Source organism: Macrotis lagotis, chromosome 2 (genome assembly GCF_037893015.1).
Source record: "Macrotis lagotis isolate mMagLag1 chromosome 2, bilby.v1.9.chrom.fasta, whole genome shotgun sequence".
Taxonomy (NCBI): Eukaryota; Metazoa; Chordata; class Mammalia; order Peramelemorphia; family Peramelidae; genus Macrotis; species Macrotis lagotis.
In genome coordinates this window covers 131,039,310-131,183,488 of record NC_133659.1, presented here as the reverse complement: position 1 = coordinate 131,183,488, position 144,179 = coordinate 131,039,310, and the positions used below count along the sequence as shown (strand labels likewise).

The following is a 144,179-nucleotide window of genomic DNA, read 5'->3' as shown; positions in this document are numbered from 1 at the left end:
TGCTGTTCCATCCAAGTATCCTCACAGCCCCTTTTCTCCCCCACCTGCTTTCCAACTCTAGTTCTCCTTTATTTGTTGTCTTCCTTTTTTTTCATGCAAGCTCTTTGAAAGTACAGATTGTCTTGCTTGTTTTTGTATATCCTGTGCTTAGCATCCAGTGCCTAATAAATAATAAAATACTGAATAAATACTTTTTCATTCTTTCACTTATTCATTCATATCTCTTCTTTGGGGTCAAGCTTGAATATTATAATCATGCAGCATCACTTTTGTTTTTATTATTGCTGTTATTCTTTCCATTTACCCTTCTGTAGCTATTAATGAATTTTATTTTCAAAAGAGGTATTCATCCCTAGTGATATTCGTGATTCAGTCTTCTGGTCTTTCTCAGAAAGCATACTCAAATTCAGAATGCTTCAAAACCATAGTCCATAGATCAAAAGGTTTTCCAAGTGACCTGAGCATTGTTTTTTTTTTTTTTGTTTGTTTGTTTGTTAGGTGTTTGCAAGTCAAATGGAGTTAAGTGGCTTGTCCAAGGCCACACAGCTAGGTAATTATTTAGTATCTGAGGTAGGATTTGAACCCAGGTACTCCTGATTCCAGGGCCAGTGCTTCATTCACTGCACCACCTAGCCACCCCTGAGCATTGTTCTTTTATGGTATTAATGTTTGTAATAGACCTAGTCTACAATTTTGTGTTGAATCAATTACTTGTGGTATTTAATTAAAATTCAATATCTATTCGTTTGTCATCAAAAACCATTCTTCCTGTTAATCTGTGTAAGGCATTGTTTTCTTCCCATGTTAAATAATTCCTGCTTCAGGTCAGGAGTCCTGAAATGATCTATAAAGAAAAAAAAATATGTGTCCCATGGCACGAGAGTTGGGGTCAGTTTTTTAAAATTTTCTAGTGATTAGAGATACCAGTGGAGCACTCAAACTGTTTATTGGTTATTCCCAGCTCTTTTTTTAAAGACTAAAACATATTTTATAAAAACTGTATTTGACTAGGGCCTTTTCCTTTAAATTTTTTTATTATTCCTTACAATTTTTAGAAAATTATTATTGTTTTTATTTTAAAATCATTTTAAGTTTGAAATATGCTTCCCCTTCCCCTCCCTTTGTAACAAAGTATAAGCTAGAAAGCTTTTAAAAAACAATCCAGCTACACTAACCAACATATCAAACAAGCCTGATAATGCGTCCTGTTCTCCATTCCCCTACTTTCCTTCCTTTGCACAGAAAGGAGGAAGGCACATTTTCTCATCTCTTCTCTAGAGCTTGATTTACTCATAAAGCTTACAAAGCATTTATTTTTTAAAATTGTGGTTAATATTATGCAATAGTTCATTATGTGGCATAATGGCTAGAGTTCTAGACTAGCAGTCAAGAATCCTGCCTCAGGTATTTACTAACTGATTTAGTTGTGATTTAGTTTACTAACTGATTTAGGTGTGACCCTAAATATTAACTTCTATGTACTTCAGGTTAATCATCTGTAAAATAGATATAATAATAACATTAACAGGATTGTTTGGATTTTTTTTAGGTTTTTGCAAGGCAAATAGGGTTAAGTGGCTTGCCCAAGGCCACTCAGCTAGGTAATTATTAAGTGTCTGAGACCAGATTTGAACCCAGGTACTCCTGACTCCAGGGCTGGTGCTTTATCTACTGCACCACCTAGCCACTTAGCCACCCCTACTAACAGGATTGTTAAGAGGAGCAAATGACATTAGTATTGAAAGTACCTTGCAAATCTTAAGTGCTATAGTACTGTTATTTCTTTCTGTTGTTTCACTCAAATTATATCTTGATTTCCCAGTTCCATTTACTTAAATTTTCTTCAGTGTTCATATCAGTCTCCCCATGATTCTCTATGTTCTTCATTTCCATTGTTTCTTAGGATACAGTTATATTCCATTACATTCATTCACATGCCACAGTTAGTTTAGTCATTCCCAATTGATGGGCATCCATTTTGTTTTCAGTTCTTTGCTATCGTGAAAACTGCTGCTATACATATTTTTGATGTCCATGGTAACATTCTTTCTATCTTTGATCTTCTTTATGTGTATGGCTAGGCATAGTTTCTTTGGATCAAAGGGTTTTGGCTATCGATATTGATAAGACATTGGAAAGTAGTTACTTGTTTTGCATCTATTTGTCTCTATTAAAAGACAAATAATGCTGATCTCTGTACCCAACAACAAAAGTTCAGAATCTCATCTCATTGCTTTCTCAGATTCTGTTAAGAAATGTTTGATGGCTTTCCCAAGGTACCTTAAAAATAGCATGCTATGCTCATAGTTGTCCAAATTTAATTTAAACTTTGTTCAAATGGATCTTCCGTGAGACTGAAAATTTGAGATGAGTTTGGAAAACACTAGAATTACTCAACTGGATATCATGGGGTCTTGGGGACCATTGTAAGAACTTCTCCTTTAAGACCGGGTCTATGCAGATAAAATTTAGGCAACATTTTGTGATTATCCAGATAATTATTATCACCACAAATAAACAATATGTGGGTCACAATACTGAAAAGTTTTTTTTGTTTTTTTTTTTTTTTTTGCTTGGATAGTTCAGACCAAGGCTTGTAACACTTTTGATCCTTTGGAACACTTGTAAAATTCTAAATTTGTCATGATATTCCTCAGTTCATACTTGAACAGGTTGGGAACCACTTCAGTTTAGGCAAACACATCACCTCTCCACTTTACACAAGTCCTCTCCAAATAGGGCTTTCCTATCAGCTGACAAGCTGATATACAAAAGTACTCTTGAAGACATTCTCACTTTCAACTCCTACATCAATGCTAGCCAGAACCTTGCCCTTTTAGACTGAATAACCTAATGGGGTGATAAATAGGACACTGGAGTGAAAAGGAAGTGAAATAGGACTCCCTAACCTCAGCTTTCTACTACCTACTTAAAGGTTCCTAAAGAACTGAATAAAATACACAACTATTTCACTCCTCCATTTCACTTAAGTATTCACCTACAAGGGCTTTCCCCAGGGTTTACTGACAAGCTGAGGACCAAGCAAAGAATATTTATTTCTTATATTCATGCACTTGAAGAAATCTCATTCATGCACCTGAAGACCTTAATGAAAGCCCAAGTCTAGTTCATTACAGAGTAGCCTAATGAATCGATAACAGTATATTACTGACAGAAAATCAGATTAGCAATCAGAAGACAGAGGAATAATTTCTGGCTCTGCCTTTAACTAGCCCTGTGACTTTAAACAAATCACATAATTTTCTTGAGCTTCAGTTTCCTCCTCTGTAAAATGGGGATAATGTACTACCTCCCTCATAGGACCTCTCTTAAGGATCAATTAATATTCCCTTCCAGGTCTTATTCCTAACTTTCTGAACTTCAAAACTATTGCTGCCTCATCCTGGAGCTTCCCTCAGAATCAGAGGGTCTCTTTATCCTGGAACAATGGACAATCCATGAGGTCTGCTCCTCCTGGAAATATCCCTCTACAAAGAACACCTCTTCCCTTCTTCTGCTATTAGTGAATTCTTTCTAGGTTCACCATTTTGAGGAATGTCCCAAGTCAGTCTACCTTCATTCTGGCTCTCCTCTTGACCTTTCGTACTTCAAAAACCATGTCCCCATTAGTTAGCTTCAGCTTCTTCTCCCTTTTCTACTCCCTTTTCTGTTGTCTTCCTCATTAGAATGTAAACTCCTTGAGGGTAGGAACTTTCTTTTTGCTTGTCTTGTATCCTCAGTATTTAGCTATTGCATCCTCAATATTTTGTTATTGCTGTTGTTATTGTTCTCCTCCTCTTCCTCCTCCTCCTCCTTCTTTTTCTCCTTTTTCTTCTCCTCCTCCTTCACTTCCTTCTCTTCCTTCTTCTTCTCCTGGTTCCCCTCCTCCTTCTTCCTCTTCCTCTTTGTTCTATTGGAAAGAACTGGTTTTAAGTAAGGTAGAGCTGCAGCCTTTAGTCCAATGCAAGACACATGGTAAGTGCTTAATTAGTTTTTTTCTTCTTACTCATATATAAAGTGTATTGTAAATTATAAAGCAAAGCCAATGGTATATCATAATAATCATTATTTCAAGTGCTTAGCTTTACTATATCCCCACAACTGTCCAAGATCTATTTTTAAAAACATGAAAGTCAGTCCCATTTGAAGTGCTTACTGACCAAGTCTCCTAGAGGGTCTTATGAACTGAGAAATTTACTGGTTCCTAAAAGTGAGCCTTTATCCTAAAGAAAAGATAATAACACAAATAGTTCTTCCAAATCTTCCAATAATTTTCATCAGAAATATTTCTGACTTTCAACTTTCTCTAAATAAAGAAGAGAATACAACATTTATTAGGTTTTAAGTCCTTAATATATTAAGTTGTATTCCTTGTGTCAAGAATGCATCACTATTCTTCTCAATCCAATCTACCGGCACGGCACTGCACTGCAACTCTTGTTACTGTTGTTTTTCAGACCTCCAGGCTCATCTGACTCTTCATGATCATCTGGACCATGGGACTTCGATATTCTCAATGGGGTTTTCTTGGCAAAGTGGTTTGCCATTTTCTTTTAAATGGACTAAGGTGAACAGGTTGAGTGACTTGCCCAGGTTCATGCCGCTAGGAAATCTCTCAAGTCAGATTTAAACTCAGTTCTTCCTAACTCCAGACCCAACTCCGGGGCTAAAAAACTAAAACCAGTCTTTGCCCTCTAAGAATTTCTATTTCTATTCTAATTATTTTTCCTGCCTTAAGTCTTTCCTCATTCCAACTACAATCCACTCAACTGTCAAAGTAATTTTCCTGAATTATTGGTGTGACCATGTTAGTCTCCTGTTCAATAAACTCCTGTGGTTCCCCTTTACCACCATGATCAAAAGTTAAATCTTTGTCTTTTAAAGCTCTTTACAAAATGGATCCTTCCTACCTTTCCCATCTTCCCCCCACCCTTTTCCCCTCCAGTCCTATTGGCCTAATTGTTATTAACTCACACAGGATATTTCATCTCCTGACTATTGCTCTTTCTCATGCCCAGAAAGGCTTCCCTCCCACTTTCTGACTCTTAGAATCTCTGGCTTCCTTTAAGACCTAGCTCAAGTGTTACATCCTCCAGATAGAATCATCTCTTCTGAGGTTTCTTTGAAATTATTCTATATTGATCATATCAAACCATATCTATCTATTCATCTGTTTTTCTATCTTTCTATATGATACATATATAATTCATATATTTATATATCATATATATATATGATGGAGTTATTAATCTGGTAGATTAGGGGGAATGATACATTATGTCTGGATTTCATTCAGGTATCATCTGACCAAGTTGCAAAGGATTCTTTCCTGCACCTATAGAATGTAAGCTCTTGGAAGGCAGAATTATTTCATTTTTTTTCCCCTTTGTGTCCCTAGGATTGAACATAGCACTTTCCACATTGTAGGAATTTAAAAAAATGCTTTCTGATTTTATTATTGAAATAATAGATGACAAGATGAAGAAATGTCCACTGGATGACATTTTAGTTGTCATTTGAGAACTATCTAACTAGATTCAAAACATGGTGATTAGATTAAGGGTTAGATGACAACCTGGAAAGAGGTTTCTAAGGAATGAAAGAGGAAATGAATGAAACATTATGCCTGATCTCAAAGACATGAATGGAAGAAGCAACAAATATGAAGATTTTAGCTTCAATTATTTAGAAAGGTCTGTGGACTTGAGGGTTCCATCAGGCAAAGCAGATATTAATGTAATTTCCACTGATAATACCACATTGATTTCTATTGTTGAATCAATCATTCAGTGATGCCAAGGACTTTGGTGGGAAGACCATCCTTTTCTGGGTCTTTGGTAGCTGCCTATTACCCCCACAGGAGCATTTGTCAGAATGCATCCCTCCAGCTTCCCAGGATGATGACTGAGCTCATGGAGTTGGAAACATTGCTATTCTCAAGGATCTTGGGTTCAGGGTCTTGGACTGGCTCCATCAGGGGCTGAGACATGTCAGTCAAGGAAGTCATAATGGTTTGACTTGTCTGGTACATCCTGTCTCCAGTCTCTCCCTCAGTGTGCCTTCTTGCTTCAGCTAGATGGACTTGCTTGACCCATGGGTGGCATTTGATTGGATAGAGTTGTCTGGCTCCTTCTCCACAGGACTTGCTTTCCTAGATGATGATTGGGAAGCAAGAATATTGGTCTGAGGGATGCTGCCATTCTCAGGGTCCCTGGAATGATCCGTGGGATAGAGTAGAGTAACTTGGGCTTCTGTCTGTTGTCCTATCTTTTATCAATGATATATAAGAGCATGCTTATCAAATTTGTAAAAGACATAAATTTAGATGGGATAGCTGATTTGTAGTTGTTTGTTGAGTTGGTTTTAAGTTTGTCCAACTCTTCATGACCCTATTGGGTTTTGTTTTATTTTTTGACAAAGGTACTGGAATAATTTGTCATGTCCTTCTCTAGCCCATTTTACAGATGAGCCATTGAAGGAAACAAGTTAAGTGATTTGCCTAAGATCACATAGCCAAGGTCAGATTTGAACTCAGGAAATTGAGTCTTCCTAACTTCAGGCCTTGCACTGTCTACTGTGCCACCTAGCTGCCTTGGGACAGGTGATACTTTGAAGAAGTGGGAAAAAAAAATCCCAACAGGCTGGAAGAGCAAAATATCCCCCCGAGTCCAGAAATGTTATGAAGGTGATAGTGCCCTAGCTATTAGAGACTCTGTTTGGTAGGGTAATCTGATTCCAATCCTGCCTGGTATATTCTTTTATAACCCAGAACACTGAACAAGTGCGCAGTTGATCTCTGGATAGTCCAACCCTGGAATTGTCTTCCATGTGTGCATTTAAGAGGAATAGAGAATATATCCTTCAGGGTTTGAGGTCAGGAGGGTGAGAAATTCTTCACTTGAAGATCTCCATTAGTTTACTCACCCAATACTATATTAAGTCAACCTTGATATTCCTTCTGATTGCTGTTTGTTGTTCATTCTTTGTTTTTCAAAGAGGAACAATGACATAATAGAATAATGTCTTCACTTGTGCATGATTTGTATTTAAGTAAGACAGGGTTGTACAAAGTCATCAACCTCTCTTCTTCTTCCCCAGTCATCTAAGACCAATGGCAAGACAAAAGTCAAGATGACTGGTGATGGCTCAAGAGGCAGTAGATGACCTAGGCATCTTCAATATTTAAAGGCCCAAAGATTATCTTCGTTGGTTAACCAATTACTCTAGTTCTTTCTTCACCATTTAAAGATATTTACACTTCAAAAAGGAATCAAAGGGCACAAACCACAAATTAAAAATTTTGATTATTTTGCATGAATTGAGGTGAAATATTCAACAAGCATTTATTAGGATTTACAGTTATCCCTTTCATATCATGGGGATTAGGGCAAGGTTCCTTATGATCTGGAAAATTCGCATAAAATTTTTGACCCGCCCTTTGTACCAAAGAAGTCTGATTTTTTCCTTCTTCTTTTATGAGGTTTTTGTAATACCTTATTGTACAATTTGGGTTAAGTATTTGGTCATAGGCTCTGTGTTATCCGTTGGTTGTGGCTTCTGTAAAATTCTCCCCAAATTCCCATTTAATTTCTTATGCTAACCAATATATATTGAAACCCCAAAGGGGAAAGTTGCATAACTGTAGCAAGGCACTGAGCGAAGTTATGAAGATACACAGTAGGGAGATACATGCACCCCATACTCAAAGATTACATTCCAATGGAAGGGACAACATGCAAATAACTCTATATTTACAACTTCCTAGCAGGGTAAATGGAAGGTAATGGAAGGTGCTAGCAGTGGGAGGTAGAAAGTCAGAAGACAGATGTGGAAAAGGTGAACATTCCAGGCATGGGAGAGAGCTGGTGAAAAGGCATGAAATCAGGAGATGGAGAGTCCTGTGAGAGGGATAGTTCAAAGGTCAGTTGATCTGGGCAGCCTAACGTATGGAGGAAAGTAAAGTGTAAGAAGATTGAAAGGAGTCTAGCAAAATGGGACTGTTGACTTTGCACATCAAATCCAATTCACTTGCTTGTCATGGCATCACCTTCATGATGCCATTACCTTCTTCAAGAAAGGACCACCACCGCCACCAACAACAACAAATGCCAGACGGAAGATTTTATATCTGATCTGGTGAATGTTGGGGAACTTTTCGAAATTATTGAGTAGGGAAGGTAACTCGGGCAGGTCTGCAATTTAGGAAAATCACTTTGATATTGAGTGGAAGATGGAATGGATCAAGGAGACACTTGGAGAAGGGAGATAAACCAGAAAGCTATTGTAATAGTAGAGATGTGATGGGTCTACACCATATGGACAGAAGGGGGCATGCATAAGAGATGTTGTATAGGCATAAATATAATTTTGGTAATGTTAGATGTGTTGTGTTGGTATAAGGTGAGGAGTTAAGGATGAAATTGAGAAAAGCAAATTGATTCTATTTCATAATTGATTCTATTCTGTATCCCCGCTGACAATTTTAGATACTGCCTAAGTCTTTGTCTTTGAATTAAGTTTGGAAGTTCAACTTCTCTCTGAGTAAATTAAGTTTAGAAGTTCAGTTTTTCTGTTAATTATTGTTCTATTCTTGGCTCAAGGAAATCTGTTGTACTTGAAGGATACAGGAGGATACCAGGGTGTCTGGTCTGTTGTCTCTGCATACTGGCTGTCCTTCAAGAAAGTTTGGTCTGTCTTGGCTGTGACTAAGCTATGCAGGTGGACACCATCAATGGTTTTTCCATAGAGACAAGATGGAAGGTGGGGTTGTTGCTAGCCCCTTGCTCCTAATTTCCAGTAAATTACATTGTTCCTCATACCTATGATGTGACAAGTTTTGTAACCAATCATATTATTTTCCATATCTGTGATTGCTACCTTCTATTTTTTTGATGCTTCTTTTATCTGTAAAAATGATCTCTCTGTTCTCATTTAAATGGTAATTTTTAGCCTTCGTAATAAAACTGAACATGCTTGGAATGTTGTGTTTCAGCTTACCTTAATTTCAGTCATGACAAAGCCAAGGTTCTAGGCTTCCATAATTGACTGGAAGGATAGATGGTGGTGCCCTGAACACCAACAGAAAAACTGAAAGGAGGGGCGGCTAGGTGGTGCAGTGGATAGAGTACCAGCCCTGGAGTCAGGAGTACCTGAGTTCAAATCTGGCCTCAGACACTAGCTGTGTGGCCTTGGGCAAGCCACTTAACCCCATTTGTTTTTCAGAAACATTAAAAAAACCCCCACAAAATGGAAAGGAAAGTTTTAGGGAAAGAACAGAATTTTTTATACTTGTTAGAGTGAATTGAATCATTTCATTATGAGGGATTTGACTGTCCAGTCTTCTGAATGTCCCTCATGTTACCCCAAAGGGCTTAAGCTTGTACACTAAAGTTCACCTGGCTCTCTGGGCCTATCCATTATTCTGTTGGTATGACAGAGAAGCCTGAATGGAGGAGAGACGATAGGAGTAGCTAGAATCAGAATCACACAATATTGAGTTGAAAGAGCCCCTCAAAAACTATCAATTCCAATCTATCACTGATCAAAAATCTCCTTTCCACTGTTACTGATAATTGATTATTAGGCCTTTTGCTTGAAGATCTTTGGAGAAGAGGAACTCATTTCAAACAATGGAAGATATTTTTACTTGTGATGACACCAATTTCTTTTTTAAAAAAATTATTTATTTTATTTTTCCCTAGTTACATATAAAAATAAATTTAATGTTCATTTTTAAAACTTTCAGTTCCAAATTCTTTCCCTTTTCCCTTCTCTAGCTCCCTTCATTGAAAAAACAAGCTATTTGATATAGTTTATAAATGTGTAGTCATGTAAAACATTTCCATAGTAGTCATGCTGTGAAAGAAAATATACTCATCCCATCCCCAAAGAAATCTCAAGAAAAATAAAGTTAAAAAAATATGTTTCAATCTGTATGCTGAAAACATCAGTTCTTTCTCAGGGGATAAATTCTTCATCATGAGTCCTTCAGGGTAGTCTTGGGTCACAATATTGTTGAGAAAAGTTAAATCTTTCACAGTTGATCATCCTACAATATTGCTGTTTCTTTGTACAAGTACATTTCATTTTGAATCACCTCATTTAAGTCTTTCCAGGTTTTTCTGCTAGTATCCTACTCATCATTTCTTATAGCAAAATAGCATTCTTTCATAGTCATATACCACAATTTGTTGAGCCATTTCTCAACTGATGACTATCCCCTCAATTTTCAATTCCTTGCCACTAGAAGAGAGCTGGATGGCACCAATTTTAGGAAGTTTTTCCTAACAACGATAAATTTTTTGTTTTGCCATTTCTACCATTTATTGTTTTGCCATCTCTACCAGTTATTCCTAATTGAAATCTATTCCCTAATATTATCCCCTGATAAACCTAGGCCCTTCATCTTCTTAAAGGTGGCTATTACATTCAAGTTATCCTTTCTCTAACATGACTAACTTCAGTTCTTTCAAGGAATTCTCACTGAATGCCCTTGAAGACCTTTATTATCCTAGTTAATCATTTATCAAGTTTTTTTTTTTGACCACTGGTCAATTAACTTTTTTTTAACATGAAATTTTGAGTCTTCAAATCTTTTTCCTCTCTCTGTCCTTTCCCTACTCCCTAAAATGGTAAGTAACTTGATAAAGGTTACTTACATGCAATCATCAAGAATTTGCTAAGTAGAATTAGGCATACTAAGCCACCAAAAAAAAAAAGGTAAAAATATGACCCCAGTACATAATCTGTGCATGAATACAGAATAAATTCAGAGCATATACAAGACCATCTCAGAGGGAAGATCAGAAAAGGTCTCTAGAAGGTAGATTTTGAGCAGAATCTTGAAGAAAGTTTGAAAAACTGAGATAGAAATGATAGGAAATATTCCAAGGAAAGGGAACAACTAGTGCAAAGATGGAAGATGGAGTAGTAGGAACAGCAAGTTCCTACCTACTTGCTTGAATGGGGGGGAGGTCAAAATCATTGGGACAGGGAAAGTTAAGAAGGATTGGAATTAGGTGAAACTCATTTTAAAAAATTAAGAAGGATTATATGGCAATAATCAGAGATGGTGTCTGGAAAAATTATCAATAAAGGCAAGTTATCATAAAGTTTCAAATTGATTTTGAAGATTTTGCTCTAGACAACCCTCAATTGCTGACCTCCATTGTTGCTATGTCCCAGGAGGCATCTGGAAGCCCTCACTACAGAAGAAATGAATAGGTGGGTTATAGGTCAGAAAGCAGGAGTTGATGTGTCCCATCAATTTGAGTAGGACCTGGTAGAGCTATAGACTTTGGGGAATCCTGAAGACTATCTAGGAGGTATTAGATGGTGTGTTCAATAACAAGAGATTGAATTTTTATACTGCTTTAAGAATGGCAGAGTAAGGGGCATCAAGGTGGTTCAGTGAATAGAGCATCAGCCCTGGAGTCAGGAGGACCTGAGTTCAAGTGTGACCTCAGACACTTAATAATTATCTAGCTATGTGACCTTGGGCAAGTAACAACCTGTAGCCTTGCAAATACAAACAAACAAAAAAGAACTGGCAATGTACATTGCCTATGTTATCTCATCTGATGATTTTTTTTTCCCTAAAGGGAGGAACCCAGAACTAAAAACGACACTCCCAGGTGTGGTCTGACCAGGGCAGAGTACAGTAGAACTGTTCACTTCCTGTTGTACTCGATCCAAAGGGATATATTTTTTCCCCATCTGTTCTCCTTTGACTTCAATCATAACTAGCTTCAATAAGATTTTTGATAGTGATTCAAATTATATTACCTAGGAAAAAATGAAGGGAGAAGAAGCAACTACTATCTAATTCATTCTGTTTATAGATACAGTCAAACTAGATTATCTGGGCCAAAATTCTACTTCCAGGCCAAATTTAATGTGATCTTTCTGTTTTCTTTGGTCAAATAATATGGATAACTTTTTCTCTTTTTGTGCTGAGCATATCCAGTCTTATTGTAACTTACATACTCAAAGTCTGTTAAAATTCATAAAGCATTTTTCTCACAACTTTTTGGTGAGGCAGATAGCACAAGTATTATTTCCATTTTGCAAATGAGATCATAGAGGCTCAGTGACTTGGTGAAAGGCTAAATAGCAGATTCCAGACTTAATCTGGGATTTATTCCCAAATCTCTTTCTGTCATATACACTATGATGCCTTTGTGGTCACTAACAAGTGAGAAGATAAGTTTTTTAGAGTTACCTGAGGCTGAGATTTTAAGATTTGCCCATTGTTACAGAATTAGCTGTGTCAGAATCTGGATTTGAACCCAGGTCTTAATAACCACAGGTTCAACATCTCATCCACTAGAGATGCACCATGGTGCATCTCTAGCTGATGAAGAATGTTTTTTGAATATAATCTAATGACCTAAAATAAGGATTTTATAGAATAATATCTATATTGGGAGGGAGGAGAAAAGGGAGATAATAATGAACTTTCAAAGTGCTTTTCAGAGGGTAACCAATTGATCTTGGTAATTAATATCTAGTAAACATAAAATGCTGCTAAACAGTAACAGTGTAATGGTAAAAGCTGATAATGTAGATAAAAACTGGAGGAGAGATCAGAGAACAGCAGAATACTTTTATTTAAACAATTCTAATGGGTTCTGAAGTTCACCTTTTTAAGTAGATTCTTCTGGGAACTTTCTAAAACTAATAAAAAGAACATGAATGAGAGTGTTTTGGAAAGATTTGTTTTCTATGGTTACAGAAATACAAAATGATTAAATTTATTTGGCTGGTTCCTTCAAACATGTCCAATGACCATAGTAAATTTTGTTTGACTATTAGCATCACCCTTTCCCTTGGAAGGAACCATATTGCATTAGTCCTCATCCTAACAGGAAATAGTGTCAAGTCCTTTATTGTCTAACACTGTATTCTTTAACAAATATGAGTAGTATGGGATAGATTTCAAACACTGAGGAAAGTCTAATAGGGAAACCTCACCTTAAGAGAGACTTTAATCTTTCAAGTCAGGTTACTGGAATCTAAACCACCAAGCTGATCCAATAGCCAAAAACTGGTTCCTTTTGGAATACAAATTCTCCCTTTCTCCACTATAATAGATGAAGGCTCTTGATCTGAATGGCAAACCCTCACTTTGCTTTGGTGTAGACATTAAAATCATTTCTGAGAAAACTAGGAATAGTATCTTATTTTTTTGAAGTTTTGATTCACTGGGATAATCTTTAGCTATAGGGAAGGCCTGACTCACATAATGTTGTTTTCTTTAGATTCAAGGGAAACACATGCAAATCACTGAATTATGAACTCCCCAAAGGTCAGCAGAAAAGCTGGACGAAGTTCTGACCATTTCTGGAATCTCATTCTAAGGAAGGACCCACATCAGTTATGCTCACTTCTAACTAGTTTCAGCCCCTGTATCTCCAGACTTTTTTTTTTATCTTGCCCATATAGTGGCTACCTTTCTCTCCCCAAACCACCTCCTACCTCTTACTTTCAGTTCCTGTTAAGGTGTTAGTTAGCTTCCTTCATTAGAATGGATAATATTTGAGGGCAGGAACTGTTTTTCCTTTTGTTTATATTTGTATTTCCAGTACTTTGCTCGGACTGGCACATAGCAAGCTCTTAATAAATGCTTTATCTGATCTGATCTGATTAAAGACACTAAGGGGGCAGCTAGGTGGCGTAGTGGATAAAGCACCGGCCTTGGAGTCAGGAGTACCTGGGTTCAAATCTGGTCTCAGACACTTAATAATTACCTAGCTGTGTGGCCTTGGGCAAGCCACTTAACCCCATTGCCTTAAAAAATCTAAAAAAAAAAACCAAAAAAAAAACAACCCAAAAACAAATAAAGACACTAAGAACTTGATTCCAAGAAAGAGTATTGGATCTTTCAGAGTTTCTGAGATGCAGGGGAAAAAAGCAAGATGTCCAACATTTGGAGCCACTCAATCTTTGCTTTATTCCATGAGAATGAGATGTTTGGAATCATGGGATCTCAAATTTGAAAGGAACTTCTAGGACAACCTCTACCTTAGCAGGAAATTTCCCTACAAACAACATTAGCAGATAAATGACTTTTCAGACTTCCTTTGAAGATTTACCAATTGAAAAAACAGGAGTCTACTCTGGTCAGCTCAAATCCAAATTGTTTAATTTTCATTATGTGCATTTAAACTCAGCAAATGCCATAAATCAGGACTTGATTCATTGTTTTAATTGATTATTTAGACAAAAAAATGGAAAAAAATGTTAATAACACAGATTCATTAATTTTTTTTAGGCTTTTTGCAAGGTAATGGGGTTAAGTGGCTTGCCCAAGGCCACACAGCTAGGTAATTATTTAAGTATTTGAGGTCTGATTTGAACTCAGGTACTCCTGACTCCAGGGCATTGCTCTATCCACTGTACCACCTAGCTGCCCCACACAGATTAAATTTAAAACTGTGTCTAAGCCTTTTAAATTTAAATTTATCTGCCTGACTCCCAATTCTTCACTCTTCTTCCCTCTGAAAGAAGTAAAATAATGTTAACAGATTGAGATAAGTGACATTTTAATTCTATATCATAAATGAATATGGCTTTCCAATTTTGAAAAAAAAGTTGTTGTCACCTTTTATAAATGATACACATGAATTCTGGCTTTTGCCTATGGTTATCTTGGCTCCTCCTTCCCCTGAACAAAACATTGAAGCATTCATGAAACTTGGAGCCTCTGAATAAGTCAGGTACATCTAACAACAATACCTCCTAACCCAGAGGAAGGAGAAAGAAGAAAATTACCTTTAAGTCCAAGCTATCTTCCCTAAGCTTTTATCCTACTTTTGGGTTTAGACCTATCAAGAACATTCTAGACAAGAAAGAGGTGCTGCTACCAAAACAGAGGAAAAAGGCCTCCAGGGAAGGTAAGAGTGAATGAATGAATGAGATGTTTGCTAGAGAAAAAATTAAGAGGACCAGGTAGTTCAGATTGGAAAAAGACAGGAAAAGGGGGGTGGTGGGGGAGGGGAGTACACAAGCTTTAGGAAGAAGATGGTCTTGAAGGGGCCTTCTTTGTGACAGAAGAATGAAATGACCTAGATGATGCCACAGAATCTGTGGCATAGATTCTGTATAGACACAGTGAATCATAAAATATCAGAAAAAAAGACACTCTGAGATCACTTAATTCAACATTTATCCAAGAAACCTTATAACATAATTCCTGGTATTCACTGAGATCCCTTAGTGAAATTTTGTTGTTCAGTCATTCAGTTGTGCCTGACTTTTAGTAACCTAAGGACCACAGCATTCCATCCTTCACTATCTCTCAAAATCTGCCAAGTAAATATTCATTGTTTCCATGACACTATCTATCTCATTCTTTGCTATCCTCTTTTCCTTTTGTCTTCAATCTTTACCCAAATCAGCGTCTTTTTCAATGAGTCCCATCTTCTCATTATGTGACCAAAGTATTTAAGGTTCAGCTTCAGTATTTGACCTTCTAGTGAATTAATTTCATTAAGTAATGGCTGATTTGAATTCCTTGCTACCCAAGGGACTCTCAAAAGTCTTCATTCAGAATTAATGTTTTAATAATAAAATGATCCATAAAAAGTTTGAGGGCTTTCTTTCCTTCTTTAATTCATGGTATAATAGATTTAGAGCTGGAAGAAAACTCAAAAACCATCCAGTCAAAAGCCCTAATTTTACAGATGAGGAAACTGAGAAATGACTTGCCTAGTTTATCCAACTAGTTTATGTCTTCCTCAAAATCTTTCTTACCTTCCTGACTCTTGGACTCTCTGGGCCTCAGAGAAACTAGAGCAGTTATAAAGTAGGTACTGAGGAATGAAGAATTAATAATTATTAGGCACTTCTGTATGTAAAGTGCTGGGGTTACAAATAAAAGAGGTTTGGCACTCTCTGCTTTTAAGGAACTCACAATCTAAATGAGGGCAGCCTTATAAAAAAGCCTTAAAATTTCATTGGATGGAGAGGTCCAAGAGTTCCCAGGGTAAGAATCTTTTATCTTAGTGTTCCATCTAAAAGTCTTTCAATCCACCAAGATTTTGTGAGTAGCTATGTCACCTTTTCTGCCTGGTTACTAGTCTGAGAGACCCAATGGAATTAGGATAGAAAGAAAGAGTTCCCTCACTGGCAGCCATTTCTATTCGGACATTCCAGATGGTATCTGGGTAAAAGTTACCAACTTGTAGTTCTTTCTACTTTAATTAAATCATAGGTCTTGTTAAAAATAAAATATATATATATATATATATAATTTACTTAGTCATAGGCAGTATGTATCTTGGTCTTCACTGTTCACTGTGTGGAATTCATTCATTGTATGAATACACATAATAAAGTCCTTTTAAAAATATTTATTTATTACATTTTTCTCCCTCTTTCCCAACCCCACATTAGAGAAAGTAAAGATTTGACATAGACATTTATATGGAATCCATACTACCATATATTAGTTCTTTGTCTGGAGGGAAATAAAATTTTCCTTTATCTGTCCTTTGTAGTTGATATGAATAATCATGTTATTCAGAATGGCTTAGGGACTTCCTGACTAGCACTAAGATGGTGGAGAGAAGCTAAGAAGCTTCCAGAGCTTTTTCCATTTTTCTCCCTGAAAGAACTTTAAATGAAGCCTCTGACTTCTTTTTTTAATTTCTATTTTTAAGGCAATGGGGCTAAGTTACTTGCCCAAGGTCACACAACTAGGCAATTATTAAGTATCTGAGACCAGATTTAAACTCAGGTGCTCCTGACTCTAGGGCCGGTGCTCTATCCAATGTGACACCTAGAGGCCCCTAAATGAAACCTCTAAATAGACTCTAAAGCAACAGAATTCACAAAAAGATAGATCAAAACAACTTTTCAGTATACAATATTTTGGACTTCAGGAAAGGTCTGGCTCACATAAGCAAAAGGGTAGTGGAGTTTTGGCAGAGAACTAGGAAGCCACAGTACATTTCAGTAACCAAAGCAACTGGATCCCAATTTAGCAGATCAGAGGTACAACAGGCCAATAGCAAGGGCCCCAGTTCCAATGCCCTGGACAACAAGCAGGTATGAGTCAGGCTATCCTAATGCAAGCAGCAAGCCATGAGCAACTGAGACCCCAGTGAGGAAAACCAGGGACAAGACCCCTTCCCCCAGCATAAAAAGCTTGAGATTGTACCCCTTGTGCCCCAGAAACATAGCTCAACTTTCAAAATGATAAAAAAAACAGAGTGCCAATCACAGAAAGCTACTATGGTGACAAGGAAGATCAAAACACCATCTCAAAAAAAAAGGAAAGCTATGACAAAATACCTATGGGTGAAGCCTCCTAGGGGATTATGAATTCGTTTCAAATCCAAAAAAGTCTTCTTAGAAGACCTCAAAAAGGATTTTAAAAATTAAATAAGAGAGGAAAAAGAAAAACTGAGAAAAGAAATGAGAGTTATACAGGAGAATTATGAAAAATTGGAAAAGAAAACACAAAAATTGACTGAAGAAAATAATACCTAAAAGTAGAACTGGCCAAATGGGAAAAAACCCCAACTCCTTTAAAAGTAGAACTGACCTACTGGAAAAGGAAACACAAAAGCTAACTGAAGAACATAAATGCTTAAAAATTAGACCTAGACAAGAATGAGATATCAAGAATCCTTCAAACAAAACCAAAACACTGGAAAAATAGAAGAAAATTAAAGACCTCTTAGAGAAAATGACCAACCTAGAAAATGGATCCAGAAGAGATAATTTAAAATTATTGGTCTACTTGAAAGCCATGATTTAAAAAAAAAAAGCCTGGACAGTATCTTTCAGGAAATTACAAAAGAAAACTGCCCTAATATCCTAAAACAAGAAAGTAAAAAAGTCCTTGAAGGAATCCACTACTCATCTCAAGAAAGTGATCCCAAGGAATCGTATCCAAATTTCAGAATTACCAGCTAAGGAAAAAAAATACTGTAAGCAGTGAAAAACAAACAATTTAAATACCAAGAAGCCATAACCAAAATTATACAGGGCTTAGCAGCTTCAACATTAAAAGATTGGATGGACCCAGGACATAATATTCCAGAGGGCAAGAGGAGCTGGGTTTACAACCAAGAATCAGCTACCCTGCAAAATTCAGCATATTCTATCGGGGGAAAATTGGACATTAACAAAATAGGGAATTTTCAAACTTACCTGATAAAATTATCAGAACTGAATAGAAAATTTGAGCTTCAAATACAAGACTCAAATGTGTAAAATGGTAAATGTAAAGGAGAAAAAGTTAGTCAATAAGATGAGACTGTTTACATCCCTCAATAGGAAAATAATACTTGTAACTCTTGAGAACTATAGTTCTCTGTTGAATGTTGAAAGGAACATTCATAGACAGAGGGTGTAGCATAAATTGATTATGAAGTGATGATATTTAATAACTCTTGAGAACTGTATTTCCATTAGGACAATTGAAAGGAGTATACTTAGAGGGTGTGGGTATAAAACAGGTATAAAACAATTAAGACATAAAAAAGGATTATACTGGAAAAAGTATGGGCCAAAGAGGGTAAATAACATCACTTGAAGAGAAACAAAGGACCTATTATAGTAGAGGGAAAGAAGGGAGGGTGTGAGAATGAATCTTACTCTCTATAGATTTTGTTTAAAGAGAGAATACCATACATTACCAATTGAATTTAGAAATTTATCCTACCCTACAAGGAAGTAGGAGAGGGAAGGGAAAGAAAGGGGAAGGAGAGTTTGATATATGAGAGGGTGCTAGAGAGGGCAAAAGTAGTATGGGACAGGGGGGTAGAAAAGGGAAGGGTACTGATAGAAGGGAAGGAAGATTGAGGGAGGTGGTGGTCAGAAGCAAAATACTGGTAAGGAGGCAATGGTTAAAGGAGAAGGAAAAGTACAAATTGGGAAAGATAGGATACAGGGTAGTATAGAGTTAGTAGTCAACTGTGAATATAAATGGGTTGAACTTTCTTATAAAACAGAAGCAGATAGCAGATTGGATTAAAAAATAGAATCCCACAATATATTGTTTACAAGAAATACATTTAAAGCAAAGATACACATAGAATAAAGGTAAAAGGCTGGAGCAGAATATATTATGCTTCAGCTGAAGTAAAAAAGCAGGAGTAGTAATCCTGATCTCAGACAAAAGAAAATAGATCTATGTAAAAAAAGGATAAGGAAGGAAACTATATCCTCCAAAAAGGTGCCATAGATAATAAAGTAATATCAAAACTAAACATATATGTACCAAGATGTATAGCATCCAAATTCTTAGAGGAGAAGCTAAATGAACTACAGGAAGACATAGATAGCAAAACTATATTAGCAGAGAATCTCAACCTCCCTCTCTTAGAATTAGATAAATCTAGTCACAAAATAAACAAGAAGAAAATTAAGGAGTTGAATAGAATTTTAGAAAAGTTAGATATGATCGACCTCTGGAGAAAACTGAATGGGAATAGAAAGGAATAAACCTTTTTTCTCAGTGGGCACCTACATAGAAATTGAACATGTATTAGGCCTAAAAACCTCACAATCAAATGTAGTAATGCAGAAATATGAATACTTTCCAGATAATGATGCAATAAAAAGTACATGTAATATGGGGCTATAGGAAGATAGACAAAAAATTAATTTGAAACTAAATAATCTAATTTTAAAGAATAAGTGGATCAAACAACAAATCATAGAAATAATAATTGTATTTAAGATGATGACAATAGTAAAACATCATACTAAAGTTGGGGGATGCAGTCAAAGAAGTTATAGGAAATTTTACATCTCTAAATGTTTACATGAATAAAATAGAGAAAAAAGAGTTCAATGAATTGGGTATATAACTAAAAAAGTTAGAAAAAAGAACAAATTAAAAATCTTCAATTAAATGCTAACTCGAAAATTTGAAAATCAAAGAAGAGACTAATAAAATTGAAGGTAAGAGAACTATTAAACAAATTTGATTCTATGAAAAAAAACACAACAAAATATATAAACCTTTGGTTAATCTGATTTAAAAATAGAAGGAAAAAAAAAGAAAATTGCCAACATCAAAACTGAAAAGGGTGAATTCATTGAGGAGAAAATTAAAGTAATAATTCAGAGCTATTTTGCCTAACTGCATGCTAATAAATCTGACGATCTAAGTGAAATGGATGAATATTTATAAAAATATAAATTGCCCACACTAATAGAAGAGGAAATAAAATTCTTAAATAACCCCATTTCTGAAAAAGAAATTAAACAAGCCATCAATGAACTCCCTAAGAAGAAAATCTCCAGGGTCAGATGGATTTACAAGAGAATTCTACCAAACGTTTAAGAATAATTAATTCCAATTCTATATAAACTATTGGAAAAAATAGATAAAAAAGAATTTCTGCAAATTTTCTTTTATGACACCAATATTGTGCTGATATTTAAACCAGGAAAAGCCAATATAGATAAAGAAAATTATGAACCAATTTCCCTAATGAATACTGTTGCAAAAATTTTAAATAAAATAATAGGAAAGAGATTACAGTAATTTATCACTAGACTAATAAACCATGATAGGTAGGATTTATACCAGAAATGCAAGAATGGCTCAATATTGGGAAACCAATCAGCATAATTGACCATATCAATTATAAAACTAACAGAAATCATATGATAATTTTAATTATCATACTATACTGAAAAAGCTTTTAATAAAATATAGCACCCATCCCTATTAAAAACATTAGAGAGTATAGGAATAAATGAAGTTCTTCTTAAAATGATAAGCAGTTTCTATCTAAAACTATCAGCAAACATTATATATAATGGGGATAAGCTAGAAGCATTCCCAGTGAGACCAAGGGGTGAAACAAAGATTCCTGTTTCCACCATTATTTTTCAATATTGTACTAGAAATATTAGTTTTAAAGTCAGACTTTAGAAAAGCCTGGAAAGACTTGCATGAACTAATGCTGAGTGAAGTGAGCAGAACTAGAAGAACATTGTACACATTAACAGCAACATTGTGTGATGATCAACTATATAAGCTCTTCTCAGCAGTATAATATTCAAAAGCAATTCTAAAGGACTTGCAGGGGAAAATAACATCCACATTCAGAAAAAGAATCGATGATAATGATGGTCCTTTCTCAAAGAAGATCATGACATCAGGGAGATGATGCCATGACAAACACATGAATTGAATTTGAGTGAGAAGGTGCTGTACTGAGTCACCAGCCTCACTTCCTCCTCCAGAAACATCTGGATCCAGATCTGGTCAGATATAAATCAAGAGGGCTGGAGATAGCCCTGGGTTCAAGGAAATCAGGGTTAAGTGATTTGTCCAAGATTATACAGCTAACAAGTGTCAAATATCTGAGGCCAGATTGGAACTCCCATCTTTCTGAAGTCCTTTTGACTCCAAGGTAGCCTATAAGATTGACTAAGATGACAAAAAAAAAAAAGGAAAATGATCAGTGTTAGAGAGGATGTGGACAAATTGGGATATCAATGCATTGTAGGTGAAATTGTGAGCTGATCCAGCCATTCTAGAGAGCAATCTGGAACTATGCCTAAACAACAATAAAACCGATCATACCCTTTGACTGCAATTTTGCTGGGTAGTTGATTCTTGGTTGTAATCCAAGCTCTTTTATCTTCCAGAAAATCATATTCCAAGCCCTATGAGCCCTTAATGTAAGCAGCTAAGAAATCTTGTGTTATCTTGATTGTAGCTCGATGATATTTGGATTGTTGTTTGGCTGCTTGTAATATTTTCTCTTTGACTTGGGAGTTCTGGAATTTGGTTATAATATTCCTGGGAGTTTTCATTTTGGAAAGAGATAACAGTAAATATTATGAGATTATTATAAGAAAAATTAGAGCACCTAGGTAGTATAGTGAATAGAGCACTTGACCTGGAGTCAGGAAATCCTTAGTTCAAATCCAGCCTTATTAGTTGTATGATCTTGGCCAAGTCACTTAACCTCTGGTTACCTCAGTTTCCTTCTCTGTAAAATGGGAATAATAACAGGATTATTGTAAATATCAAATGAGATAATAATCATAAAGTTTTTAGCAATATATCTAGTCCATAATAAGTGTTAGCTACTAGCTAAATTCCAGATGTAAGACTATAGGCTAATCAGAGTTCATTAGGAAAGACTTCTTAGAAGGTGCTTGAGATAAATCTTGAAGGAAGTAAAGGAATTTTTAAAGGATGTAAGAACATTGTCAAGTTTTGTTGTTTGTGGATTTATACTGCAGCCCTTTATCGCCTAAGTCTACAAAAACAAAACCAGAAAATAATGTTCTTATCACCCAGATCCTCAGTACTGTCAAACTCATTGTTCACATCAGAAACAGGCATGGGTTTATTATTCAAATGACATTAAAAAAGAAGAATTACCATCTGTTTAGGGGCTGCACCCTTGTAACCCTGCTGGGCCTTTCAATCTGACATATAGTTAAAAACTCCTAAATGTGTTAAATCCCCCATTAGAATAGAAAATTTTAATTTCTAGTTGAAAGCAGGAATTGTTCAAGTTTTATCCCCACTGTTGTGCCCATAATAATTGCTTGTTAAATACTTTTGTTCATTCATTCCACTAGTCTAGCCTCCCCCACTCCAAATTGGGGTTCAGAGAGGCTAAGAGAGTTGTAAATAGGAAGTCTCTGTGTTGGATTTGGAACCCAGGTCAATTCCAAGACTCCATCTACTTAGGAAGAGGCTACACAATGTTTAAATGAGAGTCATCTCATGTAGAGATATTGGTCACCTCTGTGGAGAGATGACTAAGAACCTATAAATTACTTAGTTGTAGTGTGCATTCAGGATTCCTAATGCTTGGTAAAGTAGGTCTTGCACTATAAAGTATGATGGTGCATGAACATTTTGGATTTCTCATTATAGGGGCAGTATTTCAAAGAAAAATATGGGGTTAGGTTGAACTGGAATTTTCGTTAATCCTTTCAGTAGTGAAGATACTTAGTGTGAACACCTGGATATTTCCCATTGAGGGTGGTTTTATCACATCCTCCTTTGCATTTTATAAGGTCTAAACTATCTTTTTATCCCCTTTCTTCAGTTCTGTTATTTCCATCCTCTGCCTCTGGAGGCATCTGGTTACCCCAAAGCAGTAACCCTAAGGAGGAAAGAGATCACTGCTATTCCTGGATCTGTGTGGCTAACTTCAGGGTGGGTTCATTGATACCAAGATACCTAGATATCAAAGAGTTCAGTGATATTAGAAAGAGGAGGAAAATATGAGAGCTGCTACAAGTGTAGAAAAGTTGATCATGTCCTGATTTTCAAAAAGGGGATGAGGATGGAGTCTGAAAACCATAGGTCAGTGGGCTTGACTTTATTTATTGACAAAATTGTAGAATATAATAGGAAAAGGATGAGAAATGAATTTCTAGAAAAGGGAGCAGCACAGTGGTTAGAGCACTGGGTCTAGAGTCAGAAGAGCTGAGTTCAAATTTGACCTCAGATACTTCCTCTCCGTGTGATACTGTACAAGTCACTTAACCTCTGCCTGCCTTAAAATGGGGATAATAATGGCATCTGCCTCTCAGGGTTGTAGTGAGTATCAAATGAGATAATATTTGTCAAGGACTTAATATTTATTAAGCAACAATATTAAGCAAGGACAATAAGTGTTACATAGTAGTTGTTTAATAAATATTGTTTCCAAAGAAATAATTCATGCTTTGTGAACCAAGATTCATAATCTTAGTTCTGTCTTTATCCTCAATTTCAATAGAGGGCTGGAATGTGCATTAAAAAATAAATACTTGGGGTGGCTAGGTGGTGTAGTGGATAAAGCATGGGCCCTGGAGTCAGGAGTACCTGGGTTCAAATTCAGTCTCAGACACTTAATAATTACCTAGCTGTGTGGCCTTGGGCAAGCCACTTAACCCCATTTGCCTTGCAAAAACCTAAAACAAATAAACAAACAAGCAAATAAATAAAAATGCTTGTTCCTTTTCTTGTTCTCTTATCCACAGAAGGCTATCATAGCTTCATAAGAAAAGATTATGCTGTCTAGCTTTATTTCCTTTGTTTACAGAATTATTCAATGGGTAGATCAAGGAACATTGAAATCTGTCTTATAAAAATTTTTGTAAAGCATTTGAAACTTTTTCACATTATTTTTGAGGATATAAAATAGAGAGATGAGTGCCAGACACTAGTAAAATTAGATCCATTCAGAAGTGGACCTAAGATTAGCCATTAAGGTCTGGGCTTTCATCTTGGAACAAGGACTGGAGAAGAGTGCCTCTGGAATATGTCCTCAGCCCTGTATTTTTTTTTTTAATTTTAAAGATTTTGTTTATTTTGCGTTTTACAATTTTTCCTCCTAATCTTATTTCCCTCCCCCCACCCCCCACAGAAAGCAATTTGTCAGCCTTTACATTGTTTCCATGATATACATTGATCCAAATTGAATGTGATGAGAGAGAAATCATATCCTTAAGGAAGAAACATAAAGTATAAGAGATAGTAAGATCAGATAATAAGATATCAGGTTTTTTTCCTAAATTAAAGTTAATAGTCTTTGGTCTTTGTTCAAACCCCACAGTTCTTTTTTCTAGATACAGATCGTATTCTCCATCAAAGACAGCCCCAAATTGTCCCTGATTGTTGCAATAATGGAATGAGCAAGTCCATCAAGGTTGATCATTGCCTCCATGTTGCTATTAGGGTGTACAGCTCAGCCTTGTGTTTTCTAACATTTTTATAAATGCCAGGGATCAAGAGATAGATGGTATACTTATTAGATTTGCAGATGATAAAAATGAGGTAGCTAAAACATTGGATGATAGAGGTAAGATCTAAAAAATCCTCAACAGTATATTGAGCCAAAGATAACAAGATGAAATTTAGCATCTATAAACATAAAGTCATATACCATGGTTAAAAGAATTGTTTAAAAGTACAAGATAGAGGAAGTATGCCTAGATAGTTTTTCATTTGAAAAAGTTTTGGGAGTTTATAAGCCTTGTAAACACCAATGGTATGATAGTATATCCAAAAAAAGGTAATTTGATTTAAGGCCATGTTGAGAGATGCATAATTCATAGAGTTAGAAGAGACTTTAGAGTCAATTAGTCTAATCCTCTAATTTTTCAGATGAAGAAACTGAAGGTCAGAGAGCCTAGATTTGTCTGAGGTCACACTGTTAGTAAGTGAGAGTGAGGCTTTGATATAAGGAACTGATGGTACTGTGTTCTCTGACCTGGTTGGACCACCCCTGAAGTACTGTATTCAGTCCTTGTGACACATTTTTGAAAAGATATTGGTAGGGGGCAGCTAGGTGGTGAAGTGAATAAAGTACCAGCCCTGGAGTCAGGAGTACCTTGGTTCAAGTCCACTCTCAGACACTTAATAATTACTTAGCTGTGTGGCCTTGGGCAAGCCACTTAACCCCTGATTGCCTTGCAAAAAAAAAAGATATTGGTGAACTACCTAAAAGTTGAATAATTACCATGATGAGATCATTCTGCATGAGGATAAGTTGAAGTTTATGTTTAGCCTGGAGAAGAAAAGGTTTGCAAGACATGAAAGCACCTCCAAAAATGCTCCAAGAATGGGAGCAGTTTTAAATGTCTATTGTGGGAAAGAGAATTAGATTTTTTTTCTTCTTAGCCCTAAGGGGCAGAACTAGGAGCAATGGGTAGAAGGTGCAAAGAGATATATTTTGACTTGCTCAGAAAATCTTTCCAACACATTGACGTATAAAAGGAGAATGAATTTGTCTTAAGAAATAGTAGATTTACCCTCTTTAAGCACACTGGATTACCACTGGCTATTTCAAATTCTGATATTCTATCTGGTATAGTGAGAAAGACACTTGATTTAGGAGCCAGAAAACTTGAGTTTGAGTTTAGTTTCTGTCCTCTGCTAACTGTGTGGTCTTGAGTAAGTCACTAATTCTGTACCTTAATTGCTTCATCTATAAAATAAGGCATTATTAAAATATATGTTTGTTTGGGGATTTTTTTTTGCAAGGCAGTGGGGTTAAGTGACTTGTTCAAGGTCACACAGCTAGGTAATTATTAAATGTCTGAGGTCAAATTTGAATTCAGGTCATCTGACTCCAGGGCCGGTAGTCTATCCACTTCACCACCTAGCTTTTCCTAAAATAGATGATCATTAAGGCTCTTAGGATTTTCTATTACAAGAAGTAATTGGTCAACTCAGAAGATATTGAGTGGAGGTATAGGTAGAAGGAAGAGTGGATTAATGGTATTGACAGTTTTCCTATGTTTTCTCATGGATTAAAAATGAACTTCCAATGCTAGGACCATTAATCACATATCTTGAGTTTGCATTCAAGAAAAAGGAATCTTGTGAGAGATACAGTGGCATGATACTTAAGAGAGGTTTCCTTCTACTCCACCATGGAGAAATACCATCAGGAACAAGATAGTGCTCACTCCCATTCTCCTGTTATCACTTGAATTTCAGTTGAGGTCTGGGATTGGCAGAACAAACCAGAAAAGATTGCTGCTTTTACAAGAACACAGGAGGCTTTATCATCATGGTCTTTCTACATTGGTCTCAAAACCCCATTCAAATATTTACTACCCCCCCACCCTTTGTATTCTTGCCTCCAAAGACCTTTCTAGCATGTCAGTATATAGGGAAGTGATCTGGTATCCCAGATCTGCAACAAGACAGAAATGACACTTATAATGGTGGTGTCTTGAATGAACAAATGAAAAAAAAGCATTAAAAGTCAGGAAGAGATCTCTTATAAAGAAAAGATTGGCAATAGGTCATTGGTTTCATCCTCTTGTCTCCAAGAAAAATGTTTCTGAACCCACTCTAAGGAAATAGAGTTCTTGTTATTTTAAAAAAGATCTCTTGAGGAAAAGATTCTATAGAAAACAGCTCTCAATATTTCATGTAGAAGAATTACTATAAAATCCCCCCACCAATTCAAGTCCTCTAGTACTTCTCAGGGGTAGAGGGGTAGAGAAAATAATATATAAGCATATATATGCATGCATATTATATACATGTGTGTAATTGTGTTTGTGTGAATATGGACACACAAATATGTATTGCATATTAACCTTGTGTGCATATACACAAATACATACATTTATATGTAGACATACTTATATTTGAATGTGTATACATATACATAGTGGATGAATATACACGTACATGTGTGTGTGTAGACAATATATCAAATGTTTTAATAGAATTTTGAGCATTTTTTAATAGTTTAATATTGCAGAAAGACTTTTTTGTTTTTGTTTTTGCAAGGAAATGGAGTTGAGTGACTTGCTCAAGGTCACACAGCTAGGTAATTATTAAGTGTCTGAGGTTGGATTTGAATTCAGGTCCTCACAACTCCAGGGCCAGTGCTCTATCCACTGCGCCACCTAGCTGCCCCAAGACTTTTGGCATTGTTTCTCTGTATTGTTCTCTGTCTTTCTCTCCTTCATATCTGTATATACATATGCATATACATGTCATGTTCCTGTGGTTACTTATCACTTAACTTTGGAAAAGATAGTAATTTTGGTCTTGAATAAGAGTTTGGGAGATTCTTTATAATCTTTCCTTTGTAATCTTTCATATTTTATTTTATACATTTAAAAACATTCTTTTGAGAAGGGATCCCTAAGCTTCACCAGACTGCTTAAGGGAGGTCTATGTCCTAGAAAAACTTAAGGATCTCTGTCTTGGGTCACTTATACTATCTGCTGCCTTCACTCTTCCACATGTGCTACTGAATAAAGGTGGGGGAAATCAAGAAACCCAACCAATTGGAACCACTACAAATTTCAGTTGAGCCTTTACTGTTGTAGGGCAATCATTTTCTATCTCCCTAATTAACTCATTATCCCACTCACCACAGTGGTCCTTCCAAATCTTTTGATCCCTCCACAAGCCTACTTTGACTCCCCTCCCCCTTCTCACAACCCTTTCAGCTAAGAACCTTTTGCTTCATATTTTACTGAGAAAAAAAATTGAAGTTATTTTCTGAGAACTCCTTCTCCCTTCCTCCTCATCCTACAGTCAGATGCCTTGTGCCACTATAGCCTCCTTCACCTTTGACTCATAGTGAGATGATCTTTCCTGCTAAAATAAACCCCTCTTAGAAACACAAGTGATTTCACTCCATCCCTTTTCTCCAGCAAATTGCCTCTTCTATTATCCTCTCTCTCTCATCTTCAGAATCTCTCTTTCTATTGACTGCTTCCCTTCTGCCTGCAAATATACCTATGTCTCCACCATACTTAAAAACTCTCACTTCATTTGTCCATCTCTAAAAACTATCAACACATATCCTGATTTTTGAGCCTAAATTTGATAAGGCCATCCATCTATAATATAATCTCTATTTCCTTTCTCTGTTTCCTTTCCTTTTCAGTCTACAGTCTGGCTTCTGACTTCATCATTCAGCTGAATCTGCTCTTTCCAATCATCTCTTAATTGCCAAATCTAATGACCTTTTCTCAGCTTTCAATCTTTCTGAACATTTTACTGCCTCTGACTCTCTTGGTCACCCTCTTTTCCTCAGATTTCCCTTTTTCCCCCCGGTTTTCATGACACTAATTTCTCCTGGTTCTCCTCCTATTTGGTCAACTACTCCTTATTCTCCTTTACTAGATCTTTATCCAGGCCATGTCCCATAAATTCTTCTCCCTCTATACTATTTCATTTGGTGATCTCATTAACTCCCATAGATCTAATTTATCAACTCTATGCTGATCTTTCTCAAATGTACTTAATCTCTCTTCTGACCTCCATTCTGAATCTAGTATCTCCAAATGCCCATTGGACATCTCAAATTGAACTTCCCATAAACATAAACTCAGCATATCCAAAACTGAATTCATTGTCTTTCTCCCAAATCTTTCCTACTTGCTAATTCTGGTGGATGGTATCATCATCCTCTCAGTCACCTAGGCTCATAACCTGTCCTCCCTGATGCCCTCATTTCTGGACTGCCCCCTCCATATCCAATCTGTTGTCAAGGCCTGTTTTACTTTGGTAACATCTTTCACATACACTCTTTCACTCTTTCTCTCCTTCTTCACTGCTACCACTCGGTTGTGATCAGTCAGTCAATAAACATATATTAAATTCCTATAATGTGCATTAAAGGTACAAAGAAAAGTAAGACAGTCCTTGCTCTTGAAGCTAATGGAGGTGATGACAAGCAAATAATTACGTACAATTAAGTTCTATATGGGATAAATAGGAAATAATCAACACAGAGAGAGAGAGAGAGAAGGCACTAGAATTAAAGGAGATCAGGAAAAACTTCTTATAGTAGGTGGGGTTTTAATTGAGACCTGAAGGAAGCTAGAAGGCAGAGATGAGGAAGAAAAGGAGGCTTGGAGACAGTCAGAGAAAATACACTGAATCTCTTTTCATGCTAATGCATCATCTATGGATCTGATTTTCAAAAGTGAAAAGTCATTGACTTCCTATTACCTCTAGGAACAAATATATAAACTCCTCTGGTATGACAAGCTTTTCAAAAGCTGGGTCCAATATATCTTTGTAGCCTGATTATACATTATTCTGTTCTAATCATTAGTCTGTTCAGCCAAATTGACCTTCTTTTCCTCAGCCCTGGCTGGTTTAAAATGTACTTCCTTCTTATCTCTGACCCTTGTTTCCTTCAAGGCTCAGTTCAAATGATACTTATTATGTGTTGCCTTTCCTGATATCCCCTCCCAGATACTAGTGCCTTTCTCCAAAATCACTTTTATTTCTCTTGTTTATGCCTATGTGTGTAAATATATTATGGATATCTTATTTTTATGTATATGTTTTATATATATGCATACAAATATATATGTTGTTCAGTTATTTTCAGTTATGACTCTTTATGATTCCATTTGGGATTTTCTTGGCAGAGAGACTGAAGTGATTTGCCATTTCCTCCTCCGGATCAATTTTATAGATGAGGAAACAGGGTTAAGTGACTTGCCCAGGATCACACAGCTATTAAGTATCCAAGGCCACATTTGAACTCAGGAAGATGCATCTTCCTGACTCCAGATCTGATTGCCCCAGATACCTATATAATAAGGTAGCATTTGTAGGAGCTTATGGTTTGCAAAATATTTTACAAATATTATCTCCCTTGATACTCACTGGAAGGTAGATCCTATTATGATCTTCATTTTACTTATCACCAAAGGGGCAAGGCGGTAAATGACTAGTCCAGGGTTACTAAGCTAGTAAGTGTCTGAGACTGGATTAGGTCCAGACTATCCACTATGCCAATCAGACGCTTCTATTAAGTCAAATATATTAAATCATCTCTATTCAATAATTTGATCAAAGGCATAAACTAGGTTTGAAAAAATCCTCAATTACTTTGGAAGGAGTGGGATTTTGGCTACTGGGATTGTTTGAAGAACAATTTTTTTTTCAGAATTTTGCAAGGCAATGGGGTTAAGTGACTTGCCCAAGGCCACACAGCTAGGTAATTACTAAGTGTGTGAGGTCAAATTTGAACTCAGGTCCTCCTGACTCCAGGGCCGGTACTCTATCCACTGTGCCACCTAGCTGCCCCTTGAAGAACAATTTTATGGGGTCTTGATCCTGTGGAGAACCAGTCCTGAGTTTAGGAGTTCAAATCTGGTCTTAGAAACTGGATGTTTACTAGCTATAAGATTCTGGGTCAGTCACTTAACCTTGATTGACTTGCTAAAAAAAAAAAGAAAGAAGAGAGAGAGAGAGAGAGAGAGAGAGAGAGAGGAAGGAAGGAGGAAGGGAGGAAGGAAGGATAGAAGAAATAAAGAAGAAAGGAAGGATGGAAGAAAGAAAGAAGGAAAGAAAGAAGGAAAGAAAGAAAGAAAGAAAAAGAAAGAAAGAAAGAAAGAAAGAAAGAAAGAAAAAGAAAGAAAGGAAGGAAGGAAGAAAAAGAAAAAGAAAGAGGGAGGAAGGAAGAAAGGATGGGAAAAAAAAGGAAAGAAAGAAGAGGGAGAAAGAGAAAGAAAAAAAGAAAGGGAGGGAGGAAAGAAGGATTTAGTATTGCAATGGCAAGTCAGACTAGTAGTGATGGAACAGTTCCAGTCATGTCCTTGAGAGGGGGGAGTCTTTTTCCCCCTCCCATTCCTTATCTTCTGTTTATAACAACAGCAACAACAAAACCCACCAACTAATACAAATCTTCAAAGGGTTAAAAGATTTGGATTTCCCATGTCTCAGAGATCTAGGAGCAGCAATAGCTTAAAGATAAAATATAAAGGAAAGATAATAATCACATCTACTTTCCAAGGTTGTGGTGAGGAGATAATATGTGTGAAGTGCTTTGCAGTTCTAAATGGGCTATATAAATACAAGTGGTTCTTCTGTTGTTGTTGTTGCTGCTGCTTCGGTAATCCAGACACATTACATAAAGCAGCTTTAGGATTCTACAAGGCAGCTAGGTGACTCAGAGGATAGAGCATTGGCCTTGGAGTCAGGAGGATGGGAGTTTGAATCCAGCCTCAGACATTTACTTAACTATGTGATTTTGGACAAATCACTTAACTCTGATTGCCCTACATCCAGGGCCATCTCCAGTTGTCCTGATCCATATCCAGCAACTGGACTCGGTGTCTCTGGAGGAGAAAGTGGGGTTGGTGACTTAGCACAGACTCCCCTCACTCAAATCCAATTCATGTGCTTGTCATGGCATCACCTTCCTGATGTCATAGCCTTCTTCAAGAATGAAGGGCAAACATTACAAAGGGTCCATGAACCCTAGACTCTAACTTAGGGTTGTATCTTGGAGAAAACTTCATCAGAATTCTAGGGAAGGAGAAGCTCTAAGTTATCCTTTTGTCTCATGCTTTCTAAGATGAATTCCTTTTTCTACTGGATTCTGCATGTACTTGTGGGAAAAATATGTCCCAGACTTTTGGGAGTAGATGTTGTACTTCAGTTCTTGTTATTCAGTAAATATTGGTTGTAAAAATCTCATTGATGCTCACTGGTTAATTCATATGGGAAGATAGCAACTAATTAAATGATATTGAGGTGCACATTGGTGGGAACTCATTAGAAACCACAACGTCACAGAGCTACCCCTAGAACTCTGGAAATAGAAGGTGATAGTTGTCTTCTGGGTGCTGGTCCCATTAGAAATTAGAAGAGTGAGGCTAGAATCTGCACAATAGATTGATTAACTTCAGTCATCAAGTGTCTGATTTTCTGATTCTGAACCATAAAATATAATGATGCATACAATAATGATAGTAATATAAAAAAGAAAACAAAAATATATCCATGGGATATTTAAAAATACACAGGAAATAGAAGAAAATTCAGAATGAGACACAGACCAGTAGGGAATACTGGTATTATCATATTGAATTATGTTGTTGTTATTCAGTTGTTATTTCAGTTGTATTTGATTCTTCATGACCCCATTTGGACTTTTCCTGGCAAAGATCCTGGAGTGGTTTGCCATTTCTTTCTTCAGCTCATTTTACAAATGAACTGAGGCAAATAGGGTTTAAGTGACTTGCCCAGGGTCACACAGTTGTCTGAGGCTAAATTTTAACTCTAAAGAGGAATCTTCCAAATTCCAAGCCCAGTGTTCTAATCACTGTGCCACCTAATTGTACACATACTTAAAAAACTTATTGCATCTAATAAAGTTTCAGGGTTTCATACACAATCTATTCTTTGTATATGGAAATATTTATGTTTGTTGATATTTATCAAACTTGTAATTTTTAAAATAGGGAAAAAGTGAACTCTAAAAGATGATTTTATATTCTGGAGAATAGTCATCAATTAAAAATAAGCAACATTAGAATTTCAGAAAAAACCTGGAAAGACTGAAATGAACTGACTGTGAGTGAAGTGAGCAGACTCAAGAGAACATTCATTGTATGTAGTAATAGCAACATTGTGTGATGATTTACTATAATAAATTTAGTTCTTTGCAATACAGTAATCAAAGACAATTCTAAAAAACCTGTGATGGAAAAAAACTATAGAATCTGAATGCAGATCAAAACATACTATTTTCACTTTTTAAAATTTATTTTTTGTTTTTCCTTTCTTGTGGTTTTTCCCTTCTGCTCTGATTCTTCTTTCACAATATTACTAATAGGGAAGTATGGTTAACATGACTGTGCATGTATAATCTATATCAGACTGCTTGCAGTCTTAGGGAGGGGGAGGGAAGGATAGAGAAAATTTTACAAAAAATGTAGGTTGAAAACTATCTCTACATGTAATTGAAAAAATATTGTTTAGATAAGAAAAGAATAAGCTTCATTTCTTAATGATTGATAGAGAATTCATGATTTAAAAAAAAACTCTAAGAAGCCTCCAATCTCAGATCTGCAAAGTGCTATTTTTGTCTGGGACCAGTTGAATCTTCTCTTCATTTCCTTAGAAAGCTGTAATGAGAAACATCTTAGAACATCACTGGAATCAAGCTGAATATGGATCTTCAGAGATATTATTGTAGCTCTCCTTGTTGGAAAGAGAAAAATATCTAAGATGTGAATGTCAGAAACACATGTCTGGATTAGAACTAGTCGTCTCAAGGAAAGTCATTTTCATAATTCATCAACCTTTCTAACTGAAAGAATATTATCTAAAAAGGTTATTATCTGTAAGCACTTTTGTGTTAGCCAAATTTGCAGTGTTTAGAACAGCTGGGTTCTATTATTCTACCTTTACACATGTGTAACTTTAGGCTAGATCAGTACTACTAAAGGAAACATATTATTCAGGGAATGTTGATTTGGAAGTCCCACACTTGCCATGTATGTCTTGGGTTAGCTCTGGAAGGGTGCTATTGCAAATGATGGGTGGCATCTTGTTTCAGGCAATAGGGTGTTAATGCTAATGGGAAAGTAGGTGTATAAATGATATAGAATCCAATTCAACCTAATCAAACAAACAATTATTGTCTACAACACAATTTTGTCTACAGAGACTGAACAAGGCACTTGGGATATAAAGACAAAAGGAAAAACAGTCTTCCCCTGAAGGAGCTTACATTCTACTGGAATATACCAGAGTAATAGCTCTTAAAATTATTGGTTATATAGATTCCTTTACACTTACATACATACACACACATATATTATATATATATATATATATATATAAAATATATATATTGAGGACCCAAAGAACTTTGTTTCTGTGACTTAGATCTATCAATATTTATCATATTAGAAATTGAAATCATTTTTTCACTGCCAAAGTTTTATTCTGAAGTTCTTCTTTTGGAATCACATCACAAAAAGACTTTTTAAAAATGTGTATTTATTAATTCATTAAAAATAGTTAACTCAATACTTTTTTAACATAAATAATATTTTTTGCAAAATAACTATATATGTATATATATTTTTAGGTTTTTTGTAAAGCAAACAGGGTTAAGTGGCTTGCCCAAGGCCACACAGCTAGGTAATTATTGAGTGTCTGAGACCAGATTTGAACCCAGATACTCCTGACTCCAGGGCTGGTACTTTATCCACTACACCACCTAGCTGCCCCCTATAACTATATTTTCTAAGTCAAAAATAGTGAGAGGAATAACATTGTTTTTACATGTTTTTGTAAATCTCTTTAATGTCTGACTTAATAGAAATCAGTTGGACTCTCATATCTGCTTCTTCATTCAATCTCCATTGTGATATGTTTTAATTGAAAAATATGAAGAAAATCCAGTCTCACATAGATATGAAGTTGGAAAAGGGAGGAATATTTTAATGAGCAAATAATATTTTAATATTATTATAAAATAGTTTTGACATCAAGAATCCTCTGTAAGAGTATTAGGAAGTCTCATGGACCCTGCTCTGAGAACCACTGATGTCAAGGATAATGAGTTGTTGATAAGCAACAGCAGTGGGAAAATCACTGGATCTGGAGCAGATGATCTAGCTTTTCCTCTTACTACCTATATAATCTTGGGCAAGTGATTTAACTTCTCTGGGTCTCAGTTTCCCCTTCTCTGTAAAATGGGAGGGTGGGGGGACAACTAAAGGATCTGTAGGTTCCTTCCAGTTCTAAATCTATAAACACTGATTCTCAAACCCAATGCTTTTTCAATCTAGCCTAGTCTCTTGCTTTCCTTTCAAGCTGGTTTCACAGGGTTTCATGCAAATCATTTAATTGTGGGTGGGGCAGAATAGTCTGGAAACTACTCCCAGGTACTTGAAATACCACTTGAGGATGAGCAAGAATGTTTTCAAACCAAAGTGCTCCTCAGGGGCGATGTTGGCTCTTTCTCTAAAGCATGTCGATCATAAATAGATTTTTAGATTGACCCAGAAGATCCAACAAGTTGGAATCAGGTAAAGAACAAGAAGATGTAGGATCATTAAGTTTTGTTATATTTGCCATCTCACTTAAAATTGCAGTGACAGGTATTAAAAAAAGATACACTACATGTAGTACACATCTCATACTGTATGTTCATTCTTGGATTCAGATTTTGGCACAGGATACCAAACACACAGATGCCAATTAGGAAACTAAAATCCAGTCATTACTCAGAGATTAAATATTTCAGCACAGTGCCTCAGCAAACTATAATTAAAGTCAGGGAGTTTCATTACCAGGAGAACAAAAATACAGAAAGGCTGATACCTATTTTTGGAGTTGTTATTTTCCTCAATAAAATCTACTGCACTTTGCAATTTATCAACGTGTCTACTGTAACTCCATCCATCATCCTTACCAATCAATCTAGATAAACCATTACAAGATGACATAATCATGAAAGAGTCTGGAAACAAGAAAGAGAGGCAGGGAGACTGAGAATGAGGAGAGACCACAAAGACAAAGTGAAGACAAAAAAGTATGAAAAAAAATCCATAGACTTTGTACTAAATTTCCATTTGCTGGTAAAGATTAATTTTCCCCAAATGATTAATTTTCCAGTAAATTCACTCAATTTGTAGTTGCAAATATGTAAAATGCCTATGAGTATATTTACATATTGCTTCTATTGACAAAGATGATGCTCTCATTCATAATTAATAACTAACATTTATATAGCTCTTTGAGGTTGATAAAGTGCTTTCCATCCATTATATCATTTGATCTTCACAACCAGCTTAGATAGGTGGTACTATTATACCCATTTTACAGATGAGGAGTCTGAGGCTCAGAGAGCTTTAAGTGATTTGCCCAGCATCACACAATTATTGACTGAGATTATATTTGAACTCACCTTCCTGACCCCAGGTCCAATGTTCTATTCACTCTGCCACCTAGCTACCTCTACAGCAGAGATGACCTATCAAGGTTGACCTCAGGTCTCCTTTGAACCTTGTCTCCATCATCAGGAAGGATGGAGATCTCGACATTCACCCTACCACCACTTGAGTTCTGCTTGTCCTATTTGTTCTCTCTCTATTTATGATCAATGTGCTTTAGAGAAAGAGCCAACATGGCCCCTGAGGAGCACTTTGGCTTGAAACTACCTAACTTCTACTTTTTACTTCTTGCTTAGGTATTGATAATCAAATCAAGTTTACCATTTCTTCTGTGAAGGGCATGAAAATTCACTGCTCTGCAGGTCCACTTGGAATCTTAGTCATTTGAAATCTTGGGCTGCCTAGGTTGAATTTCTTTGACTACCATCCTCCATTATAGCCATAAGTGTCTGCACCATGTTTCTAGTCTATTCTACCAAGCCCTTCCATCATGCTCTCTTCCATCACCCACCCAATTTGTTAACAAAAATTATTTTGTATTTAATTCTTTATATGCAATGATGTTCTGGGCTTATTCTCCTAAACCCACAAATGCACTATTAAGTAGGGTCCCCAGAACTTAGCTGGCTACCTCATTTTGTCAAGGTTCCAGGGGTATCCCTGAGGGGCAGTGGGCTTCTTCTATTGCTATTGGCTTGAGCCCCATTCCAATGTATCCCTCCAATATTATCACCAGTGATTAGAACTTCCATTTCTTTTTTTTTAATGTCAGTTACTATTTCTTTTTTATTATTTAAACAATGATTATCAATCCACTATCAACCTGTTCATCTGATAAATCCTTGACATTATTGATGACCAGTTGACATTGATTAGCTTTCACAGAAGATATTTCCTGTAAAGATATAACAAAAGCCAAAGCATAAAAATATCCCCCTAAACTGGGGGTACAATCCCTACTCTACAACCAGGATTCTAATGAGAGTGAACTTGAACTTGAAAGTACTTGCTACAAAATACTCACCTCATCAGAATCACTTCAAAATGTAGCATGGCTGATAAGAGAGTCACTTTACAACTTGTAGGATATGGCATGTTGACTCTTGGTTTGATCTTCTTTGGGGTAAAGTCAAGGAAGTTGTTCTTCAGGCTGAACTGGTCAACTGGGGGCTCACTTGACACCAGATTCTGTTGTGGATTACAATTCTTGGACCTCTGGTGGTTCTTCTGACCTTTTGAAGGTCACAAGATCATAGCATAGTCCATTTCTTCTACACTCATTCATTTAAGAAGAAGAACTAATGAAACAAAATACAAATGCACCTAGCTCCCTCCCCACACTGTCCTGTTGACAAGGGCTTCATATCACCCACTAGATATAGATTTCAATTTATTCCCTAAAATATCATAGTGTTCAATAAATAATAAGTAATAGATTAATTTATATTAATTAATTCATTCTATGCACCCCCACCCCCAAAAGATTAAGAGCTACCCTCCTCCCACTGATAAAGGTCAATTTGTCAGATTAGCTAATTGTAACCTTGGAAAATCAAGAGTAGGACTTTAATAAAAATAGAAAACAGAAGAGGTAAATTGTTGTGAAGATCTCAATAAGGCTAATAGTATTTATGGCTTTATACTAGGCCAGGGAGAAGAGTAAGCCACTGGTGTGTCTTCTCTATCCAATTAGAGACTTATCACATTCCTTCCTTCCATGACTGCCAGGAAAAGGAGTCAGATTTAGCCTGTTTGAGTTTTTTGGTATGTACATTTTAATTGATTGAGCAGTCAATTAAAAAGTTTTTCTTTATCATGTGGTAAGCAGACAGGAAATAGGAACAAAATATATGTTTATGTTCTGAAGTGGAGCCCAAGCCCAGGCTCCCCAAGTGACCATGTAGGTTGGCAATCAGGGAGAGTGAATTGCCTATTCTTGAAGGGTTGAACCATCATTGACCAGTTTCCCTCTTCCCTACCCCACCCCATACCCAACATAGTTGTTTGTACAGGCTTTTCCCTAATAGAATATAAGCTCTGTTAGGTTAAAAACTCACATTTTTGTCTTCGTTTTCTTCAGCACCAAGCACATAGTAGGCACTTGATAAATGGTTTTTAAAAATTGAATTAAAATGAGATTGCAGTCATCTTCATCCATTTCCAGATATCTGAGAGTCTGGCATCCCTTTGAGAAAATATCTACCTTGTTTAATTTTTATTTTTTAAGCAGCTGTTTCAACATCATGTAAAAAGAGACTTCTTGGCCTTGACCTACCCTTGGACTATGGATATCAAAGGAATGGATAATAGTTTCCCTATAACTTTAGTACTGATACTAGCATAATAATAGCATAGGCATTTCTTGTCTGTAAAAGCTGTCCACCTGGGGCAGTGTCAGGTATCAAAGCACATTTGGTTTGCTCTTTTTGCTGACCATACAGAAAGAGGGACAGATGACTATTGACATTCGGCAGGAAGCTGCAGGAAGCTACCCTCAAAGATAAGATCTAGAATTTGTTTTGTCTAATTATATTTTGTGTCAGATAGCATGATGTCATAGCATACAAAATGAAAAATAGCTTATTACATAATACACTATCAAAGGTGATTATATGGAGAACATATGGCAAGGAAGCCCCCCACCCCAAGCAGTTAAAAACATTTCTAGATTAAAAAGGGCTACTTTAATAGATTGGAAAATGTCTATTTTCACCTTAGTCCCTTAAATTTTTCACATATTCCCTTAAATTGTATTACTCTCAGTATCATGAGATAGAAAATGATTACATAAGGAATTTTAAAACTATTTCAAATCAAATTGCTACAATTGCTTCAAGCTGTTTGTTCTTATTTTAAATTTTTATTTGTATCTTTTGTTTTTATATCACTTTCATTTCTGAATATACCCTTGCCACTCTAGTGAGCCATCCCTAGTAACAAAAAAATTTAAAATAAAAGAAAGAAAGCAATTCAGCAAAGCCAACAAGCAATCAACCATACCTAGGAGTATATGCATTATCACATGTCCGGTCCCCTATTTTTGCTTTTCTTTTTGCAAGGCAATGGGGTTAAGTGATTTGCCCAAGGTCACCCAGCCAGGCAATTATTAAGTGTCTGACATTGGATTTTAACTCAGGTCCTCCTGACCCCAGGGCCGGTGCTCTATCCACTGGGCCACCTAGCTGTCCCCAGTCCCCTACTTTTGCAAAGAAGGGAGAGAGGGACATTTTCTCAACTCTTCTCTAGGGTCAAGCTTGAATGTTACAATGATACAGTGTCCAGTTTCTTGTTTTTGGTTCTTTCCATGTTTATTATTGTGGTCACTGTGCATACTGTTTCCCTGATTTTACTAACTTTAATCCATCAGTTTGTGGTAAATCTTACCAATGTAAGATACAATGCTTGTATACTCACATGTTTGTGTATGACATACACACACACATTATATAGATATGCATGAATGCATGTTGTATATATATAGAGAGATATTATATATATATATATATATATTTATTATATATATTTCCAATCTTTTTTTATCCTAGCCAAAAGCTTTAACTGTATGATAGAGGGGCAGCTAGGTGGCCCAGTGGATAGAGCACCGGCCCTGGAGTCAGGAGTACCTGGGTTCAAATCTGGACTCAGACACTTAATAATTACCTAGCCGTGTGGCCTTGGGCAAGCCACTTAACCCCATTTGCCTTGCAAAAAAACAAAAACAAACTGTATGATAGAGAATGGAAAAAGGACTTGCAACTTGTGTAAAAGTTCTGTGCCTATTAATAAGCCATCCCACTTCTTTATTGAGAAAAATAATATACTATTAGTCCATTAATTTTTCTCATCAATCATAAGCTTTGCTTACTAAAGTTTAGTGCCCTATGCTATGCCATTATTAAAATTTGATACAAAAGAACCAAATGATATAAATTGTTTCAAAGTTTTTAAAGTCTATATGCAATCTCATTTGAACCTTACAACAGCTCTGTGAGGTGTTTAATAGAGATAATAATATCTCTACTTCATAGAGGATGAAACTGGTGTTGAGAGATTAAATGATTTGCTCAAAGGAACATAGGTAGTGAATGACTGGGGAAGGATATGAACCCAGGACTTTCTGACACCAAATGTTATTCCTTCTGATTCTAAATTCCTTAGTCTAACATTTAAGGTCCCCTTTTTTCCTCTTCCCCTCCCCCACCCCACCCCAATTTGGTCTCAAACTGCCCTTCCATCCTGTTCTTCCACTGGAATTTTATTGCAAACCTCCACACCAGCTGAATATGTTCATTCCCATTACTCCAACAAACCATACATAGATATTTCCTTGGCAAGGCAATGGGACTAAGTGACTTGCCCAAGATCACACAGCTAGGTATTTATTTGGTGTCTGAGGTCACATTTGAACTCAGGTCCTTCTGACTCCAAGATTGGTGCCCTATCCACTGTGCCACCTAACTGCCCCCAATCTATTTCTTATACATGTAATGTCCTATCCCTGCTCCACTATCTAAATCTTATTGTCCTTTAAGACTGAGCTCAAGGTTTACTTCCTTCAGGAGCCATGCCAGCCCACCATGACCCCTCCCTCCTCTGAAATTCTGTAGCATTTATTGTCTACATCATTCATTTTTCACTTAGTATATTGCCATTTGACATTTCATGTTAGTGTGACATTATTATAGGGAACACATGAGATTTAGGTAAGATTTTAGATGTGTCCCTGCCTTCATAGAGTTTTTATATAAACATGCATGCATACATATATTCATATACACATACATACATGAATATACTTAAATACCTAAACATAGGAATATATACACATATTATCTATAAGGAAGTATCAATGTGTATGTGAATATATATATATATATATATATATATATATATATATATATATATATATATATATATATACCTGGTTCCTTTTTCTTGATTAGATTGGCAACTTCTTGAAGGAACAGTGTTTTATACATTACTATTTTGTATCCCTCATCTGTTCCTCCCCTCCCAACCAACCCTAATTTTGTACTATGAACATAGTACTCAATGAATATTTGGGAAAGGAATGAATGAGTCTGGTAGGGAGTAGAAGTGTTATCTCTCCTAGATTTCTTCTCAAGACAACGAATATTGAATTTTTAGAGTTGAAAAGGCCCTTAGAGATTATCTATCCAACCTTTTCAATATACAGAGAAGTGAATCTTTCTGTACTACTAGTTTTTTAATTTCTTTTTTTTTAGGGTTTTTTTTTTTGCAAGGCAAACAGGGTTGTGGCTTGCCCAAGGCCACACAGCTAGGTAATTATTAAGTGTCTGAGACTGGATCTGAAGCCATGTCCTCCTGACTCCAAGGCCAGTGCTTTATCCACTTCGCCACCTAGCTGCCCCTAGTTTTTTAATTTCTGTAAATTGTTTCCCATCATTTCCCTCACTCCCAGACTCTTCCAATAGAATTCAAACAACATGATTATTTTTTTTTCATAGATTATCCATGAGAATTATAGCTACATTTGCGATAGGTGAGAGGTCTAGGCAATTAGGTCTTTTCTCTTCTGAATGCAAAGAATCCAAACTTCATACTCTCTCAATAGGTGGTGGTGAGGATAGAGCATCAAACTTGGAGTTCTAATTCTGCCTCAGATGCATTTATTAGTTTTGTAATCTTGGGAAAGTCACTTCAACCCCCCTTCAGCCTCAGTTTTTCCATTTCCAAAAGTGTATCAATACTAATGCTAGCACCTACCTGACAAGGTCATTGTGAGGATCAAATGAAAGCATGCATATAGAAAATGCTTTGCAAGGATTCCTGAGTCTCTTCTCTCCCTCCTCCTATGAAAGAACTTACGTGGTTAGGGCTGCTAAAGACCTCCTTGGGTTTCTGGAGCATTTTGGGGGGATGGTCCTAGAAGACCTGAATCTTACAAAGAATCTTTCATGCATAACACCTCAGATGTCCCTGGAACTACCATATTGATTCAAGGTTGCTGGGAAGATTATTTACCTTCTCTGAGGCTCATTTTTTATTCATTCATTCATTCATTTAGTTTTTTTTGTAAGGAAATGTGGTTAAGTGACTTGCCCAAGGTCACCTAGCTAGATAATTATTAAGTGTCTGAGGCTGGATTTGAACTCAGGTCCTCCCAACTCCAGGGCCAGTGCTCTATCCACTGTGCCACCTAGCTGCCCCCACTCATTTTTTTTTTTCATTTATAAGAGGAACATATTGGATTAGAAAACCTCTAAGGTCCTTAATAACTTTGTCCCTAGGATCCTATGACTTTACTCATCACATCTGCATATCACTACAGACCAGAGAAGACCCTTGATGTCACCCCCAACCCCAAGGACTCTTGTGTGAAATTTTGACAGTGCAGGTCAAAAGTACCTTGTAGCTTAGAACCTCCAGCTCTGTATTAACAGCTCAACACAATGAGGTTCTTAGGTCTCCTCTTAGGCCCCAATTTACCACTGTAAATTAGTGGTAAATTCATCAGTGCTCTGCTAAGTGGATTTATAGATCAAAATCTGAAAGGGCCCTGAGAGGACACCATTTCCAACCCTTATTTTATAGATGAAGAAACTGAGCCCAAGGTCACACAAAAAATGTCTCAAGCAGTATTTGATCCCAGGTTTTCTTATCTTCAGGCCCTGCCTTCAATCCACTATGCCATGCTTCTGAGGCGGTAAGAAGATGGAATTCAAATTTGTCACCTTTTCTACTTGGAAAAAGTCTAGTCTGTCTCTAGCTTGCTGTGTGATTTTAGACAAATCATTTTACATTTTTGAACCACTGTTTCCTTATCTTGATGATAATGGCATGCAAAAGCATTAGAGTTCTAATTTACAAATTAATTTTCTCCCAACAATCTGCAAGGCAATTTATAGATGAAGGAACTAAGATTCATAGAAATGAAATAACTTGTCTTTGGTCACAAAGCTAGGAGTTATACCTAGCTCTTCTGACTAGGTTTTTTAGTTTTTAACTTAAATTTTCTTTGCTGTTATGAATTTAAATATATACAAATAGAAACATTTTGATACAAAAAGAATGGAAAAGAGCATTGTATATGAAATTGTAAATCTCTATTATGACTTTTTTAGAGCATATGTTAAATTTAATAGCAGAAGCAGAAGCAAAACTGTCCTGTTTTTTCCTGTCCCTGGTCTCCACCATACCACCTCCCCTTAGAATTTGAAGTTGAATTAGAGGAGCTCTTAAAATCCCTTTAGTGGTTTATGCCTGTGTTTACTGCCCAAGTCTTTGGTTCTTCAAAAACCCCGGAGGAGAAACATATTATACTGGGTTTTTGTTGTTTTTGTTGCTTGTCAGATTGCTTAGCTGTCACCTATTAAAAGTCTAAGGTTTAAGAAAGATAGTAAACAGAAAGTTTTGGTTTGTAAAAGAGAGCAATAAAAGATTTGGAGCATGAGTTGCTAGGAGTAGGGGTCAGGAGCATCAGGAAGGCACTAGATATCTTGGGCAGAGAAGGAGAAGGCAACACAGAAGGAAAAAGGACTTTTTTTCCTGAACACTGACAGGGAAAGACCCTGGGAAGGCCCTTCCTCCCTAAGAAATCCTCCAGTCAACTGCTTTTAAGTCACAGAGACATGGCTTCTCCAGATTCCATGCAGGGTCTTGGAACACTTCCCTTGGAATCCTACTACCATGATATCCCTTTCCTTGGCTTTCACTTTCCCATTGCTATGCTTGCTACTATTTTCCTCTTCCCTCTTCTTTCTGGGGTTTGGAGGTGGGAGAGGGAGTTATGAGCACAGGAAGACTATCTAAGGGACAAGTTGTCCCTTCTTCCCATAGAACTGTACCCAAGGAAGCAGACTGTTCTTTGTTTTCCTCTCCTCTCATTCCCCAACTGAATTTGACCTCAGGACTGGGAAGACTAGGGTTCTTAGTTATGAATGACCTGAAAGACACATAGGAGAAACTCTGAAGACAAACTTGAACTAGTTCATTATTTTGCCTACAACCATCCTTTTTAAGGATTGAAGAAGCCTCTTTTTACAAAGTTTTGCTTGATGACTCAGAGTTCAGTTGACACCATTAATTAGCAGCACTGATTTTAAAAAATTCATGGAGGAAATATTTTTCTCCAAGGCTGAGGTAATCCCAAAGACTATATATGGGAGAGGGACCTTGCTCAGTTTCCTTACTAAAGGGCATCCTCAAACCATCAGCTGTCCTGTCTCAATTACTGGGTCTATGACAAAGATAATGGATGATGGAGCCAATAGGAGATGTTCCTTTGGTAGCATATAATATGGAAAAAGGTTCCATCTTTTCTTTGTAAAGCACTAATTAAACAAGGAGTTTTTTCCTTTTTCACCTCCACCCCATCTCAGTAGTTATGGCAATCATCAGAGAGTTCTTGATGGTGCTCAACATGTACTTACCCTCAATGATTGTGAGAAAGGACCTTAAGTCCCTGGCCACTTCTGTATGTTTCTTTTCCTTGAGAATAGGTAACCCATTATAAGAAACGAACATTTCCAGTCCTGACAGCTATCTTGAGAGGGCTAGTATTCCTAAATAGGGACTAGTTGACCAGAAGGAATTACTTCCTCAAACCCCATGCTTTTCTTAGAGTTGACCTCTGTCAGGAGGATGTTATAGGGACATGACTTCTCTAGATTCCATGCTTGGTCCTGGGACACTTCCCTTGGAATCCTACTGCCATGGTAGCCCTTTCCTTGGCCTTCACTTTCCTATGCTTGATACTAAAAGGACCAAGAAAGTCTAGCTCATGCTTTTACCTAGTCACAAGATTTGGATTTTGTGAGTTTTTTGGACAGTGCAAATCTAAGATGAAGATGAAATATGTCTATCTAGCAATACTAGAAATTTCCTAATTTTCCTCAAGAGTATAAAACAAGTGGTAGATTATTGTTTCGTGTCTTTAATATTTGATGATCAGCAAATGATTCTATTTGACATGAAAGGGTTTAACTTGGAATAAAGAATAGAAGTCACGGAGGAAAATTTTGACTGGGAAAAAGTATTTAGGAGTACTTTGTGTTTAAGCATTTCCTTTGGTGTAAAGGAAATATATATAGCTATTCTACATATGGTATCTACTATTTTATTTAGTATCTTTCTAGAAGGAATCCTGACATGAACCAAATCTAGGCTTTGTTTAAGAGTTTTTCTCATCATAGCTTTTTTTTTTTAGAGTTTTTGTAAGGCAAATGGGGTTAAGTGGCTTGCCCAAGGCCACACAGCTAGGTAATTGTTAAGTGTCTGAGACTGGATTTGAACCCAGGTACTCCTGACTCTAGGGCCGTTGCTTTATCCACTATGCCACCTAGCCGCCCCCATAGCTTATTTCTTTAGAAATCTTAGTATAGATCACATTTTTTCTAGTTAGTTCTCTATTAATGAGGAAAATTCTGAAATAAATTCTTGAGGGCAAAAAACTTTTTTTTTCTCCTAGGAGCTCTTGAATGAGAGCAATGAATCAGAGAAAGTGAGAATAAGACTGGTTCTTCTCTTAGGGGTCAGGCTCTCCTTAGATTGAATCTAATGTGCCTAGAGCATAGATCTGGACGGGACACCTGCTCCATTAACTTTCCTATTCCTCTTTCCATTACAGATAATTAGAGATAACTTATTAAACTCAAATTAAGCACAATTTAGGATCATAGCTTAATAGGATTTCGAGTTGGAAGAGGTCTCATTTCTCTAATAAGTTCATTTTATAGATAAAGAAATTGATGCTCTTTGGGAAGGGGCAAAGTGTAATGACCATACTGGATTTGGATTTAGATTCAAAGCTTCTGGGTTCAAATCATTGTTCTGTTACTTCTATCTGTATGATCTTGACTGAACTTATCTAGCTCTTAGTTTTCTCAACAATAAAATGAGAGGGTTGGATTCCATAATTTCTAAGATTCTTGGTCACAATAAATCTATGATGAAATGGTTCTATTTGACCTGAAAGTGATTAACTAGGAATAATGAATAGAAGTCAAGGAGGAAAATTTTGACTTGGGAAAAAGTTCCTAACAGTTTTGAATTGTCCAGAGTTCAAGATGGTGGACTCCTCCTTTACCAGAAATTTCTGTGGAAGTTGGATGATGGGATCATTTAGAGGAAATACCAATGACCTCTGAGATCCTCTCCAACTCTGAGATTCTTTGATTTTGTAAAGCATTAAAAATGATAAACTACCTATTGGAAGCTGAAGGCATGAGTAATTTCTTTACAATATATGGAGAAATTTTTAAATGCTGTGGATAAATTTACTCCCCTTGGCAGTATACTTTCCAGAGAAGTATACAAAGATGATGACTTTGCCAGAGCTAGGTCAGTATTTGTTTTGAGAGGTCCTGAAGGAAAGTATGAGAGAGAAGAAATATTAGGTTGCCCATCAAACTGAAGTACTGTTGCACTGACCTCATTGTTGTATACCTTTGAAACCTGAAAAGTCAACCAACACCATGTCAGAAAACTGAATTACTTCCATTTGAATTGTTTCAGGGAGATTCTGAAGATCACCTGGAAAGATAGGGTATATGAGGTCTTTTCTTGAGCTGGACTGCCAAGCATTCAAACTCTACTGCTAAGAGCACAACGCTGATGGGTTGACCACATTGTTCAAATGTGAAATAAATGTTGCCTAAACAATTATTCTATGGAGAATGAACATAAGCAATCACTCACATGGAGGTCAGAAGAAATGATACAAGGACACTTTCAAGGTCTCTCTTAAGTATTTTGGAATTGATTATGAAACAGGGAGGTATAGGACTGCCCATCATGTCAAGCCCACATCAAAGAAGACTATGTATGCATGCTCTATGAGCACAGCAGAATTGAAGTAGCTCATCTCCTCTCCAAATGTTCATACATTTGGCCTGTGGTAAAACCTGAGCTCATATTGGTCTAATTGACCACAGTCAGACACACTGTACCTTGGAATGTCATTTGATACTCTTGGATCACATAGGACAACCACCAATTTCTTTGGTTCATTTATTTACATCTTTTTGGGGGGTTAGGGTGGTGTCTGTATTTTCTAATTAAAATGAACTGCCGAATAACGCTAAAATTGTGGTCCAAAAAATAATAGTTTCTGACAAAAGAACTATAATAGTCCCAAAGTTTGAATAATGTCTTGTGTATAAACTAATAATAAAAAGCTCTATGAATTAATTCCTATTTCTCTCTCCCCTCCCTCAACCACAAATAAATATTTCTCTGAATTTATCTCCTTATTGTTGAGTTTGGGAGCATTTTTTTCAAGTATGATTTTGGTTTATTTATTTTACATTATCACAATAATTTTGTTATAAGAATAAACATAAACCTTCCTCACCCCCCAAGAAGATGAGAAACCTCAAGAATAGTGAGAGAGAGAAAAAAATATATACTTTAGTCTATGTTCAGATTCCAATGGATCTGTCTCTGGGGTGAGTTGCCTTCTTTATCATAAGTCCACCAGAGAGGTTGCTTCAATATTTTTCCCACAGTTGCTATTAGTAGCTGTGTTTCCCTCCACTCTATTCCTCCCCACTCTCATTTATTCTATTCTCTCTCTCCTTTCATCCTGGCCCTGTCCAAAAGCGTGTTGTATCTGAGTACCCTCTCCCTCGATCTTCCCTCTCTTCTATCACCTATTCCTTCTTTCCCTCCCCGCATTCCCCCTTATCCCATCCCTCTCTTCTTATTTTTCTCTAGGGTAAGAGATTTCTATACCCTATTAAGTATGTATGTTATTTCCTCTCTGAGCCATTTCTGATGAGAATGAAGGCTCATTCATTCCCCCTTGCCTTTCCCCATTCCACTCCACTGTCAAAGCTTTTTCTGAACTCTTATGTGAAATTTCTTAGCTCTTTCTTCTTCTCCTTTCTCTTCCTCCCAGTACTTCCCTTTATCACCCATTGACTCCATCTTTTTACTGTATTATACCATTATATTCCACTCCTTCCTGTGCCCTGTCTATATATGCTGAGGTTAGGAGCATTTTTAATTCTTACAGTGTGGTGTATAAAACATGAACATGATATCATCTTCCTTTTCCTTTTCTTTTCCATTCTTCCTCCTGCCTAGTGTACCACTTTTGAGATCAAATGATCATACTAGATAAAAAATTTTGTAAAAGTGGCAGATAGTAGGAACTATATAAATTCCTCTTCGTTTCCCTTCCCTTCCTCTTCCTCTTGGTAAATAAAACTGATCCTTTGGTGTGTGTTTCTTCCTCTCTCCTTTTCTCCCACATAATTAGCCCCCCACACACACACATACACACCACCTCCCCCTTGTCCCCACACACATATATACAGGGTAACAAAAGAGGATTTACCTACTTATTACTATGCTCAACATTCAGTTCTATAGGAACTTCAAACTATAGTGAATTCTTCCTGACTCACTTGGAACTAAGGTTATATTCTATTCAATCAATTTATTAAGTGAATACTATGTATTATATACTGGGAATACAAAACAAAAACTGAAACGAAATGCTCTCTGCTCTTGAGGGTTACTTTATATTCCAAAAGTTCCCCTTCTCATATTTGTCAAGAGATTATCACCAGAGGCTGAATGAGTGTTATTTAGTTCATATAGTGTCTATGCTTAGTGAATTTTGGAGAATGATCTCCCTTCTCTCACTTCAATTCTTGATCTGAAAAATATTCTAGTAACCTCTATTATTGTTCATTTTGAGGCTTCAAAAGATTCAAAATAATAATCACTGTCACTCTAGGCTGTTATAAAATAAATCTTTCATCTGGAGATCTCAAAGCACATAGCAAGCATTAATTAATCTCTCACTGTCCCTGGGAAGTAAACGAATCACACGTTATTGTTCTGTCTCCTCTCTGGTGACTCTCCACACTTGCAATAGAAGTTCCATCTTACTTGTGCAAATTTTATCCCCTTTATTTGTATTATTATATCTTAAAAAAAAACAAAAATTTTAAAAGTAGGGTTTTTGGGGGTGGAAAGCTACATTGTAATTTTTTTATTTCTATAAAAAGGAACTTAAAAAAAGAGAGGGGTGTTGGAAATCTAAATCTAAGACAAGCTGCCTGATACATGAGAGCCAGAAAATGTGATTTGTTTCAAGCAAATCTAAACTGAAGAGGAAGTCACATCTCATCCTCCAATATTAAGTTACAGGGTTGGGAACTTTAGTTTAACTTCTTATTGCAACTACTAATTATCAATTATCTGAATTATGGCTTCAATTTTAGCCAATTTGGAGGGGTCTCTCTCTGTTTTCCACTTCACTTGCGACATTAAAAAAAGCAAAGGATTTAAAGTTGAAAAAATCCTTGGATTATAATTTAGTACAAAACTTTCATTTTGTTGTTTGTTTTCCAGTCCTTTCAGTCATGTCCAACTCTTTGTGACCCCACTGAGGGTTTTCTTGGCAAAGACACTGGAATAGTTTGTCATTTCCTTTTCCAGTTCATTTGGCAGAACTGGAAGATGGGGGAAACAGGGTTAGATGACTTGCTCAGGTTCACACAGCTAGTAAGAGCTGAGGTCAGATTTGAATTTAGGAAGATGAGTCTTCCTGACTACAAAGCTTGGAATTCAATCCATTGTGCTACCTTTAGCTGAGGGATAAAATTTGCCTAGATGCCAATGGGTCTACCCTCTATAGTGAAAGTTGCCTATAGCTTAAAGTTTCCTTGTCATTGGATTATAAGCAACTTGAGAGCAGGTAATATTTTGCCTTTCTTTATAGTCCCAACAGTTAAGTAGAGAGCAATGCCTAATGACAAAAGGGAAAGAAAGAGTTCATCAAAACTAAGCAACACGTAACTGAAGTTCAGTGTTGTGTTGTGTTCCACAATCATTGTTTTCCAACTTTTTTTGCAAAGAAGAAAGGGAAGTGCCTTCTTCCATCTCTTGTCTGGTCATTATCATTTCCTAATTCTGTTTCTGTTGTTTAACTGTTCTTTTTTTCCATTTCCACTATGTGTTTAATTTTCCTGTTTTATTCTGCTCATAGAAATCTTACCATACACTTCTGCCTTCATCATTTCTTTCACTTGTGCACCATAGTTTCTTTAGCTATTCACCCACCAATAGGCAGTTACTTGGTGTCCAGTTTTTTGCTTCTACAAAAAGTGTTACTAAAAAAACAACATAAAAAAGCATAGCCTAGCACATAGTTAAGTGCTTAAATAAATACCCATTGAGTCCTAAAAGGTTCTTATTTTGGTTGACTTGGGTTAATTGTATGTAAATGGAATTCTGAATTTAGAAACATTTCGTTAAGGTTAGGAAACATAGTTCAAAGGAAGAAGTATTGGAACAGCCTGAACATTTGAATTCAAATACCAGCCTTACCAGATTCTACTTGGATATTACACTTTCCATCTCTGGGAATCATTTTCCTCTTTTGTAAAATTAGTAGATGGGACTAACATTTCTAAATTTCCTTCCAACTCTAAACCTATAGATCCTGGCGATGGAGGATGTCTCTCTCTGATTCTGTAAATATGAAGAAAGAATAGCTCCAGAGGTTTTTTGCAAGCCCAGGCAGTTATGAGAACACTTATAATTAAGCTCTATATCACATCAGGATTAGTGGGTTGTTTTTTGTTTTAGCTGTGAGAGCAGGCCTATAATGTGTTGTAAGCTAGCAAATGATATTACCTGCCAGCACAGGGAAAAACCATTAACAGTCCAAAAGGCCTTTACTGGCAAGGCTCACATTTTTGTATGAAGGACGGAACCAAAGCACACAAAAAGTACTATAACATTTGGCTAAGAAAAAACTCAAGTTCCCTACCTTAGTAGATGGGTCAGGATTTAGACATATCATCTTCAAGAAATATACATAAGTGTATATATACATATGTATATATGTATATGTATATATATATATACATACATATATAAGCTGTGTAAGTATAATGAGTAGGCTTTAAGATACCAACTTGTTACAAGAGATAGATTTTCACTCTTAGCAATTCTACCCAATATTTTAAATAATTTTTCCCCAGTGGATTCATGATCACATTGGTAAAGGTATTCTTTCCACCACTACAGACTGTAAACCATCCAGATTTTCTCATTCTATGCAATTTTTATCATGTCTTTCCATTGATCCTTCAGAGGAAAAACTACCTAATCCATTGGAATGCTTCCTCTTGAGTTCAGCTGTCTCATTGGATTTTGCATTGTGAATACTAAAAAGGAGACTAGAAGATTAATTCTAATACTAGACATTTCTGTCCCAGGGACATCAAAAAACCAAAAAGATTACATATATGGCAACATATTAATTACAGCACATTTTGTTATAGGAAAAAACCCCAAACAACTAGAGACAAATAAGGTCAATAGCAGTTCTGAAAGTATGGCATTCCATTATTTGCAGCTCTATAGCCTCATCTGAATTTTTGTATTGAACAGACAAGATTTTGCACTAACAAAACGACTGGGGAATTGCTAAACAAATTGTGGTACATGACCATTTTCTTTTCTCCCTCGTATTATTTCTCTCCTGAGCTGGTCAACTTCCAAGAATTCAATGGTTAATTTCTATTCGAATATTCTCAGATCTATTTGTCCAGCGCAATCACTCTCCTTACCTCTAATATAACATCTCCAACTGCCTGTTGGACATCTGAAATTCAACATGTCCAAAACTGAATACATTATCTTTATCTCCAAATCCCTTCCCTCTTCCTATGGGTACCATCCTAAACTCCTCACTTTCTCTCATATACCTAAATCCTTGTTCCTACTTTAATACCATCCCTCATATACATCCCATTCTCTCTTTTGATGCTTTCACCTCCCTAGTACAAGCCCTCATCATCTCCTGCCTAGGGTTCTGGTATGGTTTGCTGGTTGATCTCCTTGCTTCAAGTCTCTCTCCTCACTACAACCCATCTTCAACTCAAGGGTCAAATTGATCTTCCTTGGGTACAGGTCTCCCATGTCACTCCCCTATTCAATAAGCTTCAATGATTTCCTATAACCTACATGACCAAATATGTTTGGGCTTCAAAGTTCTCCATAATCTAGCCCCTTTCTACTTACTCTCCTTTATCATGTACTCCATGTTTGCTTATTGTAGTTTCTTGAACAAGAAATTCCATTACTAAATTCTGTACATTTTCACTGGCTGAAAAATTCTCTTCCTCATTGTCATCTCCTGGCTTTCTTCAAGTCTCAGTTAAAATTCCACCTTCTTCAGGAAAACTTCTCTAGTCCTCTTTCATTTTAAGCTTTTCCTCTAAAATGATATCCAATTTATTCCATATAGGTCTTACTTAAACAGAGTTGTTTGAATGTTGTCAGCATCGTCCTGGAGGGTAAGGGCTGGTTTCATGGATTAACACAGTATCTGGTATATTGCAGGTGCTTAAGAAATACTTGCTGACTGATTACTGCTTTGTCAAAAATAATACATATTATAAATTCAAAGAAGTAAATTTATATGATAAATTGAAATGAAACTAGAATATGATATACCCAGTAACAATGTAAATAAACTTGAACCCGGGTAACTATAATGACCAATGTTGACCCTTTAGAAGGGCTGAGAAAAGATGCCATTGAACCTTCCTTGCAGATGAGCTATAAGGACCAGCTATAAGTGTGGAATATTGCCTATGATGTCAGATACAACTTATATGTTAGTTCTATGGAAAATTTTTCTTTCTTGTTTTTAAATCTTTGCTATTACAGAAGAATCACTGATGTGGAGAAGAGGGAACTATATTCAGAAATGAATGTGATTTTAAAACAAAAAGAATCAAATGAAAAGTATTTCAAAGATGTCAGCATACCAGTTATATTTTACTCTTGCTGAGTCACTGGTCCACCTCCTTTTCTGGACATAAATGTACTTAATAACTTTTACACAATTTCTCATGCATAATTTATCTTGATTAACATCTATAATACATCTTTTATTGCCCTTTGGGTCAAGAGCAATTTTGAGTCTTCTGAAAGTATGACATTCCATTATTTGGTCTTCTTAAAGTATGGCATTCCATTATTTGTAGCTATAAAGCCTCACCAGATTTTTTGTGCTAAACAGATGGGCTTCTGCATTAGCAAACAGTTTGAGATTAATTGGTAGCTGAGTTAAAACTAAGTCTGCATATAAAGGTTCCATCAGAGGAATTTAAACTTTTTCTTTTTTGGGAGTAAGTGAGGAAGATACTGTGTAAACCTCTGGTTGGAGAGCATTGGCAGGCACTGTTATTGGTTGCCTTATCCCGCCCCCTTCCATGTAGTTCTGAACCCATAGGGATACTAATTTTTGTCTCTGAATACTTCTTTCTTGACATTAGGTGAAGGAATATTGGATATGGAAGGTATTGGTCAACTTTATAACCTTCAAAAGGTTGATGGGGTGCTTTGGAGGTTCCCATTTTAATTGGGGCTGGTAGCAATTGCAAGTTTTGAGGAGTAACTTGTTTGACTCCAATCTGGCAGTTTAAGAGTTCTGTTTTCTGCCAGCAAGAGAATGGCTAATCCATTGGCTATGTCACATACATAAAAATACTTGATGGGAATAATATTTTATAGCTACCAAGTTTGGGCCCATTCTCTTTAGGAATCAAGAAATAGAGGGAAGAGGGTACCCCATTTGGAGGAGGATGCTTTGATACTTTGTTTCTTGCCTTTCTTTGAAAGTATCTTCTTAATGGGATGGCTAGGTTGCCCAGTGGACAGAGCACTGACCCTGGAGTCAGGAGGACCTAAGTTCAAATCTGACCTCAGACACTTAATAATTACCTAGCTCTGTGTTCTTGGGCAGGTCACTTAACCCCATTGCCTTGCCCTCCCCCCCCCAAAAAAAAACAAAAAAAGGAAGTATATATTTTTATAAAAGTTAATTTATATTGATTTTCAGTGATATTCATGAGAAATCAACTGGTCAAAATTATATTGGTGTGCTAATCTGGTTAGATGAGATTGAACAAATATTAAATGGTCAAGTGATATTGGGAGAGCCCACTGGGCAATAGCTTATGGTATTAGAAAGACACTTACCATCTTTCAAGGTTTCTTAGAAACCGGAAGGAAAAGTCCTAATTGAGTTCTGAGAACTTGATTTTCTACTACTAGTGAGTTGAGAGAGTGAGCCCAGAACTTCTATGTGTTATAGATAAAATCATTTAATGAACTATGTCAACTATATTAATATTATTAGGAAAACAAATTCCAAAGAATTAACTTACCAACTTTTGGAACATCATCTCATTTGTGGGATCATTAATAATTATGCTAAAAGCATTTTCAGATGTTTACATTAAAAAGTACATTTTGCAGTAATAATACAACTACATTATTCATTCAGAAAATATAGAGTTCATATTTGTATAAATTTTGTTCTTTATGCTTTGTCCTAGTTTTTCCATGTAATGAGTCTGATTTCCTCCTCTTCGCCCAAAAGGTATTGAAAATTCTCCTCCTGTATGTAGAACAGACCCTCTCTCTCTCCCCTTACCCCATATTCTCTTCTAAAATTAGTGTTCTGTTCAGGTCAAAGATCTTCCTCTGAAGAGTCTTCTTGGTCACTGAAGAATTTCTTCTTTTGCAATTCAGAAGTATCCTAGGGATGCTGAAGTAAGGGATGTTCAATTGCAGCTGCTGGATGACTGGGAAAATGTCTGTTATTATGCACCATGGACTGGCTCCTCCTTCTCCTAGGGCTGCCCAAGCTGGGAAACATATGGTAGGAGCAACCATGTGTAAGCTTGCTCTGTTCCTATGTGGGTGGGAAAGCTGATGGCTTGGGTTATCCCTCTGCAGGGATAATCAGCCTCAACAATCCTTTCAACCTGCCTCACCAGGGTGTTGTCAGAATAAATGACAATATAACCCTGAGTGCTTTCAGTGATTTGAAAGAAGGATCCTGGAGTACAAGGATTCTTTCCAGAAGCGAGAATCTATGTTTGAAAGATGAACCTTCTTTTCTATGTCAATCAATCCATCAATCAACAAGCATTTAATTAAGCACATACTACTTACCAGGAACTGTATTAAGCTGAAAATACAGACAAAAGTGAAAAAATCCCTGTCCTAAAGGGGCTATAATCCAATGAGGGAGATAACAAGTAAATTTAAGGAAGAAGAAGGCTTCCACCAATCTCTTCAATTAAGGTGTTGAAGATTTAAATATATAAAAACAATGGTTTATTTCCTATGATCTCTTGTGGAAGTTCTAGATACCCAAATCGAATTTAAAGTTCCCAGAGGTGGTAGATAACATGGTTAGCCTGCTTGGTTGGCTAGTCAGCTGCTCCCTTTTTCAAACCACTACAAGTTCATACCTGGAAAAGCAAGCATTGTGCAAAAAAAAAAACCATACAAACCTGAAACATCTTTTTTTATATCCATTTAATAATTAATCAATCTTTACAATGATTATATTAAGTGTATAGGTGGTGGGGAAGGGAGTTAAAATCACCTTCCCTTTTCATAAATAGAGATGTAATACAAAATGACTACAAGATAGATCTGGGAGAGAGGACACTAGCAGACTGAGGGATGAGAAAATATTTCATATAGGAGCAGGTATTTGAGTTGAACCTTAGAGGAAAGCAGAAGTGGAGGTGAGGAGGGAATGAATTATAGGCATTGGGCAGTCAGTGCAAAGTCCCTGAGAAAGGAAATGGATCATCATTTATAGAACAGCGTCAGCTTGGATAGACTGAAAAATGTGTGGAGGGTATGCTATGTAAGACAACTGAAAAGGTAAGAAAGATCTAGAAAATGAAGAGCTTTACAAAGTGATAAATAAGTGTCTGTTTTTGATTGTAGGGGTAATAGAGAGCCATTGGAGTATACTGAAGGAGGATGCTGGGGGAAGGCATAATCTGATTTAGATATGCACTTTAATGTAATCGTTCTGGTGGCTATATGAATGATGGCTTAACATGGAGAGACTCTTGAGGTAGGGACCAATAGAAGGTTTTTTCAGTAGTTCAGGTGAAAGAGTGAGGGTCTGAACTTGTGTGGTACCCCTCTGAGGAGAGAGGAAAAAAATATTTTATTTATTTATTTATTTTATATCATTACAATAATCTTGTTGTGAGAGTAATCATTAACCTCCCTCCCCCCCAAAAAAGATAAGAAACCTCAAGAATAGTGAGAGAGAGAGAGAGAGAGAGAGAGAGAGAGAGAGAGAGAGAGAGAGAGAAAGTTTACTTCAGTTTGTGTTCATATTCCAATGGCTCTCTCTCTGGGATGAGTTGCCTTCCCCATCATAAGTCCACCAGAGAAGTTACTTCAATATTTTTCCCACAGTTGCTATCACTAGCTGTATTTTCCTCCACTCTTTTCCTCCCCACTCTCATCTATTCCATTCACTCTCTCCTTTCATCCTGTCCCTGTTCAGAAATGTGTTGTATCAGAGTACCCTCTCCCTTGATCTTCCCTCTCTTCTATCACCTACTCCCCCTTCCCTCCCCTGTTCCCCCTTACCCAATCCCTTTCCTCTCATTTTTCTCTAGGGTAAGATAGATTTCTATATCCTATTAAGTGTGCGTTATTTCCTTTCCAAGTCATTTTTTTTAGGTTTTTTCAAGGCAAATGGGGTTAAGTGGCTTGTCCAAGGCCACACAGCTAGGTAATTATTAAGTGTCTGAGACCGGATTTGAACCCAGGTACTCCTGACTCCAAGGCTGGTACTTTATCCACTACACCACCTAGCCGCCCCTCCAAGTCATTTCTGATGAGAATGAAGGCTCACTCATTCCCCCTTGCCTTCTCCCATTCCACTCCATTGTCAAAGCTTTTTCTGAACTCTTACATGAAATATCTTAGCCCCTTCTTCCTTTCCTTTCTCTTCCTCCCAGTACTTTCCTTTATCGCCCATTGACTCCATCTTTTTACTATGCCATTACATTCAGTGACTTTCTGTGCCTTGTTGTCTATATATGCTCCTTCTAACTGCTCTTATAAATGAGAAAGTTCATGAGTTACCAGTATCTTCTTCCCATGCAGGAATACAGCAGTTCAACATCATTAAGTTCCTCATAATTAGTCTTCTTGTCCACCCCATCTATGGTTCTCCTGAGTCCTGTACTTGGAGATCATCACTTGGAGATCTGTTCATCTCTGGTTATTTCAATAGGAAAGTTTGAAAGACCCCTCTTTCATTGAAAGTCCATCTTTCACTGGATAGTTGATTCTCAGTTGTAATCCAAGCTCTTTTGCCTTCTGGAATATCATATTTCAAGCCCTATGAGCCCTTAATGTAGATGCTGCCAGATCCTGTGTAATCCTGACTACAGAGCCACAGTAGTTGAATTGCTTGTTTGTGGCAGCTTTTAGTATTCTCTCTTTGACTTGAGAATTTTGGAGTTTGGCTATAATATTCCTGGAAGTTTTTCTTTCAGGATCTCTTTCAGGAGGTGATTGGTGAATTCCCTCAATTTCTATTTTTACCCTCTGCTTCTAGGATCTCAGGGCAATTTTGCTGTATTGTTTCTTGAAAAATGAAGTCTAGGCTCTTTTCCTGTTCATGACTTTCAGGTATCCCATTAATTTTTAAATTATTTCTCCTGGATCTGTTTTCTAAGTTAGTTGTTTTCCCAATGAGATATTTCACATTTTCTTCTGATTTTTTTGGATATAGTTTTATTTCTTCCTAAGTTCTTGTAAAGTCATCAGCTTCCTTTAGGTCCATTCTGCATTTGAAGGAGTTATTTTCTTCATAGAGTTTTTTTAATCTCCTTTTCAAGCTGGCCAATTCTGCTTTTTAAGGCATTCTTCTCATTTGCTTTTTGTGTTGCTTTTTCCATTTGGCCTAAACTGGTTTTTAACATATTATTTTCTTCAGCATTTTTTGTATTTCTTTTACCAAGTTACTGACTTTGTTTTCATGATTTATCTGCATCACTCTCATTTCTGCTCCCAATTTTTCCTCCACCTCCCTAAATTGCTTTTCAAAGTCTTTTTTTGAGCTCATCTATAGCCTGAACCCATTTTCTATTTTTCTTGGAGGTTTTTGGATATAGAAGCTTCGATTTTGTCATCATCTGAGCATGTATTTTGATTCTCCATAGGGCCAAAGTAATTTTCTATGGTCAGATTCTTCTTTTTCTATTGTTTGCTCATTTCCTATGACTGATTTACCACACTTTCAAGGCCTTGGAAGGTTTGGGGGGACACCCCACAGGGACCTTAATTTCTCCAAAGTCTTATGAGAGGCTCTGACTGCTCTCTTGCCTCTGCTCTGACATGTGGATGACTACAGGCTCTCCCCTCTGCCCTGAAGCTGTGAGGAGGGTCCCTGCTCAGCTATGATGGTGAAACCAGGATCTAAATGTAGGCAAACAGCTGAGTCCTGCCCCAGGGAGAGCAGAGAGACCTCTGTAGTCTCCCCCTATTCCTGTCTGTAGGCTGCGCTCTAGACAGAGAGCAGAGAGACCTCTGTAGTCTGGGCATGCAGGCTGGCTTCCTTGATTCCCACTGCAGTCTCTCACCACATGGCTGCTCTGAGGTTCTCTGCACTCGCTTTGGTGAGTCAGAGTTCTCTCACCACCCCTTCCTGCTGTCCCAGATGATCCCTAGGCCAAGAGGTCTGGAAACTGCTCCCTCTGCCATGGACTCAGGTGCCTGTCCTGGCTCTGCTGTGCCACGGCTGTGGCTGCCCTGTAACTTTTTCCAACCCCCAGTCCTGGTGGAACAGACCTTTCCTGCAGAACTTCTAAGTTGTCTTGGACTGGGAAATTGTATCACTCAGTCTTTCTATTGGTTCTGCCCTCTCCATTTTGGCTAGAGTCATAATTTGACAGCTTTTGGAGTTTTGGGGGGACTGAGATTCCAGAAATTCCTGTCTTCACACCTGAGAGGAAAAGATCTTTGAGAGATACTGTGGAAATAGAAATGATAAGATTTGGCAGCTGATTGGATATGTGAAGGAAATGAGAGTGAGGAGCTGAGGATAACTCTGAGGCTGTGAACCTAGATGACTGGGACAGCAATAGTGATGCCTTTGGAAGAAGGGTAAGTATTTTTGAGGAGAAAGAAAATGAGTTCTATGTTTGGACATGTTGCATTTAGGATGCCCACAGGACAGTCAGGGTGAAATGTCCCATAGGCAGTTAGGGCTAGATCTATGGATCTGAGTGTCAACAGATAAAGAGTGAACCATGGGAGCTGGTGAGATCACCAAATAAAGAATGTGAAAAGAAAAGAAAAGAGAGCTAGGATAGGGTATCTTAAATAGGTAAGCCATGAATGAATTACCAACAAAGTCTGAGAAGTAGTAGTCAGATAAGTAGGAATTTTATCACTTAAATCTTATGTGTAAGACTTAATATTACAGAAATTATATATCTATATATAAATTTTATATTATATAAATAAATAACATTACACAAATTTAAGTATAAACTCCTTGAGGGTAGGGCCTGGGTTGCTAAACCCCCTCAAGCCCAATCACTAAGTACCTAGTATACTTACTCAATATTTATTCAATAAACAATTATTGAATGCTTAATGAATACAGAGATAAATTATTTTGCTATGGTGCATGTATACAATGGGTACTTAGTAACTATCCATTGAAATATCAGCCCTCTTTTCTTCTACTTCTATATCAGAGGTTCTTAACTTAGAGGCCTGTGAACTTTTAAAAATATTATAACTATAATTCAATAAAATTGTTCTCCTTTGTAGTGCTATGTGTTTTATGCATTTAAAAACATTCTGATGAGGAGTTTACTTATTTCCCTAAATTGCCAAAGGGGTCCATGACACAGAAAAGTTAAGAGCTCCTGCTTCATATTATTTCTCTTGGAGATCTCATCAGTTCCACTGAGTTTAATTCAATTTTTCTGCAAATGACTCTCAGATTTATTTAGCCCTACCTTCACTCTTGACTTACAATATCATATTATCACCTGTCCCTTGAACATATTGAATTCTATATCCCATAGTAAAAATTTTCAAATTCAATATGTCCAAAACAGAACTCATTATTTTTTCCCACAAATTCTTCTCTTTTGGCCTTCATTATCACTGGTTTTTTATAGTATTTTATTTTTTCCCAATTACATATAAAGACAATTTTAACTTCTATTTTTTAAATATTTGAGTTCTAAAATTTCCCTTCACTCCTTCACCTTTATCCTTTCTAAAATGCTAAGCAATTTGATTTATATATATATATATATGTATGTATATGTACAATTATATAAAATATTTCCATATTAGTTATGTTACAAAAGAAGAAACAGATCAAAAGAAAAAGAAATAAGGTGAAAAATAATATGCTTCAGTCTGCAGTCAGACTCCATCAGTTCTTTCTCTGAATGTGGCTAATATTTTTCATCATGAGTCCTTTGGAAATACCTTGCTTCACTCTGTTGCTGAGAAGAGCTCTCATTCATAGTTGTATCAGTTCTACAATATTGCTGTTTCTGTGAACAATGTTCTCCTGTTTCTGCTCACTTCTCTTTGTATCAGTTCATGTTAAGTCTTTCAGAGTTTTCTGAAATCTGCCTCCTCTTGTGTCTTTTAGCATAGTAGTATTCCATTACATTCATATACTAAAATTTGGTCAAGAATTCTCCAATTCTCTACCACCACAAAATACTTTATATACTTTTTTATATACAAAATTCTCTAGTTTTTTTTTTTAAACAAATAGATCTTTTTCCCTTTATAAAAAAAAATCTCTTTGGGATACAGACCTGAAAGTGGTGTTTTTGAATAAAAGAGGGCACAAAGTTTGACTGCCCTTTGGGCATAGTTCCAAATAGCTCTCCAGAATGGATGGATCAGTTCACGACTTCACCAACATCTTCACCATCATTGTGGAGAGCACCATCAGCCTCCCAGTCACCAAAGTTCCCAACTTAACAACTTTAAAACATTGGGTGTTGTTGTTTTTGCAAGGCAATGGGGTAACTTATCCAAGGTCACACAGTTAGGTAAAGAGTAAGTGTCTGAGGTTAGATTTGAACTCAGGTCCTCCTGACTCCAGGGCCGATGCTCTATCCACTGAGCCACCAACAGCCCTTTGGGATCTTAACTCCTCACTCACAATCGGCTCACACATCCAATGTATTTCCAATGCATGTCAAATGCACATCTCTTACATTATGTCCCTTTTCTACTTGTACAGATGGTTCAAGCTCTCACCACCTCTAACCTGGAATATTGTCTATATCAATGGCAACCTTAAAACCATCACTGCTTAACATCAAAAGAGAGCACAATGTGTGAAAGACAGTGAAGGGCCAAACCTCCCTGGAGTCAAGCCTGTGTTTTGAGATGTGTCAGGAAATAAGATTGGATAGACAAGTAGGGGCAGATTAAAGATGCAGAGGAATTTGATTAAGTCTGTGGAATGATGAAAAAGAGAAGCCAATGAAGTAAATACATTGCTGGACTTGAAGTCACAAAGACCTGTTTAAATTTTTCTCTGATATTTATTTGGCTACGTGACCACAACTAAATCTGAGTCTTAGTCTGAGTCTTAGTTTTCTCATTTGAAAAGTAGGGATAAAAATATCTGGAATAACTACTTTATAGGGTTGATGTGAGATTCAAATGAGACAATGCAGGTTGTCCCAAAAGTTTTAGTGTCATTTTAAACTTTGATAGCTTAAAATTATCCTAAACCTTTTTGGAAACCATCTATGTGTGTGTGCCTGTGTGTCTGTGTGTCTGCATGTATGTATATAAGCCTGGAATACTACTTTTGTCCATGGAATCATCAAAAATTGAACAACAATAACAACAGCAGCTTATATAAGTTGCTTAGTGAATTTTTAAATGTATATAAATTTTATCATCATCATCATAACAATAATTATTAAAATCACAGCTTTATACTAAGATTCAGGAGTCTTGGAGCCTAGTGCTGGCTTGGCAACTAATGAACTGCTAAGTTTGGACAAGTCTTTTAATTCTCTGGCAGATAAAGGGGTTGGACTAGATAATCTTAAAATTCTATGGTCCTATGAATTCTATGGTAATGAATCTCTCATTACCATATTTGTTCAGAGGAGCAACATCCAGGATGACAGACTATACTGAAATCAAATGTGGTTAGACTGCTCCATCTGCATTTGCATTCACAACCCTCTTCCTGACCCTTTTGGAAGAACTGCAGTCAATTCACATCTGTGGGTTTCCTATCCACATGGGCATCAGTGATCTTTTCTTACAAACAGCTGCTGTGATTTTAGTTTTGCGTTTATTATGACTCACAGTAACCAAACTATCATGGATAACAACAGAATATCATTGTAAATTTGTGATAAAATCAATAACAGGCTGCACATGGACCCAGGTGTCTAAAGAGAAAAATGATAAGAAGACACTTAGCAGGCAGACTTAAGAGAACAAAAGCCTAGCCAGGATTTCCTGCAGCAGAGATTCTTCTACTCTGTACTTGATCCTAAGGATTTATAGTTTTACTGTAGCAAGGAAAAACTCAAGATCAACTGAATTCCTTCCTGCTGTTTCCTCTATGACCAAGTATTTAGAGTTTGGATACAGGATCCAGGTCTTCTTGGATACGACTTGTTACTCAGCAAACCTTCAAGGTTTTTACGGCTTTGTTGACAACAAATCATGTAGTCACCAATTTTAGGTCTCTGGGACCTTCAGTTCTCTCAGTTCTGTTCATCTTCCAACATACATGACAAGTTTCCTTGTAGACTATTTATTAGCTCTGCCTTTCGCTTTCCCTCTTAGTAATGCATTGGCTTGGATTTAATACATAAACAGGACGAGTAATTTCACTGGGTTCATTTCCTGACCATGACCCACCATGAAAAAGAAGTCAGGAAGAATCCTAGCTTATCAGATTTAATCCTAGAAAATATTCTAAAAGTATGGCTATGTGGATTTGTTATTGTTAGCATGGTAGACAGTTTCTTCACTATTATTGCTGTTGTTTTGCAAAGTTATTGAGTCCTCCAACTTTCTGAGAAATAGTTACTTTGTGATGAGAATCTTTGGTATTTTTACTTAGGGGTTTTATAGTAAAACATCTCCCTAGCTTAATATTAATATCTGACTACTGTATCCTAATTTTGCCATACTCCTTGATAGGAAAACATCCATAAATTTTCCTCTCCTATCATTTTACCAAACATTTTAGAGAGAATTAGCAGGATAAGACAAATAGCACACATTCTATCTGATTCTCAGATAAATGAATTGGGACCAATGTTAAATCTTCAGAGAAATATTCTTTATTGATTTATGAAGGGCCATGGTGGAAGACTATCATTGTCACTCTTCCCCCAGAATGTTACAAAAGGGGAATTGGGCTGACTACGTATCCAAAAATTTGTGGGGCAGCTAGGTGGTGCAGTGGATAGAGCACTGGCCCTGGAGTCAGGAGTCCCTAAGTTCAAATCTGGCCTCAGTCACTTAATAATTACCTAGCTGTGTGGCCTTGGGCAAGTCACTTAACCCCAATCCCTTGCAAAAACTAAAAAAAAATTTGTAGTATAGTGAATAGATGACATAAAATATTAGAGATGGAACTAAAATTTTATATCCAACTCTGACAAATACTAGCTATGTGACCCTGAGCAAATCTCTTTTTCTTTTTTAATTTATATTTTATTTTTCCAATTATATGTTATGGAAGTTTTTATCATTCATCCACGTGCATATTTTATAAGTTACATAATTTCCTTTCACTCTTTCTTCCCATCTTCTTCCCCTCAGTGGCAAACAATCTAGTGAATACTGTATATGTACATTTGTGTTTAACGTGTTTACATATTAGTCATTTTCTATATGAGGAATTAGGACTAAGGGAAAAGAAAGAAAACCATGGGATAGAAAAATATAAGAGAAAAGTGAATATCATGTTCATTTTTGATTCTATAGGGTTGGTTTTTTTTTTGTTGTTGTTTTGTTTTGTTTTCTTCATCTGGATGTCGATGGCATTGTCCATAATAGGTCTCCCAGTGTTGCTATTGTTGTTAATGTGTACAGTATTCTCTTGGTTCTGTTCCCTTCACCTGAACAAGTCACTTAAGGTATTCTCTGTATTGGTGGAGAGAAATTCCCCACCAAGATACTGTATTTCTCCTCAAATAAAACCAGGCTTTATATTATTTTTTGCTCCAAAAGGTGCATTAGGGTTTATTTTCAGTGGATGCCCCATTCATTTTTTTTCGTGTTCAACAATTTTTCATGTATAAAAATCTACATGTATTCAAAAACAGTCATGTCATCTTCTGGAACACTGATGACTCCATTTCCTGTAGAACCATTGGCCCTGTCTCTCATATCTAGCAGAAGAGCTCTCCTTCAATGAGACTTCTTGTCCATGTAGCCTGCTTGTTGCATTGGCAACACAGCCATTAGTGATTTTATCCCATGAATTCTTCATGCAAGTCACCACTTCTTGAACACTGGGCTTCACAAAGCTTCCTCTCTGAATATCTCCATTCTATTTTCAATGTACTCAATGATTTTCTTGTGCAAATGGTTCTTGAATGGTTTGTTTATTGCAATATCAAGAATCCAGGGATTGGTGGTCATCCCTGCTGGAATCATTATTTGATCTATTCTCTCAGCAAGGAAGGTCTTCAGGTCTTTGGTGAGGTAAACGCCAGCTGAATCCCAGACCTGCAGATCTCTTTGGCCCCCTCTCAAAACCAGTAGCATCAGCCAATTGACCCACTTCCTTAGAAGTGCTAGTAGTACCAGGCTTTTTCAGTTTCAAGAACATAAATGCCCGAAACACATTCAATCTCATCTTTCTTGCCCTTAGTGATGATTAGATGTGGGGCTGTCTTTCCATTCTGACAGTTATCAAGTGTGTCCATTGTTATCTGTACTCTGATTGCTTATTCAGCAATAAGTTTATTTTCACAGGTTTACCTTTTGTCCAAAGGTGCAGCTTGAGATATTTACAAATAATTCATTATAATTTATATTATAATTTATTTTAAGTATTGTCAACAATATTTATTTAATTATATATTAAAATTATTTTATAATTCAATATGTCTATTGTATGTTATAATAGATGTGCTAAATGCCTTTGACTGATGATCTTAACTTGGGCTTATTTTGGGGGTAGGTTTTATAATTATGAGCATCCTGAAAAATCAAGCTAGGGTTTATTTTCCATATTTTTCTGGGAAATACAGCACATCAATGTCATCACACATCCTGACCCCCCCCCAAAAAAAAACAAACATCTTTTGGCTATGGACATATTACATACTCTTCTGTGCTAACAAGAACATGACTCACACCAAAACATGCTTCCCTGGATACTAAACTTCTCTATGTACAGGCTAGCTTTCCTGGTCATATCATCAAGAAGACAGAGAAATAGACATTTTCTCTGATTGCCTTAACCTCTTGAACCTCTCCAAATCAGAAATGATATGTCAGAGATAAAGCAATGATCTAATAATAATTTCCATGATGTAGGACACCTGAAATCCAAAAGATGCTAAGTGCCGACCAACCAAACAACCAACAAACCCATGCCACTATATGGTAATGAGGATGCACTTTCAATAAAACCCAAACCCACACCTCAGACCTTCCTGCCCTTTATCCACTGTTGTGGAGATCCCAGCTCTGTTCTGCAAAAGTTTGCTTGGGCTTTTAGAGACAGCCAGAACCATATCAGCACTCCAGAGGCAGAAGCTTGTTGGGCCTTTGACAGCCAGTCATCACTTCAGCTGTCCTCTAGGCTTTGGAAGCTTGCTTGGCCATGATGGCAGAGGAAAAGAGAGAAAGGAGAGGGATACTTGTCTGTCTTACCCCCAACATCCTTCTTCCAAAGCCTCAGAGACATCAACTACTGAAATCAACTCTGTAACAGTTACCAGCATGGCAAACTGAACCACCAGTGCTGGGTGAGAGAATGAAGGAACAGAGGGACCAGGACAGGACACCAGAATAGATCACTCTGTGTGTGTGTGTGTGTGTGTGTGTGTGTGGTGTGTTTGGGGGAAAGAATGGAGCTGTGGGAATCTACTGAGGGAAAAGGTTCACATTCAACTGAGGTCAGTTCTGTGCCTCCAGGGCAGATCCGTAGCCTAGTAATCTGTAAATTGCCTTATATTGGAGAAAGCTATATGCTTTGAGATCCAGCTCCCAAGGAAACCACCATAAGAGGGGAGAGGAGTCTGAGAATGAGCAATAGGGGAAAATAAGAGGGGGAAAAACCCTGAAATTACAAAAACAAAAAACCTCAGAAAGAAGAAAAGTCAAAGACCTTGAACTTAAGCAAATGGATCAAGGAAAATTGACAGCATAAGGAAATAAGACCTCTAGATCTAGTGAATAAGTTCAAGCATCTGTAGATTTAGTAAGTGAAGTCAGGTATCTCTGCAAAATAAAGGAATATGATCCAATACTTGATGAGACAGATGATCATGTGGAATTTAAGGACATGGAATGAATACCCTCTGTCCCTGAGTGGTTTAAAAGAGAAATATAAATTATAAGAGTCAAGTTTATATTCAGCATGACCAAATTAATGGGCAAAATAGAATATAAACTCTTTGAGATGAGTCTATACAGTTTTGTAGATAGCTAGGTAGGGAAGTAAGGAGAGTGTTGGCCTTCAAGTCTGGAAAACCTGAGTTCTAATTTTGCCTCAGATACTTTGCCATACTAGCTATGTGACTCTAGGAAAGACACTTAACCTCTTTCTGATTCAATATCCTCATCCATAAAAAGGATAATAACAATACCTCCCTCCCAGGGAGAAAGGATCAAATGATATAAAATATATAAAGTGGTTTGTAAACTTTAAAGTGCTTTATTATCATTATCATTTAATAATTTTATTTATACCCCTTGTTGTAGTACATTTCTTGGAACATAGTAAATGTTTAATAAATTATTTTCATTTACTCATGAAGTTTATTTGTACCTACTTCAGAAATGTCTTTGGTCATTTAGGCCTCATATTGGTTTATACAAATGATTTGGGGAGCAATAAATATATATAGTAAAAGCATGCCTCCTTAAAATTTAAGTAGAATGAGTCTTTCCCAGCTGAATAAAGATTTGTCCTTTTAAAATAAAAACTTTTAAAAATTTTAATAATTTGGACATTTTAATTTAATAATTTTGGATATAAATCTTTGTATATTACATATTTCAGTACCTTTTAAAATAGGGTATATATAAAGGACTTATAATTTCTCTAATGTAGGAACTTAAACTTCATAGTCTGAGAAAGTCTTCATAGTCTGTCAAAAATTTGTAAAAGTGACTTGCCCACAGGCCTTAAAACTCTGTCAGAAGCAGAACTTGATCCATGTCTTTCTGACTCTAAGTCCAATACTTGAGCTACAATACAATATTTCATCTAAATAGACTATATTGTACATAATTTAACCTATTTATGGCAGGCTCATTTTTATTAAAAATCAATTATTTTAGTGTGCTACTAGATTTTATACCTTCAAGGGCTGTTGAGATATACAAGACCATTTTTACTATGTCTTCTGCATTATTGTCTGCTTTTCACAGTTTATCTATTATTTTCCTTGGTGTTATGTCAATTCTCTACTTTCACTAGTCTCTATCTAAGGCAGCACCTCCCTACCTCTTCTAATTTGAAGTTTCTAAGATGCTGCGGGTTTGGAAAACAAATAATCAGGTTTGTTTGAATTATGTGTTTTAGAAGAGCAAATAAGCTTTGAGTGGGAGTCTGAAGGGCCTTCTTGGGAAAAAGTTTATAATTTTAGTACACAAACTCTCTGACAATCACTTTAACTACTCAAAGGTCTTTGCTTTTCTGTGCTACTTCTCAGAGATACTCTGGAATAGTGAGGCTGCATATAAGTGTATTTAAAAAAATAGATTGAGGTTTCTAGATGATTGGTTTCCATGGTCTGATGAGGCTTTTTAGTAATTCAAAAACTGATTCAAAATAAAAATCTGAGTTAGCTGGCTAGTTCACAAGGGACCTACCTGTTAAGAAAGTTTGCATTAGTAAAGCATCTTTTATTCAAAAATTTCAGAGCCTTACAGACATGAACTTTAAACACACTAAGAGGGCAAAGTCTTTTCTATGTTCTTGTGTAAGGATCCAATGAGATAATATATATGTGTGTGTGTGTGTGTGTGTGTGTGTGTGTGTGTACATATATATATATATATATATACACACATATATATATATATATATATATATATATATATATAAAGTGGTTTGCAAAAAAGTATTATATTTTTCATTATTATGGGAAAATGATGCCCACTGAGGGCAGTTTGAGCTCTTTGAGGTTATACAGCAAAGTATTAGTAGACTATCTGAGACTTTAATTCTTTCAGTGTGGGAGCATGTTATGTTGAAAAAATATATTGTTTTCTGCAAGTTTTATTTGTTATTTAGTTGTTTTAAGTTCATTTATAGGGCAGTTAGGAAGAAACTAAAATAAACTGCAACTATAATTGTTCCCTTAGGAAATTTATATTTTGGTCCAAATTTGACACAAAATATTTAGTACTGGGAGGAAAGTAAATTTTTTTAATACTGAAAGAGTTAAGAACCAGAATCACAGCATTTTCAGCATTTTAGATTTGGAAGGGACCTCAGAGACCTTGTTCAACCCATACTTGAGTCAGAAGACCTAGACTCCAGTCTGAGTTCTACAGGCATTTAATGAAATTTCCCTTTAAGCTGACAAATCATTTACAACAATTTTACTTTTTTTTCAGAGTGGACTTTTCTGGACACATGCTAACATTAAAACAAAAAAAAAATACCAGTATTCTTTTGCTATGGAGACCTTCTCTTGACCTACTAGCTCTGCCTTTTGCTACGGGTTGGAGAATGACTGTCAAATATGCCAAGGGGGCATATATTGTCTTCATTTGGGATGTATTTTGTAGAAAATATGTATGTATAAGATTTTTCCCCTCTGCATTTAACTAAATTTGAACTAAAAGCTTAAGAATTCCTAGAGTTCTGGGTTTACATTTTATTCCTGCAGTTTCCTTTTGCAATTACTTGTTCACTTCATCTTCCCCTTCTTTCCTGTCCTTTATAGCCTATCTCAACGTTATAGCTTGTCGTGTATCACATTGCCTTTTACTTCTTCCCTTGGCCTTTAGTATCCTCCTCTAGCCTTGTTAATAGAAGAAGTGTGAAATTCTGTCATAAGAAACAGAATAACTTTGGTTCTTGGTTCTGGCTTAGAGTATTGCTCTTCTCCAGTAGGTTCTTTGTTGTTTCAGGCACTGACTTTGTTGTTCCTAAGTCAATATTGTATTAATTTGGACATTAATGGCATGGACATTTATAAATTTGTTTTCCTTATACCAGACGAGTCAGCTTATGCAACTGACCTTTGCCACCAAAGATAATTATACTAACAATTTTTTTAAAAATTTCTAAAATTATCACATCAGCCCCCTAAACTATTCTTTTTAGTACCTACTGGAAAAGTTTTAATCCATAACTTGAAAATGTCCTCCACAACTGACTGCCACTCTATCCTATATCCTCATCAGATTCATGCCCTCCAAGTAGTCTATGCTCTACCAAATTGATCTATAAGCTTTAAAGTGTGCCACATACTTTTACATCTCTGTACCTAACCTCAATTCTGTCATTTCCTAGACTGTCCTCTCCCTTTTCTTCATCTCTGCCTATTGAAATTGTTTTTTAAGACTCAGGTCAAACAATACCTCCTCTTTGAAGAACTTCTGATCCTTCCTGTCCCTGATGATCTTCCTCCTCTGCCTCCCACCACTCACTCTGAATGGCATCTGCACTTCTTTTACACACTCTTCTGTCCTATTTTTATTTTAGTTACTGTGTGTCCTATTGCTCTTAGCAGGGACTGTTCTTTGACTCCTTCCTTCACATACTCACTCAGTGGTTTATACACAAGATGCTTAAATAATAGAATGTACATTTCATTCCACACATGTCTGTGGCTCTAGTTTAGAAGATGTACTATTGTTTATGGGATGGTGGACAATTCCATCTTTTTATACGTCAAAGGCCTGTGTGATATTTTGGTTTAAATTAAGTCAGCATCACAGATTACCCCACACCAACATAGTCCATCTGTGGTTTCCACTTCCTGGTTATTAAAAATTATACTATATGGCCTCAGGGTCTTTTCATGTGTCCTTTCAAAGATGAGAAATCTTTAAGAAGCATATGTGTATCAGGGAAACATAATGGGATTTAGAGCAAAAAAAATCATAGCAATCACAAAACAAAGCTAATGTGACAACATCCAAAAAACTGCTAGAAGGACTGCCACAAGCTAATCTTATAATGTTTACTTTTTAACACCTCAACCTGCTTTATACTCAAACGCTCATCACCACCACCTCTTCTTACAGGAACTATCACAATACTGGTTTTAGTCGATCTCTCACTGCTCCAAGTCTATTGCTACTCAATCAATCCTCCAAAGGGATCATCTTAAAGTTCAGGTCTGACCAGGTCTCCTCCCTACTTGATAAACTCCATTGGCTACCTATTACCAGCAGGATCAAATGTAAAATCCTCTGGTTTTTACATTTACAACCTGGGTTCTTCTTACCTTTCAAGTCTTCTTGCTCTATTCCCCTCCATACACATTACCATCCAGATTCTCCTGTCCTTTATAGCCTATCTCAACGTTAATAGCTTGTCATGTTATCACATTGCCTTTTACTTCTTCCCTTGCCCTTTAGTATCTCCCTCTAGCCTGGTTAATAGGAGAAGTGTGAAATTCTGTCATAACAGAATAACTTTGGTTCTTGGTTCTGGCTTAATCTTCTGTTCCTTACCCCAGTCCTCTTCTAGCCTTCATGAATTTCTATTGTCTATCCTCTTCCTGGAACATTCTTGATCCTCACCTCTGTTTCCTAGCTCTCCTACCGAGGAGAGCAGAAATCTGGAAAAACATTTTTCTGAGAAATTTTTCCACAGAAAAGTATTTTGTATGTATAATGTTATTTATAAAGACTGAGCTTTTGCTTTTTTTGTGTGTCTCCAATACTTAAAGCGGTTGGTGTAAACATTTAATAATTGTTTATTAACTGATCTACAAACTATTTAGGGACTAGAGATTCCTAATGCTTCTTTCCCATTATATATTTGCTTGCTATACATCCACATAGGAGATATAACATTGGTTATATTGGTTGAGATAAATTGTTGCCATGATTCACTTTATTTTCTTCATCTTGTTATCCTTACTTTCCATGACATTCTTTTGGAATGGGTGAAGTCTACTATGGTCAAACAATAATCTTTATAGATTGCTAGGAATGATTTATCAAACATTAGACCCTCCTTTTAGCTAAGCCTTATTTTTTCCTAGTTCTACTGATATGTCCAGCAGCTTTTATGTCTGGCTAAATTATATCATACATTTTAGGGAAGAGATCTCAATCCCACATTTTACAGAGAAGGCAGTCCAGAGAGATAAGTGGTTTGCCCTAAGATCATACAGGTAGGGTGACAGATTTGGGGTGAATTCTTCTTTCAAGGTTATTTCCATTCTGAAGCATCAATGTGTAGCAGTAGATAATGTGCTAGATGCAGTCAGAAATGTTTTGGTTCAAATCTTGCCCAGGTATGTGAGTTTTCTGACTCAAGGCACTTAATCTTTCTGAGGCTTAGATTTTCCATCTGTAAAATAGTATATACCTCTCAGTATTGTTGTATGCAAATCTTTAAGTGATACATAAATGTATCATTCCTTTTGACTGTCAAAGTCATCAGTTTACCAAGGAGAGGAGAAATCTGTAAAAAATATTTTCCAAGAAATCTTTCCACAGAAAGATATCATGGGTCATATCAGCTTGATGCCTCAGTTTCTCCTTTATAAGAAGGAAGCCAACAATTTGAGTCCTTGAATTGTATATTATTTTTGATTTCTTGGGTAAAAAAAATCCTGCGAGTAGAATGAGAATACAAGAGAGGCAGCATGGTGGACACAGCTCTGGCCTTGGAGCTAAGAAGTCCTGCTTCTGACTGTATAACCCCAAGTAAGTCACTTAGTATTCTAGGTGATTCTTTCAATCTTTAAGTTGCAAAGAAGGTAGAACTGAGTTGGTAGAGGGAGTATTTGTCATTCCTGAGTTTCCTATACTAACAAAACCACAGGGTATTACTTTGGCTCTACATTATAGTTCATAAAATCACACTAGTATATTCGTTTTTAATAGTCATCCAGTTGATACAATCAGCTCAAAGAAAATACATTTATTGAAATGACATAGGATGAACAATAGTAACAAAACATTTCTTCTGTAAGTCTGGAAATGTACAAAACAGACATACTATTAGTGGGAGGAGTGGGCACGCACATGAATATTAAATAGCGTCGAGCCACATATGTGGTGATAATACATGGCCAAGGAAAGTCACGCTTCTAATACTACAGGGCCCTAGTATCTTTTCTCTTTTGCTATTGTTCTCATCTAATGCTCCCTGTGGGCACAGTGCCTCTACTGGGCATGTTACTCTTCTGGGCTCCCTGGGCCTGCTCCTTTTAGTAGCTTTAACTCAGCTCGCCAGCTGGACTCTCTCTGGGCCAATTTTCTGCCGAGTACATCAGCTCCTAATGGGCCCTACTGAGCAAGTTGCCCCATTGCAAGACGGCACGGCTGATGGGGTGGCAAGAGAGAAATAAAAGCCAAACCATTCTCTTTAACTCTTAGCTGCTTATTTTCTCAACAGCCGAGCATGACTCTTTCATTTGACAGAGATCATTTTCACGACTGACCTTGGAACTGGCTAATTTGTCTTTAGAAAAAACGCAACCCTTCAGCTGGTCAACAGCCGGTCACTATTTATTTCACCCCTTCTTCAAACCTCCTAAAAGAGCAAGAACTAGGAAAAAAATTCCCTATAAGTCATTTATTTTAAAAAAATTAAAAATTTTAAAAACCCTTTTCAGTCTTTATATCCTAATAATAGTAATAATGTTTGTTCTTCCTGCTTGAAGATGATGACATCAGGGAGACGGTGCCATGACAAGCACATGAATTGGATTTGAGCGAGGGGCTGCGCTACGTCCCCGGCCTTCCTTTCTCCACCCGGGCATGCGGCGGCCAGATCCCAAGGGCGGGTGGGGCTGGCCCTGGAGGCCAGGCAGTGGGGGGCACCCGGCTGGCACTCCTGCCCTGCAGCTTGGCGCTCCGGCCGCTGCTGGGCGAGGGGAGGGGGTCGGGAGAGGTCTGCTGCGCCTCCCCTGCCTCCCACTCAGGACCGCCGGGGCCAGCTCCGTGGGCACGCCGGGCACCCTCCGGGTCCTCCAGGCCCCAGTCCCACTCCTCCAAATCCCGGGCCTCGCCCCCGGCCCCTCGGCTTCCCCACAGGCCGCGCCGGGGCCAGCGGCTGCACGGAGTCAGGCCGGACCCCGCAGGGCGCCATTTCGGAGCGGCCTCCGGGCGCTGCAGGCCCGGGTCTCGGGGGCCGAGGGGCCCGGCGCGCTGCCTCCCAACAACAAGCCGGCCGATTGGCTGCGAGGGCGCAGGGCGGGGCCCGCTTATCGCGGACAAACAGGCCGAGCCCGGAAGCCCGAGCGGGGGCAGCGGCGGCCACGGCCTTATATAGCGCGAGCCCGAGCGCCGCCCCCGCAGCCGCCCCCGCCCGCCGCGCCGCGCCCGGCCTTCCTTATCGGCCTCCGACAGACCTTTCCGGTTCCCGGGCGGGGACTCGCGCAGACGCGCTTCACGTGACTCCCGGCTGGAGGGAGGAGGGGAAGGGGGCGGGGAGAGAAGCGGCGGGCGGGGGCGGGGGCGGGTCCGGGGGAGGGGCCGCAGTGCGTCATCGAGACGCGCCGGACGCGGTGGGCTCGTCGCGCTCGGCCGCTGAGAGCCGGGCTGCAGAAGATGGCGGCCGCGAGGCCCGTGGTGGTCTGCGGCCCCGGCCCCAAGCGCTGCGCCGTACCCTGGTCCGAGGCCCGGGGCTCGCTGCGGGACTTCGTCCGCTCCCACTGCAGACACAGGGTAGGTCGGGGGGCGCGGACGGGGAGGGGGCGAGAGGCCCTTCCTCGGGGTCCCCGGACTGGGCCCCTGGGAGCTCGGACTGGGCCCCTGGGAGCTCGGACTGGGACCCTCGAAGGTCGGACTGGGACCCTGGGAGCTCGGACTGGGACCCTCGAAGGTCGGACTGGGACCCTCGAAGGTCGGACTGGGACCCTCGAAGGTCGGACTGGGCCCCTGGGACCTCGGACTGGGACCCTCGAAGGTCGGACTGGGCCCCTGGGAGCCCGGACTGGGCCCCTGGGAGCTCGGACTGGGCCCCTGGGAGCTCGGACTGGGACCCTCGAAGGTCGGACTGGGACCTCGGACTGGGACCCTGGACGCCGCCCGGACTGGGACCCTCGAAGGTCGGACTGGGACCCTCGAAGGTCGGACTGGGTCCCTGGACGCCCGGACTGGGCCCCTGGACGCCCGGACTGGGCCCCTGGGAGCTCGGACTGGGACCCTCGAAGGTCGGACTGGGACCCTCGAAGGTCGGACTGGGCCCCTGGGAGCTCGGACTGGGACCCTCGAAGGTCGGACTGGGCCCCTGGACGCCCGGACTGGGCCCCTGGGAGCTCGGACTGGGACCCTCGAAGGTCGGACTGGGACCCTCGAAGGTCGGACTGGGCCCCTGGGAGCTCGGACTGGGACCCTGGGAGCTCGGACTGGGACCCTGGAAGGTCGGACTGGGACCCTGGGAGCTCGGACTGGGACCCTCGAAGGTCGGACTGGGATCCTGGACGCCCGGACTGGGCCCCTGGGACCTCGGACTGGGACCCTGGGAGCTCGGACTGGGACCCGCTAAGGTCGGACTGGGACACTCGGACTGGGACCCTGGGAGCTCGGACTGGGACCCTCGAAGGTCGGACTGGGCCCCTGGGAGCTCGGACTGGGCTCCTGGACGCCTGGACTGGGACCCTGGGAGCCCGGACTGGGACCCTGGGACCTCGGACTGGGCCCCTGGGAGCTCGGACTGGGCTCCTGGACGCCTGGACTGGGACCCTGGACGCTCGGACTTGGACCCTCGAAGGTTGGACTGGGAAGGGGGTGTCGCCCTCCTACCCCCCCCCCCCCCGTATTCTCTAAAAGGTCCTCGGGGGTCAGCCTAGCATCCCCTTGGCAGCTCGGCCCCCCTCACCTGCCCTAAAGACCCCCTCCCCCGTGCCCCAAATTAGTCGTGTCTCAGACCGGACCCGGGTCAAGGTGGGCCTGGCCGGGGGTACACTCTCGGCCAGCTCGGGGCGTTTCGGGAAGCACTGCCCCTTCTGTTGGTTGTTTCCCTTTCTCATTCACACTTTAAACAAATGCTGAAACAACAGTGGTTACGGAAGCTTTCAGAGCTTTGGACTGTTTCCATAAGGAGGAAATGTCTGTTTGCAAATACTCTGGTTTCTCAGCTTCCCCTTTCCCTTCCCACACACACATCCACTTCACAAACTGTCGGCAGACCTGCTTTCAGCTGTGACCATCTGAAGGCTAGAACACTTCCCCCAGGGAGTCGGATCTAATAGCGGTTCTGAAACTTGCCACTCTTCACCCTTTAGGTACAGGTTTTAAATGGCTAGAAAGACTGGGGCAGCAAGGGAAGAGGAGCTCTTGACATTTAGAGTCAAAAGTGAAATCAGAGCTAAGAAAATAGAAGTCTAGGTTAGAGAGTTTCAAAACCATTACAACTAGGAAAGGTTTTTACAAAACTCTTGTACAAACATTTAAAGTCTCTAGTTAAAGAGAAAGAGCACCGACTGGAATCAGAGGACCTGGGTTCAAATCCATCTCTGATGGTTGCTACCCGTGTTATCTTGGGCCAGTCACATAACCTTTCTGCCAGTCAGCTTCCTCATCTGTAGAGTGAAGGGGTTGGATTAAATGGTCCCTAAGGTTGCTTCCTATCTTAGATCTATGATGCAACCAAGTCATCAGGTTTTAGACAGTGAAGACTTTTAGTACATTTCTAATAAAACAGAATAAGTATGATAACAACAAAAAAGAAAACCCATGGGGGAGTTATCTGTGAAATGGCTAATGGTATAGAACCACAGGAATTTCTTAAAGGTGTTCTCTGTGCGGCACTGTGCTAAGATACAAAGGAAGGAGTTCGTGATCTGATGGGGGAGATAGTTTGAAAGCAACTATGAACCAACAAGATATATATGCAGGAGAAATAGGAGATCATCAGAAAAGGGAAGGAGCTACTATTAAGGAAGACTGGGAAAGACTTCTTAAGAAAGTGGGGTTTAGTTGAGACTTGAAACCAGGAGGGGAGAGATGAGGAGGAGGAAAGGAATTCAGGTAGGGGGACAGCCAGATGAAAATGCTCAGAATAGGAAAATGCTGTGATTGTAGAGGAGAGCAAGACGACAGTATAGATGGGAAAAGACCGGATTTTGAAAATCTTTAAAAACCAGAAGATTTTATATTTGATTCAGAGTGCAGTAGGGGGATTGGAGTTTTATTGACTTGCAATATGAAGCTGTTTTGATGACATGATCCAATTTGCTCTTTAGCACAATCAGTTTGACAACTGAATAAAGGATGAACTGGAGTAGGAAGAGATTTGAAGCAGGACAGCCAACTAGAAGATTATTACAGTAGTCTATGTATAAAGTGATGAAGATCTTTTCATGATAAGGAAAAAGTTTTCATGCCTTTTTCCCCCCTCTCACTTCATCACTGAAGGCTCCTAGAATGAACTAAATTGTTATGAATATACTATTTAGTGTAGCTAACCTGATGCTTTGGGGAGCCAGGGCTTTTGCTATGTGATTGGTAATGACTCAAGGAGGCAGTTAGCTGAACTAGCAGCTGTTTTAAAAAAGAACAGCAAAAATGGTATCTCTGAAGCTTCATAAGCCACATCCCACTTTCTCCCACCCCAAACTTCCTATTGCCTTTTTGTGATTTGTTTTTTCCTCTCTTCAAAGCTCTTCTTTATAATTAATTTTAGTTTGATTTCACTGGTATAAAAATATTTTATGGAAATCACTGTGTAATTTGTTTTTGGCCCTAAAATTTCTTAGTGTGGCCAAGCCAGATGCTATGCTACACAGAAGGTAGCAGTTATAACTTGAAGGGGTATGTGAGTTTTTTTAAATAAGCTTCAAGAATCTGAGATGAATTATATTATTATCCACTATTTATTACATGTTTCTCTTGGATTTCTTGTTTTTACTTACATTCATATTCATGTAAAATTATAAACTATTTAATCAACAAAAAAAAGAAAATAAAACTGATCTTACACAAAGTCCTTAGTATGTGATAGTGTGAAGCCAAACAAATGAACACGGTAACAACATATATGTTTTCTTTGTGTATTATTATAATATCTAGGGGATTCCAGTGGATTGCTTTTATGTGAAGTGTAATGGACAACTAACTAATGCTGAAGATGTGGTTCAATATGGAGCAGTTTATAGTCTGGAGCCCAGACTCTGTGGAGGAAAAGGAGGTAACTAATGTTTGCTATTACCAAGGGGAATGATATATCTAGCTATTATGTCCTGGTTTTGTTCCTATTTAAATATTTTTCCCTTCCCTTAATTTCTAAAAGAAATAACTTGTTTCCTAGAATTCTGACAACTACTGGTCTCTGACAACTTTGGTAATAGGAGTTGAGTTGAAGTAACTGATAAAACAGTTTGCTTGAAATAAAGGAAGAATATTTTCATGATATTTCTGTTCTTACCAGTTTTTCAGCTGGTTGCCAGAGATCCAGTGGAGTTTTCTAGCTCATGCTAAGGGCTGGAAATGAAAGTGAGGCAAAGAGTCAGTAGAAAGATTATGTCTATAGTTTCATTTTGCAGGAATAATTTGAGAATGGATGGGGGAATAAATTAAAAAAGCATGTAAATGCTTCTTGAGATTTCTCTAGATACATAGCATCTGTTTGAAACTTTAGATAACTTCAGATGTTGGAAGTGCTAGAAAATAACAACTTGGAATATTTAACCACTTTGAATTCCACAGGAGGAACTCAATATCCTACCAAGTAATTTCCAGAACTGTTCATCTCAGAACCCTTAGCTGTCTGCCTGCATTTTTGAAATAGCTTAACTGAGCACAGGTGCTTTTATGGGAGAAAGAATTGTTTCGATAAGGAAAGAAAATAAAATTTTTAAAAATCATTTAATTGAAAAAAGTAGTCAAAACCTTAATTTGTTTTGCAAATTTTCCAGATCACCTTTAATCTTTAGGTTTGTTATTGTTGCAACTTTTCATGCAATTAAATGCTTTATAATTCTTAGACAAAACTGCATATAATATATTATGTTTTTAATGAGCTATTCTCTTCCCCCCCCACAATGAATTAAAAGCTTGCAAAACAGCTATTTAGTGTTAGAAAATTTAGCACTATAAAAATTTAGCAACTTAGAAATAAAAAGGCAAATATATCTATTGGACAATTATTCATTTGAAATTTTATCATTTTTCCTCAGGTTTTGGATCTATGCTTCGAGCACTTGGTGCTCAGATTGAAAAGACAACTAATCGAGAAGCATGCCGAGATCTCAGTGGAAGGAGACTTAGAGATGTCAACCATGAAAAGGCGTAAGATAACTGTCTTGCTTCTTTCCTTCCTTCCATTCTTTCTTTCTTGAAAGAAACTTCCTAAAACAGTCTTATATTTAACCATATACATTAAAAATAGAAACTTTGTATATTTCCCTTCAAATTTATAGGATCATAGACTTAGACTTGGAAGGGACCTTTAGAGATTGAGTCCATTCCTTTCATTTGACAGATGAGGAAATTGAGAACCAAAAAGGGAAGTGATTTACCCAAAATCACACAGGTCATTAGTGAAAGTCCTCTAATCCCAGCTCTAAGTCTAGTGCTCTTTTCATTTATACCACAGTGCTCCCCTCAGAAATTTTTCATTCCTTTGACTGAAACAAAACCTGTGCTTCATCAGTGTGGATAATGGTAATCTTATTACATTGAAATTTTGATGTTAAATAATAGGTTATTTTTTAAAAATTCTTGTCCCTCATAGTCAAGCTTGTTAACCAGTGGCATAATCATAAGACTAAAAAAGAGCCCTTAGAGATAGTATTTCCAGAAGTAAATCAGACTATTGTGGTAGAGCATCCTAAATTAAAAATTTCTAAGAACTGTGTTTCTAGAAAGACCACTATCATTGACATCATGTTAATATTGTACAATTCAGAAAATTTTCTTCGATTTTTCTAAACCTGAAAAATGAGATCGAAATTCTTACTAAGTTCATTGTGAAAGACACTTTTAGCTGTTTTGAATAGCAGAATACTTTTTACAGTATTCTAAGATCTTACAAGATTCAGAACAACAAACCTTTTCTGGATGCTGTATCATGTAAATAGTTGCATCATATATGACTTTCTAGGAGAAGGGAGTATAGTCTTAGCATAGTGTCTGGTTCATTGTGGGAGAAGTAGGGAATCTGACACAGTGACTAGTTTGCTTGGCTAATAAGAGCTAAGGTGCTGTGTGCTAGTCTTTTTGGATACCTCAGAATCTTTTTAAGTTTTTGCAAGGCAATAGGGTTTAGTGACTTGACCAGGGTCACACAGCTAGGCAGTTACTAAGTGTCTGAGGCTAGACTTGAACTCAGGTCCTCCTGACTCCAGGTCTGGTGCTCTATCCACTGCACCACCTAGCTGCCCCAGGTGGCCCCATAACTCAAAATCTTAGACGTCCTTAATGACTGTAAAAGATCACTTTGAAATCCTCTATTTATATTTGCATATTTGCATATTGCCTTTAAGACCTCATTAGCTTACTTGGGTTTTCAAAGTAGACCTGTGATCTCATCAGTTTGGTAGTTTCTGGCTATGTTGCAGATTGAAACTTGTTTATAATTCTCCAAAAGTTTAACACAAGCTATGTGACCTTGGGCAAGCCACTTAACCCCATTGCCTTGCAAAAAAACCCCTCCAAAACAAGCAAAAGTTTACCATAGGGAGTCCACCCAACATTTTGTAGACTTTCCTACCTCCTATTGTTTGAAGATTACAGAGGAGCATTCTGGCTGTCAACCTTTATCTCTTGCCCTTGCCACATGATCACTCCATCTCTTTCTATTACACAGTTCTTGGGATGTCATCCTTTACCTTTGTTCTTCAAAGTCCTTTGCTTATTGGTTAGATATTGCAGTCTGCTGACACCAACTTTGTGATGCCCCATTGCTTTCTGTGTGACATTGATCCTTAGTTGTTAGGCAGTGGTGGTTCACTTCTTGCTGCCATATTCTAACACCAATAAAATATCCGTATTGAATGACTTTTCTTTCATGAGAAGCTTGGGCTCAGTAAAAAAAGCTTTGTAATTTCCTGAAAGCAATCCAATCAGCTCTTTCTCCTTTTCAATTCTAGACCTAGTACACTGCCCCATTTATACTGTCTATTTCACAATATCTTCTTATTTGACAGACTCAATAGTGATTATTAACTTTGTGGTATAGACATAAAATGATGAGATCACAGAATCCCTTGGCAGTTTGGTGAAGCCTATCTGCTTGTTGTAATGATCATGAACCTTTTAAAATAATTTTTTAAATTTGTGAAGTCCAAGTTATCACATTATTTGAAAACCAAGTTCATGTTTCTTTTGCTTTATAATACACTTGATAAGGGAGCATCCTTGAAGCCCTCCAGTAATGAGGCATCCACTATCCTCTGGGAAAATTCTTGTCACTTTTAGCTGAGGCTTGAAGGAAATCATAAGGGAGATGAATAGGGAGAGTATGCCCAATGTCTTAAAGTTCAGAAGAGTGTATATTTGATAATAAAGTCTGCTTTAGGAACTATTTAGAGAAAGCCTATTTTTTTGTATTTTCATCAAGGATTTTCTAAATAATCATTTAAATAATTTTCATAGATATTCTGTAGAAAGAAGATAATAGGCATGTGGGTTGGTAATTGTTGTTCTTTGGGTTTTTTTGGGGGGATAATTATAGCATTTCCCCCCCCCCCAATTGTCCTTCTGTCTTTGAGAAGTCTTGAAATTGACTTTCTAGTGCTTTAAAAATTGTTTAGCCTATAGACATGGATTTCTTCTGTGTCTGGTTTCATCTAACCATTATTTTTATCTTCCTTAGTACCACTTCCATATCCTCACATATCAGATTGGGATTTTAGTTATTGAGTCCAAATGTAATGATTTCACTGTAACTGATGTTAAGATTAGGGTAGAAATAAAAGTTGACAAATTCTATCTGATATATTTCATTTCACTGTGAGGTAGTATGGCCTTATTGGATATAAAAACCAAACATGGCTTAGCTAGGTTTATAGAAAAGCTTTCTGTAAATTTGTTTTCCCTTCTGTGATTTCTTGCTGTTTTATTTGGATACCCTGCTCTTGGTCTTTTACCATCCTCTTTTGGAAATGAGTTTTGGCAAGGACCTTTTGGCTCTTTTGTGACAGTTGCTTAACATAAGTAAAACTTCTTTAAAAAAGCAGATTTAATCCATATCAGTGTCTTTACACTTATTTTCAGCATTATCCACTTGCTATTGAATGGATCATTTATGCAGGATATTTTCACCATCAATTTGTTGGAAAAGATCATGATTTCACATAGTGTTTTTTCTCATCTTTATCCATCTGATTTAAGTTTTTAATCTTTGCCCTAACTAGTCAGTAGTCTTGACTGTACACATCTAATTCTTCAATATATATATATATTGTTAGGATGTAATATATGTTGTCAAAAAATACATGTTAGGTTATCCCCTTCCTTTCTCTTCCTTGTATCTGTCTGTGATCCACTTGTGGCGTTTGAGTTTTTCTGGGCATACCTAATTGACTTTTAGTACACATACCAGCCTAAGGTATAAATCTCCTGAGAATCAAATTTTCTATTCAGTCCAAATCAGGATGACTCTTCAAATTCTGCCTTTATACTAGAGGACTTTAATATTCAAACAGATGCATCCTCAAACTCCCTAATCTCAAATATTTTATGCCCTTCCCCTTCCCTCTGCCTCAACCACATAAAAATGGCAGCATATTAGATCTCAACATGTTCACAAATGTCTAAGTAGGAATTCTTGACAGTCCTCTATCTGATCATAACTAACTGACCATCACTTCTAAGTACTTCTTTTAGCTGTTAAAGATAGAAGATAGACTTTCTTCTATCTTCTATATTCTGCTTCCTCTTTCTGGCCATAACTTCTAACTTATGTATTCTTCTACTTCCTCTGGGTCTATCTTCCCCCCTTCCTAGACCTGTTCTCCACCCTCATTGAAACCTCCAGTCAGAGTCTCTTTCCTCAATACTTTTTCAGTCCAGTAATCCTAATTTTACTTCTCTCTCTCTCTCTCTCTCTCTCTCTCTCTCTCTCTCTCTCTCTTTTTTTTTTTAGGTTTTTGCAAGGCAAATGGGGTTAAGTAGCTTGCCCAAGGCCACACAGCTAGGTAATTATTAAGTGTCTGAGACCGGATTTGAACCCAGGTACTCCTGACTCCAAGGCTGGTGCTTTATCCACTACACCACCTAGTCGCCCCTACTTCTCTCTTTCCAACCTTCATCTGGTAGTTATTTCAACTGTACACAGTCTTCTCCTCTTGAAGCTCTTATTCCCATGTCCTATTGCTGCTTATCCCTTGCCATATAAGTAAATTAAAGACAAATGTTCATGTTGGCTTTCCCCTTCCAGAATGGCTGAATGGGTAAAACAGCAAGCTGAGCGAGAAGCAGAAAAGGAACAGAGGCGTTTGGAGAGGCTGCAACGAAAGCTGGTGGAGCCAAAGCACCACTTTACCAGCCCTGACTACCAACAGCAGTGTCATGAGATGGCTGAGCGCTTAGAGGACTCGGTCCTCAAAGGTAGGAGTGGAAGCTGCTGGGGAGCAGTTGGAAACATCACAAGATCTATTCCAAACTTTGGGGTGATGTTTTTGTTTGGGCTTGTGCTTTCATTAGTTTGAGGATATACATTAAGGAAGCTCCCTCCTAAGGCAGATCCAGACATTGTCTTAGGATTAGTGACCTTGGGGTGGCTAGGTGGCACAGTGCATAGAGCACCGGCTCTTGGAGTCAGGAGTACCTGAGTTCAAATCCGGCCTCAGACACTTAATAATTACCTAGCTGTGTGGCCTTGGCAAGCCACTTAACCCCATTTGCCTTGCAGAGAAAAAACCTTTAAAAAAAAAAAGAATTAGTGACCTTTTCCAGATAGGCTGCATCCATCAGAGGTGGGGAGCCAAGTCTTCTTGACTTTGAGGCCAGCTGTTTATCCTCAATGCCATGCCAGCCTTTTTCATATGTTTTAACTCTGGTCTAGATTCCTCTTCATCTGCTAATCTTTCCTTAGGGACTCAAATTAATCATAGAATTTCCTCCTTTCAAATAGCTTATAATCCTTTGTTTAGAGACCACAGTTGCCAAACTCTTGGCCCACCTGCAAGATTCTGGAGTGCAAACTGTCTTGTCACCAGATTAAAATAGAATTAGGAAATGATAAAATGAAAAAAACAAAACAAAACAACATAAATAAGGGTAATATGCTACCCTCAGGGAATCTGTTTCTTTTTGATACTACCAATCTACCTTGTCTGTACACTTCCCTAAGAGCAAGGTCTTATCAAACTAGGTTTGTGTATTCAGTGCATAGCAGTGCCTTCAAAAATGACAATAATAAGTCACATAAGAAATGCTTGAATTACTTTGATATAGATTCTCAGTGAGTTCTATGCTTTTTGGAAACAATTTTATAATTGAACTAACCTGATGATTCAAGAGAAGAACAGACCAAGCTTCTTTGTTTCTAACTTCTTTAGAACTTGAATGCTTTTGACTAAAGGCTGTTAAAGTTTCCAGTAAAAATCTAGGAGAATAACATAAGAAGTGGCTCACATGTTGATCTTACGAAACAAGTACAAAGTCTTAAGCAAATCAGATCCAAAGGTGGTATGTGTCTGTGTAAATGGATACATGCATGCAGATTTTGAGTTCAGACAACTTTCATAAATAATCTAGATAGGAAAGACTAAATTATTCAATTTTATGTTCAGGTATGCAGGCTGCCTCCAGCAAGATGGTGTCACCTGAAATTAGTGACAGTAGGAAACGACCTAATGAATCTAAGACAAGTGGTGAAATCAAATCAAGGAAAAGAAAATGTTTTTGGTAAGTTACAGAATATGAGTTGCAAATATTTCAGGACTTAAATTATTGAATAAATGACTATGGAATCTCTTGTTAACCTTAAATACAAATTTTCACTTGATAAATGGAAAAAGGTTGGTATTTGGAATCAAAGGACTTCAGTTCTGGCACTCATCCTTCCTATGACGGTGACTTTAAGTTATATCACCGCCCTGTGCCTCAGTTGCTTTGTCAGTTACGAGGAGGTAACATTAGATGATCTCTTAGTTCTGAATTCTAAAAACCTTTCCAGGGCTGTATTTTGCATTTACATTGAAATACTTTTCACTTTGCTTAATTTAGTAGTGACGACTGAAATACTGCTATTATAGATTGTTACAGAAATAGAATCAGCATAATCAGGGTGCAAAATCACAGAAAGTTTTGGCTTATGGGAGAAGTCAGCTTTATACCCTGTTCAGTAGATAGATTGATGGCTTGTTGGTGTTACTCTTTGTGTGTGTGTGCCTACCTTTGCTTTAACATTAATTTCAGGGGAAAAAAGTAAATCCCTAATTGAGAAATGGTTCAAGGATATGAACAAGTTATTTTCTAAGAAAGAAATTCAACTTATATCCATTTGAAAAAATGCTTCAAATCACCAGTAATTAGAGAAATACCAGTTAAAGCACTATCAGCTCACACCGTTCAGATTAGCAAAGTTGACAAAAACAAAAAATGGCATATTGGAGGAGCTTTAAGGATATTGGAAAGTGGATAGATTAATGTGTTACTGATGAAGCTGTGAATTTATATACATTTGGAACTATGCCTTTGGACCCATTGCTACCACTACTATGCCTTTATACCAAAGAGAGAAAGAGGGAAAAAAACTCAAGGCTAAGAACTGAAAACTAAATGAGTGCTCATCAATCATAGAATGACTGAATAAATTATAAACTGTAATATTAATAGAATTTGATGGTTTCAGAGAAACTTGGGACAACTGGTGTGAACTGCTGCGGAGTGAAGAGACCTGGAAAACAATTTACATAACAATATACATAAAGAAAAGAGAATTGGAAAAAATTTAATAATGCAGTGATTAGCCACAATTCTAGATGCCCATGACAGAGCATGCTAAACATTTCCTGACAGATTTTTGTTGCAAATCAAATCATATTTTTGAATGTTACTAATGCAGAAATTTATTTTGATTATTATACATATTTGTTATAGGAGTTTTTCTTTTTTTCCTAGTGGAGAGAGAAGAAAGTAAGAGGGAGAGAAAATAGGTTGTTTTTTAATTATTGTTTTAGAGTAAATTTTTGACATTTTAGTTATTTGAGGCTTTATCTAATTTCTTAGGTTTGAGGTTAATTCAGGATAAAAAACTTATGAATTAAATGAATCCCTCAAAATATAATTTACTAAAAATCAAGATTCAGTTTGAAGCAAGAGAATTTTCCAGTTTATGGATCTTTTATAGCATATATATATTATATCCTTAAACTTCTCTTAACTCCTCTGCCAGTTAAGTGCTGACCCTTTCTCCTGGAGAAATAAATAACACTCTCTTTCAAAACCAGTAGCTGTAAATCATGTTGTTTATTTTCTGACAGGATGAGCATGGAAGGCCTGGAGGATTCTGGAAGTTCAGATGATGGGGACAGTGAAACCCCTGGCACTTCAGGGATGAGCTTTCCCTCACCAAATGGTTCTACTGATAATTCTGACAAATCAGAAGAATTTTCCTGGAGTTGTAAGGATTCAGTAGGTGTGAGTGTATCAAAAAAGCTACAGGAGCCCACCTTTAACTCTGAGACTGTTGCCCCAACTGAAGTGTGTGGTGAACAGGGCAAGAATCCCACAGAGAAGAGAAAAGAAATGGAAGTGGAGAGAGGAATTGGTGAAGAGTATGAAGCATGTGTGGCAGGAAGGAAAGAAGAGACAAATACAGCACAGGACAGGGAAGAAGAAATCAAAGAAACCACTGAAGGAGACCCAGAAACGGTGCCACTTAATAAACCGGAGGAAACAAAAATAAGCCTGACAGGAAACAAAGTAAGTTGTGTTCTTGGGTTAGGTTTCTTAGAATTGTTTTCTTCTCATATTTATAGTGATAAGAAATGATTTTCACTGCACTTTGCCCTTTTTTGTCTTTAGCCATGAAATGAAAAGACTCTCTTGGTCATAAATTCAGAAGTGATCAAGTTCATATTATGCTGTGGCTGTTGTTGTAGGTCTCTTCCATTATAGGGTGCTAGAAATTTAAGTGCTTTGTCACTAGATGGTGCTCATGCATTGGATAATGAATGTCTTGATGATTCATTCTTTCTTCTCAGTAGAAAATACAGTTTGAATGTGTGAAAAGGCTTTCTGGAGAGGAGAGCCCTTTTTGGATTGAGGGTCACCTTAGTGAATCAGCATTCTGCCTTATAATTATAATATAATTTTCATTTCACTTTGTTTATAATTGATAGCCAAAGTATATCTTCAGTTGTTCTCCTTTCAAAGGTCATACTTGGTTTGACAAGTTTCTGGGTAGTACAGATAAAATATGAACCAACAGTATAACTTCTTTGGTTTCCTTTTACCTAATTACATTGCATCATGTATTGTATTCAAGATATCACATGTAGTTTTCTAAAATTTCCTAGAGAATTATTAGTGGAATCCTGTCACAATTATGAAGCTGGCTTTGGTCAGTCTAGCCAAATTTGAATTTTCATTTAGTTATTGTATGCAAGAATAATCTTATTTCCCCACTTTTGGAATATCATAGTTGAATATTGTATAAGGGAATTTATTCCCTATATTAAGAAAAACTCTGTCATTGGTACTATCCTGAGTTCCTTACTTTGCAAATGATACTCAAGCATGATGTGATAGCATTATGAAAAACACATGAGTAATCTGTCCTTAGGGCTTTATCATCTCAAAATAACAAGATGAAACAATATTCTTGTTCAAAGTTAATGCTTTTAATCGAAAAGGACAATTCTCATCTTAGTTTATATCCCACCACTAGGAATATTTTATTTTGATTAATTGGTTATTTGTCTACAGAGGTACAAGAACTAGAGAGAAGTTGAATAGTATTTGAATTTGCTGAGCCTCTAGGTGGAATCTTCAGCTCAGCAACACTTCAGTTATGTAGATAAGATGAAAGACAATAAATTACTAGAGTTAATGGGTTCAAATCACCAGAGGTTTCATTGAGATACTACTTTTATTTTAGATGACCATGATGAAGCATTATTTGACAATTTTTAATGGATAAGAAGGGTAAAAAGATTGAGCTGAATGATCTTATTTTAAATTTTCTCTTATTTTCTCTACTTCAATTTTAAAACAAAAATTGGTGCTTATTTAGTAGTATAGGTTATAAAAGATTCTTCTCTTAATCACTGGTAATTACCTATTGAAAATGCCTATTAGTGAATGCTTTTTTGGGAAAAAATATAAATTAGTTGGTAATTCTATAAAATGGATATTTTGTAGTTGAGAAATTTATATTCATGGGGACATGGACATTTGTATCATCTTTTTTTTCTGTTTCTTTTAGGAAGTTCAAGAATGTATAGACCTTTTGGCATTCAGCTCAGTTGAAGAAATGGAAAAGCTGGGTTTGGATAAGCTTAAATTGGAATTAATGGCGCTGGGTCTTAAGTGTGGAGGCACCTTACAGGAAAGAGCAGGAAGGCTCTTCTCTGTCAGAGGATTGACAAAAGAACAGATAGACCCCAGCTTATTTGCCAAGCCCACTAAAGGGAAGAAGAAAAAAAATCCATAGAGGCTCATTTCTTTTTTTATTTTTTAAAATATTAGCCGGTTTCTTTCTCTGAAAATGATAACCTCTGTTGTTATTTCTGCAATTATTGTTGTTTGATTAAAACTAAACTTTTTATTGATTTTAATTGTTTTAAAATTATATTGAAAAGGGGCACAACTCTGAATTACAATAAACTTTTTTTTTGGTTTTTGCAAGGCAAATGGGGTTAAGTGGCTTGCCCAAGGCCACACAGCTAGGTAATTATTAAGTGTCTGAGACCGGATTTGAACCCAGGTACTCCTGACTTCAGGGCTGGTGCTTTATCCACTGCACCACCTAGCTTCCCCTACTGCACCACCTAGCCGCTCCTACAATGAACATTTTTATAAAAATTACAAAAGAGAATTTTATGTTTTAAGAGTCATTACAATATGTCATGCTTTAGGTCTAAATAGAGAAAATAGAAAACTGCTTTATTTAAAATACAGATATGAAAAAGCAGAAATAAAATTGTTTTATTCAAAATATTTTTTTAGACAATGAGATGGGCAAGAAATGGTCAATATGCCAATTCAATTCAGCAATCATTTGTTAAGCCACTCTGTAAGTCAGGCACTGTGATAAGGGATAGAAGTACAAATAAAGCAAAAAAAGGTTCCCATCTCTCATTTGAAGAACAGATGAAGAAGCTGAGTTATTTCTACTGGGATCTGAAGTTATCTTCAGATATTTGAGTAACATTCCTTGTAACTAAGATGGTAATCCCGCCCCCATTTTTTAACATTTTTATTTAAAATTTTATGTTCCAAATTCTACCCTCCCTCTTTCTTCCCTCTCCCCTCCCCCCACTCTGCAAAATGGTAAGCAATCAGATGTGGATTATCCATGTGCAGTTGGTTAAAACATTTCCATTTTAGCCATTTTGAACAAAACTCCTCGAACAAAAGAAAAAAAGTGAAAAGAAGAAAGTAAAAAAATAGCATGCTTTTAAACTATTAGTTCTTTCTCTAGAGACAAGTGATTTGCTTCATTATTAGTACTTTGGCTTAGATCAGGACTGTTCAAAATGCCACCGAATTTGGTCTGCAGTGCAATTTTATTTGACCTGCCTGTGAATTTACTAAATGCTTTAATAAATAAAGCTGACCTACCACAGACTGTGTCTCACTAAGATGGCAAATCAAAATATATTGCCTGTTGTTTCAGTAAAAACTTTTAACAGTAAGGTTGGACAACCCGAGTTTAGATCTTTGTATTGCTGAGAATAGCTAATTTATATTTCTTCATCAAACAATATTACTGTTAATTGTGTAATGTTCTGGTTCACTTCATTATATGTTAAGTTTTTCCAGGTTTTTCTGAAATCATCCTATTTGTTATTTCTTATATCACAATAATCCATTACAATCCACAGTTTGTTTAGCCATTTCCCAAATGATGGGCATCCCTTCAATTTTCAATTCTTAGTCTGCACAAAAAGAGCTACTATAAATATTTTTGTACAAATAGGTTCCTTTTTTGGGATCTTTGGGATATAGACCTAGGAATGATATTATTGGATCAAAGGGTATGCACAGTTTATTTTTATAAATTTGTATCAGTTTTTTTCTGTATTTGAGAAATGAGTCCTTTGAGATACTTGTTGCAAATTTTTTTCCTCAGTTTTCTGCCTTCCTTATAATTTTGGTTGTATTGATTATGTTTGTGCAAATCTTTTAAATTTTATCAAAATTATCTATTTTGCATTTAATACTCCATTTTCTTTGGTCCTGAATTCTTCCATTATCCATAAATCTTGACAGATAAACTTATTTCCTGTTCTCTTAATCTGCTTTAAGGTATCAATGCACCCTTTATATATAAATCATGTGCCCATTTTGACTTTATCTTGTGAGAAGTTGGTCTATATTGTGTTTCCCAGCAGTTTTTCCAAATGATTAGTTTATGTTCCAAAAGCTTTAATCATTTGGTTTATCATATTCTAGATTACTATGGTCATTTATTATAATGTTATTTATGTCTAATCTGTTCCAGTGATCTACCACAATATTTCTTCACCAATCCCAGATTGTTTTGATAATTACTACTTTATAATATAGTTTTTAGATCTGATATGGCTAGACCACCTTCTTTCACATATCCCCTTAATATCCTAGAGCTTTTGTTCTTCCAGATGAATTTTGTTATTATTTCTATCTCTGTAAAATAATTTTTGATAATTTGAATATGGCACTAATAAATTTAGGTAAAATTTTCATTTTTATTATATTGCCTAGGCTTATTCATAAACAATATATTTCCAATTGTTTGATCTGACTTTGTGGGGAAAGTGATTTACAGTTGTATTCATATAGTTCCTAGATTTGTCTTGGCAGTTAGACTCTCAAGTATTTTATACTATCTACAGTTATTTTAAATGGAATTTCTCTTTCTATCTCTTGCTGTTGGACCTTGTACTATATAGAAATACTGATGGTTTCTGTATATTTATGTGCTCCAACTTTGATAAAATTATTAATCATTTCAAGTAGTTTTTTAGTTGATTTTCTAGGATTTTCTAAGTGTAACATCATATCATCTGCATAGAGTTTTGTTTCCTCATGGCCTTTTCTAATTCCTTTTATTTTTTCTTATTGCTATAGTTAACATTTCCAGAACAATAATAAATAACAGAGATGATAATTCCTTCACCACTGATTATATTAACCCCATTACAGGTAATGCTTATTGGTGGTTTTAGATAAATATTGCTTATCATTTTAAGATAGAGAGTAGTCTTGAGATCCACGAAGATAAAAGTTAAAGGAAGGCATATTTTGCTTTAGCCTAAAGGAGAGTTTTCAAACAGAGAGCCTTTCCTTTATCAGCTTACATGCTTAGGAATGAATTCCCCATTACTGAAGACTTGAATGATTTATCTGTCAAGTTCTAAGAAAGGGAATTTCTACTTCTTATTAGAAGTTTAAATTATTGCTGAAGGCCTTTCTAACTTTAAACAGGGAAAATTTTGTTGTGTTCTTCATTCTGCCTTCCCCCAGAAAATTCTTGGGTGAACAACTTAGAGAAAAGGAAGATAGGTGATCCTTTTCAGAAATATTCCTTGTTTATTTTCACCATGATGTTATTGCCTTTTCATTAAAAATGAAATGGAAAAAAATCTGTCCTATTCCTTTGAAAATAGGAAGGTGCTCAATAAGTGAATGCTGAGTCAGATTTACAAAATTAATTTGTTTTTGTAACCAGCAGAAATCAGGAGAAATTAATAGAATGTCATTTATAATAATAACAACAATGCTTTGAATATCTGGGTATGCAGTTCAGTTTAACAAACTGCAAGTGCCTTCCTTCTGTGTGCACAGGAAGTTGCTATGACACTCAGTGAGTTTGTGTAAAGGAAATTAGAATTATAAAATCCTTTTTTATAGAATAAAGAGCTGATTAAGCAAGTAGGATGTATTTTACATCATAGCTAGGCTGAAATCCTAAAACTAATTTAGGAAGTATCAAAATTTTTACCAAGAGCTTCAGAACAATATCAATCAAAATGCAGGTTATTTAATAAAATTGATAAATCTATAGTAAAATTTGTAAGGAAAAATTATCAAAAGAAGCTATGAAAAGGGGACAGATGCCCTGCCTTTTCCACCCCCAAAATTTATGAATTGAGGATTTTGTCAGTTTATGGTATTTATAACCTATTAGATAAATCTTAGTTGATTGAGGCTTAGTTAGGTTAAATAATTAGCACAAACAGTTCCAAAAGCAGGGTTTGAACTAGATTCTTAGTGAATGTATGCTCAGCTTTGTCAACTTAGCCACATAACCTCTCAAAGAACTGCTTTTTCTAAACTATCTGGTATTTCATTACAAAAGACAGGAAAATAAATCGATGGGAGAGGCAACATGGCATAGTAAATAAAGACATAGCTTTAAGACTTACCTGCCTTTACTAGCTGTGTGACTTTGGGCAAGTCACTTCACCCTGACTACCTCATATCCAGGGCTGTCTCCAGTCACACTAATTCATATATGATCACTGGACTCAGATGACTGCAGGAGAAAATGAGACTGGTGACTGAGCAGAGACCCCCCCCCCCCCCGAAATCCAATTCATGTGTTTGTCATGGCATCACTTCCATGATGTCATAGTCGTCTTTGAAACTGAAGGACAAAACATTAGGTTTAAGACAGAAAGGCCACCTTTGAGGCATGTGGATTAGCCATATGACCCCAAGTAAATCCCAATTTCTCAGCTGTAGGCAGCTAAAACCATACATTGCAAGAAACGTGCCAATCTAAGTTAATTGGAGTTTCCTACCCTAACAATTTTCAATCCCTAGAGAAGTGGGATCAATTTAGGGAATCCATTCTGAAAGATAATGTTGTCATAGACCAGTAGTTTACAAAACTGCTTTTACTTTGACCTGGTGATCCCAGTGCCAGAACTATTACTTTTCTATGGGAAAAAAAACAAAACAATATACATTCATAGTAGCTAATTTGTGATGAAAAAAAACCACTTTCAAATCCATTAATTGGGAGAAATGGTTGTAATGAATTAATTTAATATTTGTTATTACTACATAAAGCATGACAAATTGGAAAATACAGGTAGTTGTAAAGAAACAGAACATTAGACTGATTAGATATTTTTTAAAGATTTTATTTATTTTGAGTTTTACAATTTTTCCCCTAATCTTGCTTCCCTCCCCCCACCCCCCCACAGAAGGCAATCTGTTAGTCTTTACATTGTTTCCATGGTATACATTGATCTAAGTTGAATGTGATGAGAGAGAAATCATATCCTTTAGGAGGTTAAGTACAAGAGAGCAAAATTACATAATAATAATAATACTAACATAACAGGCTTTTCCCCTAAATTAAAGGTAATAGTCCTTTGTTTAAACTCCACAATTCTTTCTCTGGATGCAGATGGTATTCTTCATCGCAGACAGCCCAAAATTTTCCTTGATTGTTGCACTGATGGAATGAGCAAGTCCATCAAGGCTGATCATCACCCCCAAGCTGCTGTCAGGGTATATGATTGTTTCTCTGGTTCTGCTCATCTCTCTCACCTGTCATTTCACGCAAATCCTTCCATGCTTCCCTGAATTCCCATCCCTATTGGTTTCTAATAGAACATGACATACATATACCATAGTTTGTTAAACCATCCCTGCTAGTAAGAATTTTGCAGTCCTATGTCTTCCTGTAGCTCTTTCAACTTCTCTTAAGATTTTGGATGCTGTACCATTGGATTCGTACATATTTAGTATTGAAGTTACTTTATTGTCTATGGTACCTTTTAGGATAATAGAGTTCTTACCTCTTTTAACACTATTTTTGCAGCTGCTTTGAGATAAGAATTGCAACCCCCTGCTTTTTTCACTTCAGCTGAAGCAAAATGTATTTTGCTCCAACCTTTTATACTATATGTATCTCTGCTTCAAATGAGTTTATTGTAAGCAGCATATTGTAGGATTCTGGTTTTTAATCCACTCTGCTATTCACTTACGTTTTAAGGGAGAGTTCATCCCATAATTACTCTTTATTGCCCTCCATGCTATCTTCCCTCTGTATTTTCCCTTTTTCCCCTTTATCCATATTCCCTAGTATTTTATTTCTGAATACCACCACTTTCAGTGTGTTTGCCCTCCTATATCCACCCCCTCCCCTTTCTTTCCCCTTTCTCCTTTCCTTCTTTCAGTTCGTCCTTTTTCTCCCCTCCCTGTCGCCCCCCTTTTCCCCCTTTTAATACTTGAAAGGTAAGATAAGTTAACTAACTGAATGTGTGTAAATTAACTTTAAGCCAAGTCTGATGAGATAAAGATTCAGGTGGTTCTCACCCCCTCCCTTCTTCCCTTCTATTATAATAGGTCTTTTGTACTTCTTGATGTAATGAGATTTACCCCATTCAATCTCCATCCTCCCATTTCCTTACTGTCCTTTTTAAGGGGTTTTGTATTTAAATCATTCTGTCTGAGTCACAGAAAAGTTATGAGTGTCCATCATTTCTGGCTAAGTATATTCTCCCTAACAGAGTTACGATTCTCAAGAGTTATAGTCTTTTCTCTAATGTAGGCATTTAGCTTATTTCATCTTATTGGATAGCAGTTTCTTTTTTCCTTTACCTTTTTTTTTAACCTTTTCAGGTGTCTCTTTGAGCCTCCTGTTTGATGTCCAAATTTGAAATGTTGGAAGTCTCCCAGTTCATTAAATGTCCATCTTTTTCCCCTGGAAGAGAAGGCTCAGCTTTGCTGGATAGTGGATTCTTGGCTGCGTTCCAAGCTCCCTTGCTCTTCGGAATATCTCATTCCAGGTCCTTTGATCCTTTAATTTTTTTTTTAGGTTTTTTTTGCAAGGCAATGGGGTTAAGTGGCTTGCCCAAGGCCACAGGGCTAGGTAATTACTAAGTGTCTGAGGCCGGATTTGAATTCAGGTACTCCTGACTCCAAGGCCAGTGCTCTATTCACTGTGCCACCTAGCTGCCCCCTGATCCTTTAATGTTGATGCAGCCAGGTCCTGTACAATCCTTACTGTGACTCCTTGGTATTTAAGTTGTTTATTTCTGACTGCTTCCAGGATTTTCTCTTTGATCTGATAGTTCTGGAGTTTGGCCACATTTCTTGGTGTTTTCATTTTTAGGATCTCTTTCCAGAGGGGATCGATGTATTTTTTTCAATAACTATTTTGTACTCTGGTTCCATGATAGGGCAGTTTTCCATCACTAAATCCTGAAATAATAAGTTCAGGTTATTTTTCTCAATGTTTTGAGGAAGTCCTATAATTCTCAGGTTGTCCCTTCTCAATCTAGGCAGATCTTGTAAAGAATAGATTATAGAAAAAGGCTTTTCTCTCAACCATAAGAAACTGCTTCCCTATTATAGATAATTACCTCAGGAAAGGAAAGGGGTAGGTGGGTTTCAGGGGGAGAATTGTAGATTCAGGAATGGGTACAAGCTAACAGCCTAGGAAAGCTCTGTTTGCCTTATCTATGGACCCAGCATGAGAACAGAACCTCCTTGATTTCCCTCCCCCCTTTCCTCTGAACATCAGCTTTGGGAAACTTCACTAGTGTAAAATTCCTGAGCCTATGGGTACCTTGCTGATATTCAAAATTTCTCCTTAAATATCCTCTCTCCTTACCCAGGCAGTCAATTGTTGGTATATATACCTTTTGATTCCACTTATTCTTTAAGCCTTAATAAAGGTCTTTTGACTCCTTTTGACTGCGAGATGGTTCTTTATGTGTGTTTCTTTCACCACCTCTGAACCAAAGATCTCAAAACTCTGGGACATCCCCAGAGCCTCTGGACTTTCCCATGGTAGTTAAAGAGTGCTGGCCCTGGAATCAGGAGGAGCTAAGTTCAAATATGACCTCAGGTATTAGCCCTGTGACTCTGAATGAATCACTTAACCTTGATTGCCCCCCCCCCCAAATGTATTTAGAGTTAGAAGACCTGGGTTAGAATCTCATTAGGAGCTTGTGACCATGGCTAAGGTACTTAACCTTTCTGGGCCTCAGTTTCCTCATCAGTAAACTGAAGGGATTAGATTGGATGACCACTAAGATCCCTTCCAGCTCAACATTTCATATATTCAACATGTTCCAAAAGTCTTTATGCCCTTTTAAACATTAATCTCTTAGACATTCACTTTATGTTTGTCGTTTTTTGGTAAGGCAATGGGGTTAAGTGGCTTGCCCAAGGTCAAACAGCTAGGTAATTATTAAGTATCTGAGGCTGGATTTGAATTCAGGTCCTCCTGACTCCAGGGCTAGTGTACTATCCACTGTGCCACCTAGCTGCCTTCACTTTGTTTTAATAGCTTAAAAAGTCACAAAAACTTGTGGAATATCCAGTTTAATGAGGTGTGTGCATTCCAGAGTCCACAAATAGTACACACACCATATAGTAGAATGTGCCTTTATGCTTGAGTTCTTGGTATAGACTCTCAATGGATACAGATCAAAACTGCCTGGGTAGACATCAGTGGTCAAATTCTGACCTTGGAGTCCCGAGGATGAGAGTGCAAATCCAGCCTCAGATACTTACTAGCAGCGTGACCTTGGACAAGTAACAACCCTGATTGCCTCGCATCTGGGCCATCTCTAGTCATCCTGATTCTTAGCTGGCCACTGGACCCAGATGGCTCTGGAGGAGAAAGTGAAATTGATGACTTGGCACAGCCTCTTCTCACTCAATATCAGCTCATGAGCTTGTCATGACATCACCCCTCTGGTGTCATGATCTTCATCAAGAACAAAGGACAAACATCATCATCATCATCATGAACCTACAGGGTGTGAGACCCTGGGAGACAAAGCTCAAAGCAACAACCCCTGCCTTCTCTGAACTTAGAGGTTCCCAAGTACTCCCTGAGCCTGGAAGAAAAGAGGCAGCTTGGCCCCTACTCCAGAGCTAATGATGTCCTGCAGGCATTGACTTTTCCATCTGTATCTGATCCAGTGCTTAGGATAGTTGCTTTCCATAAATTAAATACTTTTATAAAGACTTTTTCATTATTCACAAGGAAGCACTGGAGTAGGATTTGAAATATTTTTAAAAATAAATTTGTATTGATCTTTTTTTTAACATTGCCAAATTTCTTCCAGTATCCCTTCTTCATTATCCTTCTAGAGAACCATCCCTAAAAAATATATTTAATGGAAAAAAATTTAAATCAGAGAATTTATACATCAAAAAAGTATAAAAATATCTGCAGAGTATACAGATGTGAACATCTTACCTCTCTCTGCAAAGGAAGTGGAGTATGGTTCTTTTCTTTGGAGTCAGACTTGTTCTTTGTAATTTTGTAACATTTACTTTTGATTATTTTGTGATCTTTTCTATTGAAGTTGTCATGGTCATTTGGGATTGTTTCCTTGACTCTGCTTCACTCTGCATTAGATCCTGTACATCTTTTCATGCTTCTCTGTATTCATTATTTCCTATAACACAGCAAATTCCACTACATTCATATACCAGTTTTTCTGTCAATTCTCTAATCAATGGAAACTACTTTGTTTCTGCTTCTCTGCTACCACAAAGTTTTATTTTAAATATCTTAGTGTATATGGGGACTTTAAAAAAAAATTATGGGGCGGAGCCAAGATGATGACAAGAGTGGATCATGTGCTAGGTGCTCTCTCAAATCTTTGAAACTAAAGACTCAACTAAATTTTTGACAGAACCCACAGAGGGACCCAGTGAGGCAGTTCTACTCAAGGTAACCTGGAAAAGAGCAGAAAGGCTCTGCTCCCCAGGGTCAGAGGGGCGGCCTGCCAGAGCAAAAGAACTTCAGCCTCCCGGAGGCAGCCCCAGGGAGCTGGGAGCCTCAGCTCACAGCAGCGGGGGAGTCTCCTCACTTACGCCCCGGGGAGCACCAGGCACATATTGGGGGAACAGCCAGGGTACCTCTGCCAGAGCAAACATGTGGAGCCCAGCCCTCAGGGCACACAGCCAGCTGCTTGGCCACCTCAGCCCAGATCCAGGAATAGAAACAGGTGGAGCCAGTAAACAGGAGCCCCCAGGACATGAGCCCTATTGAACCTAGGGAGGGAGCAAAGAGAGAGACTGCGGAGCTCTGTCCTCTGCCCCTGGAACAGGACTCTGGCGTTCTGACCACATTCAGATCCTGATCGCAGTCTAGGCCCCCCCATAGAACAACAGGGCCCCCCCACCTTGGCCCCGTGGCAGAGGGGGGGCGCTTATGGTCATTCACAGACCAGGAGGGAGGACAGAGCCTCACACACTGAGACCCTTGTGGGAGTGTCCCAAAAGCTCAGGAAGCACCCCAAAACCAGGCCCAGGCTGGGAAAATGAGCAAGCAGAGAAACAAGAGGAACACCATTGAGAAATACATTATCTGTGATCCCGAGAAGGATCAATATACTCAGTATAAAGATGAGGAAGCACAAGCTCATGCATCTAAAGACTCCAAGAAAAATAGAAATTGGGCTCAGGCTATGACAGAGCTCCAAAAAGACTTTGAAAATCAAATGAGGGAGTTAGAAGGAAAAACAAAGAAAAGAAATGAGAGAGATGCAGGAAAAACATGAAAATGAAGTCAGCAGCTTAGTCAAGGAAATCCAAAAAAATGCTGAAGAAAATAGCATGCTAAAAACCAGCTTAGGTCAAATGGATAAAACAGTTCAAAAAAGTTATTGAGGAGAAGAATGCTTTAAAAAGCAGAATTGGCTAGATGGAAAAAGAGTTAAGAAAACTCTCTGAGGAAAACAAATCCTTCAGACAAAGAATAGAATTCAGGGAGATTGATGAATTTACCAGAAATCAGGAATCAATACTTCAAAACCAAAAAAATGAAAAATTAGAAGAAAATGTGAAATATCTCATTGAAAAAACAACTGATATGGAAAACAGACTTAGGAGAGATAATTTAAAAATTATTGGAATACCTGAAAGTCATGATCAGGAAAAGAGCCTTGACATCATTTTCAAAGAATTACTACAGGAACATTGCCCTGATATTCTAGAAGCAGAGGGCAAAATAGAAATGGAGAGAATCCACCGATCCCCCCGAGAAAGAGATCCCCAAAAACCAGCTCCCAGGAATATTATAGCCAAGTTCCAGAACTGCCAAGTCAAAGAGAAAATATTACAAGCAGCCAGAAGGACACAGTTCAAATATCGTGGAGCTGCAGTCAGGATCACACAAGACTTAGCAGCAGCTACACTGGAAGCTCGTAGGGCTTGGAATACAATATACCGGAAGGCAAAAGAGCTTAGAATGCAGCCAAGAATGAACTACCCAGCAAGGCTGAATGTCCTCTTCCAGGGGAAAAGATGGACTTTCAATGAACCGGGGGAATTTCAAATGTTCCTGTTGGAATGGCCAGAGCTGAACAGAAGGTTTGATCTTCAGATACAGGACTTGGGTGAAGCATAGAGAATGGAGGAGAGGGGGGAAATATGAGGGATTTAATGAGGATGAACTGCATGTATTCCTGCATAGAAAAATGACACTGATAACACTCATATGAACCTTCTCAGTTAATAGAGCAGGTAGAAGGAGCTTTTATAGTTGAAGCACAGGAGAAAGCTGAATTCGAAGATAAAATATGGTGTAAAAATGGAGTCAATAGAAAAAAGGTAAATGTAATGGGAAAAAAGAAAAAGGAGAGGGGGAGTAGGCCAAGATATTTCATATAACAGTTTTCTTTATTACAATGAGCTATTGCAATGATATGGAAGGGGGGAGGCAAGGGGGAATGAGGGAATCTTCGCTCTCATCAGAGGTGGCTAGGAGAGGAAACAGCAAATATACTCAATGGTGTATAGAAATCTGGAGTAAGAAGGCGGGGGGAGCAAGGGGAAGGGTGGGGATGTGAATAAAGGAGGAGAGGATGGGCCATGGGGGGAGAGTGGTCAGATATAACACATTTTCTTTTTTACTTCTTGCAAGGGCTGGGATTGGATGGCCTGTCCGGGACCATAGGGCCAGATGGATGCTGGGCCTAAGGGGTGGTATGGGAGCTCGGGGCTTCTTGGCCCCAGGACCAGGGATCTGTCTGCTGCGCCACTCAGCGACCCTACAGCAGAGTCAGAGTGAAAGGAGAGAGAAAATATAGTACATGGTAGTGGAGAAATATGAAAGGAGGGAGTTGTGATCAGCAATGGCAACGTTGGAAAAATATGGAAGTAACTTTTGTGATGGACTTATCATAAACAATGTGACCCACCCACGACAGAGTTGTTGGTGTTGGAACAAAGACTCAAACAAATTTTTTATTATTATTATTTTTGGGGGGTGCAGGGCAAATGGGGCTGGGTGGCCTGCCTGGAGCCTCATAGCAGGGTGACCATTGGGTGTCTGAGGCCAGATTTGGACCCGGGTAATCCTGGCTCAAGGACCAATGCTCTGTCTGCCACCTAGCCACCCCTACTATTATTACTATTTTATTTTATTTTGGATTTTTTTCTTTTTTCTTTTGGTTTTTGCAGGGCAGTGGGGTTCGCAAAGGTGGCTTGCATGTCACATGGCTGGGTGATTATTGGGTGTACGGGGCTGGATATGGGCTCGGGTCCTCATGACTCCAGGGCTGGTGCTCGGTCCACCTGGCCATACCTAGAATTATTACTATTATTTTTTTAAGTTTTTTTTTTTTTTGTAAGGCAAACGGGGTTAAGTGGCTTGCCCAAGGCCACACAGCTAGGTAATTATTAAGTGTCTGAGACTGGATTTGAACCCAGGTACTCCTGACTCCAAGGCTGGTGCTTTATCCACTACTCCACCTAGCGCCCTATTATTTTTTTTTAATTTTGATTTTTTTCTCTCCCCTTTACTTTATCGCTCAAGTGAGTTTATATTTTTTTTGGGGGGGGGAGGTGGGTATTTTGTTTACTCTTAAACAAGAATATTTTATTAATGTATAAAAAACATTTGTACAAAATGAGAATAAATAAATATTAAATATCAAAAAAAATAAAATAAAACATTATCAATGACCTTGGGGAGTGGAACTTTAGTTGTGGAATCTTTAACTGGGTGGTGTAGTGAATAGAGCATTGGTCTCATAATCTGGAGATATGATTTCAAGTTCAATCACCTAGCTGGTAAGTGACCCCGGGCAAATCACTTAATCTGTCTCAGATTTCTCTAAAATGGAGATAACAGCATCTGCCCCCCAAGGACATTTTAAGGATACAACTAAATAATATTTATAAAATACTTTGAAAATCTAAAAATGCTATATAAATGTTGGTAATATCTCTGGGCCAAGGAGCATGGACATACTAATCACTTTATTTTCATAATTCTTTTTTTTACTTTCCTAAATATTAGTCCTGATTTATAGGGTCACTATCAGTGCACTAGTGTCCCCGTCTTCCAACAAACCCTCCAACATTGACTATTTCCATCATTTTAATGGATGTGAAGTAAAATTTTGGGTTGTTTTGATTTTCATTCTCTTATTATTATTTGATGGAATCCTTCATATATTTGTTAATAATTTGTAATTCTTCTTTTAAGAACTGTTTGTTCATATCATTTTACCACTTATCTGTTGGGGAATAAATAGCTTTTGGTGTTATATATTAATAATTAGTTGTCTTTATCTTAATAAGCACTTATCTGTGAAGTTTTTAAAAATACTTTCCCCAATGCTTCCCTTATTATTCTAGGTGTATTAATTTTGTTAATGCAGAAGCTTTGTAATTTCATGTAATCAAAATTATCTCTATAACTTTTTAAATTTCTTTTCTTAAGAGTACAGCTCCTACCCATAGTTCTGTGATTTATTTCTCTTCTAATATTTTTATTATATGATCTTTAATATTAAGATCATGTATATGTTTTGAATTCATTATGGAATGTGGCATAAGATATTGGTCTCAGCCTCATTTCTGCCAGACTACTTTTATCAATAAGGAGTTTTCCCAAATAATCTATGTTTTCCATTTATCCATCAAGAATTATTGCATTCTGATTCTTTGGGATCTCATTAAGGGTATTGGTAAATTATAACTGAAGCCAATTCTACTTGTTTTTGTACAACCATCTCTCTAAGAATGGTTTTTGGATTTTAAAACATAATAAGACTTTATCTAAAAATATAAAAACCAAACCATTCTTATCTAAGTTTAGAGTTGACCTTTCAGATGGTAGTTTGTCAACACCTGATCTAGTCTGTCACAGTCATAGTTTTACATATGAACATGACAAGCAAATACAAATAGTTCTTTCTACATCTAGAATATATCTTGTCTCCTTCTCTACCAGTTTCAGTCTTTGAAATCTCCTGGTACTGATGACTTGGCTTCCATTAGAGAGTCACCTACAGAGTTGACTTTCCTAGTCTCTCAGTTCAATGTTGGAAGGAATTCTTACCCTTTGTTTTCATAAAATTTAAAGGAACTTTATACCAAAATTCAAACCTAATTTAAACAGCAACTAACTGAAAAGATTAACACAAGTAAGTCCCTAAAAAACAATAACATTATTGCCTTATTTATAATTCAATTCTTTATATTAACTCCCTTAATATTTTAGCATCCTGATAAAAAAAGTATTCCCCAAACTCAATACATTTCTAAATTCCATGCATAGCTTACCTTTGACTTGAAATCTAAAGCCAACAGCATCTGCATTAGTCAAAGATTAGACTCTTCCAAAACTGTAAAAGGTAAAACCTATAGATTTTTCTATAGTCTGTGGCAGTTAAGGCCAGTTAAAATCCATAGATTGATTCCACTTAAATAAACCTACTATAGTGCTCAGATCCTCAGAGCTTTGGGTGTTAACATCCATTACAGTCTCTTAGCTTTCTTCCCCAAGAATAGCATAGCCTTATATTTTCCAAAACATATTAACAAAAACTTTTAAAAAAGCACAAACATACTTATAAACAATTAGAATATAAAACAAAAGTGTTTTGTTAGTAATTTAATAAGATTAGTTCAGCTGAATATAGAACAAAATCTACAACATGCATGTTTCTCCTATTTTTGGCATTCTATGTTGATTATATTCAAAAACCACTACAGAATAGAGTTATCAATATATATGTAACAGGCCCAATTCAAACGTAGGGCACTATTGTCCATCAATTGAATCCATAACAAATATGATCAGCCATTCCATAGATAATAAATCTACAAATATTAAATATGATTGTTTGCATCAAATCCAATTTAAATCTGAAACCAAACTACCTCATATATAGCTATTGTATATCTACTTGTATTTATTTTGTAGTTATATACTTGTTTCCCATTAGAATAGAAGCTTCTTATATTCTTCCTATACATCCTTTAATACACCCTTACATAAGAGGGTTTTTTCATCCTCTGTACCCAAGCAGTGTCTAGTACTTAAGATTCTTGACACATGTGTTTATTAAAATGTCAAATTATTCACTTGTCAAGTGATGGGATCAAATTACTTAGACAAATATACTGTATGTGTACGAAAATATGTGTATATATATATATATATATATGTATATATATATATATATATATATTTAATAGTCAAAATTTGGAGTAGAGAGTTGCCAAATGGTCACACAGCCAGTATATATCAAGCAGGACTTAAACTCAAGTTTTTCTGACTCTAAGACCTTCCCTCTCTCTCTACTGTACCATGCTGACTTCTGGGCTCATACTAGGTGTGTTCCAAATTCCAACTACTTTTCTCAAGTTCACATCAGGATTTTACAATCTGAAATTCAGCTTGAAAATTATTGACATTTCCCCAATTCCCTGTTGAATAGTTAGTTGTCTCTTCAGAGACAGTCTCTTTTCCTAAGACAGTATTTCCACTGGCTACAAACTTCCCTGTACCGATTTTCATTGGTATTATTAATTTAATTGTTTTTTCTTTTTTTTTTCTCGGTTTCTTCTAGATTCCTCTGCCCTTGCAACTCTTACCTGAACTCATGAACCCTTATCATTGATGGGAATTGCTCTTCTCCTTTTGATCAGGCATCTTACATTTAAAACAGTTTCCCAGGCAAAATCTGTGGTTCTATACTGCACTTGGTCCCAGTTTCTTTGGCATCTTCTGCAATCTTAAAAGCAATTTCTGCTCCTTCTAAGAAGGTTGGCACTTCAGTTCTCTATTTTCTCCCTTTGTATGGATTTTTCTTCCTTTCTAGTTCTGATTTCCTTATATCTTGCTTTTTCTTCCTAGTTCCTTCTCTTCTTTATTTACTCTGGTGACGAATATATTTTGTGTTTAGGTTGGACCCCAGTCTAATGGAGTGCTACTTTTGAAACATTATCATGCCAGTGAATGGAAAGTCCTTCACATGGATTTATGGATTGAAACTTATACTACAGAGGTGGAAGTGGATCTGTTACAGTGCTGTATATACCAGTATCAGCATCAGTTGTTGATAGAGTATACAAGAATCAACATCAGTATCAATGGAAAGTGAAAAAAATGTGCATCTCCTTCCTAAATTTCTGTTAGTGATTTGGTTAAGATGTTTCTTTATTCAGAAATCACTAGCAATCTTGACTTCAGTGACTAAAGTTTGTTTCACCTACTCAGGAGAAAAAATACACAAGGTTCTTTCCTTATGAAGGAGGCAGAAACCCTAAAATCTCAACCTAATAGAACTATTTGAGTAATACCAGTTCAATAAACTCATAATTATTATGAAAAAGATTCTGGAACTCTGAGATTTAAATCATATGAAGATAACAGTGTGAATCCCACCACAAAGCATATTCACTAAAGTGGTCAATTATAGAAATAAAGGGTCCATAAATACCAAAGTATTCCAGTAAGCAATTTTTGTTGTAATCTCAACAAGATGGATACATATTAATTTGGCAACAGCTAGAAAAAGAAGAACCAGGAGAACAATGTATATAATTATTATAATAATATAAATTGATATGCTAAAAGACAAATCAGATTAAACTCACTGACAATTCTTGGTTTGGGAAGTATATGACCAACTCTGAATGGGTTCAGCTATCTTTAATCTCACTAGGTGTGGGAACAGAGCCTGCATTTTTTAAAATTTATTTATTTATTTTTTTTTGGCAAGGCAATAGGGTTAAGTGACTTACCCATGGTCACACAGCGAGGTTATTATTAAGTGTATGAGGCCGAATTTGAACTCAGGTCCTCCTGTCTCCGGGTCCAGTGTTCTATCCATTGCGCCATCTAGCTGTCCCCCTCCTCCCAGCCTGTTTTGAAGGAGATTCTAGGCTATTTCTGGCCTCTGTCTCTAGGCATTGAGCATCTAGGGTGCAGCAGAGAATCTACTCCAAAGGAAACTCTTCCATCACATATCTCATGCTACATATATATATATCTATATCTATCTATCTATATATATATATATACACACATATATATATATATATATATATATATATCTGTAGAGAGCCCATAACTCTGCAGCCCCTTACCTAATATACAGATGAATCTCTGTGTGGAGTTTTGATTTCAGTACAGTCCCCAGGGACTGTTACCTCCATTCTCCAACACCAGTTATCACCAAGCTACAAGAAATCCTGGTCCTTTGGGAGCTTATAGCAGTGAAGGCCCACACTGACTTCATGCTAAGTCATTTCAGGTCCCAAGGGGTGAGTGACCCTTATCAATTTGTTAGTTCCTGTAGCACGGTCCTCAGATTCTGCCTTGTTTTATCTTCATGAAGAAGAATGAGTTAAACATCTTCTGAGGTAAAAATCCTCTTTCTTATCTCTCCTTGAACTCTCACCTGCATCCTATCTAGCTGCTTCTCATTGTCTCTACCCTACCATTTTGTCTATTTAAGGGCCATCTCCAGTTGTACTGATCCATATCTGGCCACTTGCTTCAGATGGCTCTAGAGGAGAAAGTGAGGCAGGTAACTTTGCATAACCCTCCCTCACTTAAATCCAATTCACTAGCATGTCATGGCATCACCTCCCTGATGTCATGGTCTTTTTTTTAATTGGGTAAATGCAGTAAAATTCCATAAATGACAGTTAAGAATGATGGAAGTGATATGAGGCTGCAGAAAGTTGTAAAATCAACAAAGTCTGGTTATCTCAAAAGTATTGAGCAAATTGGATTTTTGTTGGGCTATAATCTTTTTAAAAATCAATTTATTTTCATCCATATGTGCATTATATTTTTAAGTTACAGTTTCTTTTCACCCTCCCTTCCCCCCCCCCATGGTGAATAGTCAGGTTAGCATTGTACATATATGTTTTTGATAAACATGCTTACAGATAGTTATTTTCAGTATGAGGAATTAGGAATTAAGGGAAAGAGATATATAAGAGATATTTTTGTAAAGTGTTCAGATTCTGAAGGATTGGGGGGTTTTGTGTGTTTTGTTTTATTTTTCTTCCCCTGGATAGGGATAACATTGTCCATCAGTTGTCCTAGCTCTCTGAACTGCTGGGAGGAGCTGCTTCCATCAAGGTTTTTCATCTCACAATGTTGTTGTTAACGTGTACATTGTTTTCTTGGTTCTACTTCCTTTGTTCAGCCTCAGATCTTATAAGTTGTTCCATGCTTCTCTAGAGTCTGACCATTTATGGTTTCTTATAAAATAATTATATTCCATAGTATTCATGTACCATAACTTGTTTAACCATTCCCCAATTGGCCTCCATTTCCAATTCTTTGCCACTACAAAAAGAGCTGCTGTGAATATTTTGGAACATGTTGGACTTTCCCTTTTTTTAATAATTTCTTCTGGATATAGACCTAGAATTGAGATTGATGCATCAAAGGGCATGAATAGTTTTAGTGCTCTTTGGGCAAAAAGGTTGAATCCATTCACAACTCTATCAGCAATGCATCAGTGTCCTAATCCTCTTAAAACCTCTCCAACATTGATCATTTCCCCTTTTTTCTTTTTTTCTTTTTTTTTTCTTTTTTGCAAGGCAAACGGGGTTAAGTGGCTTGCCCAAGGCCACACAGCTAGGTAATTATTAAGTGTCTGAGACCCGATTTGAACCCAGGTACTTCTGACTCCAGGGCCAGTGCTTTATCCACTACGCCACCTAACCACCACCCCCTTTTTTCTTATCTTGGCCAATCTGGTAGGTGTGAGATGATACTCGTTTTAATTTGCAGTTCTCTAATCAACAATGATTTAGAGCATTTTTTTCATATGATTATATATAGCTTTAATTTCTTCATTTGAAAACTTTCTATTCATATCCTATGACCATTTATCAACTGGGGAATGACTTGTAACCTTATAAATTTAATGCAATTTTCTAAATATTTTAGGAATGAGACTTAATCAAAACTCCTAGTTGTGAAGATTGTTTCCCAGCATTCTGTTTTCCTTCTAATTTTGGCAGCATTGATTTTATTAGTGCAAAACCTTTTTAATTTAATATAGTCACAATCATTTATCACTCAGAAGTGCTCAGATGTACTCTAATTCTTGTTTGGTCATACATGATCTTCATCAACAACAAAAGACAAACAACATCATGATCATGACATTTGGAACTGCCCTATTATAAATGAAATGCTGTTTTTTGCCTTGGATCTCTTCACTTTACATTTCTTAGTATCTTATACTGAGAGAAACGTGGTTCTGCCAAGGTGCCATTGTACCTTTGTGTATCCTCTCCAGTACTTGAGCTCTCCCTTCTTTGTTGATCCATGAAGTACTCTAGGAGGAGTTATATTTCTTGCTGTTCACTTTCCCTTTATCATGAGGGTCACTAACTCTAAATCCTAATTTCAGTCATTTCTAGACCTCCAGGTCGTTCTCATTCTTAGTACATAGCTCACAACCTTTCTAGGACTACTCATAACTTAACCCACCTCTGAAACAGAAATTCTTCTAACTGTAATTCTTCAATTTCTATGCCTTATTCCTCTTCAATTCTAATTTTTATCCTTACTAAGTCTTCCAGAGTCCACTCCCTCTTTCCAATTCTCCCAGTCTCTTTTCTCTGACTTTCCTTTTCCTTTCTTCTGGACTCTAGCAATTCAAACATAAACCATCAGTAACCCTTGAATTCTGTGAATCTAGGTAGATCTGAATTTTCCTATGACTCAGCAATGTGGTGCTGATTTGTTGGCATATTCACATAACTTTGTCCAGTAAAACTCAGAAGCACATGAATAGGCATAGATAAAGAAAATTAGAATACTTCAAGATTTGTATTTAGAAAAATAAATAGTCAAGAATTCAAGCAGCAAGAGGTAGGTACTTCTGCCTCAATTTTAGGGTTCCAGACAGAGGAGACAGAAGTGAAAGTGAAATACAAGGAGACAAGTTTAGGAATTATGGAATGAGAGCAGAGACAGGCAGGCATGTGAGGCAGCTGTGGCAGTTAAAAGTCCAACAAGAGATCCTTTCTTCTTCCTGCTTTTCCTAGAGCACAGTACTAGGTAAATTTCCAACTAGAGTGAACATTCAATCCCATTCTTCATCATTTCTGACCCTTAGACACACTGGGAGTAGGGTGAAAGAGGAGGAAAAACAGTGACCTTAACTGCCATTCCACCATAGCCTTGGATATTTGACTTTTTAAGTTCCTCTATTATTGGATACTGCTTATAAATTATATGTCCACTAACTAATTTTTGTCTAAGTCTATAGGCTTGTACTGAAAACTGAGAGAGGAATTTTTCAGTTTTATTACAGGGTGGACCCTGAAATTTTCTATCATTTTGGTAATCTGCTGAAAATATTCCAGAGCACACCTTTTAGAATGCCTTTAAATCCAGAGAAAAAGCAAGGACTATCTGAGGTCTTTCAAATTTCCCTGAAACATTCCTTGAAACAAATTCTAAAGCATCATAATCTTTAAAAGGATGATTGAAACAATTCTTCAGTGAAAGACAACTTACAAAGTTAGCAGGAAAAGTCTATTGCATCAGAGTACAAGTGGAGTGCAAGCCAGCGCTGGCCATGCCAGAGAAGATCAAACCCCAGCAAACTAGGAGCAGGCCTTGGGAGCGATTAACTCAATAGTGGCAGCAACTGCTTCCAGAGCTCTCAAACCAGAGAAGGTAAGGGGGGGGGGGTGACAGCTGGTCAGGAGATTCTAGGGATCCTTTTGCCGGCACCAGGGACAAGACTGTTGTATTGCCCATATTTGGATCTGGATCACAGTCCTGGGTCTCGATCCCGGGGTGAAGAGGAACAATAGCACATCAGAGCTTGCAGCAGCAGGAGAGTGGGTATCCTGATCACAGTTCCAGGGTAAAAAACATTGCTTATGATCACTCACAGACCAGAACATAGGCCAGGAGAGTAGCAAACACACCTCTTCCTAGTTCTAAGCTACCTTCTTGTTTTTGGACCTTGGAAGCAAAGCAACAAAACTACCCTAATGAAACTGGTTGAGAAGCTGGAGTCCACAGGAATCCTGGTGAGAGCTAGAACCACAGACAAAACTATTCTTAAAAAGACAAAGGACAGAGGGAACAAAGTTTACAGCATCCTAATAAAAGTATACTCCAAGCAGAATACAACCAGAAAGGCAGAACTATTTAAAAAGGTTGATTAGATACAATAGATGTTTTAAGTGCTCTTGAGAGGACAATTATGTCTTAGTTTGGGGAAAAACTGATGGCCTGCACAATAAGCACTGGAAAACAAAGATGAAGGTCACCTTGGAGCCCCAAAACATGAAGCATGGCCTAATCCTGTTTCTCATGGAGTCTATCTTATCTATACTCATAAAATCTTGCACAGAAGTGATAATGAAAATAGAGAATGTGTAATGCTCTTATTTATTGGAAATTGACTTTCAAGGACTTGATTATTTCCCACATGTTCTAGAGTTGGCCTAAGTAGATTCAAGCAAGGTTTTTGTCCTACCTATGGATGTGAGGTCTTTTACCAAGAGGGACAGTTAGTAGAAACTGATAATATTCATGAGCAGAAGACTGATTGAGAGTGAGATTAGCTTGCCCATACACAAACTGGTGCTCTTGGATTGATGTGAACTATCTCTGAAAAGTTCAAAGATTATGTGTTTGAAACTAAATTTCCGGTGTATACATACTAGCAACAATCCCCTGGAAGATTACACAGCCAGGACCAAGTTAGATACTGTGATTCAGAGATAGGTGCAGCATTAGCTATGAATTCACTAACCAGGGAAAACTAATATAGATGCAGATACTCTGTCTCCAAAACTATATGGGACTGAAATTTTGGTGATACCTAAAAAGCTAAGATATTGTCAAGTGGAAGTGCATCTGAAAGTTTGAAACTTCTACCAGAAAACATACTGACAACATAATAAAACAAGATATATTGCTTTATTAATAAGCCAAAGCTTTTTTGCTTCCCTTTTCTGTGAATGACTAGCAACAAGAGCAGATGGCTGACAAAGTGAATCAAAAAAAAAAAGAATCAAAATGAGAAACCAGCCAAGAAACTAAGAAATGAATTTAACGGACTCAAATTCTACTCCTAAGAAGACTTCTTCACTATGAAGACAGTTGCAGGACCTCTACAATGAAGTGATGCACCAGTCAGTAATTCCAAATATGGAACCAGAGAGTAGTTGGAGCCACACACTGCACGCCGTGAGAACATTGTCTGGAGCCAGAGGGTCAGAGAAGCAGGGTGAGTAAGCAACAGATTTCGCAGGCTTGAGGTGGTAGTAAGGGACATTATGGCATAAAAGATAGAAAGCTGGCCATGGAGAAAGGTCCCCTCCTCTGACACAAACTGACTCTCTGATTTGGGGCAAATCACTTAACTTCTCAGTGCTTGAAACAACTCTCTAAAACTAAGAGTTTTGTAGAGAAGATGCTGAGTTGCATTGTTAGAGTAGTTCCTTGTACACAAGTCCAGTCCCTGTCCCTCTTCCTAAGATGGCTGCAGATGACATTAAGAAGTATGAAAATTATATATATTGTACTCAGAGACAAATACTACCAATTTGTGTTGCATATTTGAAGACTCTAACTACTAACAAACCTCTGAACTTATTCAAAGTTTTTATCTCTGAAAGAAAATAATATTAGCCATGTGCTAATGTTGACTACTCATTTCACCAAATATACTTAGGCATAACCAAGCCAAAACTAGAAAGTTTTGGACCTACACCTTACCATATACAAGGAGACAAACATGTTAGGAAAACTGAGAGGTGAGAAAATCAAACTGGATTCTATTTTGTAATTGACTCTATATCGCTGGTGACATTTTATATTGTCATGTTGCTTTGTCTTTAAATTAAGTTCAGAAGTTCATAGGTTCAGAAGTTGTTTTCCTCTCTGAGTCATGTTTGAGTTATTTCCCTATAAATTTCTTTAATTAAATGAAACCAGTTATTGCTATACCATTTGTTGTCCTTGTACAATTAGAGGAAATCTTCTATCTATAAATCATTAGTTATTCTTTCAGGTGGACTAAATCAATCACAATTCCCTAGTAAGATGGAAGGAGGAGTTGTTGCTGATTTCCATCCAATCATATTGTTCCAATGTCTATGATGCTTTTGACTATTGTAACAAATCATATTGTCTTTACTATCTATGATGCTTGCCTTCTGTTTTTTGGTTGCTTCCTCCCTTTGTCTATAAAAATAATCTGTCAACCCTCTTTGAGGTCTTAGATTGATGAGAAGCTGGGATTATGTTTACTGGCAAATTCACATTTTGCTAATAAATTGATCATGTTTGAAGTTTGTGCCTCAGTTTTCCTTGATTTTAATTGCAACAGCTGGCAAGTCAGCAAGGAGCAAGGGAGGGGCCAATTTCCAGGACAACCTCTTAAGAAGACTCTCTAAAATGCTCCCATAGCATTTTTCACTAAACAATGACTGTGTACCGGAGACCAACTCTTCTGCGTTAAAGTAAAGCCTCTACACTGTTGAGGAAGTTGTAACTTTACTTTTTGTCTTTGTGTACTCTTAGTCTTTAGTGTGACTGTTTGATAATAATTGACCAAAAAAAAGGAAATTCTAATAAGGAATAAAACCCCTGGGGAATTTTTTTTCCTGTTCAAGGGGTGCTCCTGGCTCAGGTTGGAAAGGATCATAAGGTGTAAACCATCAACACCCCTTCAGGGAAGTCGTTAATGGGCCCTTGGGAAATTTTTATTTGAGGAGTCCCCAGAGGAGCCAGAGGGATATTTCCAATTCAAGAAGGAGTTGGGAAAACTTGGAAACAGGAATTCATTCCCAGTTTAAAAGGGCATAACTAAAATAAAGCAAAATTGAACTAAGATATATAAAAAGATATATAAGATATATAAAAAAGTTCCAAATCTGGTTTAAAAAAGGGATTCAGCAGGTCAGCTAGGTGGTGCAGTGGATAGAACACCAGCCCTTGAGTCAGGAGTATCTGAGTTCAAATCCAGCCTCAGACACTTAATAATTATCTAACTGTATGGCCTTGGACAAGCCACTTAATCCATTTGCCTTGCAAAAACCTTAAAAAAATAGGGATTCAGCTGTACACATTAAATTACTTTTAGGGGTTCCATCACTGGTATTTAATTCCTTTCTATCTGTTTTGTGATGACAGTCACTCATTTCATTATATTTGATTACTGTAGAGAGGGAGTCTCTGGGTTCTTCCCTCAAAGTATGTCTTACTCATAAACTATGAGAACTTAACCTATCGATAGTCATACCTTTACTGGAATAGTAAGGTACTGTGAGTAGGGTACAGAAATCAAAGGTCAGTAAGGGAAGCTTGCATCCTCCCAAGAGGATCTTTCTTGTGCCAGAGACCTCAGTGTCTCTGGATATGAACCTTTCCTCAAATATAAACTGAATACCTGTCATGGAACTATGATTAAAAGAAACTATCCCAAAGCTGTCTTGAACCACATGGTGCTATGATAATAGTCTCAATAACAAGGGTTGCCAGCTGTGGACTATCAGGAAAGATTCCCTATTAAAGATTTCTAGACTCTTCTTACAGCAGGTTGCTGGCAGAGTCTATATCAGATACAGGGTTTAGATGAAGATAAAGCATCAAGTGGTACTTAATAACTGAAAATTCCAAATTTTTAGATGAATTATTGGTTCTTAATTTGATGTTTTTCTTATAGTTCTATTAGTTATTAAAACCCAAATCTATAAGGCTTAGGCAAGTTTTTCAACACATGAATAATTATTATAAAACTCAATTGAGAAGATTGTACTAAATTTTAGTAATTGAGTAATCTCTGCAAGTAACCTGGAATCAGAAAGGGATCTTCAAAGAATTGCCCTGAGAAATGAGACCTATTCCAGAATGCCCAGGGGCATCTGGGACCCAAGATGAAAAGTATTGATTAAAAGGACATTGGATGTAGGTTATTAGCATATGACTTGATATCATTTAATAGAGATGATCATCTTTGTATTACTCTGACTTTTTGTTCATGATGTTTACATTTGCTGGATTTTCTTGCTTACCATGGTGACATGTAAATCTCCTCTTTCAAATTAGTCCAAGTTCTAAATAGTTTGAAGTTCTCACTTGAAACTGAGAATTCTGTCAGGTCTCAAGTCCATCTTCTTCCTTCAGATTGAGATAGATTTTTAGTTATTTTACTATGGCTCAGAAAGAGACTTGTATTAAGATTAATCAATCTTGTTCACATATGAACTGGTCAAATGAAATTGTGACAAACTGATGCTATTACGGGGTCTCAAGTAATCCTTGGTGGAATTCTTCTTGGTTACAGGGAAATGACCTGTTAGCCACTTGTAGTAAATGAGTCTTTATCGCCCTCTGCCTTATCAATTTGTTTAAACTTCTCATTAGCTACCGTGTTAAAGTTTGTTTCAAACTTGTGCCTGAAAGCTTATGTTACATGAACAGCTGGTATTGACTATTTCTAAAATCCTTTAGAATTAGCTTCTAAATAAGTGATCCATTGGAGACACATCTCATTGATCAAAGGGGGGAACTGAAAAAAAAACAAAATGATTGTATTCTGTATTACTGTCAACAATTTTTATAATTACTGCCTAAGGCATATTTGTCTTTGAAATAAGTTCATAAATTCATAGGTTCAGAAGTTTAGTCTTCCTCTTTGAGATGTTTAAAAGTTGTTTCTCTATAAATCACTTTAATTAAGAGAAACATGTTACTCTATACTATTAGTTATACAATTAGAAGAAATCTGTTATCATTAGCTAACCTTGCAGGTGGGAAAAATCAGAATTTCCTAGCAAGATGGAAGGAGAAGTTGTTGTTAGTCTTCATTCCCAATTTCCATCGAATCATATTATTCCCCATGTCAATGATACTTATGATTATCATCTCCCCCATTTATGATGATATTTTATATTTTTGGACACTCTTTTTTGTCCATAAAAATCACCTGTCAGCCTTCAAATCTTAGCTTGCTGACGAGACTGAGATCCTGTTTGTTGGCAAATTCTCATTTTGCCAATAAATTCATTCTGCTTGGTTGGAACTTGTGCCTCAGTTTGCCTTAATTTAAATCACAAACAAATTGTAAAGGGAGAGAAAGAAAAGAAAGGGAAAGAAAAGGAAAAAGAAAGGGAAAGAAAAATGGAGAAAGAAACTAGAAGGAGTAATCAGAGTCTTAGCCAAGTTTCCACAACCAAACTGTTGCACTAATGGTTTTTGCCACTGGAAGTTAGTTTTACATTTTGCTGAACTTGAGTTTTCTTACAGTCATCAACAATGCAATGTTGAGATTTCTTTTTATTTTCGGGGGCTTGTGAACAAAGATAATTCCAACAAAATCCCATTCATGGTAGAAAGAGTAAAATATTTAGTAGCTTTCCTTTGATCTATATATACTTCTTTTAAAAAATTGACAAGTAAGGGAAAAAAATTTCCATCTCACTCAGAGAAAAGTTGTCCCTTGACTTTCAGACTTATGCAATTCTCCCGGGATCTAAACACTACCCTCCCTCAAAACAAAACAGTTCCAAGTGGGATTCAGCTTTATCAGTACCTCAGGATAACAATTTTGGAGGTCTCCAAAATTTTTGCCTGAACTTCCAGATTCTTGCCTTTTCTGCATTCTCTACCATCATTCTAACTGCTTCTAACTCAAATCTATTGGTGGGCAACATTCTCATTATATTCTATTCACTGACCATAAGTGCATCTAGAAGCTGAGAGCCCCACTGAAAAAAGACATGATTTTGTCCAAGAGATATGTTTAAAAGGGATCAGGAGGCAAATAATTAAATGGGAAAAGATTGGCTCAATAATTAACCTCAGCATAAATTAAAGTTTTCTCAGAGTGGGCGGCAATGTCATCTCTTGTAAGAAAAGGAGATTCAAGGGTGAAGTTGGAACTTTAAGGGAAAGAGATAATAATTGGAATTCACTGCATGAATCAAGATAGTTACATATAGTAGGTAGCAAAACTGAGACCAGGACCCAGATTATCTGATTCAATTTAATAATTCCACAATAATTATTAATGTGCAAGAAACTTAGCTGGCTTCAGAGACATAAAGACAAAAATAAAACTATCTCTGACCTCAAGAAGCTTACAATTTGCTAATGCCAAGTCCAATGGACCTTTCATTGCACTATGGAAAGTTAAGTAGTCCAATCAGACATGAAATGATGTGTAGAGAATATAAAATTTCATTTGTACTCTTGGGCAGAGTACATGTCAAAGCTCACCATTGTAACCTCTACCCAGCCAGACAGATTCAACAGATGCCAATCAAGCTTTGACCTAACAATTTAATCTTGCCTAACTCTAATAGTCTTTCTATCTTGAGTTCTTACATAACAAAATAACAAGCAAAAAGAAACCTTTCCTGGGCAGCAAATTCATCTTTTTATATTGTCCCTCCTATATAGGCCTTCCAAACCTTCTAATTATTCTAACTAATTGCCCCAGTGATAACAAACATCCTAATGATTTTAAAGCATTTTTCAATGGAAATTTGAATATCTTTAGTTACTTGACAAGTGTTTACTCCTTATATCAATATAGTCATTTCATTTTCATCTCTAAATTCTAAAAAAAACCTTTCTGCCAGTTACTCATTCAAATGAATGTAGAGTTTATGAATGAATGCTTACAACTCTGAGCCTTTGGCCTTACAGTCTCTTATACAGAGATTTAACCATCATATGTCAGTTTCCTGAAGAAATAGTCCTTAAAACTAAGTACTTAAAACTTTTTTTTAAATTTTTAAATTTATTTAATGTTCAAATTCATTAAATTCATAAGAACATGAGTTCCAATTTTTTTTCCTCCCTCATTTCCAAGATAGCAAGTGACTGATAAAGGTTTTACATGTATAATCCTGTCAAATATAAAGTCCTTAAAACTTAATATTGTTTGCAGTATAAACCTTAGGGATAAAAAATGCAATAACTAGTATCTCCATCTTTGATGGATGTGAGATCTCATAGTATATGGCGCACTGGATTGGGAGAAGGGAAAATTTTAGTTTGATTGTTGCCTGATCTAACCATGCTACCCTAAGCAAGTCACTTAACTTCTCTCAGACTTAATTTTCTCCTCTGCAAAAAAAAAAAGGCTTTAAAGGGCTCTTGTGAGACAGTTCCTACTAGGTTTGGATCAGAGTAAAAATAGACTGATGCTGGACTCCATTCCTATCAGCCAGCTAAGAAACTCTATTGGTTCAAAGTGTCAGAACTGTAGGCTTACCTTTGGTCTGGGATTCCCACTGGGTTATTTCCCCACAGGTTGGGCTAGGTGATGGGACTGAGAACTTATCTGCTCCTGAGGTCTGAGTCTGCTGCTGCTTCCTTCTGAACTTCTTTTCTTATACACATCAGAGTCCAGGAACACTACCCCAGGACACAGTTCAACTACCTCCTCATCTCACTCTGGATCTGTGACCAGGAACTGGGTGGTAGGGACATAGCCACCAGTTGGCATCTGTCCCCAATAAGATGCCCTGGGTATGGATCTAGTGGTGCCCCATATTGGTCTGGGACCTCCTCTTTCCCCATTGCATGGCCTGTATGCAATATACTCCAGTCCACAGTGTATGCAGACTTGTCTTCCTAAGCCAACCAAGCCTAGACAAAGGACTCACTGTAATTTCCTATGGATTTCTATAAGGATGAGAATTCAATCTGTTACATTTTCTCTATCTGTTGGGTGGAGGATTTTTTAAAATTTTATTTTAGGGAATTTCTTGTACTACTTCTGTTAGGGCTCTACTCTTGCTTTGCAAATCTTAAATCACTATAACTATTAGCTATTATTATCATTTCATTATTGTGGATACTCCCTCCAATGATCTGATTCATAACCCACCCATGCATTTTCATCCTTTGCAGTTCTTAACTATGTCCTCTTCAAAGGGTCTACCCAGTGCTCTGGGACTTGTCTTGACATACACACCCCAGTGGGAATTTATCTGTTAATCTTCACTTGATACTACATGACCAGCTACCTCCCACCTCCTTTTCAAATCATCCTTCTGATATCTTCTATGTCACTTTTAATGTGCAATTCTTATTTAATGGTTGCTGAGTACTCAAGCCAACATACATACCCTTCTTCATTGCCATTTCGATGGCTTGCAACCTTAATTCTTCCTACTTTTTTTTTTAATTTTTGCAGGGCAATGAGGTTAAGTGACTTGCCCAAAATCACACAGCTAAGTATTAAGTGTCTGAGGTCAGATCTGAACTGGGGTCCTCCTGACTCCAGGGTTGGTGTTCTATCCACTGCACCACTTAGCCACCCCAGACAATAGACATTCTTTATCTAATTCCTGTCTGGGTAATTAGGCCAGACTTTGGAGTGATTATGGATCCCATTTGAGAAGTTATGCAATGTTCTAGAGCTTTATGCAAATAATCCATTATTATTCACAAACTGAAACATTTAGAAGACCTCAGCATTAACATTCCATGTAGCTCACTTTTCTCCCCAATAAAATGAGGGGATTGATATAGATGGATTTTACTATCACTTCTAGCCTAAGACTTATGATTGTATGATATACAGGGACTCTCTTCCTTTTGCATTCTGTCTTAGACATCCTTCATGACAATAGCAAACCCATTTATGACGATATGTGTCCCAGTTTCATGTCTCACTTGATATCACCAGAGGGTTATTGAACGTTTACTTTTGTTTTATATTCTTCAAAAAATCTTATATGATTTGACATATGCAAGAGAAACACTTTGTTGATGGAAAGTTTTTAAGGTATAATTTCAGTTTATCAAAATTTTTTTTGTAGTTGTTTTTTTTTTTAAACAGTCAACAAATAACAAGCAAAGTAGGTACTTAAGTATGACTGTACTCTAGCTGGTAGATAGAACCTAGATAGAAAATTCTTAATAAACATTTGTTGACATTGTCATAGAATATAATTTATGAAAAAATATATCATTTATGAAAACTTGCATACTCCTTTTCCATATCATCATCAAAGATATACTTAATAAGTGCTGATCATTCTCTTAAAAATTTTGTGGAGATGAGAATGCAGACATATGGAGAGGTAGTTATGGATATTTTCTTATTCATCTTTTTTTGGGGGGGTGGATGATAAGGACAAATATTTTTCCTAAGCACTGGAAAATTCATTATAGAATTTCTTATTTCCTCTTCCTCCTTCACCAAAGATAACAGCAATAAGTAATTATAAGAGCTTTCTTTATATAATACTTTCAGTTCTGTAAAAGGTTTTTTACAAATATTTCATTTGACCCTTACAAGAACCCTAGCAGGTATGTGCTATTATTGTCTTCATTTTATAGATGAAAAAACTGAGGCAGAATGAGGTTATTTGACTTGCTGCCCAGGGTTACACAGCTAGTAAATGCCTTAGTAGGATTTGAACTCAGGTCTTCCTGACTCCAGTTCTAATGTGCTATCTGCGGTCACCCATTTAAAGCATGTTTGGCAAAAACAACAAATATTTTCATGAGGTCTTTGTGTAAATGTTTATGATGAGCATTGCAAAAATAGATGACTAAATATCTGTCATGTGAAATTATGATTCTTGTTTTAAAACCCATTATAAAATAAATTCCATGTTTATTTGCCATTCCATAGAGAGCCTGGAATCTAGCTGTTGTATACAATTCAGTTCCTTTAGTAGACTGTCCATTCATTGATCACTAGACAAAGTTTGGAGCATCATCTGAATGTTTTCAGATGGTCTCCAAATTATGAGTTTCTTTTAACCCTCTTTCCCCTTATCTACCACTCCACTACTGACTCCACATTAGATTTTTCTGTATTTCATGAATTTCAATAGCTTAATGAATGTTTACCAGGTAGCCAGGTTACTAGAGCTGAGACTTTCCTTCTTAGACTGGTCCTCCTAAAACAGTAATTTTCTGTTGCCAGTTGCATGGAATGGAATGGTAAAATATTTATCAAACACTTTTAATGTATCAGGCCCAATGCTAAGCACTCTGTATACAAATAGGAAATTAAGACAGTCCTTGCCATCCAGTTATTCTCATTCCAATCAGAGAAGACAACATATATTGGAAGATCAGCTGTAGGGCAAATGGAAAAGGTTAGAGGATCTTAAGGAGCAATGGTGGGGTAGATAGAAAATCAGAGTAGTTCAGGATCTTACCAGAATCAACCTTGGTTCTCCTTGCTCATCCAAGCAGTGTGAGTGGCCATTCTCTGACTAACTACCCTTTGGAATGAAGGTAATGAATGGCACAGTGGATAGAGCAATGACTTTGAAATCAGGAGGATGGGAGTTCCTCTGACACTTATTAACTGTGTGACATTGGGCAGGTTACTTAATCTTGATTGCTCCACATCCAGGGTCATCTCCAGTCATCCTTAATTATTTCTGGCCACTGGTCCCAGATAGTTCTGCAGGAGAAAATGAGACTGGTGACAGCATAGCACCCCCTCACTCAAATCCACTTCATGTGCTTTTCATGGCATCACCTACCTGATGTCTTGGTCTTTTTCAGAAATGAAGGACAAACATTGGAGAAAGGTTATGATTTATCTCCAAGAAAGGTTGGTTTAAGAGGAATCAGGATCCAGGTAGGACAGGGTACCTGATGCATATTGGGAACTTGCTGAAGTGGGCCCTCCTGTTGGGCCCTCAGGATACCTGTTGGAATGTGTGTGTGTGTGTGTGTGTGTGTGTGTGTGCCTGCAAGCTGGAACCTGAAGTCTTTCCAGTATCTGAGTTGGCACTCCTGGCTATAGCCATCGTGAATTCAGTGTTACTTCTACACAATAATGAAGTTTAGAGGGTTTTGAGAGGGATTCCATCTTACAGATAAGAAATCAGAAGTTCAGGCTACTTGCTATTGGTCATATAGAAAATATCTGAATTCAAATTCAAAAGGTTCTCATTCTAAATCCTGTCAGCCATGGGATAGATGAAAAAGGTTAGTGGAACTTAAGCAGCAATGACAGGAAAGATGAGAAGTCACAGTGATGCACTATCTTTCCAAAATAACAGTAACTGGTTCTCCTTGCTCATCCCACTAGTGTACATGGCCATGCTATAGCTCATTCTGTTATAGTCTGTGCTCTTTCTACAATAGCCAATAGGCTCTTTTCTTTCTGGTAAAGCCAACCATACTAATATAATAACTTAAAATAGTATTTCTAGTCACAGGTGAAGATAACATCTGACTACATAAATATTTCCATTTTTGGTAGCACTTTTTCCCATGTATGTATACGTCCAAGGTCTCCTAATTGTGGAAATAAAAGCATTTCATCCTAGCATTTTACCATTAGAGGGTGCTGTCTGTTTAGGTAATCTGTAAAGGCAACTGTAGCCCAAAGCCTTTGAGTCCAGTACCAGGAAAAAGGTGGTTGGGGTAAATGAAACCATCACTAATATCCTGGATATTCTGAGCATGTCACTCCACTGGTCAAGGAGGTTTAGTGGCTCCCTACTGCCTATAGGATAAAATGCAAAGTTTTCAGTTTGACATTTAACATCATAATCTGGTTCCACCCTATTTTTTTCATTTTGGTTGCTCTGACAACCTGGCCTGTTGATTATATCTTAGATATAATATTCCATCTTCTTTCTCCATACCTTTGTTCCCTATGCCAGAAACATTCTCTTTTCTTACTTTCCCCCCTTGGAACCCTGAGCTCCCTTTCAGGTCTCAGTTAAGGTACCATATCCTTCAAGAGGCCTTTCCTGATTCCCCAGTAGTTAATGCCCCAATCACCTTACTTTGTATTTATTTTACACTTATCTATCTTTAATTATACGTGTACATGTTCTATCTCTCTTCTTTCTTTCCCCTCTCCCACTTCACCCCCCCCCCAATGTAAGCCTTTTAAGGGCAGGGAAAGATTTATTTCTGTCATTGTATCCCCAATATCTAATACACTCATTCAGACATACACTCATTCAGTGGATGCTTAATTAATGCTTGTTGAATTGAATAATAAAAGTAGACTGTGCAGCCCAAGTATTCAACCATTGGTTGGAGAGAGAAACACTTGAATTTCATTTTCCTCTCCTGCCAGAGGCCCTCTGAATGAAGGTGAGTATATTTTTTGTTCTTTTTTTTCGATTTTGGTTTCTCATTTAAATTCAATATATAATCAATTTGGATTTATTCAATAAAAATTGTCACCTTTTGGTCATCAGAGGGTGTAATGTAGACTTGTGGTTTTTGTCTTTATATAGTCTAGAGAAGGAATTTTTATTTTTAATAAAATTTTTAAAAATTTTAACATTCATTTTTAAAATTTTTGAGTTTTGAATTCTGTCTCCTTTCTTGCTCCTCCCTAACCCACTAAAATGGCAAGAAATATGATATGAAGTATATATGTGGATTTGTGCAAACTATATTTCAATAATAGCCACATTGCAAAAAAAGTCAAGAAAAATAAAGTGAAAAAAATATGCTTCCATATATAGTCAGACTCCAACAGTTCTCTCTCTCTGGAGATGAATTGCATCCTTCACTATAAGTCCTTCAGAATTGTCTTCTATCACTGCATTGATCAAATAGCCAAGTCACTCACAGTGGATTGCTGTTACTGTGTACAATGTTCTCCTGGTTCTGCTCATCTTGGTTTGCATCACTCCATAAAAGTTTTCCCAGGTTTTTCTGAAAGCATCCTGCTTTCTTATAGTACAATAGTCTTCCATCATAATCATAAACCATAATATGCTCAACCTTTCCCCATTTGATAGGCATCCCCTCAATTTTCAACTCATTGTCAACACAGAAAGAGATGCTATAAATATTTTTATCCACATAGGTCTTTTTTTCTTTTTCTTTGATCTCTTTGGGATAGAGACCCAGTAATGGTATTGTTGAGTCAAAGTGTATGTCCAATTTCATAGTCCTATGGACGTGGTTCCAAATTAATCTCCAGAATGGCTGGACCTATTCATAACTCCATTGATAGTGTATTATTGTCCCAATTTTTCTACATCTTTCTAACATTCATCATTTTCCTTTCCTGTCTTATTAGTCAATCTGATTGGTGTGAGTTGGTACTTCAGAATTGTTTTAATTTCATTTCTCTAGGCATAATGATTTAGAGCATTTTTCATATGACTATAGATAGCATTGACATCTTCTTTTGAAAACTGCCTGTTCTGAGGCATCTAGGTGGCACAGTGGATAGAGCAACGGCCCTGGAGTCAGGAGTACCTGAGTTCAAATCTGGCCTCAGACATTTAATAATTACCTAGCCATGTCACCTTGGGCAAGCCACTTAACCCCATTGCCTTGCCAAAAAGAAAACTGCCTGTTCATACCCTTTGACCATTTATCAATTAGAGAATGATTTACATTTTTGTAAATCTGACTTTATTTAGGGAAGGAATTTTTAACCTGGACTCCATGAATTCAAAAAGAAAATTTTTATAATTGTATTTCAATATAACTGATTTCCTTTATAATCCTTTATATTTATTTTTAAAATTTATAAACATTATGCTGTGAAGGGATTCAAAGGCTTTAACAGGCTGCCAAAAGAAATCATGATCAAAAGATGTTTTATAAAAACAACAATCCTGATCTAGGATAATTGAAATAACAGATTTTTGTTGTTGTTCAGTCATTTTTCTGCCTCTTCATGACCTTATTTGAGTTTTTCTTGGCAGATACTGGAATAGTTTATCATTTCCTTCTCCATCTTATTATATAGATGAGAAATTGAGACCAACAGGGTTAAGTGACTTGCCCATGGTCACATAGCTTATAACTCCTTAAGGCAAGATTAGAACTCAGAAAGATAAGTATTCCTAATTTTAGAACCAATAATTTATCTATTGTGCCATCTAATTTCCCATAACATCTACTTTTGTTCTTTCCTTTTCCCTCCTTCTTACCCTTTCCTCTGATATTACTCAGAGCACAATAAAAGTTAGCTTATCTCCTTTGGAGACAAAACCCATTAAAAATATATGCAGTGGGCAAACAAGGTTTAAAATTTTTATTTAAATTGTAAAGGAAAATATTTTACATTTCCTCAAGGGGAAGCTAGATGACCCAGTGGATAGAGCACAGACCTTGGAGTCAGGAGGACCTGAATTTAAATCCAGTCTCAGACACTTAATATTTACTTAGCTGTATGACCTTGGACAAGTCATTTAATCTCATTGCCTTGCAAAAACAAAAAAAATTTTCCTCAATAAATTCAGGCATAAAACAAGGAATTTCCTATTCTTACTGTTATTTAACATAGTTCAAGAAATGCTCTATAGGAATAAGAGAAAGAAAATAGATGGATAAAATTACATCTATTTGTTGCTGTTATTATTGGTATTGATGGTTAACTTAAAGAATCCTAAAAATTCAGACACTAGCTTCAGTAAACTAGACAGGACCCAAAATAAACTCACAAAAATGTAGTATCTCTCTATAGAAATATAAAAATCCAGGAAGAAAAAGAAAGAGAAGCTCCATTTAAAATAACTACAAAATATGGGATGGTGGTGTTGCTTTTCCTAGAGGTAGTATGGAGTGGTGAAAATTTCCCTGCATCAGGAGTCAGTAGACTTAGAATCTTGGCTCTGCCATTTGCTATCTATGTCACCATACTCAAAGTTCCTAATTTTAAATCTCAATTTCCCCATCTGTTTAATGAGGAGTTGAACTAAACAACTTCTGTGATCCCTTCCGATCTTCCAGTTCATCTCCCTCTTTCCATCCCCACGTCCCCGTTCTTTCATTTACCGCATCCTACTCACTTCCTTGGTGATAATAAAAAACTAAAAGGAAAAACACTTGGATCTTTGGAAGCACCCTCCCAACTAAGTCGTAGGTGCATCAGATGTGATATATTACTAAGACAGAGAGATGAATTCCATATCCATGTGATGTGCCAAGAACTTCAAGAACTATTCTGTGATCATAATTCAGTAGAATTCACTAATTTTTAAAAATTGAACCCATGCCAGAAATCATTTCCTTTTGGATGTTTTTCAAAAATGACAGTCTCAAAACCAATCCTCAAATTCTTAAATGTTTAATATTACTTTCCCTAAACTCCCAAGTGAGATACAAGAAGGGTAGGAGGTTTGAGTCAAATGATTTTTTGAAGATCTATCATCAGGGAACAGCTTCTGAGCTCAATTGGAGCTGCTGACAGCATGGCCCCCAACTCCCAACTACTCTAAAGCATAGGATATAGGATGTTAAGAAGGTACCTAAACAGACACAGGAGGACCTCTCCTCCTAATCCAGATTTTAAGAGGGAAAGGTAATAATGTTAATAAGCATTTATTAAGTTCCTATTATGGGCCAGGCATCAAGATGATGGCAGTGACAGAGGGGAGAAGGGAGTGTATTTGAGCAAAATGGTGGAAGTAGAATTCATTGGCTTTGCTAACAGATTGGAAATGGAGGTAAAGTATGGTAAAAGAATGAGGATTCTAGGGTCCAAGTCTGAGTGACTGGGAAGATGGTGATACCCTACATGGTAATAGAGAAATTAGTTTACACACACACACACACACACACACACACACACACACACACACACACACACACACACACACATCTTTCTCCACCCCCTCCCCACCTCCCATCACCTCAATGACTAGGAAAAAAGCTTGCACATGGAAGGGAAAGCATGTAGACATCTAAGTGAGCCAAAGACAGGATCTCAGGACCCTGGAAATTTCTATTTTGTATTTCTTTCCTTGAATCTAAGTGAATAAACAGCAATTCTGAAATGGATATTTCTAGTCTTGGTAGTTACCTGATGAATTAATTCAACAGGTCAAAAATCCCTGAGCCTGGATATTGGCTGACAGAGGGATATTATTTTTGCTACTAAAATGTGTTTTGGAGGGAAAGCTGACTAAACAGAAGAATAAACCAGAAGATAAAGACTTGGAGTATACTAGGCAATAGAGGTGAAAGATGAAAGTGAGATGCTTACTGTATATCCCCATGTATAAGACCCACCTATTTTTGAAAAATTTGGGGTCTAAAAATTGGGAGCATCCTATACAGTGATTATAGATTTTTTTTTACTTGCATTTTCTGCTTTTTCTAGCTTGTTGTTTTTACATTCATTGTTTTCCATTTATTACTGGTACATTAGGTTACTTTTTGCTACATTCTGCCCAGAAATGGCTCAGAAAAGATTTTCCTAAGTTCTGAGTTCAAATTCAAAGTGATCCAGTTTGGAAAAATGAATAGAAATTGTGCTGCTGAATGTCAGTTTGGTCCTCCTCCAACTGAGAAAACAATCTGAGACTGGCCATGGGAAGAAAAAATCCTACTGAAAATACCCCCGAAGAAGGCCATGAGAGGCAAGTCAGCCAAATGTCCTGAGTTAGAGAGGGGATTAAAGAGATGGATTGAAGAACCAAGGACAGTTGGAATTCCTGTGTCCTGTGTCCTGTGTCCATAAACCATCTCGTTCAGCAGGAAGCCAGAATTGCTGATGAAAAAGAAATGACTGATTTCTAAGGATGACACAACTGATGTTTCAGGTTCATGAAATGGAATGGACTAAGCATGCATCCACTCACTAAACTTGCTCGGGGAGAGCTTGTGGTCAACCCCAAACCAGAGCACAGGCAGGAGAGCAGATTGGCAGTCTCTCCTAAGACAGTGATTAGTCATCAAACACAAAGAAAGATGAGCTAATGGATGGGAGTTTTGATAATGACGAGAAGTTGTGTGAATTTTATGATGAATAAAATGAGTTCAATAACTTTATGCAATGATTTTTTTCAAATTTTGGGGCCCCAAATTAAGGTGTGTCTTATACATGGGGAAAAATGGTAGTCCATAGTTCCACAAAATGTTTCCAATTTTGATGTTTTAAGTATCAACCACCTTGGAAAGACTGATATTGGGAGCTGTTTCTTCTTTTGAGATTACTGAATGAGCATCAATTCTTGCTCATTGGCCAATTATTTTTGGCAAAACTTCTCCTTTTCCTTATCTATCCTCCCCACCCTCAACCACAGGAACCAAGGAATCTTTCCAAAACTCAGGTTCTTCGGTAGTGAACACTGCTGCTGTAGAAGTATCCTGTTGGGAGCCAGGGTCTCTAAGCTGTTTGACACAGTCGCAGCAAGAAAACTCAAGGCAGTCACACTGCCTGATGGAACAACATTTCCTTCTTCAATATATATAGGGTTTTCATGCATACCAATATTTATAGGTTTATTATTGATTACAATATTTACTCACCCTAATACTGGAATGACTATAAAGGAAGGATTTCAGAAAAATTCTTTGAATAAAACAGATTGCAAACTCTGTCCAAATTTAACAGGACTGCCTCTCCCTGAGGCATACAAAAGGCTTCAACATTACGAAATCTCTGGAAAACCCAACACTGGGAATTCCAAGGAGATGTCAGAATATATACAGGGAAAACAGATACAAGATGGGTCAGATAGAATTCCAGGGAAATTAATAGTTTTGCCCCCCTTACCATACACAGGAATATATGAAAAAGATGGTGAGAAAATAGTACAGATGACTGATATGTGAACTCCAGTAGTCTTAGTTTCATGGGAAAGAATAAAAAAGCCACAGAAACTGTGGTTTTTACCAACAAGACCTGAAAGAAAAATTGGTTATTGTAAGAGTTAACAGGTGGGTGGACAAGCATTAAAGACCCTCAATAGAGATTGTTAAGGAAGTGTATCGAAAAACATTACTTACACAAAAAAATATAAAAAAACTTTACATTAAAAGAATTGCTTAATTAATAACTTTAAATGAATTAACGATTATACAATGTAGTAATAAATAAGGTAACAGACAGGTTAAGGTCATCATGGAGTGGGAATAAGAAATCAATTAACTATATGATTATTACTTAAACTTGCAATCACATGATTAAAACTTGTAACCATATGAACTATATGATTGATGATGAAAATTGTACACTTTTGTAACCAAGGAAATGATCTCAGCTTACTTGCTTGAAACATACATGATTCTGAGACTATAAAAATAAATCCAAGCGGCTGACAGTCAGTCAACCTGGTCCTGCCTTTACCCACTGGTTGACTCAACTCATTTCGCTGACTCTATCCCTCCTGTCAGGTTCCAAGGACCCCATGGAGGCTGGACCCCCACAGTATCCCAGGTGTAAAAAATCTCAAGGACTTCCCTTTTCTTTGTTTTTTTTTAATTTTCTTCTTTTTTAGCATTTAGTATTTCATTAATTAAATTTATAGTAATATAATTCCAATTACACATAAAACAATTTTTAACATTTGTTACTTAAAATTTTGAATTTTATATTCTCTCCCTACCTCCTTCCCCTCTTCCCTATTGACAAGGCAAGAAATTTGATAAAACTTATACATGTGGATCATGCCAAACATATTTTCAAATTAGACATGTAGTGAAAGAAAACATAGATCAAAAAATAAGCCAAGAAAAAATTTTAAAATGTATGTTTAGGGGCAACTAGGTGGTGAAGTGGATAGAGCACCAACACTGGAGTCAGGAGAGCCTGAGTTCAAGCCTGGCCTCAGTCACTTAATACTGACTTAGCTGTGTGACCTTAGGCAAGTCACTTATTAACTCCATTAACTTATGAAAACTTAAAAAAAAGTCTGTTTCAATCTGCATTCAGACTCCTGCAGCTTTCTCTAAAGATAGATATCATTTTTCATCATAAGTCCTTCAGGAATTATCTTGGAGGGGAAGCTTGGTGGTGCAGTGGATAGAGCACTGGCCCTGGAGTCTGGAGGACCTGAGTTCAATCCAGTCTCAGATATTTAATAATTGCCTAGCTGTGTGTGACCTTGGGCAAGTTATTTTTATTGTTAACAATATTTACAATTGATTACTATACAACATTGCTCTTATTGTGTACAATGCTCATTTCACTTTGCATCAGTTCATGTAAGTCTTTCCAGGTTTTTTCTGTGAGCATCCTGCTCATCATTTCTTATTGTACAATAGTATTCCATCAAAATCATATACCACAACTTGTTCAGCTGTTCCCAAGTTGATGGGCATCCTCTCAATTTCCAATCATTTAGAAGGCTTCCCTTTTTACTCCCACTGCAGAGAGGTAAGGAACCCCTCATTCTGCATAATTTAAGAGAGCAAGAACTAGGAGGAAGGGAATGGAAGTTGCAGTTGCCCTAAAATAGGTTGCCTTGCTAGAGATAGTCCCAGTTCTAAATTCATGATCCTAAGGGATTCCAGCAGTGTACCAGGGGCTGAAAGTCTATTTTTGGGATTCCTATTCAGGCCCAAATTGAAGTAGGAACTTCCATGGGTCCCACCAGCTCCGAGATTTTATAAAACGTATTGATAGTACTTTTGCCAAAGATCTAAAGAACCTGTCTCTCTGCTTTGCCCTTTTTACTTTATTTTTTTCTTCTCTCTCTCCCGCCCCAGTCCTAAAGATAACAGTGAAACACAGATAATTATATACATATAAATATATACATATATAGATACTTATAAACATACACATATGGAAGTCCACACTATGCAAATTCCTATTTGTCATCTCTTTCTCTGAAGATAGCATCTCCTTTCATATGTCCAAGTCTTTCCATGTTTTCCTAAGTCAACTAGTTCATCATTTCCTCTACCACAGCAATTTTCCTATCCAGTCACATTCTATCTGATTATCTATAAAGTATTCCCCAATTTTCTGCATTCCTTCTACCCTTTGCTAAACTGAATTTAATTATATTAGAAAATAATAATTTAAAACAGTAAAAGTTATCCATTTTACACTTCAACAATGATCTCACCTTATAACAGTTTTGGATCTGATGCTGCTGAATCTGTTTCCTTTACTTCTTTTTTTTTAGATTTTTGCAAGGCAAATGGGGTTAAGTGGCTTGTCCAAGGCCACACAGCTAGGTAATTATTAAATGTCTGAGACCAGATTTGAACCCAGGTACTCCTGACTCCGAGGCCGGTGCTTTATCCACTACGTCACCTAGCTGCCCCCCTTTACTTCCTTTTCCTCTGGTTTCTTTGAAATCCCTGAGCTTTTGTTTTTCCAAGTAAACTTTGTTATTAGTTTTTCTAAATCAGTAAGATAACTTTTTAGTAATTGGGATGGTATTGAATAAATAGATTAATGAGGTAAAATTGTCATTTTGAAAATATTGGTTTTACCTGTACACGAACAACAAATATTACTTCAATAATTTAGATCTGACTTTATTGATAAAAATGTATTTTATATTTATGTTCATATAGTTCCTGTATCTGCTTTGTCAGGTATACTTTCAGATATTTTTTACTGCTTAGTTATTTTAAGTGGTTCAAAACAATAGTGGATAATATTGCTCATAGATAGTATAGTTCCCCTATTTTTCTCTTTTTAAAATTATTTAATTATTTATTTAGTTTTTGCAAGGCAAATGGGCTTAAGTGGCTTGTCCAAGGCCACACAGCTAGGTAATTATTAAGTGTTTGAGACCAGATTTAAACCTAGGTACTCCTGACTCCAGGGCCAGTGTTCTATCCATTGCGCCACCTAGCCACCCCTCTATTTTTCTCTTTTGATTAAATCTATTTTAGGTTTAACTTTGTATGAGATCATGATTACTACCCCTACTTTTTAAAACATAATTCTACTCACACCCTTCATTTTAGTTTTGGGATCCTTTTGATTTCTTCATCTGAAAACTACTTGTTCAAATTCAGGAATCTGGAGGAGAGGGATGTCTCAGAAGAACTTTCCCCTCTAGCTTCAGATAAACTCCTCAGACATATAGATTCAAACCTACTATACATGAAGATGGATATGTACATATATATATGTGTGTGTGTGTGTAAATGTGTATTAATATACATGAGTTTTTATTACCTAAGAAATGATGGTTCTGTAAATTCTGGAGAAAGCAGTTTCATTTTTTCCTTCAAAGAAACTATTAAAAAAATTCAAATTGTGCAGTTGTTGATCCCCTTTACTCTTTATTTTTCAAGGTAACAGGACTGAATGACTTGCCCAGGATCACCCATTAAATGTCAAACATCTGAGGCTGGATTTGATCTCAGGTCCTCGTGATTGCAGGGCTTTTGCTATACCCTCTACCCATGTAGAGCTACATGGTAGCTGCCCCCGAACACTTTTATTCTTTTACCACTCTAGGGACCTAGAAGGTGTGCCTTCCTACTTCCTGACTTCCCATCCTTCACATTACAGTTCAACTACTTCAGCTTACTTCAACTTACTCCTACTTCTTGCTACCACCATGCCCACCATTTTACTTGGCTCCTGCTTTAACTAGAGGGGCAAACTGGACCGCCAAGTTTCCCCTGACTAGCTGCACTTGGCAGATAGAGCACTGGCCTTGGAATCAGGAGGATAGGAATTTGAATCCAGTCTCAGACACTTGGCACTTCCTAGCTGTGTGACCTTAGGCAAGTCACTTAACCCTAATTGCCTCACATGCAGGATCATCTCCAGTTGTCCTGATTCATATCTGGCCACTGGACCCAGATGGCTCTGAAGGAGAAAGTGACACTGGTGACTTAGCACAGCACCCTCTCACTCAAATCCAATTCATGTACTTGTCATGACATCACCTCCTTTGATGTCATAGTCTTCTTTGAGAATCAAAGATAAGCATCATCAGGAGTATATTCACTAGATCAATCTAGCACTTTGATCATCCATCTTTTGCTACTCATACTCACTAGATGAGTGACCTACTTATCTCTTTTCAGTTATCTGGTCCCCTGACAATATCCCTTATTTCCCTAAATTGCAACATGTTAATGAATCTCTCAGTGTACAGGAATCTATTGTATAAATTTCTATTGCCTTGAGGGTTACCTATAATTCTTACTCTTCTGAGCTAGCATTGTTTAATGATACAATATCAAAAAAGCCAAAACCAAACTCTCTGTGATAAAAACTGTTGGGAAAATTGGAAGTTAGTATGGCAGAAACTTGGAGTAAACCAACATCTCACACCCTATACCAATAAGGTCAAAATGGGTACAGAATTTAGACATAAAAGACTATATATATATATATATATATATATATATATATATATATATATATGTTAGATTTTGCAAGGCAATGGGGTTAAGTGGCTTGCCCAAGGCCACATGGCTAAGTAATTATTAAGTATCTGAGGTCGGATTTGAACCTAGGTACTCCTGACTCCAAAGCCAGTGCTCTATCCACTGTGCCACCTAGCCGCCCCCTATAAAAGACAATATTATAAGCAAACTAGGAGATCAAGGAATAGTTTACCTGTCAGATCTATGGAAAGGAAAGCAGTTTATGGCCAAGGAAGAGATAGAGAACATCACTAAAAACAAACTAGATAATTTTGATTATATTAAATTAAAAAGCTTTTGCACAGACAAAACCACTGTAACCAAGATCAAAAGAAATGTAGTAACTTGGGAAACAATTTTTACAACTAGTATTTCTGACAAAGGACTCATTTCTAATATATATATATATATATATATATATATATATATATATAGAGAGAGAGAGAGAGAGAGAGAGAGAGAGAGAGAGAGAGAGAGAGAGAGGACTAAGTCAAATTTTTTTTTTGCAAGGCAAATAGGGTTAAGTGGCTTGCCCAAGCCCACACAGCTAGGTAATTATTAAGTGTCTGAGGCCAGATTTTAACCCAGGTACTCCTGACTCCAGGGCTGATGCTGTATCCACTGTGCCACCTAGCTGTCCCTGAGTCAAATTTATTAAAAAAAAAAACAAGCTATTCCCCACTTGACAGATGGTCAAAGGATATGCAGAGGCAATATGAAAAACTTCTGTAAATCATTACTGATTAGAGAAATGCAAATTAAAGCATCTCTGAGGTACCACCCCACACCTCTTGAACTGACCAATATGACCAGAAAGGACAAGGGATTTGGGAAATATGGGACACTAATACATTTTTGGTGGAGCTGTGTATTGATTCAGCCTTTCTGGAATTATGCCAAAAGGGCAATAAAAGTGTGCATACCCTTTGATCCAGCAATACCACTATTGGGTCTATACTCTGAAGAGATCATGAAAAAAAGGTAAAAATATCACTTGCAAAAATATTCATAGCAGCTCTGTTTGTGGTGGCAAAGAATTGGAAATTGAGTGAATGTCCATTAATTGGGGAATGGCTAGACAAATTGTGGTATATACATTATGGAACACTATTGTTCTATTAGAAACCATGAGGTATGGGAATTCAAAGAAACCTGGAAGGATTTACATGAACTGAAGTTGAGTGAGATGACCAGAACCAGAAGAACACTGTACACCCTAAGAGCAACATGGGGGTGATGATCAATCTTGATGGATTCACTCATTCCATCAGTGCAACAACCAGGGACAATATTAGGGTATCTGTGATGGAAAATACCATCTGTATCCAGAGAAAGAACTGTGGAGTTTAAACAAAGACCAAAGACTATTACCTTTAATTTTTTAAAAAAGTTACCTTATCATGTAATTTTGCTGTCTCTTATATTTTATCTTTTCCTTTAGGATATGATTTTTCTCTCAACACATTCAATTTTGATCAACGTATAGCATGGAAACAATGTAAAGACTATCAAACTACCTTCTGTGGGTAGTGGGAGGAGGGAAGCAAGATTAGGGAAAAAATTGTAAAATTCAATAAAAATAAAAATTTTTTAAAAAATTAAAACCTCTGGTAATGTTTGTCCCTAATTAGGACAAATGTAGAAGGTTAACATGTATTTATTCCAACAAGCCTAAACTACTGGTGAACACTCCAGAGACCATTTGTAGAAAGCTGAGCCCAATAAGGAATTCTCCCTTTGTCTAGACGATATCTATAATAGCAACTAGAATAGACATTTAAATGGCACCTTCAAATTTATAAAGCACTTTGCATAGGAAACATCTTAGATAGACACATGTCTTGCTTGATGATAATGTCAATTGGTCAGCGTTCAATTGGTCATCCCTTCAGTTGCATCTCTATTACACAATTTTATGGTAATATATGTACTCTAATATAGCTGTCTAAGGCTGAATTGTGTTCTACTAAATCAAATGCTTTAAAAAAAAATCAATAAAAATACAACAGTCAGTTTCTTATATTCTCCTTTACCTCACAATTACTGTAAAGGTGTGGGCTGCTAAAGAAATGAAAAACAAAATGAAAAAATCAAAAACTTATCTCTTCCCTTTGCATATATTATAACAAAGGCAATTTCTAAGTTACAAGGAGATGTTGGAACAAGAGCCTCTATCCTTGCATAACCTTCTTCAACCACTGAGCCTATGCTGATTTTATACTACTAAATAAACCCTTTCTGGTTATTGGACAGATAGATGCTCAACCCCTCCCCAAGCTTATGGCAGAATTCAAATGCTCAACCATACAGGTAAACAGTGAGTCCCTGACTCCCTCTCACACATGCTTCTAGACCAACTGAGCTCAGTAGGCACATTTAGATACAGATTGGAGGTACAACCCTAAGGAAACCTGGGGCTTCCTTTTTACTGCTTCCCAACCCTGTTGGATGCCCCAGCATTAAATTCTCCTGTCCATTCATAGAGTCATAGTTATAGACCTGGAAGGAATCTCAGAGCCCTTCTAGTCCTCTCACTTCTTTATTTTCTGGGTTTTTTTTAATATTTATTTATTCTCTTTTTGTACAAATAATTTTTTATACATTAATAAAATATTCTTGTTTAAGAGTAAACAGAATACCCCCTTCCCCCACAAAATATAGACTCGCTTGAGCGATAAAGTAAAGGGGAGAGAAAAAAATTAAAATTAAAAAAATAATAGTAGTAATTGTAGGTATGGCCAGGTGGTGCAATGGACGGAGCCCCAGCCCTGGAGCCATGAGCACCCAAACCCACATCTGGCCCTGTACACCCAACAATCACCCAGCCGTGTGACATGCAAGCCACCCCAACCCCACTGCCCTGCAAAAACCGAAAAAAGAAAAAAAAAGACCCCAAAATAAAATAAAATAGTAATAATAGTAGGGGTAGCTGGGTGGTGGACAGAGCACTGGCCCTTGAGCCAGGAGCACCCAGGTCCAAATCCAGCCTCAGACACCCAAAGATCACCCTGCTATGTGGCCCCAGGCAGGCCACCCAGCCTCATTTGCCCTGCACCCCCCCAAATAATAATAATAATAATAATAATAATAATAATAATAATAATAATAATAATAATAATAATAATAATAATAAATGTGCTTCAGTCTTTGTTCCAACACCAACAACTCTGTCACGGGTGGATCACATTCTTTATGATATGTTCTGGTTTTTATTTTAACGACCTATGAACGACTTCATTATAGGTAAGAAAAATTGCTCAACCAAAGCAGATTAGTACCTTTGGTCCCATTTATATTGTCCTAGGGAGATATCTGGAGACACTGAAAGATTAAAAGACTTGGCTAGGACCATAAATCCTCCATCAGTAACTGTTTGGGGGCCCAGGTCTTCCTTACTCTGGGGCCAACTTTCTATTATCCACTTAATTTTACTTTATCAATAATCCTCTAACTTAATTCAGCTTAAAATCCCCCTTCTCAGGTGTGGCCAGATGTCCTAGTGGATAGAGCACCAGCCCTGGAGTAAGGAGTACCTGAGTTCAAATCCAAGCTCAGACACTTAACATTTACCTAGCCGTGTGGCCTTGGGCAAGACACTTAACCCTACTGCCTTGCAAAATCCTAAAAAAAAATCCTCTTTCTCATTAAGAGGGAGATGATGAAATTTTAGTCCAAAGACCTGAAGTTTTTATCAAGCAGGATTTTGGTTTCTGTGTTGGGTATAACAACAGAACCCTTAAACAACCTCTTCTTGTTCTATTCCACTTTCCCCATCCATCCTCATTCTTTGCCTGGGAGTTAAAGTCAGCAATCTGATTCTAGCAATTTACCTCTCATAGTCTCTCCATCCTCCCCTTCCCACACAGCCATCCCCTTCTCTCAAATTATTCTAATAGTCTCTAAATGACTCTTGAAGTCTCTCTTCTCTCAACCCCCGCCCCTTTACTTCCAAGTGTATTCTTAAGGCCAGTCCCATGAACCAAAACTTTTCCTATTTTCTGGGCCCATCTCAATGAACTCATTCTCCTTCATGAAGCTTTCTCTGATTCCTGTGGTAGCTAGCTATTGCCTTCTTCCTCCTCAAACTGATGAAGGAAAAAATGTTGGGGTGGTCTTGCTGGGGCTTACAGAATTTGTGTGAATGTATTTAGGGACAACAAATCTTTATTCTGTTAAGGCAACAAAGTAAAGGGATTAAAAGTAAGGGTAACAGTAAAGTAATTAGGGACAGCAGCAACATCAAGAGGGAAATTAGGGATGGTTGCAAAGGAAATGCAAAAGGGAGGTGTCAGGGTGGTGCTAGGGAGGGAGTAAGGAGGGGGTTCAGGAGCTTCAGCATCCTCTCCTGGGGAGAGGGGAGCAACCTCTGAGGCTATCAGCAAGATACACCAGATTGAAGTCCCCAGTCCCCTTTTTGGCAAGATAACTTGGAGTTTCTGTAAGATAACTTTGAACAATGGAATGAAGTTGTGGGCAGCTTTGGGGCTGTTTCTGTGAGATAACTTTGATGGGGGTCAGCGTCAATATAAGGTTAATACAGAAAGAGGTTAATTATTTAACATGGTCAGCCCAGAATATTTTCAAGCACAATAAGTTAACTAGAGCATTTTTTCATCTTTCTCTGCTACATATTTCCTCTACTCCAAAATGACCCTCTATTAGACTGATTTGTGTTTATGCTATTTCCTCCAAGGAGAGCATAAGGCTATATGGTCTAGGGGATAGAGTATTGACCTTAGATATAATAATAATAATAATAATAATAATAATAATAATAATAACTAGCATTTATAAATCATTGTAAGCTTTGCAAAGCACTTAAAATTATCTTATTGTATCCTCACAACAACCCTAGGAGATAAATACTCTTATTATTCCTATTTTACAAAAAAAGGAAATTGAGGCAAACAGAAGTTAAGTGACATGCCCAGAGTCATGCAGGTTATAATTGTCTTAGGTCACATTTGAACTCAGGTCTTCCTGACTCCAGGTCTCTCCACTGTGCCACCTAGTTGCCAAGGGACATTAGTTCAAATCTCAACATTCAAGTGTGATTTTTTTTTTACAGAAAAAAATGCAGAAAAGGTGGATAATAGAGTCTATACAAGACCCTTTTTTCCCCTGGTAGATCTCTATCTCCTCCCAGGGATCTAAGTGAGCCTTTCCACAATGACTGAAGCTCCTGAAGTAATTTAGTGTTCCAATCCAATCCTGCTTCAGAGTCTATAATTTACCATTCCCTACTCCTATGTATTCCTCTTAATCAATCAATCACATTGATTAAGAACCTTACTCAGTAACTAACAACATCTTACAGGTAGAGCTCCAAAGCAGATGAAAGGACTAAAGATGTACTAAAGAATCCCAGAGACACTCTCCAGGACCTTATAGTACTCAGGAATATCACTCCAAATGGGGAGACATCAAGGGATAAGGTCAGGCTTTGTTCCTTCTTATCATTCATGGATCAGTCTGATCCCTCAGTGCTACAGATCCATCATTCCCTTAGCTCGGGGTCCTCTGGATATCATGGGCTCATCTCTTCAATGTTTGGTTATTCTGTGAGTGTCCTCCCCAGGAGGAGATGATGCCGGCTGTAAAATGCCATAGTATTTTCTTTCAAAAAGAAATGGGGAACAGCTAGGTGGTGCAGTGGATAGAGCACCAGCCCTGGAGTCAGGAGTCCCTGAGTTCAAATCCAACCTCAGACACTTAATAATTACCTAGTTGTGTGGCCTTGGGCAAGCCACTTAACCCCATTTGCCTTGCAAAAACCTAAAACAAACAAACAAACAAACAAACAAAAAAGGAAATAGGGCCACCTAGGACTTGAAACTCTTTCATTTATGTCCCAAGGCCCTTCTCAGCTCCAGTTCCAAAGAATCAAAATTTCAGTGATTCCAAAGGGTAACGGAGAGATTCATGACAAGTCTAAGTAGGATAGAGCAAGGACTATATTGTCATTCATATCATGACATTAAAAACAAAGCCCTGGGTGGAACCCTTCTGAAGGATGAATAAAAGAATGAATGAATGAATGGGGGGTAGGAGCACTTTTGTGCCAGGAACACTTACAGGAGAACATCAAAAAAAAAGTCATGCAAAGTGAGAAGGTATGGATAAACCATGACCTGTATACTTTGGGCCTTAGTTTCCTCATCCATAAAATAGGGAGCTATGGATATGATGACTTTTAGGGTCCCTTCACATGGCATCTAGCATCTCATAATTCTATGAATACTCACAGCTATGAGATTATAGTTCCCATACAAGTATTGAAGAATAGCATCACTTCATTTTTATTTCCCCCTAGAATTCTTGGTAAAGTGTTCTATATATAGTAGGTTTATTGTGTGTTTGTTGAACTGAATTGAAGTGAGAGACAGAAAGTTGTCTCTGTCTCCTCAAAGTAGAATAGGAAAATAAAATCTGTCTCTGTCCCCTCAAAGAAAAATGGGAACCTGCTTGTTTCTGATCTCTGAGATGCTCCCCACTGAATGATCTTTTATGAGAGCTTCTTGCTCTATGGGTCATCTATCTGGCATAGGCCAACACCAATGGAACTTTCAGTCAAGGGCAGTTAAACTATTCTTTAACTGAACAGTCCCAACCTAAGGACAAAGATACCAAGACCTTGTTCTCAAATTTTCTCTTTTTGGGAGTCACACCCAGGCTCAGAATTCCAATCTGGTTCTCATATCTACTCTTCAAATTCTAGTTTCATACTTAGCTCTATTTTGTTTTGAGTCCTAGTTTTCTCCCTAACCATGATTCCTTTTATTCACTTCATTTTCTTTCTTTTTAAAAAAAATAGTCAAAAAATTGTCTTTCCTTTCCACTAACTCTCCCACATCCATTGAGTAAATTAAAAAAAAGATGAAAAATAAAGCCCTCCATATTACTTAGTCTGACAAAAAAATAAAAAAATAAAAAATTCCCATGTTAGATATGTCTGAAAATGAATATGTCTTTCTTCATTTTAAATTTATCACCTCTTTCTCAGGAGGTGAATGTCATATTCCTCAAATCTTTTTGACTTGCTTATCATTGCATTAACAGTCGTTTTTCTCTAAAAATTTATCATATAATTGTTCTATTTCTGCTCACTTTGTTCTACATCAGTTCATAAAAGTCTTCCTATTTTCCTCTGTTAATTATTTACTCTATAATTTCCTATGGCACAATAATATTATATTTCATTCACATGCACAATTAGCTTAGCAATTCTCCAGTAGGATAGCCCTTTATTTCCAGTTTTTAACTATCATGAAGACACCTGCTATCAGTATTTTTAAGGCAGCTAGGTGGTACTGTAGATAGAATGCCAGGCCTGGAGTCAGGAAGTCTCACCTTTGAGTTCAAATCTGACCTCAGACATTTACAAGCTATGTGACCCTGGACAAGTCACTTAACCCTGTTTGCCTCAGTTTCTCATCTATAAAATGAGCTGGAGAAGGGAAATGTCATATCACTCTAGTTTCTCTACCAAGAGGATTCCAAAGGGGGTCAAGAAGAGTCAGATAGGACTGAACAACAACAACAAATTTGGGAAAGAAGACTATCAGATTCGTCATAGAATAGCAGTGCTGAAGGGACTTGAGAGACTGTCTAGTTTAACTCCCTGATTTTTACAAAGAAAGAAATAAGCCCAAAGAACAAAGTCACTCTTTTGGTCAAAGCTGAGGTTCTGCTTTCTGTGCTTTCCCTGATACCAGGATTGGATGGTGAGGGATCATTAGGCTCTCCTTCAGGCTGAAATCTTGTTCTTGCTCTCTAACTCACTGTGGTCAGGTTTAGAGAAGCCCTGGGCAAGGGTGAGTTTTGGAATAGTGGAGTGATACATCTAAAGTTGGAGGGTTCTTACAAGTCATCTAGTCTAGTCAGATGAGGAAACTGAGGTCCAGAGAAATATAGGGTCCTACACAAGGCATCACTATTAGTCAGAGTGGCAGCCAGAGGTGTGCTGGAGCTAGCTCATAGTGAAAGCCAATTGTTAAATTTTTAGTGTGAGCATTTATCCTAGAATAATGGCAATGTTACAAATAGGGGTTTGGCTTATTGTTTTGTTGATTGTCTGGACTTAAGAAAATAATGGAGAAAATGTTAATAAGGCAGATTAAATTTAAAAGTGTGCCCTGTTTTCTTTTCTCCTCATTGGGCAAGGTAGTTGGGAAGGAGAGAATTTGGAAATAAAAAAAGAATTTAAAAAATCTTTGCTTAAAATGATCAAACAAAACAGAAAGCAGAATTGAAAATAAAAACAGACAAAAAAAGAATAGAATCTTAAAAAAAGTGTGCTTTTTGGTAGAGCTAGTCATCAAAAATTTACCAAACACATCCCTGATTTGAATCCAATTCATCTGACTCTGTATTTATTATTCTTTCTACTGCCTGTAAAATAGTTTGGTGGCTCAGATCTGGCCATGCTCTTATACTGAATTGCAACTCTGGACTCATTTATTTTTCCAAAAATCCTTAAGGTTAAGGATTTGAGAGCCCTGGCCAGAACCCCCAGGCCAGTGCTGGTACAGGCTCCCAACCTAAGGAAAAGTTTTCATGTGCAGTCTCTTTGGCTTTCATTGTTGGAGCCAGCTTAGCTCTAGGTAACAGGGGAAAGGACTAGGCATCTTTCCCTCTTCTATGCTAGACAGTGGTGATTTCCTTGCCTCTTTCCCAGGGTCAAACCCCAATCTAACGGCAAAACTCTACAGAGGAAAAGATCCTCAGCTGGAGTCTAATTGGTATGGGGGCCTTGGAGATGGAAGATAGATGGCATCAGAGTTGCCCCCATCCTGGACCCCACAAGTCAGAGGCACCATCTACCTATTCTGTCCTTATAAGAAGGAGCAGCAAAACTGATTGCAATATGATGTAATTATGGGGCCTAGAAGAAAACAATGATGAAATGAAAGTCCCTTGCTCATTTTATTTTTAAATAAAATGTTTTTTTTTTAAAAAAAGCTCACTTAGTTAATTCATCAAATAGAAATTTACTAAGAATCCTTGAGTAAGGTGCTCTTGAGTTTAAACTCTTCTCTAGCTTCAGCTGTTCTAGCTATAGATCATAGTGCTGAGATTTGTTTTTTTAATTTTTTTATGTATTTTTTTTTTAGTTTTTTGGCAAATGGGGTTAAGTGGCTTGCCCAAGGCCACACAGCTAGGTAATTATTAAGTGTCTGAAACCAGATTTGAACCCAGGTACTCCTGACTCCGGGGCTGGTGCTTTATCCACTGCGCCACCTAGCCGGCCCGCATATTGCTGAGATTTAAAAGAAATCTCACAGAAGTGAAATGACTGGTATAATTCAATTCAGCAAACACCCTGTTGGGTGACTTGCCAGGTTTTTTTAACTAGGTAGGTACTGAGAGTACAAAGACAAAAAAAAAAGCTCTACCCTTAAGGAGATATGGAATATGGGGAAGAATATAAATCTGATAGAGAGAAGAGAATGTGAAATCTATACAAAATAGATGCAAAGTAATTTTTTTTCCAAAAGAAGTAGTAACAACAAGTAGGAAATGAAGACAGACCTGCTATAGGAGACAACACTTGGTCTGAGTCTTTGACTGGATCTAGAGTTTTCAAGGGAGAGAAGGAGGAAAAACACCCCATGGCTATGGGAGATGGAATGTCCTGTACAAGGAACAAATAGATCATAGGTTTCTATGGGCTGCAGGAAGTGGGAAGTGTAATTATCCAGGAAACATAGGATGGAGTCTATCTATTAAATTCCCAACCTTATCTGAGGGATGATGGGGAAACAGTAAAGTTTTTTGAGTAAGGCAATGTCATAGAACTGTGCTTTAGGAATATCATGTTAGTAGCTCTGAAGAGGAAGGATTGGAATGCTCAGAGACTGGATGCAGAGAAACCAAGAAGGAGACCATTGCAGTCATTCAGGGTAATGAAAGGTAAGGAAGGCCAGAATTAAAATGGTTGTGAATGGAAAGAAGGGCACAGATGCAAGACATGTGATGGAGGCAGGCTTTAGTAACTGGTTCTGTATTGAGGCAAAATAAGGATGAAGAGTGACACCTCTGAGGTTGTGAATTCAGTGTCTGGAAGAATGGTGGGAAGACCAGGGAAGATGGGGGAGGATCATGAGTTCTGTTTGGGACACACTCAGTTGGACATTCAGGTGGAGAGATCCTGCAAGAAACGACTGTGTAGTTTAGAAGAGATAACTGGATATTTAGATTTGAAAAGGAGATGATACTCAAAGTCATGGAATCTAATGGAACTTTTCAAACCAGAGAATATAGATAGAAAAGTGAAGAGTCCAGGACAGTTCTGGGATGATCCAACAAAGGAGGTTAAGGAATAGGAAGACAGGGAGGAAGATCTGAAGAGAGCAATGTCTCCAGAAGGAGAGAATATTCAAGAGGTTATCACCAGTATTAAAAACTGCAGAGAATTCAAGAAGAATTGGGATTAAGAAGAGGCCATTGGAGTTGGCAATTACGATCATTAATAGATTTGAAGAAAACAATTTCATTTGAATGGTGGGGGGTCTGAAGTCAGATTGAAAACAAACTGTTGAAGAGTGGGAGGTGACAAAACTGAAGCAATAAGTGTAAACAGCTTTTTCCTGGAATTTAAATGTGAAGAGGAAGAAATACTAGATAATCTAATTAATAATAGGTTAGAATAATAATCTAAAGGTATAGCAGAATCAAGAGAATTTTTAATGCATTGGGGAGATGTAATAGAAATGTACAGACCAAATGGCTGTAGAAAAGGAGTAAGTAGACAATAACAGATTGAAAATTGGAAGAGATTATTGAATGTTAGAACCAAATAAGAGATATGAGGGGATATGAACGAAAGCAATAAGCAGTGGGGGGAGGTTGGACTTAGTAAGAAAGTCTTCTTCAGAATCTGAAATTGGAAGAAAGGAGGAGAAAATGTAGTTGACTCAATCAGTATGTTTCTATAATTTTCTTCTGTTAAACTTTAGCAAAAAAGTAGGAGCAAAGAAGCTAATGTGGGAGAGTTAAAGATTAATGTGATAAAAACAGGCAAATGATTCAAGGGGAGGTGAAGGCATAAAGTTGAATTAGTTGACTATAAGGTTAAGTTTTTAAAGGGAGAAAATTAGAACCAGAGTTGGGATAATGAACTGGAAAAGCATTGAGGGTTGAGATGAATGGAGAGTTGTGAGTCCTAAAGACTAGTAGGGAAGAATAGGAAGTTTGGCTAGCACGAGCAATTTCAAAGTTCTGAATTATAGAAATTAGATATTTATGAGAGATGATGAAAGCAAGCAAATAGTCATACCCAGAGATCATGGGAACTGAGGGGACTGAGAAACCGGAAAGTGGTATTGGAAAGGACTTTAAATCATCCTTTGAAATCTCCAAGTTAAAGAACAGGAAAAGATTGTGAAGCAGGCACTGAATTCCTTGAAAGGGGAGCTCAAGAGGTGACAGAAATAGATGGAGTGAATCTTTAAGGAAAAGAGGTAGTAGAGGTGGTTGTTGAAATTAGAACTCAGATCCTCTAACATTCTTTCCACCACATCATGCTGTCTTTATAGTTAAACTGGTGTTAAAGTAATTTGGAGAGAGATGGGAAAAGTCCTGGTCTCCTGTCAAGAGGAGGCCTGGATCTCATAGAGTGGGCCTTCTTGAACAAGAAGGAAACTGGGTAAACGGGGTCCTGTTCTTTGGACCAAGGTTTAGATCAGAGTCAGAAATGTGAGATGAACTGAATTTCCTGTATTTTCAGAGGAGAGCAAAGGAAAAAAAAAAATGTAACTTTCTAACCTGAGAACTGGGCCTGTTGGCTTTGAGCTCAAAAGAATTCATCCAATCTGTTTTGTGGAGATCACCCCTAGGTTGCTTTTTAAATTCTTTTCTTCCTATAGAAAAAGGTGACAGGTGCTATGTGACTTAATTCCCCCCATGGAGGTCCATATGTGTGACCATTTGTAACAGCTCCTAAAGCCAAAACTGTGAGGCTCCTCTACTTACTGAGATCAGGTAGGTTTCTCCTTCAATTTAATAGGAAGCCTTAGGGGGAAGATTCTTCCTCCTGGGAGGTTTTTCTCTGCCCTTCATTCTAGTTGGTACTATGAAATTTCATGTTCAACTATACCCGCATGATACCTAGTCTGTTAGAAAGCTGCCCTCAAGAAAACTGGTCTTGTCAATGACTGTCAACGGTTTGCTCACATTTATATAACACTTTAAGGTTTCAAAAATGATTTCCTATTAAGTACTGTCACCTTCATTTTATAAATGAGTAAACTGAAGCTCAGAAAGGCTAATTGTCTTGCCTAGGATCTGAGAGCTAGTAAATATTGGTGCCAGTCTCTCTTTACTTCAGTTCTTTCTACTTCATCATAAACTCTTTCCACTTCATCATTTGTCTTTACAAACTACATAATTCCTGAAGTCTTAAAGAATCTTTGGTTAGATAGCAATTCCTGAGCAATAAGATGGAATAGGCCATTTGTCAACCAGGACTAGATGCTGAAATGTAAATTTACAAATTGACAGGGGCCTTGGACTTTAGGCTCAATGTAAGTAAATGAATTGGATCATTGGAGTAATTATCACTATATTAATTCTACAATGTAAGAAGGATGAAGTTAAGGGTGGGATTACTAGCAAGAGAAGACTAAACTCCTGAAGATAGAATTCAGTTATTGTTTAAATTAGACCAAAAATTAGACATTACTCCTCCTCAGTATGTTTTTTCCCTTATTCTCAATGAACAATTTCTTGACATAGGAATCATTGACCTATATAGAACTTTGATCAGTCATAAATTCTACTGTGACTGGTGGCTCCCAGAAGGCTGAGAGGCAGTGGTGAATTGAAGCCACATTCTGGGTAGTTCAAGTCAAATGAAGAACCTATAAAGACCTAGGCAATAACCTAACTCCAGGCCTTCCTGTTGTTTACATAAAAACTGAGCCTCTCATCTGCAGCACCTTTGTAAACCCAAAGGTGATAGGACAAATGCTTTTGAGAGACCTGGGCTTTGCATTGCAAGGAAATAAAAAAGTGTTTTCTAGTACTATTGAAGAGGCTGCTAAATAGCATAGTGACACCTATTCTAATCAACACCCAGAGTAATGGGCTTTATTCCAATAACAGGGTCTCACCAGGGAGGATGACCAACTTAGCTCTTCTCAGCAGTTCAGTGATGGAGGACAATTCTAAAGACTTGTGATGGAAAATGCCATCCAAGTCAGAGAAAAAATGTGGAATACCAATAGAGACCAAAGTAGACTATTTTCACTTTTAAAGCTTGTTTTAAATTTTTTTCTTTCTCATTTTTTCTCTTTAGTTCTGATTCTTCTTTCACAATATGACTAATATGGAAATATGTTAAACGTGATTTTACATGTATAACCCAGATTCCTCACTGTCATGGGAAGGGGGGAGAGAAGGGAGAGAGGTGGGAAAATGGGGAATTCAAAAGCATACAAAATGATAAATGTTGAAAGCTATCTTTGCATGTAATTGGAAAAAATAAAATAGCATT

General features: G+C 37.3%; 1 protein-coding gene and 1 long non-coding RNA gene across 2 annotated transcripts; one reads left to right on the top strand and one right to left on the bottom strand.

The window, feature by feature from the left end:
* Positions 1-73,833: 73,833 nt before the first annotated feature.
* SDE2 (SDE2 telomere maintenance homolog) lies at positions 73,834-90,404 on the top strand. The gene is made up of 7 exons (XM_074222816.1): positions 73,834-74,013; positions 77,362-77,479; positions 78,468-78,579; positions 82,673-82,842; positions 84,030-84,144; positions 85,725-86,166; positions 87,671-90,404. The coding sequence occupies exons 1-7, from the start codon at positions 73,897-73,899 to the stop codon at positions 87,896-87,898; spliced, it is 1,302 nt and encodes a 433-aa protein (XP_074078917.1). The 5' UTR covers positions 73,834-73,896; the 3' UTR covers positions 87,899-90,404.
* Positions 90,405-93,675: 3,271 nt separating this feature from the next.
* Positions 93,676-118,880, bottom strand: LOC141513205 (uncharacterized). Its single transcript, XR_012475733.1, has 4 exons — positions 118,819-118,880; positions 112,699-112,804; positions 96,626-96,827; positions 93,676-94,611 (listed from the first exon to the last, which is right to left on the bottom strand). It is a non-coding gene; the product is annotated as an uncharacterized LOC141513205 (long non-coding RNA).
* Between the last annotated feature and the right edge of the window lie 25,299 nt (positions 118,881-144,179).

What these genes read in the sequence shown, in the direction of transcription:
- SDE2 (XM_074222816.1), top strand. Translation starts at nt 73,897, where the DNA reads ATGGCGGCCGCGAGGCCCGTGGTGGTCTGCGGCCCCGGCCCCAAGCGC. An exon ending in GATGTCAACCATGAAAAGGC is followed by an intron (nt 78,580 to 82,672) that starts GTAAGATAACTG and finishes TTCCCCTTCCAG; the next exon opens with AATGGCTGAATGGGTAAAAC. An exon ending in TAAGCCTGACAGGAAACAAA is followed by an intron (nt 86,167 to 87,670) that starts GTAAGTTGTGTT and finishes TGTTTCTTTTAG; the next exon opens with GAAGTTCAAGAATGTATAGA.